The 121,896-nt window shown below is 45.7% G+C and overlaps 1 protein-coding gene across 4 annotated transcripts; it reads left to right on the forward strand.

Annotated features, from left to right (window-relative positions):
* Positions 1-29,739: 29,739 nt before the first annotated feature.
* gdpd4a (glycerophosphodiester phosphodiesterase domain containing 4a) lies at positions 29,740-121,647 on the forward strand. Of its 4 annotated transcripts, none has more exons than XM_060826890.1 (16): positions 29,740-30,104; positions 54,644-54,853; positions 59,936-60,039; positions 66,346-66,433; positions 70,276-70,335; positions 74,976-75,074; positions 76,257-76,350; positions 95,478-95,623; positions 100,361-100,443; positions 104,848-104,998; positions 105,419-105,640; positions 110,300-110,457; positions 112,766-112,913; positions 114,761-114,843; positions 118,225-118,304; positions 121,012-121,647. In XM_060826890.1, exons 2-16 carry the CDS (start codon positions 54,671-54,673, stop codon positions 121,107-121,109), a joined length of 1,797 nt encoding a protein of 598 aa, XP_060682873.1. In that variant the 5' UTR covers positions 29,740-30,104; positions 54,644-54,670; the 3' UTR covers positions 121,110-121,647. The 4 variants fall into 4 exon arrangements, with proteins under 4 accessions (XP_060682873.1, XP_060682874.1, XP_060682872.1 ...); XM_060826891.1 differs by lacking the exon at positions 29,740-30,104 and adding an exon at positions 42,940-43,197; XM_060826889.1 differs by lacking the exon at positions 29,740-30,104 and adding an exon at positions 43,299-43,408.
* The last annotated feature ends 249 nt before the right edge of the window (positions 121,648-121,896 follow it).

Here is a 121,896-nt window from a genome sequence, read left to right on the forward strand (position 1 = left end):
TCCCTGAACAACTCCAGGGTGTTGGTGGACACAGCGTGCTCCTTCTCCAGAGAAGCCCTGGCCTCTAACTCCTGTTTATATCTGTCGGTCAGGGCTCCCTGATTTGTCTAGGTTAACAGCCCCAATCAGGGGACTCATAGTCAATGAGATCGACCTGGTCCTGGTTAATCTCGACACCCAACTTTATAAGCAGTGAAGACGAGTCAGTTACTAGAACTATGGCATGGTTACTTTCGTTTATGCTCAGTAACTATACTTAGAGTAAAAGTATAATTAACCCTTTGCACTACACTACCCCTTGACAATTTATTTTTTAAAAATGATCAGGTGATGAGGCCCATATTAAATTCTACTTCAATGCAACACCATAAAAAAGCACAAAATAAGAAAACAGGAGTTTTACTCTAATGTAAAATATTTAAAGGATAAGCATAATGATATTTCCTTCTCATCCAAATATTTGTTTCTTTGAGGTAGAAGTGGTTTGTCTCATGTATTTAACCATTGCTCTTAATACAATGTTGATACAATGTCCATTAACTCTGTAACAGCTTGATGGATATCTGCTTGACTGTTTGAAGGAAGCTTAAAGAATTATTATAGATGTAGTTAAAAGGCTTTGAAGTTATGAGTCTAATGGTTATGTCACAGAACTAATATTCAGTCCCGATGTAGTTTAAATGTCATCAGGAGGTTATGGATTTCAACTCAGTTTCAAAATCTTGGAAATCGAAAAGCTAGTCTCCAGCAGAGGTGATGGCTTAGTGGTTTTGTTGTTAGACTTATTAATCCTGAGTGATAGTGACAATGGCAGATGCTGGTGAGTCAGAGTCAATAAAATGTGGCACTGGAAAAGGCACAGCAGATCAGGCAGCATCAGAGGAGCAGGAGAACCAATGTTTCAGGCAGAACCCTCCATCGGGACTCTGATGGGTCTTGATGAAGGGTTCTGCCCAAAATAAAATCAACATCGACTTCACCAGTTTCCTCATCGCTCTGCCCCCCACCTCATCCCAGATCCAATCCTTCAACTCAGCTCCTACCTGCCCATCTTCCTTCCCACCTATCTGCTCCACCCTCCACTCTGACCTATTGCTATCACTCCCCACCTGCATCTACCTATCACATTTCCAGCTACCTTCTCCCTAGCCCCACCACTCATCCTATTTATCTCTCAGCCCCCTTCACCATCAGCCCCCCCACCCTACATTCCTGATGAAGACTTATGCCCGAAATCTCGATTCTCCTGCTGCTTGGATGCTGACTGGCCTGCTGTGCTATTCTATATACTAATACATGGGATCTTATCTTACTAAGTAGTGTTAATTAAACCAAATACTCAGAAAAGCTCACTTAGTAATCTGTCAAAATATGAGTGACAGAGAACTCCCAAATTCCACTATTTAAAGAAAATAACATCAATTTATTTTTAACTCAAAAATTAAACATTAAACAACAACAATTCACAACTCTAAGCCCCTTTTCTTTTAACTACTTATTACCTGCTCCAACTCTATAATAATATGCTGTTGCAATAAGACACTTATTAAAATTACATCAATTTAATTTCAAAGCCATACAGCCGCTGTCGTCTTCTGGCTGAGGATCTCCCTGGGTTATCTCCTTTCTATTGACTATCGATATGAAAAGTACCTGAGATAGAAAGTGTTTCCTAATTTCTTGCAGAGCAAGCTGTTATTTCCTCATGCATTTCTGTCTTGACAGTAGTTGCTCTCTGACTAATTTTCAAAACATTTGCACTTTATACCCCTAACATTGGATCATCTCATTGGCTCGATGTTGGCAAAACAATAAATTCAAGCTCAGTTGGGTTTAGTACCCTGGGGCATAATTTAAATTGCTTGTTAAGATTAGATTAGACTTACAGTGTGGAAACAGGCCCTTCGGCCCAACAAGTCCACACCGACCCGCCGAAGCGCAACCCACCCATACCTTTACATTTATCCCTTACCTAACACTACGGGCAATTTAGCTTGGCCAATTCACCTGACCCGCACATCTTTGGACTGTGGGAGGAAACCGGAGCACCCGGAGGAAACCCACGCAGACACGGGGAGAACGTGCAAACTCCACACAGTCAGTCGCCTGAGTCGGGAATTGAACCCGGGTCTACAGGCGCTGTGAGGCAGCAGTGCTAACCACTGTGCCACCGTGCCGCCCACAAAAAATTCGAATTGTTGTCAAAACAGCAATTCGATGTTGACAAAATAATAAATTAAAACTCAATTGGTTTTAGTATCCTGGAGCATAACTTAAACTGTTAAATTTGAATTGTTGTCAAAATAGCAATTCGATATTGGCAAAACAATAAACTAAAACTCAATTGTGTTTGGTGTCCTAAGGCATGATTTAAACTGGTTGTTAAATTCGAATTGTTGTCAAGACAGCAACCAACTCAGGTATCCATTTTAAAGGCAAATGTTACATATTTTCCATTTTCAATGACTGCCATCTAGTCATATAAACAGGTGCTTGTAAACTCTCAGTTCAGAACAGCATTCACTCTCTCTTAAAAATACAGTACATGCCTTCAAGTTCATAACAGTAGCCCACATCATGGTACCCTATCAAACACTTCCTGAAAACCTGTAAAATGACATTTCCTGGTTCCCCTTTATGTATCTTATGTGTTACCTCTTCAAAGAATTTTGATGAATCTATCAGGCATGAAGTCATGTTGACTGTGCCTGATTATATTGTGTATTTCTATTAGCTCAACTATTATGTCCTTTATCAGAAACTCAACATTTCCTAACAGCAGATAGTAAGCTGGATGGCCTCCTTTCTTAGTAATAGTGTTACATTGGCAGCTCCGGCCTTCTGGGACTTTATCCAGAATTGAATGATTCTTGGAAGATTACTACCAACGCATCCACCATCTCCATACCTGCTTGTTTTAATGTCCATGGATGCATCCCACCTGTGTGCTTTCTCAAGTGATAGCTAATTGTATTTATTTCCTCTTCCCTTTATTTGCTTGATTATTTTGTGTCATTAGAATCCTATTATTTTTCTCTACTGTAAAGAGTTGTCCAATTCATCTGTCACCTTTGAATCATAGAGTCATAGAGATGTACAGCACAGAAACAAACCCTTCAGTCCAACTAGTCCATGCCGACCAGATATCCTAAACTAATCTAGTTCCATTTGCCAGCATTTGGCCCATATCCCTCCAAACCCTTCCTATTCATATACCCATCCAGATGCCTTTTAAATGCTGTAACTGTGCCAGCCTCCACCACTTCCTCTGGCAGCTCATTCCATACACGTACCACCCTCTGTGTGAAAATATTGCCCCTTAGGTCCCTTTTATATCTTTCCCCTCTCACCCTAAACCCATGCCCTCTAGTTCTGGACTCCCCCACTTCAGGGAAAAGACTTTGTGTATTTACCCTATCCATGCCCCTCATGATTTTATAAACCTCTATAAAGACACCCCTCAGCCTCTGACAATCCTGGGGAAACAGCCTCAGCCTATTTAACCTCTCCCTGTAGCTCAAATCCTCCAACCCTGGCGACATCCTTGTAAATCTTTTCTGAACCCTTTCAAGTTTCACAACATCCTTCCGATAGGAAGGAGACCAGAATTGCACGCAATATTCCAAAAATGGCCTAACCAATGTCCTGTACAGCCGCAATATGACCTCCCAACTCCTGTATTCAATGCTTTGACCAATAAAGGAAAGCATACCAAAAGTCTTCTTCACTATCCTATCTACCTGCAACTCTACTTTCAAGGAGCTATGAACCTGCACTCCAAGGTCTCTTTGTTCAGCAACACTCCCTAGGACCTTACCATTAAGTGTATAAGCCCTGCTCAGATTTGCTTTCCTGAAATTCAGTACCTCACATTTATCTGAATTAAATATCTGCTACATTATTAATTATCATTATTTTCCTAAATTTGTTCACTTTGGGGTCTCTCTCTCTCCATTTTTATAGATTTGAAGAAACTCTTAATGGCTGCTTTTTTTAACTAAAAACTACGAATGCTGGAAATTTGAAACAAAAATGGAAATTGTTGGAGAAACACAACAAGTCTGATGAAGGGTCCTGGATCTGAAACGTTGACTCTGCCTTGTCTCTCCAGCAATTTCTGTTTTTGTGCTATATCAATAATTCGAGGAGATGCAGAATCATCATCAATCTTACTCTCTGCTGAATTTGATTTCCTTGCCATTAGGGCTTTTCTTTAGAATGAGTTCAGAAGGGATTTATCAGGTTATTGCCAGGTATGGAAGGTTTGTCTTATAAAGGATAGGCTGGGACGCCTTTCACTGGAGTGTAGGAGGGTGAGAGGCGCGAAGTTTAAAAAATAATGAGGGATATAGATAGAGTTAATGGTAGTTGTCTTTTCCCTAGAATGGAGATTTCAAGACTAGGGGGCACATTTTTAAGGTGAGAGAAGAGAAATTTTAAAAAGACACGAGGGACAAATTGCTTACACAGAGGGTAGTTAGTGTGTAGAATGATCTTCCTGAGAAAGTTGGGGATATGGCTATAAATACCATGTTTAAAATACATTTGGATGAGTACATGAATAAGAAAGGTTTGGAAGGTTATGGGTCCGGAGCAGGCAGGTGGCACTAGGTTAGTTTGGGATTCTGTTCAGCATGGACTGGTTGGCCCGAAGGGTTTGTTTCTGTGCTGTATGACTCTGACTGTATGGACACACCTGTATAAAATCCAGCAACAGTGCTTCTATAAAAAATACATTTTATTTAATATACAGCCAACACTATATCAAATCAGACCCTGTATCTGAGAAAAAATGTTTGTAAATAAAAGATCAATGATTTCCTCCATGTTAGTGTTTTGTTTCTACAAGGAAGTGCCATATCAAAAGATAATTAGTGATAAGATCAACAATAAATTCTTTATTACCTTTTATCAATTTACCAGTCTTGTATCTATTACATTTAATGCCAGGAATGTATATTTGAGATTGTGATCTTAGCAACCAGTTTAATTGTGAAACCTGGCAACAGATTACTTTCCTGACAGCCAATGCTGCATTGAAACCTAAGCTTCATTTGGAATGAAGAGCTTAATGAGAAATGTTTGGCAGTTTTAAGAGCTGTCCAGTTCCCTTCCCCTCTCAGCTCTGAATCCATGTCACCCCACAGCCGTGTCTCGGTACAGGCTGCCACATCATCATTAATCATCTCCACTCGGCTGCTCAGTTCATCTGGTTTGTTTCAAACCTTGCATCCTTTCAGATGTAGAGCTTTTAGTTCTGTCCATTTACTCTCTTTGTAAATTCTCATCTTATCTATTGGGTTACTTTTAGATTGGTCCTCTCTACACCTTCCTGTCACGGTCTGTGTATCATTTCCTGCAGTGGTGCCTTTCTCTCTGGCTGAGTCCTCACTCTGATTTTCCACTTGCTCCCAAATTCGCTCCTTTGCCCCCAGTATTCAGTTTAAAATGCTCTGTACTTTGCTAATTGTGTAGGTGCCAAGAACACTTATTTCCTCCACCACCCCAACCCCAGCATTGTTCAGGTGGAGACCACCCCGTGGTACAGATCCCACTTTCTCCAGTGCTGACCAACCTGACTTCATCTCCCCCACACCAGACTTTGCGTCACGCATCCATCTCTCCAGCCTGATTTACCTGTGGCTCAGGTTATAATGCAGATATTGTAACGTTTGATGTTCTGCTTCTTCATTTGTCATCTCAGTCATTACACCGATGATGAAGAATTGTCTTCTTTATCCTCCTCATGTTTGTACCTCATGGACGCAATGATTGGATCCTCCCGTTCCCTTTGCAAGTTGCTCTCCAACCAGAGCTGATGTCTGTAAGAGCACAGAGTCATAGAGTCATACAGCATGGAAACAGACCCTTTGGTGCAGATAGTCCACACCAACATGTTCCCAAACTAAACTGGTCCCATTTCCCTGCATTTAACCCATATCCCTCCAAATCTTCCCTGTTCATGAATTTATCCAGATTGTCACTATGTCCGCATCCACCACTTTCACTGCAGTCATTCCATGAACAGCTCTCTGGGTAAAACATGTTGCCCCTCATGTCCTCTTTCAATCTTTCTCCTCTCATCTTAAAAATTTGACCTCCAGTTTTGAATCCCCTCCCCCTACCCCAGGGAAAAGACCCTTGTCATTCACCTTATCTTTGGCATTCATGGTTTTATAAACCTCAATAAGGTCACTGCTCAACCTCTACACTCCAGTGAAAAATGTCCCAATCTTTCCAGTCTATTTCTATATCTCAAAACCTCCGTTCCCAGCAACATCCTGATAAATCTCCTGTTTAATAATATCTTTCCTATAACAGGGAGACCAGAAGTGGATACAGTACTCAAGATTAGGCCTCACCAATGTCCTGTACAACCTCAACATGACGTCCCAATCCTGTAGTCAAAGCCTGTGCAATGAAGGCAAGTGTGCTAAACACTTTCTTAACCACCTCGTCCACCATGACACAAATTTCAAAGATTTATGCACCCGAACGCCAAGGTCTCTCTCTTCTACAACACCATCCAGGGCCCACCATTAATACCTCACATTTATCCACATTAAACACCATCTGCCATATAGCACGACTGGCTGATGTCATGCTCTTTGCTGCAGAGAATGATGTTGATCCTCCTCACTGTCCTATACACTGCATAATCCACCCACCATCCTTTGTGTCCTTCGTCTTTAATGTATCACAGTACCGTGGTCAGTATCTCATCCACATTGCTGCCCACACTCTAATCCAGACAATCTAAAAGAACCTCAGACCTGGTAGGCAATTACAAAGGCTAAGTCACTTGCCCTCTGTTACCTCTTACCTGCCTCAGCTGTCAGTTCACCTTTGCTTGCTCTGCTTTCATGCCCTCAGAATTGCCAATATTTACGTTTAAGACACTAATCATGGACTGACTCTCTCTCCCTCAAACTTAATGTTATGTGCAATCATACTATAATCGCTGCTATCAAGGTGCACTTTGAGGTTGAGAGTTAGTGAAATCAAAGTTTATGAATATTTTTAAGGCAGTGCGAGAGAGATTCTTGACAAGTGATGGGGTGAAAGGTTATCAGGGGTGTTGGGGGCGGGGGTGAGGTTCAGTGACAATGTGAATTGTTGAGTTCAGCCATGGACATGTTGAATGCAGGAGCAGGCATGAGAGGCCGAGAGGTTGGTCCTAATTTGCATATTCACACGTTCACTAGACACCAGTGTCAACGGCTCTCTGAAGGGAAGAGTTCTAGATTTTCAGTACCCCCTCCTTTTACAAACAAAGTGGGGTCTGAGAACACGCTGGATTGGCTGGCTATAAATTTGGGGGAGATACCCTTTTGTGCTGAACTCACCCACCAAAGAAAATGGTTCTTCACTATCAACTCTTTTAATCCTCTTCGACACCTCAGTTAACTTGCTGTGTTGTTTGATTCAACGTAGCTTTGTAGAATGAGAGGTGACCTTGTTGAAACATAAGGTTCTGAGAGGGATTTTTTTTATTTCAAAAATATACTTTATTCGTAAAATAATCATAAAATAATTTGATGGTCTGTACATTTGGTCATGCCATACATATGTCAACATTTACATACACAGATCAGAAATTTTCATTGGTATATACAGGTCTGTGCCTTTCTCACTCATATGCCCATATGAGTGGGATTGATGGGGGGAGATGCTGTGTGGATATTTCCCACCCAGTGGGGAAATCTACACCTCCACGTTATAGACTCAAAGTAAAGGGTCTCCTATTTCAGATGGAGCTGAGGAGGAATTTTTTTCTGTCAGAAGATTGTTAGATTTTGAAACTCTCTTTAAAAGAGAGAAGTGAAGACTAGGTCATTGCATATATTCAAGCCTGAGTTCAAAAGCTTTTTCGTTAATTTATAAATGACGAGGCAGAAGACAGGCAGGAGGCTGGAAGAACACAACAAGCCAGGCACATCAGGAGGTGGAGAAGTCGACGTTTCGAGTGTAACCCTTCTTTAAGATTGCCTAGAGGGCAGATTGGCCAAATTCTGTTCTGATTAGTATGTTCTTAAGTAAAACGAGAATAGCAAGCCAATAACAACTGGGCCCCGGCAAGTTTAACATCCATGTAAAACGTATGCTGTAAGTGTGCCCTAAGGCTACTAAAAGGATTTATCGTGATCGTTGTTATGCCTTTCAATGTTATTTGTTTTCTGCCGTTTAGTTATTACCCAACCTGCCTGAGTAACATTTCACAACCAGACTTTATAATTATTTCTCTCGTGTTTCCACATCCAGGCGTGATGTTGAAAGCGTTCAGACCTGTCTGCATGAACCTCCTTTACTAACCTGCTCTGTCTCTTCCTAAATAAAGGGCTAGAGAAACTCAGCAAGTGGAGAGAGAAACAGTTAATATCGCAAGTCCAATAACTTTCTGTGCTTTCATATTCCTACTTCACCTTCACAATCGTAACTTGGTGCTGTCTATTCAATGGATATCTTTGTTTGTCCCTTAAATGAAATGTTAAATTTAATTCTATGACCTTATTTTTGAAGTCCAGTAGGTATCTTCTTGCCAAATTGATCTCTGAATCTTGGCCATTTATTTTAATGATCATTCATTAATCTGTTGAAAGGAAGTTAATCTGAAATGTTAACTCCGTCCCTTTCTCCACTGATGCTGCCAAAACTGATGAGTATTCTTACTCATTTAGAGTCATAGAGTCATAGAGATGAGGGCCCATGGTGTTAAAGGCAAGCTACCAGCTTGGATAGAAGCTTGGCTGTCTGGCAGAAAGCAGAGAATGGGAATAAAGGGTCCTCCTCAGGATAGCAGCCAGTGACAAATAGCGTTCCGCAAGGCTCAGTGTTGGGACCGCAACATTTCACTTTATACATTAATGATCTCAATGAAGGAACTGAGGGCATTCTGGCTTAGTTTGCAGATGATATAAAGCTAGGTAGAGGGACAGGTATCTCTGAGGATGCAGGGAGGCCGCAGAAGGATTTGGACAAGTTAGGAGAATGGACAAAGAAGTGGCAGATGGAGTACAACGTGGGAAAGTGTGAGGTCTTGCACTTTGGTCGGAAGAATAGAGGCATGGACTATTTTCTAAATGGAGAGAAAATTCAGAAATCTGAAGTCCAAAGAGACTTGGGAGTTCTAGTCCAGGTTTCTCTCATGGTAAACTTGTAAGTTGAGTCAGTAGATAGGAAGGCAAATACAAGGACAGCATTTATTTTGTGAAGACTTGAATATAAAAGCAGCGATGTCCTTCTAGGACTCTATAAGGCCCTTGTCAGACCACATTTGGAGTATTGTGCACAGTCTTGGGCCTCATACCTCAGGAAGGATGTACTGGTCCTGGAACATGTTCAGAGGAGGTTCACGGGTCCCAGGAATGAAAAGGTTAACATACGAGGAACATGTGAGCACTCTGGGTTTATACTCGATAGAGTTTAGAAGGATGAGGAGGGGATCTAATTGAAACTTACTGAATACTGAATGGCCTGGACAGAGTGGATGATGGGAAGATGTTTCCATTGGTAGGAGAGACTAGGTCCTGAGGGCACAGCCTTAGAGTAAATGGAAGACCTTTTAGAACGGAGGTAAGGAGAACCTTCTTCAGCCAGAGGGTGGGGAATCTATGGAAATCACTGCCAGTGAAGGCTGTGGAGGCCAGGTCATTGAGTATATTTAAGACGGAGATAGAAAGGTTCATGATTGTCAAGGGGATCAAGGGTTATGGGAAAACACAGGAGGATGGGGTTGAGAAACTTAGCAGTCATGATTGAATGGCAGAGCAGACTCGATGGGCTGAATGGCCTCATTTGTCTTATGGTCTTATGTGCAGCATGGAAACAGGCCTTTCAGTCCAACTTGTCCATGTTGACCAGATATCCCAAACTAATCTCATTCCATTTGCCAGCATTTGGCCCATACCACTCTAAACCCTTCCTATTCATATACCCATCCAGATGCCTTTTAAATGTTGTAGTTGTACCAGCCTCTGCCACTTCCTCTGGCATTCCATACACACACCACCCTCCGCGTGAAAAAGTTGACCATGCGGTCCCTTTTGTATCTTTCCCCTCTCACGTTAAACCTATGCCCTCTAGTTCTGGACTCCCCTACCCTGGGGAAAAAGACCTTGCCTTTTTATCCTATCCATGATTTCATATACCTCTGTAAAGTCACCCCTCAGCCCCCGATGCTCCAGGGAAAATAACACCAGCCTATTCAGCCTCTCCCAGAGGTATAAGGTTGAGTAAAGTGCTATGTAAATGCAAATCCCTACTTCCCATATCAGTTCAAACCACTTCTTCCTCTCAACTACACCTCCCTTTTAGTTCGTGTTCAAACCTGTACTTCATTTCCAAGTTTCACTGTCTCCTTCTAATCCCATTGGAAGAATTTTGTTTCAGTTCCTACTCATTTCTCAATCATCTGCTGGGGGAGGAAGTGGTCGCCATGGTTACCATATTTGCATTCAAAGGAAGCTGTGCAGCATCGACTGACGTGGCCTGAATTTGCCATCTGCTATCTGTCAGTGACGGTCTCTCGGTTTAGAGTGATCGAAGAGTGTTGTTATCGATTAGTTATATTAAATAAAAGGTGCAACTGCTACCTATCAATCAACATGCCCGGAAACCAATAATCAACAACCAGTTAGATGTCACCTTCCATCATAGTTTTGAGGTTGAGAAGTTTGAATAGAGAAATGCACTTTATATGATCTAATGACATCTCAAAGAGTTTCTAAGCCAACAAAATACATCTGCAGAGTAGTTGTTGGTGTAATGGAAGGACCTCAACAGTCAGTTTGCACAGTGCAGGATCCCACATGTGATAATTCACAGTTATGTTGTTCTAACGATATGGATTGAGGGTTTTTTTTATTCATTCGCAAGATATGGGCATCACCAACTGAGCCAACATTTATTGCTTGTTCCTAATTGCTCTTGAGAATGTGGGGGTGAGTTGCATTCTTGAACCATGGCAGTCTTTGGGACACCCGCAATGACCTGAGGTAGGGAGTTCCAGGACATTGACCCAGCAACGTTGAAGGAAGGTGACATATTTCCAAGTCAGGGTGGTGAGGGGCTTGGAGGGGAATTTGGAGGTGGTGGTGTTTCCATGTATCTGCTGCCCCTGTCCATCTTAGATGGAAATGGTTGTGGGTTTGGAAGCACCTTGTTCGAGGGGCTTTGGTAAGATGTTGCATTCTGTCTTGGAAGATAGTACACAATGCACTAGTGATAAAAGGAGTGAATATTGCAGGTAGTAGATGTGGTGCCAATTTGGTGGGCTGCTTTGTCCTAGATTCTAGATCAGAGTGGTGCTGGAAAAGCACAGCAGGTCAGACAGCATCTGAGGAGCAGGAAAATCGACGTTTCGGGCAAGAGCCCTTCCAGCATCTGCTGTCCTTGTTTTTACCTTGTCGTAGATTGTGTCAAGCTTCTTAAATGCTGTGGGAGCTACACTTGTCCAGGCAAGTCAGTGGTATTCCATCCATCACAATTGTCCCTTGTAGATGGTGGGCAGGCTTTGGGAAATCAAGAAATGAGTTACTGACCACAGAATTCCTCAGTTTTGAACAGTTTTTGTAGCCATTATAATTACATGACTAGTTCTGTGCAGTATCTGGCCAATGGTAGACCCAGGATGTTGATAGTAGGGGATTCAGCAATGGTAATAATGGCAAGGGGTAATAGTGAGATTCTCTCTACTTGGAGATGGTCATTGTTTGTACCTTCTGTGGGACAAATATTACTTACCACTTATCAGGCCAGATCTTGCTGTACCTGGTCATTGACTGTTTCAGTACCTTAGGAGTGCCAAATGAATATCAGTGAACATCTCCACTTCTGACCTTGTGATGGAAGGAAGGTTATTGAAGAAGCTTCTGAAAATGGTTGAAAAACTCCTGCAGAGACGCCCAGGACCTGAAATGACTGACCTCCAACAGCCACAACCATGTTTCCATGTGCCAGGTATGTCTTCAGCCAGTGGAGAGGGTTCCCCCGATACCCATTGATTCCAGTTTCACTAGAACCCCTTGACATCACACTTAGTTAAATGCACCTTGATGTCAAGGGCTGTCACTATCCCCTCCCCTCGGGAATCCAGCTCCTTTTGTCCATGTTTGAACCAAGGCTGTTCCAAGGTCAGGAACTGAGTGACCCTGGTGGAACCTAAGCTGGGCATCACCGAGCAGGCTATTGTGAAGTACTATTAACAGAACTTTCCATCACTTTACTGGGGATTGAGAGTAGACTGATGGGGCAGTAATTGGTCAGGTTAGATTTGCCCTGCTTTTTATGTACAGGACAAGTCTGGGCAATTTTCTATGATCAGGCAGATGCCAGTGTTGTAACCGTACTGGATTGGCATGGCTAGGGGAGGAAACTTAGCAGTCAATTTGCACAAAGCAAGATCCCACATGTGATAATTCACAGTTATGCTGTTTATTTTCATTCATTCATGGGACATAGGCATCACTGGCTGGGCCAGCATTTATTGCACGTAACTAGTTACCCTGGGGAAGCTAATGGTGAGCTGCCTGAGAACATTGAACAATACAGCACAGTACAGGCCCTTCAGCTCTCGACATTGTGCATACTTTTTATCATACTCTAAGATCAATCTAACCTACATACCCTTCATTTTACTGTTATCCATGTGCCTATCCAACAGTCCCTTAAATGTCCCTAATGTATCTGACTCTACTCCCACCGCTGGCAGTGCATTCCACGCACCCACCACTCTCTGTGTAAAGAACCTACTTCTGACAACTCCCCTAAACCTTCCTCTAATTGCCTTAAAATTATGTCCCCTTGTGTCACGTAATATTCAGAGCTGAAAATGTGTTGCTGGAAAAGCGCAGCAGGTCAGGCAGCATCCAAGGAGCAGGAGATTCGACGTTTTGGGCATAAGCCCTTCATCAGGAATGAGGAGAGTGTGTCCAGCAGGCTAAGATAAAAGGTAGGGAGGAGGGACTTGGGGGAGGGACGATGGAGATGTGATAGGTGGAAGGAGGTCAAGGTGAGGGTGATAGGCCGGAGTGGGGTGGGGGCGGAGAGGTCAGGAAGAAGATTGCAGGTTAGGAAGGCGGTGCTGAGTTTGAGGGATTCGACTGAGACAAGGTGGGGGGAGGGGAAATGAGGAAACTGGAGAAATCTGAGTTCATCCCTTGTAGTTGGAGGGTTCCCAGGCGGAAGATGAGGTGCTCTTCCTCCAACTGTCGTGTTGTTATGGTCTGGCGATGGAGGAATCCAAGGACCTGCATGTCCTTGGTGGAGTGGGAGGGGGAGTTAAAGTGTTGAGCCACGGCGTGGTGGGGTTGGTTGGTCCTCACTTAATATTCACTCTATCTATGCCTCTTATCATCTTGTACACCTCTATCAAGTCACCTCTCATCCTTCTTTGCCCCAATGAGAAAAGCCTTAGCTCCCTCAAACTTTCTTCATAAGACCTGCCTTCCAGTGCAGCCAACACCCTGGTAAATCTCCTCTGCACCCTCTCTAAAGCTTCCACATCCTTCCTATAATGAGGTGACCACAACTGAACAGAAGGTCTAACCATGACCTTCTTGAACCAGGGCAGTCTTTGGGACACCCATAATGCCCTTGGCTAGAGGAGTGGCAAGTTCTGAAGCATAAGTCTTCAGTACTATTGCCGGAATATTGTCAGAGCCTATAGTCTTTGCAGCATCCAGTGCCTCAGTTGTTTCTTCAGATCACATGGAATGAATTGAATTTGCTGAAGACTGCCAGCTGTGATTCTGGGGGCCTCTGGAGGAGGCAGAGATCGATCATATTCTCGACACTTCTGACTGAAGATGGATGTAATTGCTTCAGCCTTATCTGACGTGCCGGGCTTCCTCATAGCTGAGGGCAGGTTTATTGGCCAGTGTATTATTCAGTTGATCCATCTTTGATGATGTGAGCCTGGCAACTGATCTCTGCTCGGTGCGTTAGATTGGTCAAGACTTGGTGTGGACTCAGAGCAAAGTAAACCCATACGATGGAACCTACTAGAAGCTCAACTATAAACATGGTTGTAGGTATCTTGTGATTACAGAGATATTTTACAACCTGGGCAAGTCAACCTGTTGCACACGTTGAAATCAATGTCATCTCTGCATGTCTTTGAGAAATGTATAATAGATAATTGCTAGGATACTGGTGACTACATTACCCAGTCTGCTCGACATGTGACTCCCAGTGGTATGACTGACTCATTACAGAAATGGTCTGATAGCCTTTTTGTTCAAGTCAGAATAGGCAACAAAGGCTGCCTTTCCCAGTGCCACCAATATAGAATGTTTCTTTTTTATTTTTTCACCCTCCCTTATGCTAATCTCCTTCCAATCAGTGTCTTAGGATTAAAAATTCATTAGAGAGGGGTGGATAGCTTAATGGCTTATCTGAAAGACACTTAATACTGTGGTGGGAGTTTTATTTAATAGTTTGAAAATGGAATCTTTGTTGTGACACTGAGCTCCATGATGTCTGTCACAGTAACAGAAGCTGCTGGTCAAGCTCAGCATCTGTAGGAAGAAAACAGAGTTAACATTTCAAATCTGATGACCCTTCTTTAGAACAAAAGTCTTCAGATGAAAAATCATCAGATCCCATAAGACCATAAGACATAGGAGCAGAAATGAGGCCATTCAGCCCATCAGGTCTGCTCCATTATTCAATCATGACAGGCAGGAGGCTGGAAGCACACTGCAGGCCAGGCAGCATCAGGAGGTGGGGAAGTCAACCTTTCGGATATACCCCTTCTTCAGGATTGGAGAAGTCTAGAAGAGTCCTGAAGAAGGGTTACACCCGAAAGGTTGACTTCCCCATCTCCTGATGCTGCCTGGCTTGCTGTGTTCTTCCAGCCTCCTGCTTGTCTACGTTGGGATTCCAGCGTCTGCAGTTTTTTGTCTCTTTCCTGCCAATCAATCATGGCTGATAAGTTTCTCAACCCCATTCTCCTGCCTTCTCCCGTAACCCTTGATCCCCTTGATGCTCAAGTGCCTATCTATCTCAGTCTTAAATATAATCAATGAGAAATCCAAAACGTTAACTCTGTTTCTCTCTCCCCAGATATTGTTTTGTTTCACATCTCCAGTAACAGATCCCTTTGTTATATTCTATCTGTGATGTCTGTCAGTTGACTGATTTCAAATGGGATCCAGTCATTTAGAGTTGCAACAGTTAATGATCTCTGCTGATTTTCCACATTTGTCTGCACAGCTTGGCAACTTTAGGAAATCCAGTGTAAATGATACACCAGAGTTAAATCATGAATATTTCAGTGCTCAGTTTTGAAAAACAAAGAATTATTTCATTTTATCTTGGTAAGTGTTCTTGTTCCTTATTCCAATTTCTCCTGAATCAAATAACTAACCAGATCACTTCAGAAGACCTTTATTAGTCAATCACATTGTTAGGAGTCACATGAAGGCCAGACTGGGTATTGATGGCAGATTTCCTTCCCTAAAAGGCATTAGTGAACCAACTGGATTTTTATGTTCAATGATAGTTTCAGGGTTACTACTCTTGAGACAAGCTTTACATTGTAGATTTAATCAACCGAATCTAAATTCTACCAACTCGTGGGCTGAGGATTTGAAGCCACACCTCCAGAACATTAGACCGGATTATCGCTGAGCCACTGCCTCCTATTATTAATTCAATTAGAGAACGTAAAACCACAGTCAGGCTCCTGCACCGCTGGAAGTGTCAAACTGGACCCTTTGCTCACACGCCAGAGTGTGAGATCCAACCTGACATAGCAATCAGGAGAAGGAAACATGGACTGAGGACTTCTGCACTGTCAAATCATAAAATGCAGAGGTAGTTGTGAGGCTGTATGAATGTGGACAGAAGTCACACAGCACCAGGTTATAGTCCAATAGGTTTATTTGAAAACAAAAACGAAACAGTGCAGAACGTTGTGCAGTCATCAGCAAACACATGATATTAGAGTCAGAGAGCTGTTGGTTCCATTCCGATTCAGAGATTTAATCCCAGTTTCCTTCCTAACATTATTTCCTGAACTACATATCTGCTCACAAACACATTGCAGTTTATGGGAGTTTACTGTGTTCAGATTGGCTGCCTCGTCTCAATCATAACAACAGTGAGTACACTTCTGAAATACTTCATTGGCTGTGTAGCATCGTGAACTGAGGTCGGAAAAGATGCTACAGAAATGCAAGCCTCTCATGTCGATAGTTCCACATCACTCTGTTTTTAAACTGTCTGCAGGATGTGGACATTGTTCGCCAGCCCCTCGTTTATTGTCTGTCTCTGAGTGCCCAGTTGCTGCTGTGATACATCTCAGGATATTTTGCCTCATTAAATGATATAGAGGTGCCGGTGTTGGACTGGGATGGGCAAGGTCAGAAGTCACATGGCACCAGGTTATAGTCCTGCAGATTTATTTGAAATCACAAGCTTTCGGACCGTATGCTCCTGGTGGACTATAATCTGATGTTTTGTGACTTCTGACTTTGTCCACCCCAGTCCAACACTGGCACCTTCACATCATGTATGAGTGTGGGGAGCTACCTCAGCATTGGTCAGGGACGTAGCCCCGGAGGTGAATGTTACACTGGGTGTCAGAATGATTGGTGATCTCGTCATTCTTTAATTGCTGTGACAAATCACCACTTCCACTGGAGAAGCATGTGATCAAACTTACCATCACCTTCCATCATCTGCAGAAAGTACTCTTGTCTTGTCGGGGACATGTGAGCAGCTGTGCACAGTCACATTGGGACAAACAGCAGATATGATCCAGAGTTTGCTATTTCAGGAAAACCAGTCATACCAGGCAACAAAAGAGACCTCAGTCTCAGGCAGAGCTCTCGAACAATCAGCACAAAGGAACACTGTGCATGTGTGTCTGTATGAGTGTGGGTATGTGTGTGGGTATGTGTGTGTATGTGCCTGTGTGAGTGTATCTGTGTCTGTGTGTATGTGGCTGCATGTGAGTGTGTGTGTGTCTGTGTCTGTGTGTGTGTGTGTGTGTGTGCGCGCGCGCGCGTGTGTGTGTGTTTTTGAATGTGTGTGTCTGTGCACGTGTAAGTGTATGTGCATGTGTGTATCTGAGTGTGTGTCTGTGTGAGTTTGTCTGCATGTGAGTGCATGTGTCTGTGTGTGAGTGTGTGTGTGAATGTGTGTGTCTGTGTCTGTGTGGGTGCATGTGTATGTGTTTGAGTGTGTGTCTGTGTGTGTGTGCGTGTGTGTGTGTGTGTGTATACATGCGTGTGTGTGTATCTGTATGTATGTGTGAGTCTGTGTGTCTGTCTGTTTGCCTTCTGTAGCTCATAAACAGCAGACAAGGAGAACTCAGTGAAGGAACTTTCTTCTGAATCTTCCTCTGTTCCCGAGGTCTGTATCCTTCCTAGTCTTTTCACGGGTTGAGGAGGGTTGGTCATCACTGGCCATTTGTCACCCATCCCTAACTGCCCTCAAACTGAGTGGCTTGCAAGGCCAGTTCGGAGGGCATTAAGAGTCAAGCTCGGTCTGGAGTTACATGTAGGGCCAGACCAGATTCCCTTCCCTAAAGCACTTAAGTGAACTGGGTGGGTTCTGACAACAATCAACAGCTGTTTGATGGGCTGAGTCGATGCCCTGATGGGATTTTAACCCAGGCCACCAGGTAGAAGGCTCTGGATTATTCGCCCAGCGACATACAAACAGATGTGTTAGGAGCAAAAGTAGGCCATTCGGCCCGTCAGGACTGCTTTGCTGTTCATTCAGATCACGGCTTAGCTGAGTGCAACCTCAACTCTAATGTCTACCTCCTGCTAAGTTTTCACCTCCTTGCTACCTCTGCCTTACCAATATTCAAATACCCCACTCCCACTGCCTTTTGAGGAAGAAAGACACATGCGTTTCTGAGTGAGGACTTTCTCCATGTAAATTGGATGATGGCTTATTTTTAGGCGGTCACCCTGAGTTCAGGGCACCCCCCAGAGGGAGAAACGTCCCTCAGGATCTTATTGGTTGAGATCAAGTTACCTTGTACACTTCTAAATCCATTACCACTATTCCACCAAGTCTCTTTAATGAGTGGCTTTATCAAAGATAGGAAAGTTTCATAGATCCTGACCAAGGAAACAACACTTCATCCCCCCCTCCCACTCCAAGGACATTCAAGTCCTGACCCTCCTCCATCACCAAAGCCTTACCACCCAATGCCTGGAGGAAGAATGCCTCATATTTTGCTTTGGGACACTGCAACCACACGGGATCAATGTGGACTTCACCAGTTTCCTCATTTCCCCTCCCCTCACATTATCCCAGTCCCTAGCCTTCAGCTCAGCACTGCCTTCCTGACCTGTTCATCACCTTTCCCATCTATCCCGCTCCACCCTCCTCTCTAACCTATCACCTTCTCCCTCACTTTCATCCATCTATCACATTCTCCGCCACCTTCTCCCGAATCCCAACCCCGTCCCATTTATCTCTCAGCTCCCCCCACCTCCTCCAGCCCACAAGCCTCATTCCTGATGAAGAGCTAATGCCCGAAACATTGATTCTCCTGCTCCTCAGAAGCTGCCTGACGTGCTGTGCTTTTCCAGCACCACACCCTCGACTCTGGTCTCCAGCATCTGCAGTCCTCACTTTCTCCTAAGGAAATACAGGCAAAATACTGCAGATGCTGGAACTCGGAAACTAACACAGGGAATGCAGGTCTGACAGCATCTGTGGAGGGGGGTGGAGGGGAGGGGGGAGAGAGAATTCTAGGACTGGAAATGTTAACTCTGCTTTGTCTCTCCACAGACGCTGTCAGACCTGTTGAGTTTACCCAGCATTGACTTAGTTTGGTCTGCCTGAGGGAAGCTAGTTTCTCACTGAAGAACAAACCCAAGTTGTTTAAGGGAAGATTCGAGGACATTTCCCACTGCAAGGGTGTGAGGACATTTGCAAAGGAAGGTCAAAATGTCAATCTTCAAACAGAGCCAGGGCTTTTAACAGGGGTGGCAACATTTTCAAATTAAATGATATTGGCAATTTACACTCAAAACAATTGGACTGGTATCTGCCACTGTTAGCAATGAGATATGCTGGCAAACGGATACACATTGGTATGTCATAAATTACGTAAAATCTTGCATGATTATAGTTAACTTAAATCCTCCAGTCCAGAACTCAATATTTGATCTGTTCGCAGTACCATCTTATTTCAGATCTAGCAAATGGTGGCTCCGCACAGATGTTCCCATTTGCCAGTCTATAATTCACTCATTCTCTTTCTGGGTCATCCTCATATCGAAAGGCATTTTTATACAGACAGGTTCTTAACCTGACTCCTGACACCTGACTTCCAACGATGATCATTATTAAAAATAAACATTATAAAACAATGGGCTAGCCTCAGGTGGAGTATTCTGTCAGACATGAGCCTCACCCCTCCAGGACCTTAGAGACATTAGAAAGTTCATAGTCACGGAGATCTACAGCTCAGAAATAGGCCCTTTGGCTCATCAAGTCTGTTCTGATTAGAAACAACCCCCTAACTATTCCAATCCCATTTGCTGGCACTTGGCCCATAGCCTTTTGTGCACATCTAAATACTCTTCAATGTGATGACAGTGTCTACCTCTCCCACCCTTTTGGACAGTGGGTTCCAGATACCCACCACCTCTGACTGAAAAACATTTTCCCTCACACTCCCTGTTAAACCTCCTGCTCCTGATGTCAATCTATGCCCTCTGGTCACTAAGGGGAACAGTTTCTTCGGTCCCTCAGAATTGTACACATCTCAATCATGTCTGAAACAATAACAGAAACTGCTGGAGAAACTCAGCAAATCTGTAGAGAGAAAGCCTCGAGCCCGGTGACCAGAGGATCGGATTTGAAAAGTTGACTCTGCTTTCTCTCTACAGATGCTGCCAGACCTGCTGAGTTTCTCCAGCAGTTTCTGTTTTGATTCGAGTCTCCAGCATCTGCACAGTCCTGCGATTTATTTCAATCATGTCCCCTCTCAATCTCCTCTGCTCTAAGAAAAACCATCACCAGCCTGTCCGATCCCTCTTCATAACTGGAACTCTCCAGCACAGGCAACATCTTGGTAAATCTCCTCCAATCCCTCTTCATAGCTGGAACTCTCCAGCACAGGCAACATCTTGGTAAATCTCCTCCAATCCCTCTTCATAGCTGGAACTCTCCAGCACAGGCAACATCTTGGTAAATCTCCTCCAATCCCTCTTCATAGCTGGAACTCTCCAGCACAGGCAACATCTTGGTAAATCTCCTCCAATCCCTCTTCATAGCTGGAACTCTCCAGCACAGGCAACATCTTGGTAAATCTCCTCCAATCTCTCTTCATAACTGGAACTCTCCAGCACAGGCAACATCTTGGTAAATCTCCTCCAATCCCTCTTCATAACTGGAACTCTCCAGCACAGGCAACATCTTGGTAAATCTCCTCCAATCTCTCTTCATAACTGGAACTCTCCAGCACAGGCAACATCTTGGTAAATCTCCTCCAATCCCTCTTCATAACTGGAACTCTCCAGCACAGGCAACATCTTGGTAAATCTCCTCCAATCTCTCTTCATAACTGGAACTCTCCAGCACAGGCAACATCTTGGTAAATCTCCTCTGCACTCTGTCCAGTGCTATTACATCCCTTCTGTAATGTGGATTCAGAACTGCATACAATATTCTAACCAATAGCTCATACAGTTCCAGCATAACCTCCCTGCTCTTATAGGCAACAGAAAAGACTTAGTAAATTAATTTCAGGGCTGAGGGATTACATCAATTGAGTAGACTGGAGAGGCTGAGGCTTTATCCCCTTCTTAAGGCAGGGGGGTTGAGAGGAGATTTGATAAAGATCTTCAGAATCCCCCGGGACCCTGCAGAGTAGATACAGAAGCTTTGCTTTTCCAGTAGAAGGTGAGATTGGCCGAGGGTGTATTTTGAAAATAGTGCCCCTGGTGGTTTAGATTAGATTAGATTACTTACAGTGTGGAAACAGGCCCTTCGGCCCAACAAGTCTACACCGACCCGCCGAAGCGCAACCCACCCAAACCCCTAACCTAACACTACGGGCAATTTAGCATAGCCAATTCACCTGACCCGCACATCTTTGGACTGTGGGAGGAAACCAGAGCACCCGGAGGAAACCCACGCAGACACGGGGAGAACGTGCAAACTCCACACAGTCAGTCGCCTGTGTCGGAAACTGAACCCGGGTCTCAGGCGCTGTGAGACAGCAGTGCTAACCACTGTGCCACCGTGCCGCCCACACGGTGTTCTGGTGTCCAAAAGCCTCTTGAAGATGCTGCAACTTTCAGTGCGACTTGCTCACCTCCAATGAACTGCCTGTTAAAGTCCTTGATGGAGCTTATTCATGGCCTGGGAGTAACAGAAGGAGGTTTTCAAAGTGGAGACCAGGGAAAGCAAGCAAACAATATTGGTGCTCGGCTTTCAGGAGCAATGCGGGTAACCGTCACATGGTCTGGCTGATGAATAAAAGCAAAGTGATTCAAACTGAGTGGGTCAGGAACCTTGGGATTGTCCACTTGGCTGCACTGTCAGCTCACTGCAAGGCTACTGCAACTTCATGTCTGTCGTTTTATTTCTTTATTTTTCCATGTGATGTGAGGGTCACTGACAAGCCCAGCATTGATCCCCCTAGTTGTCTTGTGAGCTGACTGGTTTTGCTGGGCCATTTCAGAGGGCAATCAACTCCGTTGCTGTGAGTCTGATCTGGAGTCCCATGTCAGTCAGACAGGTAAGGACGGCAGGTCACTTTCTTAAAGGGCATTAGTGAACCAGATTGTTTTTCCCCAAACAACAAACAATGGTTTCACAGTCATCATTAAACCCCCAACTCTAGACTTTTATTGAATTCACATTCCACCATCTGCCATGACAGGGTTTGAACCCAGGTCCCCAGAACATTATCTGGGTCTCTGGTTGAATAGAGAGTGTGATGCTGGAAAAGCACAGCAGGTCAGGTAGTATTCGAGGAGCAGGAGAATCGACGTTTCAGATAAAAGCCCTTCCTAATGAAGTGCTTTTGCCCGAGCATCTATTTATCTACTCCTCGGATGCTGCCTGACCTGCTGTGCTTTTCCAGCAGCACACTCTCGACTCTAATCTCCAGCATCTGCAGTCCATACTTTCGCTTCTCTAGTTGAATAGTCTTCTCTTGCGCCTATGTTCAGATTTCATTGTCTGATGGGAGAAGATTTCTAATGTTTTTACAAACTGGTAGTCTGGTGGAATTTGGGTTCAGTCCCACTGTGTGGTTTTGAGAATTGAAATTCAGTCAGAAAATCTGCAAAGGAGAGATTGGTGGAAATGACCAGGAAGTTGTACCGAACCCCAAATGGCTCATTAATGTCCTCAAAGGAGGGAAACCTGCTGTGAATGTTTAGAGTCACTGAGATGTATAGCATGGAAATAGACCCTTCAGTCCAGCTTGTCCATGCTGACCAGAAATCCTAAATTAATCCCATTTGCCAGCACTTGGTCCATATCCCTCTAAACCCTTCCTAATCATATACCCACTCAGGTGCCTTTTAAATGTTGTAATTGTACCAGCCTCCACCACTTCCTCTGGCAGCTCATTCCATACACGCACCACCCTCTGTGGTCCTATTTAAACTTTTCCTCTTCACCTTAAACCTGTAATTTTTGATTCCCCTACCCCATGGAAAAGACCTTGTCTGTTTCTATTATCCAAGCTCCTCAAGATTTTATAAACCTCTATAAGGTCACCCCCTCAGCCTCCGTCTCTCCAGGGAAAATAGCCCCAGTCCAGTCTCTCCCTATAGCTCAAATCCTCCAAACCCGGCAACATCCTGGTACATGTGATTATCTCCTGCACCAATGTACTCTTTGAAAGTAGCCACATGGTAGCTCCAGTTGGACGAATTTACTCACTTAGCAAATTGCAAACTCCTGGAGTCAGGCGATTGCCTCATTTGCTGAGTTTAAGGTGATCAGTCCACCCCTCAGTCTGAGGAATGTGGTACACCCTAGGAACGTGCAGCATTGTCTGGTCTTTTCACATGTGCTTAAGAGGCTTCTATTGAGGGCCTACTGATGGAGGGTGGCTGGGTGAAGACCCTTGCTAATCCTTACCCTGTAGAGTCAAGGACCTCTCTCACTACTGCGTGCAATTCTGGTTACATTAGAAAGGATATTATTCAACTAGAAAGAATGCAGAAAAGATTTACTAGGATGCTACCTGGACTCGACGGCTTGAGTTATAAGGAGAGGCTGGATAAACTATAAGACCATAAGACATAGGAGTGGAAGTAAGGCCATTCAGCCCATCGAGTCCACTCCTCCATTCAATCATGGCTGATGGACATTTCAACTCCATTTACCAGCATTCTCCTCGTAGCCCTTAATTCCTCGTGACATCAAGAATTTATCAATCTCTGCCTTGAAGACATTTAGCGTCCTGACCTCCACTGCACTCTGCGGCAATGAATTCCACAGGCCCACCACTCTCTGGCTGAAGAAATGTCTCCGCATTTCTGTTCTGAATTGACCCTCTCTAATTCTAAGGCTGTGTCCATGGGTCCTAGTCTCCTCACCTAACGGAAACCATTTCCTAGCGTCCACCCTTTCCAAGCCATGTATTATCTTGTAAGTTTCTATTAAATCTCCCCTTAACCTTCTAAACTCCAATGAATACAATCACAGGATCTTCAGCCGTTCCTCGTATGTTAGACCAACCATTCCAGGGATCATCCGTGTGAATCTCCGCTGGACAAATTCCAGTGCCAGTATGTCCTTCCTGAGGTGTGGGGCCCAAAACTGGACACATTACTCCAAATGGGGCCTAACCAGAGCTTTATAAAGTCTCAGGATAGGATAGGGCTTTTCTACTTGGAGTGCAGGAGACTGAGGGCTGATCTTATAGAGGTTTATAAAATCATGAGCGGCATTATTAAGGTAGATAGCCAACAATTTCTCCCTATTGTGGGGGAGTCTAAAACTGGAGGGCATAGGTTGAAGGTGAGAGGGGAGAGATATAAAAGTGTCCAGAGGGGCAATTCTTTCACACAGAGGGTGGTGAGGGTCTGGATCAGGCTGCCAGAGGTACTGGTGGAAGCGAGTACAATTTCATAATTTAAGGAACATTTGAACAGCTACATGGATGGGAGAGATATGGAGGGATATGGACTAACAGGACTAGTTTAATTGTGAAAACCAGGATATATAGGCAAGTTGGGCCAAAGAGTCTGTTTCCGTGCTCTATGACTCTATAACTCTGGAGATTCAAACTTTGATATTCAACCGATAAGGGTTTGTCACTTCGGGTGCTGCCCACTCCTTGATCCAAAGGATGATTTGCAGGTGGATCTTACTCAGGGAGTTTGCTCCATATGGGGCACTGAGGGGGAAGGCTGGCAGCAGGTGGGTTGAAGAGGTCACCCACATTGGAGTGGGCAAGTGAGGAGCACAGGGATAATAAATATTAGCTTTACTAGATAAAATATTGCCCTTCATTGCAAGAAGTATGGAGTTTAAAATGAGGAGAGGCTATGCTGTATAGGGTGTTGGTGAGGCCACACCTGGAGTACTGTGTGCAGTTTTGGTCTCCTTACTTGAGAAAGGCTGGACTGGCACTGGAGGGGGTGCAGGGGAGGGTCACAAGGTTGATTTTGGAGTCGAGAAGGTTGCTTTATGAGGAGTGATTGAGTAGACTGGAACTATACTCATCCGAATTTAGAAGAATGAGTGGAGGTCATCTTATGGAAACATTAGAAGGGAATAGGTTAGATAGAAGCAGGGGGGTTGATTAGATTAGATTCCCTCCAGTGTGAAAACAGGCCCTTCGGTGCAACACGTCCACACCGACCCTCCGAAGAGTAACCCATCCAGACCCATTTCCCTCTGACTAATGCACCTACAAGTTAGCATGGCCAATTCACCTGACCTGCACACCTTTGGACTGTGGGAGGAAACCAGAACACCCAGAGGAAATCCATGCAGACACGGGGAGAATGTGCAAACTCCACACAGACAGTTGCCCGAGGCTGGAGTTGAACCTTGGACCCTGGTGCTGTGAGGCAGCAGTGCTAACCACTGAGCCACCGTGCCACCCATTGTTTCCGCTGACAGGCGAAACTAGAACTAGAGGGCAGAACCTCAAAATAAGGGGAAGCAGATTCAGGACTGAGTTGAGGAGGAACGTCTTCACCCAAAGGGTTGCGAATCCATGGAATTCCTGCCCAGTGAAGCAGTTGAGGCTTCCCCGTTGGATATTTTTATGGTGTTGATATGTAGATTTTTGAGGAGTAAAGGAATGAAGGGGTATGGTGAGAGGGTGGGCAAGTGGAGCTGAGTTCATGGAAAGATCAGCCATGACCTTATTAAATGGAGGAGCAGGCTCCAAGGGCCAGACGGCTTACTCCTGCTCGTATGTAACCCACATTCCTGACGATCAATTGGTTACAGAGCACAGTGTTACATATTTTAAAAATCACAACACTGAGGCTTCTTGTGGCAGAGTCCTCACCTCTAGGCAAGGATAATCATAGCATCCCTATGGTGAGGAAACAGACCATTCAGCCCAACCTCTGGATCAGTGGTGCTGGAACAGCACAGCAGTTCAGGCAGCATCCAAAGTGCAGCGAAATTGCCTGAAATGTCGATTTCGCTGCACTTTGGATGCTGCCTGAACTGCTGTGCTCTTCCAGCACCACTGATCCAGAATCTGGTTTCCAGCATTGTTTTTACCTCATTCAGCCCAACATGTCCACACCAACCCTCTGAAGTGTAACCAATCAAGACCCCTTCCCTATATTTACCCCTGACTAATGCACCTAACCTATAGGATATATATAACCAATACATCACTGAGCACTATGGGCAATTTAGCATGGCCATATCACATAATCTGTGCATCTTTGGATAGTGGGAGGACACCAGAGCACCAGCAGTGACCCACACAGACAGACACCAAGGCAGGAATTGAACCCAGGTCTCTGGCACTGTGAGGCAGCAGTGCTAACCACTGAGCCACCGTGCTACCCACAGAGGCTCTGCTTAAAATCCCATCAGATGTAATAACATCTCTGAACAGGTTAATTACAAAGTGTTGACAACAGGTGGACCTGGGTTCAATTCCAGCCTCAAGCAACTGTCTGTGTGGAGTTTGCACATTCTCCCTTTGTCTGTGTGGGTTTCCTCCGGGTGCTCCACTTTCCTCCCACAGTCCAAAGGTGTGCAGGTTAAGTGAATTGGCCATGCTAAATTGTACATAGTGTTCAGGGATGTTTAGGTTATGTGTATAACCAGGAGTAGATGTAGAGTAATAGGGTAGGGGTATGGGTCTGGGTGAGTTACTCTTTAAAGGGTTGGTGTGGACTTGTTGGGCCAAATGGCCTGTTTCCACACTGTAGGGATTCTATTGAAAAGAGGCAACAGCTTTACCTACCTTGGTTTTAGATTTAGCTAAGCATAGCTGGTGGGAATTAACCCTTTTTCTGTTGATGAATTGACGCATCTCTTTGTCAAAGGGAAGGTTAACAGGGAGGTTTTGTTAATGGATGAGCAGTTAAACAGTGCATTCCAGCAAACCAGCCAGCATTATCCTTAACTTCACAGGCTGCTAGACGCGGATTAGAACCTCGGTGTTCTATTCCATTGTTTTTTTGCTGGTTGGCGTGGAGTTTTTTTTATGGAAACAGAGGACACAATTGGCAGCACAACAGAGGCCATGTCCTCATGAAGGCTGCATGCCCTAGAAAGTGCTGGATTGTGCTCAGCAGGTCAGGTGGCCTCAGTGGAGGGAGAGCAGGAAGAGGTTAATATTTCAGGTCCATGACCTTTCCTCAGCACTCGGGTGATACTGGAATGGGATTAGCGTCAGAGCTATTTACTGACGGTTCCTGTGACAAGTGAAATCTGGCAGATTGAGCATTCTGTTATATCAACCATTTGATTACGGCACCAGACTCAACTCATTGAGTGAGTACTCCCTCAATTGCTATCCTTCCTCACTTTTTTTCTTCTCTGTCTTTCACGGCTCTTCTCTCTTTCTTCCCCTCTCTTTGCCTCTCCTCTCTGTCCTTCCTTCCCTCCCTCTCTCCCCTCCCACTCGCTTTCTCTCCCCTTGCACTGTCTTCCTCAGATCCACTTCCTCCCAACCTCTTCCCCTTCTGTCCTTCACTCTCCCCTCCTCTTCCCCTCACTTTACCTCTTTTTACTCCTCTCTTCTCTTTCCTCTCCCTCCATCCCTCCCTCTCTCTTCTGGTTTGCTCGTCTCTCCTGTATTCCTCTTGCCTCACCCCTTTCCTCCCTTCTCGCACTTCCTCTTCCACTCTCCTCCTCTTCCTCAGCCTCTCTCTCCTCTCTCACTCTCTAACCCCACCTGCTCTCTCTCTTTCCCCTTCCTCTCACTGTCTCCCTTTCCTGCTCCCTGCTTTATTCCGCTCACACTCTCTCTAGAGTTGAGCATTAAGGAGAGGCTGAACAGGCTGGGGCTGTTCTCCCTGGAGTGGCAGAGGTTGAGGAGTGACTTTATAGAGGTTTATAAAATCATGACAGGCATGGAGAGGATAAATAGACAAAGTCTTTTCCCTGGGGTCGGGGAGTTCAGAACTAGAGGGCATAGGTTTAGGGTGAGAGGGGAAAGATTTAAAAGGGACCTAAGGCAATGTTTTCACGCAGAGGGTGGTGTATGTGTATGGAATGAGCTGCCAGAGGCAGTGGTGGAGGCTGGAACAATTACAACATTTAAGAGGCATTTGGATGGGTATATGAATAGAAAGGGTTTGGAGGGATATGGGCCAGGTGCTGGCAGGTGGGACTAGTTTGGGTTGGGATATCTGGTCGGCGTGGACGGGTTGGACCAAAGGATCTGTTTCCGTGCTATACATCTCGATGACTCTCTAACCCTCCCCGACACTCCTCTCTCTTCTACGCTTACCCCCGAAACTCCCCGCTCTCACTCCTACACTCCCTCCTCTCCTACACTGCCCTCTCTCTCACCTAAACTCCCACCTCTCTCTCCTACACTCCCTCCTCTCCTACACTGCCCCCTCTCTCTCCTGCACTCCCCCCACCTCCTAAACTCCCACCTCTCTCTCCTACATTCCCTCCTCTCCTACACTCCCCCCACTCTCTCTCCCCCACACTCCCCCCACTCTCTCTCCCACACTCCCCACTCTCTCCCCTACACTCCCCCCCTCTCTCCTACACTCCCTTCTCTCTCCCCTACACTCCCCCCTCTCTCTCCCCTACACTCCTCCCTCTCTCTCCTACACTCACCCTCCTCTCTCCTACACTCCCCCCTCTCTCTCCTACATTCCACCTCTCTCTCCTCTACACTCCCCATCTCTCTCCTACACTCCCCCTCCCTCTCCTACACTCGTCCCTCTCTCTCCCACACTCCTCTCTCTTACATTCCCCCTCTCTCTCCTACACTCCACCCCTCCCCTACACTCCCCCTCTCTCTCCTACATTCCCCCCTCTCCTACACTCCTCCCTCTCTCTCTTACATTCCCTCTCTCTCTTACATTCCCCCTCTCTCTCCTACACTCCCCCTCCCCTACACTCCACCCTCTCTCTCTCCTACACTCCCCCTCCCCTACACTCCACCATCTCTCTCCCAGACTGCCTCCTCTCTCCCCTACGCTCCCCTCTCTCTCCTACACCCCCCTCTCTCTCTCCTACATTCGCCCCTCTCTCTGCGCTACACTCCCCCCTCCCCTACACTCCCCCTCCCCTACACTCCACCCTCCTACACTCCACCCCTCCCCTACACTCCACCCTCTCTCTCCCCTACACTCCCCCTCATTCTGTCACTCCCTCTACACTCCCCCTCAGTCCACCCCTCTCTGTATCCTCCCCTCATTCTCTCACTCCCTCTACACTCCCCCTCAGTCCACCCCTCTCTGTATCCTCCCCTCATTCTCTCACTCCCTCTACACTCCCCCTCAGTCCACCCCTCTCTGTATCCTCCCCTCATTCTCTCACTCCCTCTACACTCCCCCTCAGTCCACCCCTCTCTGTATCCTCCCCTCATTCTCTCACTCCCTCTACACTCCCCCTCAGTCCACCCCTCTCTGTATCCTCCCCTCATTCTCTCACTCCCTCTACACTCCCCCTCAGTCCACCCCTCTCTGTATCCTCCCCTCATTCTCTCACTCCCTCTACACTCCCCCTCAGTCCACCCCTCTCTGTATCCTCCCCTCATTCTCTCACTCCCTCTACACTCCCCCTCGGTCCACCCCTCTCTGTATCCTCCCCCCATTCTCTCACTCCCTCTACACTCCCCCTCGGTCCACCCCTCTCTGTATCCTCCCCTCATTCTCTCACTCCCTCTACACTCCCCCTCAGTCCACCCCTCTCTGTATCCTCCCCCCATTCTCTCACTCCCTCTACACTCCCCCTCGGTCCACCCCTCTCTGTATCCTCCCCTCATTCTCTCACTCCCTCTACACTCCCCCTCGGTCCACCCCTCTCTGTATCCTCCCCTCATTCTCTCACTCCCTCTACACTCCCCCTCGGTCCACCCCTCTCTGTATCCTCCCCTCATTCTCTCATCTCTTCTCCCCATTCTCCAACTCCTCCCTCCCTTCCTTTCTGCTCTCCTTCCCTTTCCCATCCCCCTCAGTCTTTCTCTCCTCCCCTGTCTCTCCTCTTTCCTCCGTCTCAGTCTCTCCTCCCTCCTCTTCTCTCTCTCTTTATCCATCACTCCTTCCTTCCTTCTCTCTCCGCCTCTTTATCTCTTCCTCCTACTCCCTTTCTCCTCCCACTCTCTCTCTACTCTCCACCCCTTAACTCTTCTCTCCTCCCCCCCCTCTCCTCCTCACCTCTCTAACTCTACACTTCCTTCTAACTCACAATATATTGAGGGTAGATCGAGCCCAGTTCCCGTTCCCTGTCCCCTCTGACACTGTGCCCGGATTTGGGGCAATTGCGGACAGGGATGAAGAGGGAGTCAGAAGCGATCTCTCTCTCTCTCTCTCTATTTCCTCTCTGTGCAATGTAACAGCTCCAAGTGTTGCTGGCCGCTGTTAGTTCTTTCAGACTGGATTATATAACAGTTATTTATTTTTGAGGGAAAGTTGCAGACGAGTGCAGAGCAGCGCAAACTGAACTCGGATGTTACATTCGGAGTCTTGTGAGAGGATACTGGGCGGACAGTAAGTGAGATTTTACATTCTGAATTGTCAGACCATTTTATAGAACAGTCACAGCCTTTTGCAGGAGTCTGTGGGTGGTGTACCAACATATGGGAACAGCAACAATGAGAGTCAAATATGCAGTTAAACGCCTCGACATTGTTTACTGAACAAATGTATGTTTCACTCGCCTGTAATTAATATTTCCAACAAACATGCACTGCGTTTGTTTACCTAGTTTGTAAGAACTCTTGAACGTTTCATTAACCAGCTTGGGATGATGCTTAGAGACATTTTAGCTTCATCACTGGACCTGCCTTACCCAGGGCGAGTGGTACACAACATTTCTCCCTTACACCCACCTTCTTTCTCTCTCTATAACCCCTAACTTCTGTCTCTCTCCCTCTCTCCATCCCCACCTCTCTCTCTGTAGCCCACACCTCTTTCTCTTTATCCCCCTTCTTCATTCTATCAACATCTTTCTATCTCCACCATCACTATCTTTCTTTATCCCCACCTTCACTCTCTCTCTCTAATCCTCCACCTACCTCTCTGACCCCCGCCTCTTCCTCTATCCCCGTCTTCACTCTCTGTCTATCCCCCACTTTCACCTCTCTAATCTCCCACCTCTTTTTCTCTCTCTCGATCCCCCACCTTAACTCTCTCTCTATCCCCCACCTTCACACTATCCCCTGCCTTCAATCTCTCTCCCTCTGTCCCCCACCTTCATACTCTCTCCCTCTAATCCCACTCCCCTCTCTCGAATTGTCACCTCTCTCTCTTTGTCCCCACCTTCACTCGCTCTCTAATCCCTCACCTTTCTCTACACCCTCACCTTCACTCTCTCAACCCACCCACCTTCTCTTTCAACCCCCACCTTCTCCATCTCTATTCTACATCTCTCTCTCTCTCAGCAGAGAGCTACACCTCTCTATTGAGTGATTTTGTTGTGAGGTTTTGCAGGACTACCCCTCCCAGACCTTAACAGAAACAGGCCTGTACACAGTATAGGAACACCACAACAACAGCAGATTAACAAGGGGAGTTTGTGCCAACATTACCAGTCAGACCAGGCTTTACAGAGACGGTGGGTGTTTGCATGGCCATGCCAGAATCTGAAACAAAGGGTTCACATCACAGCTTAGTTAAAAAGGACTGAGGTGATTTTTTTTAAAGGAAAGCAAATAATGTTGGCTACAGAGAGAGAGAAGGCACTCACAGGTAACCTCAGGAATCACCCCAAATCCCTTAACAACTCTTTTTGAAGCCTCCTTTGTGGAGACACAGCAAGATCCCACAAAACAGCAATGTGATTGGGCTGGAGAAGCTGCAGAGGAGATTCACCAGGGTGCTGCCTGGAATAGAGCGGTTCAGCCATGAGGAGAGACTGGATAGGAGCAGATGGAGCTGAGGGGAACCTGATAGAGGTGTCTAAGATCTCGAGGGGCAAGGACAGAGTGAGTAGAAAGCTGCTGCCCTGAGTGGAAGGGTCAATACCAAAAGGTGCATAATTTAAGGTGTCCAAAGATGTTAGGTCAGATGGATTGGCCGTGCTGCCCATTGTGTCCAGGATGTGCAGGCTAGGTGGATTAGCCTTGAAAATGTGAGGTTACGGGAACAAGGTGGGTCTTGGTTGGATGGTCTTCAAAGGGTCAGTGTAGATTTGATGGGCTGAATGGCCTCTATCGATATTATAGAGATTCTATGATCCTGTGATTTTAAGGTGAAAGGCAGGAGGTTTATGGGGAGTTTCAGGAGAAGTCTTTTCACCCAGAAGGAGGTGGGAGTCTGGAATGTGCTCCCTGGGAGAGTAGTGAGGTGGGAAACCTCACAGCCTTTATGGGATGAGCATTTGAAATGTAATAACATTCAAGACTGTGGGTCTAGTGCAGGAAAGTAAGATCGGTGTAGGTTTACAGTAGCTTTTGGTTGATGGGCTGAAGGGCCTCGCCTGTGTAGTTCTATGAGGGCATTGTTTACTACAAGGGAGCAGACAGAGGGTGTTGGGAAAGGATTGCCTTTCAGACTGGAGGTCTGTGACCAGTGGAGTGCCACAGGATCAGTGCTGGGTCCACTGCTTTTCATCATTTATCTAAATGATTTGGGATGTTAATATAGGAGCTATTTTTAGATGACACCAAAATTGGAGGTGTAGTGGACAGTGAAAAAGGTTACCTCAGAGTACAGTAGGATCTTGATCAGATGGGCCAATGGGTGAAGGAATGGCAGATAGTGTTAAATTTAGATAAATACAAATTGGAAAGGCAAATCAGAGCAGGACGTATACACTTAATGGTAAGGTCCTGGGGAGAGACCTTGGACTTAAGGTTCATAGCTCCTTGAAAGTGGAGTCACAGGTAGATAGGATAGTGAAGAAGGTGTTTGGTATGCTTTTCTTTATTGGTCAGAGTATTGAGTACAGGATATTCGTTAAGCCACTGTTGGAATATTGCGTGCAATTCTGGTCTCCCTGCTGTAGGAAAGATGTTGTGAAACTTAAAAGCGTTCAGAAAAGATTTACAAGGATGTTGCCAGGGTTGGAGGGTGTGAGCTATGGGGAGAGGCTGAACAGGTTGGAGCTGTTTTCTCTGGAGTGTAAGAGGCTGAGGGGTGACCTTATAGACATTCATAAAATCATGAAGGGCATGGATAGGGTCTTTTTCCCCAGGGTAGGGGTGTTCAGAACTAGAGGGTATAGATTTAAGGTGAGAGGGGAAAGATATAAAAGAGACCTAAGGGGCAACTTTTTCATGCAGAGAGTGGTGCGTGTATGGAATGAGCTGCCAGAGAAAGTGGTGGAGGCTGGTACAATTGCAACATTTAAAAGTCATCTGGATGGGTATATGAATAGGAAGGGTTTGGAGGGATATGGGCCATATGGGACTAGATTAATTCAGGATACCTTATCGGCGTGGACAAGTTGGATTGAAGGGTCAGTTTCTGTGCTGTACATCTCTATGACTCCATGATTCTAAAAAGGCATTTACGCTTTCAGTAAGAGGTACAAGTTAGTGTCTCCCCTTCAGCAGTCTCTCGAGATTGAGAATGATTTTCTTCCATTCTGGTGCTGAGGATACTAAGGTGACAAAATGGATCCATATAGCTAGCTAGGGTGGGCCAGCTGATGTCAATTGAAAATCCTGAAGATGCTGGAAATCTGACGTCAGAACAGAAAGAGCTGGAGATACTCAGCAGGTCTGAGGAGTGAAGTCCAATGTGACTCTTCCCCAGAACTTCTCTAAGTTGATGCTTTGTTTAAAATACAGCTTTTATCACATCCCCACATCAAACTGGATTCAAATGGAGGACATACATGTATTTGGAAAGGCAAGGACTGATTAGGGATAGTCAACATGGCTTTGTGCGTGGGAAATCATGTCTCACAAACTTGATTGAGTTTTTTTGAAGAAGTAACAAAGAAGATTGATGAGGGCAGAGCGGTAGATGTGGTCTATATGGACTTCAGTAAGGCGTTCGACAAGGTTCCCCATGGGAGACTGATTAGCAAGGTTAGATCTCATGGAATATAGGGAGAACTAGCCATTTGGATACAGAACTGGCTCAAAGATAGAAGACAGAGAGTGGTGGTGGAGGGTTGTTTTTCAGACTGGCGGCCTGTGACCAGTGGAGTGCCACAAGGATCGGTGCTGGGCCCTCTACATTTTGTTATTTACATAAATGATTTGGATGCAAGCATAAGAGGTAGTAAGTTTGCAGATGACACCAAAATTGGAGGTGTAGTGGACAGCGAAGAGGGTTACCTCAGATTACAACAGGATCTGGATCAGATGGGCCAATGGGCTGAGAAGTGGCAGATGGAGTTTAATTCATATAAATGCGAGTTGCTGCATTTTGGGAAAGCAAATCTTAGCAGGACTTACACACTTAATGGTAAGGTCCTAGGGAGTGTTGCTGAACAAAGAGACCTTGGAGTGCAGGTTCATAGCTCCTTGAAAGTGGAGTCACAGGTCGATAGGATAGTGAAGAAGGCGTTTGGTATGGTTTCCTTTATTGGTCAGAGTATTGAGTACAGGAGTTGGGAGGTCATGTTGTGGCTGTACAGGACATTGATTAGGCCACTGTTGGAATATTGCGTGCAATTCTGGTCTCCTTCCTATCGGAAAGATGTTGTGAAACTTGAAAGGATTCAGAAATGATTTACAAGGATGTTGCCAGGGTTGGAAGATCTGAGCTACAGGGAGAGGCTGAACAGGCTGGGGCTGTTTTCCCTGGAGCATCGGAGGCTGAGGGGTGACCTTATGGAGGTTTACAAAATTATGAGGGGCATGGGTAGGATAAGTAGACAAAGTCTTTTCCCTGGGGTGGGGGAGTCCAGAACTAGAGGGCATAGGTTTAGGGTGAGAGGGGAAAGATATAAAAGAGACCTAAGGGGCAAAGTTTTCACACAGAGGGTGGTGCGTGTATGGAATGAGCTGCCAGAGGATGTGGTGGAGGCTGGTACAATTGCGATGTTTAAGAGGCATTTGGATGGGAATAGGAAGGGTTTGAAGGGATATGGGCTGGGTGCTGGCAGGTGGGACTAGATTGGGTTGGGATATTTAGTTGGCATGGACAGGTTGGACCGAAGGGTCTGTTTCCATGCTGTACATCTCTATGACTCTGTGACTCTATGACAACACCAGAACCTGGCAGTTCCTTTTTGCGAAAGGGAATGGAAAAATCTCAAAACCTTTCTCACTGTAACAATCATTTAAGGCAAAAACAGACATTGCTGGAGAAACTCGGCAGATCTGGCAGCATCCGTGAAAGCACAGATTGTGTCATTATCTGTCAAGAGTGAGTTTAAATGAATCTTGTAAACAAGGAAGTAGAACTTGGACCTGCCCTTGTTTCAGAAGGTTGTTTTAAAGTCTAGAGCATATAAAGCTTATCTCAGATACCAATTCTGTTCATTCCTTTGAGATATGGCAGGCTGGAATGCGATTGTCTGGTACATTACGAGGACTAGTGGTTGACTGATCAATCTTTGTATCTCCCTAATTCTTCACTTGCGATCTTGTTCTAACCAGAAGCTGTACACAGTAGAACATGCAAGAATTTACATAGAGAGAAGCAAAACAACTATAAGCTCCAATAGAAAAATCAGTAAAACCTGTAAATGGGTGATACTGATCTGAGCTGGAGTTGAATATTTTAAAAATGGAACTCCAGTTTGTCGACTGATGATTAGGAGCAGCATAGAAGGCAGGAGACACGAATGAAGGAATATTTTATGTTGTGGACTAAGATCTGGCTGCACTGGGTACAAATCTTATTCGTTCATTGGATTTGGGTATTTATTGGCACACCTCTAATTGCCCCTGAATTAAATTGCTTACTTGGCCATTTCAGAAGGCAGTTAAGAATCACCAACTTGCTGTGGGTCTGGAGTCACATAGCAGCCAGGCCAAGGAAGGACAGCAGATATATCCCCTCCCCAAAAACAATATTTAAAAAAAATGCAAATACAGCAATCAATGATAGATTTATGGTCATTAATTCCAGATGTTATTAGTAGAATTTTGCCAGCTTTACATTCTCAGCAGACAATAGACTAGCTCCTGAGGGCAAGGTTCAGAAATTTAAAATTAAAGTTGTTTCAAAGACCAGAAGGGTTTGTCATGTGACAGACCCATTAAGGAGTCCGTTTCAATTTATTAATTGATTTTCTGTCCCACCAACCACGTGTCCGATATTCACTTTAGGAGGCGGGCTGTTAGCACCTCCTCTGGTATAATGGGGTTAAGCTTCTGATCCCCTGGGTACACCACCAATTGCAACAAACACAGAGACTTCTGGAGACACTCAGCAGGTCTGGTAGCATCTGTGGAGAGAGAGAGAGAGAAGCAGAGTTAATGTTTTGAGTCCAGCATGACTTTTCTTTCGAACTGACATGTGCTTGTAAGTTCCCTCCAAGCAATGCACCATCCTGTCTTGGAACTATGTCATTTTTTTCCTTCATTGTCACAGGGTCAAAGTCCTCAAACCCCCTTCTTCACAGCACTGTACATAATCCTGCGTCTTGTAGACTATATCGGTTCAAGATGGTGGTGTAAGGAGCTGAGTGGCTAACTCCTGGTACTTACTCTGATGTCCATCTGTTCTTCCAACAATTCCTAGCTTCCACCACTTGCTCGATATAAAAGGACAGTCAGAGGAAATGTAAATCAGGTCCATTTTCTTCACTCCATCAGGGCCCATTCCATCTCCCTCTCACAATAGGACAGTGAGTCTGGTTAAAGACAAAACCGCAGTTGGAGCTTAGTTCCTCAGTTTCTAAATTTGCAGATGACATCAAGCTGAGCACAGTGTCGATACTGAGAAAGACTGCAACAAATTACAAAAAAGACCTGATAATCTTGCAGAACCAGCATAAAGCTAGCAAATGAGTTTCAATACAGATAAGTGAGCTGTTACATTTTGGTAAGAAAGATAGAGAGTTTGCACGTTATGCATGAAGTAAAATTCGAGAAGAGAAACCAAGGAACTGCAAAGGCCATCACGAGAACTGGCAATGCGAGGCAATATGGTCATGTGTAAACAAATTAAGCACTGGGCCTTTTTCTCCCCCACAGAGATGGATTGAAAACAGGAAGGCTATGTGAAAGTGAGGACTGCAGATGCTGGAGATCAGAGTCAAGATTAGAGTGGTGCTGGAAAAGCACAGCAGGTCAGGCAGCATCTGAAGAGCAGGAAAATCGACGTTTTGGGCAAAAGTCCTTCAACAGAAATGAGCCTGGGAGCCTCCGGGGTGGAGTGATAAATGGGATGGGGGGGTGGGGTGGGGCTGGGGAGAAGGTAGCTGAGAGTGCACCAGGTGGTTGGAGGTGGGGGTGAAGATGATAGTTCAGAGAGGAGGGTGGAGCAGATACGTGGGATGGGAGATTGGCAGGTTGGACAGGTCATGACAGTGCTGAGCTGGAAGGTTGGAACTGGGGTAAGGTAGGGGGAGGGGAGGGGAGGAAACTGGTGAAGTCCATATTGATGCCCTGGGGTTGAAGGGTCCCAAGGTGGAAAATGAGGCATTCTTCCTCTAGACATCGGGCGGTGAAGGAGGCCCAGGACCTGCATGTTCTCGGCAGAGTGGGAGGGGGAGTTGAAGTGTTCGGCCATGGGGTGGTGGGGTTGATTGGTGCAGGTGTCTTGGAGATGAGTAGGCGTCCAGTCTCCCCATTGTAAAGGAGACCACATCGGGAGCAACGGATACAATAAATGACGTTGGTGGATGTGCAGGTGAAACTTTGATGGATATGGAAGGCTTGGATGGAGGTGAGGGAGGAGGTGTGGGTGCAGGTTTTGCAATTCCTGCGGTGGCAGGGGAAGATGCCAGGATGGGAGGGTGGGTTGTAGGGGGGCGTGGGCCTGACCAGGTAGTCACGGAGCGAAAGACCGGAGGGGAAGGCTTTGCTGAATGTTTATCAGGTGTTGGTTAGTCTGCATTTGAAGGACTGTGTACTGTTCTGGAGTACAAATTCTGAAAGGATATGGAGATAATGTTATTCCTATCAGGTTTTGGGGCTCTTATGGCACAGTGGCAATGTCCTTACCTCTGGAGCAGGAGGCCCAGGTTCAAGTCCCACTTTCTCCAGTGGTGTGTCAGCATATCTCTGAGCAGGATAATTAACAGGATCTGAAAACAAATTACTGCAAATGTTTTGACAAAGGGTCAGTTAGGTTCGAAACATCAGCTCTTTTCTCTCCTTACAGAGGCTGCCAGACCTGCTGAGATTTTCCAGCATTTTCCCTTTGGTTTCAGATAACAGGTCCAACCCCAACCTTGTCATCAAACCTGCTGACAAAGGGGGTGCTGTTGTCGTCTGGCGCACTGACCTCTACCTCGCAGAGGCTGAGCACCAACTCTCAGATTCCTCCCCCTGCAGCATGACCACACCACTGAGCATCAGCTTTGACAAAGGGTCAGTTAGACTTGAAACGTCAGCTCTTTTCTCTCCTTACAGAGGCTGCCAGACCTGCTGAGATTTTCCAGCATTTTCGCATTGGTTTCAATCAACATGATCTACTGGGTCTTTTTGTCCTGGAAAGGCTGAGGTAAAATGATGAGAGGTTTACATGCAGGGGACACAGAGAGAAGGCTTCCCCTAATGTAGAAGAACAAAACAAGAGAAGGCAGTCATCAAGATATCCAGCAGAGGATTCCAAAGAAATGGCTGAGCCGGAATAGTGCTATTTGCTAATGTCGGATCCTGGGTTTAATGCTGCACTGTCAGTGGATTTGGATGTGGTTGAAGCTTGTTAAGTATTTGCCTTTTCACCAGAACCACTCCAATTAAACCAGTGGTGGGGGGGGGGGGCAGCGAGGGGGTTGGAGAGGGTGAAACTGGCTGACCCACCATTTTGTTGGCCAATTGAGACACTTGAGTGATCAAATGATATATCCCTGACACCCCGATCACCAACATTTAGACCCAACAGGCCTGGGTGCCCTGCGCAGACGGGTAACAGACTGGTTACTCACTCCACATTGTCTCTCAAACCCTCAGCCTATTCCCTTCATCAGTGACCCTACCTGGTCTACATCACCAGACCTGTCAGCTTGGCGCCCAGTCAGATGCCCAGGTATAGTGCAATGAGCTAGTACCATGAACCAAAAACACCAGAGAGAAAGATCCATAAAATTCACCAATGTTTGGTGTTGAGTTGACAAAATCTGATCATAACAGTTGTGCTTTTTTGTTTAGTTTTTGAAGTGGACTTTGCTGTCGATTACACAATGCAAGTTGACCATAACTCTGGGAAGTCCCTGATACCTGTTCCAACATCAATAAAATCATGGCTGGTCTGATGCGACCTCAACTCCCTACTCCCATTGTCTCAATAACATCTCAGTCTCCCTTTGCTTATCAAGAATGGAACCATCTTTGCCCTAGAAATATTCAAAGACCACTATTTAAAGGCATAGAGTCAGAGAGGTGTACAGCACGGAAACAAACCCTCGGTCCAACTCATCTATGCCGACCAGGTATCCTAACCTAACCTACTCCCATCTAAACTCTTCCTATTCATATACCCGGTTGAAAATGTGTTGCTGGTTAAAGCACAGCAGGTTAGGCAGCATCCAAGGAATAGGAAATTCGACGTTTCGGGCATAAGCCCTTCATCAGGATATACCCATCCAGATGTCTTTTAAATGTTGTAATTGTACCAGCCTCTACCATGTTCCCAGGTAGCTCATTCCATACACGTGCCACACTCTGTGTGAAAATATTGCCTCTTAGGTCCCTTTTATATCTTTCCCCCTTCACTCTATAACTTTGCCCTCTAGTTTTGGACTTCTCCACCCTGGGGAAAAGACTTTGTCTATTTATTCTATCCATGCCCCTCAAGATTTTACAAACCTCTATAAGGGTACCCCTCAGCATCCGACACTCCAGGGAAAACAGTCCCAGCCAATTCAGCCTCTCCCTGTAGCTTAAATCCTCCAACCCTGGCAATATCCTTGTAGATCTTTTCTGGACCTTTTCAAGTTTCACAACATCCTTCCTATAGCAGGGAGAAGAATTGCACACAATATTCCAAAAGTGCCCTAACCAATATCCTATACAGCTGCAGCATGACCTCCCAACTACCATACACAATGCTCTGACCAATAAAGGAAAGCATACCAAACACTTTCTTCACTATCCTGCCTACCTGTGACTCCACTTTGAGGATGAAAGTGATCCGCTGTGAGAGAAAGATATTTTTTTCTTTCTTCATTCATGGGATGAGGGTGCCACTGGCCAGGCAGCATTTATTGCAGATTCCTAATTGCCCAGAGGACAGTTAAGAGTCAACCACATTGCTGAGGGTCTGGAATTACATGTAGGCCAGACCAGGTAAGGATGATAGTTTCCTTCCCTAACGGATATTAGCGAACCAGATAGGTTTTTCTCACAATGGATTCATGGTCGTTGCTAGACTCCTAATTCCAGATTTTTAATGGATTCAAATTCCACCATCTGCCATAGTGGGACTTGAACCCAAGTCCCCAGAATATTACTAGGGTCTTTGGATTAATATTCCAGTCATGAGGTAGAGAATTGCACAGGTTCATTTCCCTTTGAATGAAGAAATGTTTACTCACTCAGTCCTAAATGGCCTATTCTGAGTCCTTGTGCCCTGCTTCTAGAAAGGTGAAAGTATCTTCCTTGTATCTAATCTGTCCAGCCCTAGTAGAAGTTTATGTTTCAATCACATCCTCGCTCACCCATTGAAACTCTAAAGAATACTGACCCAGTTGGGGATGCTGTGGAGTTGTTACTCAACCTATTACTCCAGAGAGACCAAGGGATATTCTGCGGCCCTAGGTTCAGATGCTGCCATGGTACATGGTGGAATTAGAATTTTTTTAAAAACCTGGAATAGAATCAGTCCACTGACTGTGAAACTTGAGTCAAAAAGTGTGGTACTGGAAAAGCACAGTTGGTCAGGTAGCAGCTGAGGAGCAGGAGAATCAACGTTTCGAGCATCAGCTCTTCTCCTGCTCTGCTGATGCTACCTGACCTGCTGTGCTTTTCCAGCACCACACCTTTTGACTCTGATCTCCAGCATCTACAGTCCTCACTTCCCCCCTTTGATTCTCACCTCACTGCAAAGCCTCTTCCAAAGCCTCTTGAGGAAGTTCTCCTCCTCCCTCTACAAGGATCTCAGTGAGTCTCTCTCTCTCTCTCTCTCTCTCTCTCTCTCTCTCTCTCTCTCACTGCACCCCCTCCCAGGTCATCTACCTCCTGCTCCTTGGATGCTGCCTGACCTGCTGTGCTTTTCCAACCCCACACTCTTCAACTCTGATCTCCAGCATCTGCAGTCCTCCCTTTCTCCCTGGCTGTGAAACTTGCTAATTGTTATGTTACAGAGTTAGACCCCAGTCCAGTTTTATTTAAATGCTGCCAGGGCAAGTTGTGAATTTGAATTCAGTTTCAAAATCTTGGAAATCAAAACGGAGAGGCGGTGGGTTACTATCATTATCGATCTGGGTTCAAGTCCATATTAGATGGTAGAATTTGAATTCAATAAAAATCTGGAATTAATGACATGAAAATGTCAGGGCTAAATCTGTTTGGTTCCCTAATATCCTTTAGGGAAGGAAACTGTCATCATTACCTGGTCTGGTCTACATGTGACTCCAGACCCCCAGTAATGTGGTTAGCTGTTAACTCTCCTCTGGGCCAATTAGGGATGGGCAATAAATACTGGCCAAACCAGTGGTCCCCTGAATGAATAGAAACAAAGATGGACGATCTCTCCTCATATTGGCCCAGTGAACCTCTGCTACGCCTCTTCCCTGCGGCATTGAGGACTGCAGATGCTGGAGATTAGAGTCGAGAGTGTACCGTGTTGGAAAAGCACAGCAGGTCGGGCAGCATCCAAGGAGCAGGAGATTCCCCGTTTCAGGCATAAATTCTTCATCAGGAATCACTCCTTCTATGGCATGTATATCCTGTCTTAAGAGCAAAATTGCATGCACTATTCTAGGCATGGTATTTAGACTAGATTAGATTCCCTACAGTGTGGAAACAGGCCCTTCGGCCCAACAAGTCCACACTGACCCTCCAAAGTGTCACCCACCCAGACCCATTTCCCTGCTGATTAATGCACCTAACACTATGGGCAATTTAGCATGGCCAATCCACCCTAACTTGCACACATTTGGACTGTGGGAGGAAACTAGAGCACCCAAAGGAAACCCATGCAGACGTGGGGAGAATGTGCAAATTCCACGCAGACAGTCACCTGAGGCTGGAATTGAACCTGGGACCCTGGTGCTGTGAGGCAGCGGTGCTAACTGCTGAGCCACTATGCCACCCTATTTGTGACCGTATAGTGCAGCAAGTCAACCAGTCTACTCTGATAGCACCGACCAAACCCACACTCTGTACCTCTCAGGAGGACAAGGGCAGCAGATACATGGGAACACCACCATCTGTAAGTTCCTGTCCAAGCCACTCACCATCCTGACTTGGACGTACATCCCCTTTCCTTCAGGGTCAAAATCCTGGAATTCCCTCCCTAATGGCATTGTGGGTGTCTTTGGACTGCAGTGTTTCAAGAAAGCAGCTCACCATCTTGTCAAAGGTATCTAGGGGCAGGTAATAAATGCTGGCTGAGCAAAGCCCACATCCCATGAATAAACTAAAAGGTCACACTTGAACATCTCAATGAGATTTCAGTTTGGGAAGTACAATGATAGCGAGCTGAAGAAATGGGATTTGGGAACCGAAGTGAATTTTTTTTTAAGGAGTACAGTTGGTGTGGAGTGTGAATGGACTGATTAGGCTCAGAGTCTAACACTTCCATAGCATTAAAAAAGGCCCTTTGGCCCATCTCATCTGTGCTGGTCAAAAATGTGTTACAGGTCATTCAGAATCATACTTACGTCGGGGTCAGGGGTATGGATAATGATGGTGATGCTCTATGCAATGTCAGGAAAAAAACATCAACATGAAGGAAACAAGGCAATGCAGATTTATCGTTAAAGGGCTGCATGTTACATTACTTGTGGCCTTTTTTATTCTTCCTTTGGAGCAGTTTTGCTGCTGCTTATGGGATGTAAGGCACGCAGAAAGTGAGGACTGCAGATGCTGGAGAGTCAGAGTTGAAAAGTGTGGTGCTGGAAAAGCACAGCAGGTCAGGCAGCAGCGAGGAGCAGGAGAGTCGACGTTTCGGGTATAAGCCCTTCATCAGGAATGTTGGGGGAAGGCAAAGGGGGCTGAGAGACAAATGGGAGGGGGGGGGGGGGTGCGGGGGGTGGAGGTAGCTTGAAAGTCCAGCCGTCCAACTCAGCACCACCCTCTTGAACTGTCCCACCTGTCCATCTTCCTTCCCATCTATCTGCAGCACCCTCTGCCCCAACTAATCACCATCACCCCCCACCTGCATCCACCTCTCGCTTTCCCAGCTTCCTTCCCCAAAGCCCCACCACCCACTCTTACTTATCTCTCAGACCCCTTCTTCCCCCCTCCCTCCACCCCTTCCCCCCACATTCCTGATGAAGGGCTTACGCCCGAAACATCGACTCTCCTGCTCCTCGGATGCTGACTGACCGGCTGTGCTTTTCCAGCACCACACTTGTCGACCCAGAAGTGGACGTAACTGCACACCATTCGGTTTAATTGAGGTTGGTCCCTTTAAGGTGTCTGCTGCTTTTGTTGACGGTAAAACAGATCCCAGGGGAGATAAATGCTGCCTTTCACCAAGAGACAAGGTGCAGGCAGAGAAATCCCATGGAAAACGAATGTATACGGGCAGCTAAGAGACGCATGGAGAAACAACAATAATTCCAGATCACAGGAATCCGGGATCATTTGCAAAGATGGATAGATTTCCAGGTATAAATCTTTTGAATGATAGAAGGTACTTCTTGAAGATTCCCATTTCATTTTCCAGGAAACTGGTTGTTGTTCCTCAGGTGAAATGTTGTGCTAGGATTCCAGTTGATACAATTCAACACAACACAGGAGTAGGCCCTTCGGCCTACCTGTGCTGATTCCTAATCCTTATTTAGATACTTACCTTTCACACTTCTTTCTAAACGTGATTATGGAAGTTGGAATTATTTGTGTATTTTTCGTTCTTAGGTCAAATTTATTTTCTTCCAGTTTCTGGAGCAGGGTATGAACATAATTTAGATGTTTGGGTTGAGCTTCTTTGAAATGATTTCAATTTTTTAAATGATACGTATTTTATGATTTTGTTTCTGTTTTGAATGAGGGTCTGCAGATTGGACTGTGGGCAGAGTTGACACAGGTTGTCAGAATTGCGGAGGCTCTCTGGGAAGAACATTGCCACCTGGAAGAAGGCCCGAGAGCCAGAGGACACAGGTTTAGAGGTGATTGATTGGCAAACGAGGAAAGATCAGGCGCACGATGAGGAGTGAATGGCCAATATCTGTAATGCGCCCAGTGCATCCTGGGAGCAGATTTAATCTCACATTTCAAAACAGAATTGGATTACTATTTGAAGGGAAATCCTTTGCGGATCACATGGAACACATGGGGTGAGCTCAATTGCCTTCACAGACAGCTGGCATGGTTTAGATGTGTCAAATGGCCTCTGTTTGTGCTGGAACCATTCTACCATTCCTGGACCCCTGCCCGGTATATTTTTTCCAGGCCCAGGTCCACAAAGAGGATTTCTGCCTCTGCTCCAGTCTTTGGGTTTGTTGTGATTGCACACTGGCCAACTCACCCGTTATGCACGCTGCTGGGATTTCTCTGCTTGAAGTTCCTTGTCTGTGGGATGATGAACAGCATATGATTGAAACTTTGACTCTCCTGCTCCTCAGATGCTGCCTGACCAGCTGTGCTTTTCCAGCACAACTGACTCTGATCTGCAGTCCTCACTTTCTCCCATTCCTTGTCTGCAGACTGTTTTAAGATTTCATTCCCCTCGCCACAATCTAAATGAACATGGGACAGTCCATCAGAGGAACAGGCCCTTAAGCCCACTATTCCTGTGATAACCATGATGCCATTCTAAATTAATGCCATCGGCCTGCACATGGTCCATATCCCTCTATTTCCTGCTTGTTCATGTGTCTGTCTAAATGCCTCTTGCTATAGTATCTGCTTTTGGCACCTCCCATCTGGAATACCCTGGTTGACTCTTCCTTCACTCCCAACAACCGCCCCCCCCCCCCTCTTCCACAGCCCCATGGTACCTTTCCCTGCAACCGCCAAAGGTGTAACACTTGTCCATTTACCTTCTCAGTCTCCAAGGGCCACTTCCAGGTGTCGCAGTACTTTACCTGCACTTCATACAATCTAGTGTTGAGAGTGTGGTGCTGGAAAAGCATAGCAGGACCAGGAGGATTGATGTTTTGGACAAAAGCCCTTCATCAGGATTGAGGCCTTATGCCCAATTCCCAATGAAGGGTTTATGCTTGAAACGTCGATTCTCCTGCTCCTCAGATGCTGCCTGACCTGCTGTGCTTTTCCAGCACCACACTCTCAACACTGATCTGCAGCATCTGCAGTCCTCACTTTCTCTTCCTTCATGCAACCTAGTCTACTGCATTTGCTGTTCACAATGTGGCCTCCTCTACGTTGGGGAACTGAAGGATAGACTGGGTGATAGCTTTGCAGAACATCTATGTCCTGCCTACGAAGGCGACCCTGAGTTTCCAGTTGCCCGCCATTTTAACACCCCAAAATTCATCGGCCAAAGGCTCTGTCTCAGGCTTGCTGCAGTGCCCCAGTGAAGCTCAACACCAAGCTGAAAGAACAACACCTCATTTTCCATTTGGGGACCCTGCAATCCTCCAGACTCAATATTGAGTTCAATAATTTTAAGGCCTGAACTCTCCCATATCCCCCACCCCCATACACCAGGCCTTGTTATCACATAGTGTACTGTTACAGTGTTAACCACTAACAGTCTTCATTAACATCTACTCACCCTCCTCAGCTAGGTCGTTATCCACTCCTTTGTCTGTCCATCTGTTCTCGCCTCTCCTTGGGCTCTATCCCCACCTAACGTTTACTCCTTACCCCCTTCCGCACCCTATCTTCTGCTTATAAACTGACATTTTCCTAGCTACCATCAATTCTGAGGAGGGGGTCACTGGACCCGAAACGTTAACTCCGATTCCTCTTCACAGATGCTGCCAGACCTGCTGAGCTTTTCCAACAATTTCTGTTTTTGTTACAAGCAGTTTTGCTTTTTTCAGATAGCAAAGGAACATATGAACCACAGCCCCTCCATGGATAGTAGAACAGGCTTGAGAAGCTCAATAGACCATTCTTGGTTCTGACGTTCCTGGTGAAGCCCATGGTAGTTGAATCCAGAGGCCCAGAGCTACCCCTCCCTGGCCACGGATTGAAACCCTACCATGAGGTCAGTAAATGAGATTCATGAAATCTGGAACTGAAAGCTTATCCCAGTGATGCTGGAGAAATTGGTGGTGTTATCAATTGTTGTAACAACCCATCTGTTTTTCTTATGTCCCTCAGGGAGGGAAATCTGCCATCCTTTCCCAGTCTGACTCCAGGCCCACTGTAAAGTGACTGGCTCTTCAATTCCATCTAAAATGGATCTCACAGGCTCCTCAGTTCAGGGGCAATTAGAGATGGGTTCACAAATTCTGGCACTTTGCCACTGTTCCTGTGAAATAATAAAAAAAAACAAATGGAAATGAGGTGTCCTGTCCAAATCTTTCCTCCAATGTTTCTGCTCATTACTGACACCTTGTTGCTCAGGGTTCAGTGGTTTGGGAAGCTCAGGCATTTTATAAGTCGGCAATATCATCAAACTAGGCAGTACCTGGTGTCCTTTCCAAGGTATGTCATCTCTCAGATAAAATGAAAATAAACTGCAGATGCTGGAGATCTGAAACAAAAAGATAATGCTGGAGAAACTCAGCAGGGTTGGCAGCATCTGGTAGAGAGAAAGCAGAGTTAATGCTTCCAGTTCTGAAAAAGTATCACTGGACGCGAAGCATTAACTCTGCTTTCTCTCCACAGTTGCTGCCAGACCTGCTGAGTTTTTCCAGTAATTTCTGTGTGTTTGTTACACCATCGCTAAGCTGGTTTTCCTGATTAACTTGGTGTCTTACAATTTCACTTTTGTATTGTAGATAACAGGTGCCTATTGCTCAGCTTTCCATCTTCCACCCATCAGGACAAAGGCACAGTGGCTCAGTGGTTAGCACTGCTGCCTCACAGCGTCAGGGACCTGGGTTTGATTCCAGCCTTCAGCGACTGTCTGTGTAGAGTTTGCATATTCTCCCCATGTCTGCGTGGGTTTCCTCTAGGGGCTCCGGTTTCATCCTACAGTCCAAAGATGTACAGGTTAGGGTGAATTGGCCATGCTAAATTGCCCATGGTGTCCAGGGGTGTGCAGGTTAGGTGCATTAGTCAGGAATACAATGTAGACTATCGGGGAATAGGTTTGGGTGGGATACTTTTCGGAGGATCGGTGTGGACTTGTTGGGCTTGTTTCCACGCTGTAGGGATTCTATAATACCAAATTTCAAGCAGTCACAATAATCTTTGCATCTGTCTTAATGAGTTTAGCATCTCGACAAGATGGGTTGTGTTAAATGACAGATTTGGAGAGATTACGTTAATACTGTATGTATACTAGTCAGACTTCGCTTGGGTAATTAGGTTGAAGAATTGATGTTTCTGTTTGTGACCCTGATTGTATCGACATCAGAAAAAAGCTCCCCATTCTTCAACTTATTTAATCAACTGTTTGCTGCAGCAATCATTTGGATGCATGCCCTGAGTCCTTAATTGGTACACATTATGCAAGATAAGCTGGACAACAGGACATTTGTTATTGGAACAGCGATTACATGGAATTTACAGGAGCAACAACTGACTGTGTGCTATGCAGTCGCCCCGTTTCCAGCATTACAGCAGTGATCACACTCCAGAACTACTTTGGCTGCTTTTGGGACATACTCAGTGTGTGAGAGGCGCTTTGTAAATGCAGGAGGAGGATCGACGAGTCTGCCAAGGGGTTATGTGTGTGGGCAAGTTTGGCGTTAGGTGCAATGTGGGTATGAAGAATAGAAAACATTATTTTTAAACGGTGAGAAACCATGAGATGTTGGCATTCAAGAAAAGTTGGACATCCATATCAGAGAAACTCAGATGCTAAACACATTCATCCAACAGTTGGGGAGGGTTTTTGACTTTAGTTTTATTTTTTTCATTCATTGGATGTCGGCATCATTGACTGAGCCAGCGTTATCACCCATTTATTGCCTATTAGTGTAAAGTAATTGAAAATAGAAATAGGGGCTGTTCTCATTGGAGAAAAGAAGGTTTAGGGGAGATTTGATCGAGGTGTACAAGATGATTAGGGGTTTAGATAGGGTTGACAGTGAGAACCTTTTTCCGCTAATGGAGTCAGCTGTTACTAGGGGACACAGCTTTAAATTAAGGGGTGGTAGGTACAGGACAGATGTTAGGGGTAGATTCTTTACTCAGCGGGTTGTGAGTTCATGGAATGCCCTGCCAGTAGCAGTGGTGGACTCTCCCTCTTTATGGTCATTTAAGCGGGCATTGGATAAGCATATGGAGGTTATTGGGCTAGTGTAGGTTAGGTAGGCTTTGGTCGGCGTAACATTGAGGGCCGAAGGGCCTGTACTGTGCTGTATTTTTCTATGTTTTCTATGTTCTATGAACAGAGAAGACATGCTACAGCTGTCTAGCATGCTAGTGAAGTCACGCTCAGCAGTCTGCAATTTTGGTCTTTGTGACTATGGGAGGATATTCATAGAATCCCTGCAGAGCAAAAACAGGTCAACAAGTCCACACCAACCCTCCAAAGAGCATTCCACCCAGACCATCCCCCTGCAACCCACATTTCCCATGGCTAATACACCTAATCTTCACATCCCTGAACAGTATGGGCAATTTAGCACAGCCAATCTACACATCTTTAGACTGTGGGAGGAAACCAGAGCACCCAAAGGGGACTCACGCACACGTAAGGAGAGCATGCAAACTTCACACAGACAGTCACCCAAGGGCGGAATTGAACCCAGGTCCCTGGAACTGTGAGGCAGCACTGCTGACCACTGAGCCACTGTGCTGCCCTGTATAGTTACCTTAAGGTGGTTTAATGTGAAGCTTTCTTAGACCAGTTTCCCAGAGAGAGAGGGCTATCCTTTTGAGGAGAGATTTAATCTTTGTTGATTGCAAAGTCCATGTTTTGCGAGGGTTTGATGATGCAGGAGGATAGTCCAAGTTCTATCCTGGTTGGAACTTAGAATCAATTTGCGTTATATGTATTTTAGTCGAGGAAAGACCATTTCAAAATTTAGACAAGATGGCATAGCTTTTGTGATCTCTCTCAAGTCTAGTGGAGCTGACACTAAGCAGCTAATCACATTGAATTTTCTCAGTAAGAGAGCCTCTCCTGTACACACTTTCAACCCTCCATTGTTGGCCACGCTTTAATCTGCCAATACAACAACCTCTGGGGAATTCAGTCTCAGATCCTCTCCATCTCTCTATCTTCTCCTTCATTTTCACTTCTTAAACGTCTCCCTCGGTCTGACCAAGACTTTAGAATAGACAGACAGCAGGCTGGAAGAACACAGCAAGCCAGGCAGCATCAGGAGGCGGAGAAGTCAACAATTCGGGTGTAACCCTTCTGCGGTCCTGAGGCAGGGTTACACCCAAAACATTGTCTTCTCTACCTCTTGATGCCACCTGAATGGCTGTGTTCTTCCAGCTTCCTGCTTATCTACCTTAGATTTCAGCATCTGCAGTTTTGTTGTCACCAGCGAAGTCTGCCTCTCAAGCCTGAATTCATTTCGTTAGATCATGGCTGATCTAATTACTCCATATTCCTGCCTACCAACAATAACCTTTTGACCCCCTTAGTTGCAAATGTGTTGCTGGTCAAAGCACAGCAGGTTAGGCAGCATCTCAGGAATAGAGAATTCGACATTTCGAGCATAAGCCCTTCATCATCGCTTATGCTCGAAACGTCGAATTCTCTATTCCTGAGATGCTGCCTAACCTGCTGTGCTTTGACCAGCAACACATTTGCAGCTGTGATCTCCAGCATCTGCAGACCTCATTTTTTACTCGAAGACCCCCTTAGTTATCAAGAATCGATTTACCTGTCCCTTAAAAATACTCAAAACCTCTATCTCCATTGCCTTTGGAGGAAGGGAATGTCAAAGACTCACAATCCCATGTGGAAGTTTCTATTCATCTCTGTCCTAAATGGTGTGTGCTTTTCTTGAAACATCTAGTTTGAGAAACTCTTGCAAGAGGAAACATTCTCCCCACTCAGGGAGATAAGCAGGAGGCTGGAAGAACACAGCCATTCAGGTGGCATCAAGAGGGGTATTATTCCTACTTCTACTCCTAACTCGTATAGTGGGTCACCTGCCTGACTGTTTTAGTGTCTTGGTTAGCAGTGTTGCCTCACAGCACCAGGGACCAGGATTTGATTCCAGCCTCAGGCGATTATCTGTGTGGGGTTTGCATGTTCTCCCCGTGTCTGCGAGGGTTTTCTCCGGGTGCTCCGGTTTCCTCCCACAGTCCAAACATGTGCAGATTAAGTGAATTGGCCATGCTAAATTGCCAGTAGCGTTCAGAGATGTGTAGGTTAGTTGTATTAGCCATGGGAAGGAGGGTGGATGCTGGGTCTGGTTGGGATGCTTTTAGAGGGTCGGTGCAGACCAAATGGCCTCTAGCTGCACTATCAGGATTCTGTGATCTCCTTGTGTAGTCTCTCAAAGTGATTTACAGTGTTAAAGGTGCTGAATCAAGGCACATTATTGATGTTACTGCCATAGATATTGAAGAAATGCTATGGGTAATTTTCAATTTGGATAGTGATGTGAAGATCTGGAGATCATCATCTGAATTGTCCCATCGTTGAAAAGGAAGCTGAGGTGGGGTCTGGCAATTTTAGTGGTTACAACATGTCAAGTCAAATCGCCATAGCCTTACTAGGCCGTAAGGCCGCACTCTCATTAGAGAGAGAAGTTTGCTTGTGATTTAACTTGAGGGTCACCATACCTCAAGAGAGGTTAGAGTTTGAGAAGAAGAGACTTCATGGTATCCTCAGCCGGTGTGGGGAGAAGGATGAGAGGTGACTTGAGAGAGGTGGATGAGGTGACTTGCGAGAGGTGGACAAGGTGATGAGGTGCATAAATAGAGTGGTTAGACAGGGACTTTTTCCCCAGGGTGAAAATGCCTACCACGAGGAGGCATAATTTTAAGGTGATTGGAGGAAGGTTTCGGGGAGATGTCAGAGGTAGGTTCTTCACACAGAGAGTGGTGGGTGTGTGGAATGTGCTGCCAGTGGTGGTGGTAGAGGCAGATACATTAGGGACATTTAAATGAATAGGCACATGGATGATAGTACAATGAATGGTATGTAGGTTAGTTTGATCTTAGAGTAGGATAAAAGACCAGCACAACTTCGAGCGCTAAAAGGCCTGTACTGTGCTGTATTGTTCTATGTTCTATACGAACCCACGCTGTTAGTATGACACTGCCTCACAAACCAACTGTCCACCCAATGAGCTAACTGATCTCCTGTTAGAATATTATGGCATCTGCAGCCAAACCCAGACTTAAACGGATCCACCCCCCCCAGATTTGAGATTCCTGCAGGAATACAGAGCTTGCTCTAATACTCTGGTCCCCAGACTATACAGAGGATGCTTTTGGTGGACAGTCTATGCTGGGTTAGATACTCAGTCCTAGGCCAATCCCGAGTGAGGCAGCAAGAGGAAAACAAGCCTCAAGGCAATGTTTGTGAGGAAAAAAAGGTCAGCATGGTCTCCACTTTTGCTCACAACTTTCTGGGAAGTGAAGTGTTGGCTGTGTACAGCAGGAGCTGAAAATGTGTTCCTGAAGAAGGGCTCATCCCGAAACGCAAATCTCCTGCTCCTTGGATGCTGCCTGACCTGCTGTGCTTTTCCAGCAACACATTTTCAGCTCTGATCTCCAGCATCAGCAGTCCTCACTTTCTCCTGAGTACAGCAGGAGGAGATTGATAAATTCTTGATCTCGCAAGGAGTTAAGGACCATAGAGAGAGTGTGGTCAAGTGATGTTGAAATGCCCACCGGCCATGATTAAATAGTGGAGTGGACTCGATAGGCCAAATGGCCTACTTCCATTCCTATGTCTTATGGCTTTATGGACTCACTCCTGAAACCTCCTCATGTTTCAGTGAGAGATTGAGGCTATGATTTGATGCAAGGGTTCAAATCCCACCTTAGACACCAGGTTGATAACTTAAAGAAAACAAATTCACAATTTATTATTTAGAATGTAACTTTAGCAGAACACAGATGACCGACAAGGTAATCTAATTATTATTTATGACCTAAGCTCAATCTTCTTTGATCGCAAGCTCCCTCAAATACCAATGGACAGAGAGAATAGTTACGGGATAAATTATGGAAAAGAATTCTAATTTGCCAGTTCAATAACTGTTATAATAATGAATACCAGTCCTTCATGAAATTCTTGATTGATGGGGTGTAATGCACGCACAAAGGACTGTATCACAGAATCCCTCAGTGTGGAAGTAGACCATTTGACTCATCGAGTCCACACTGACCCACCGAAGAGCATCCTTCCCAAACCAACCCCATCCCTGTAACCTTGCATAGGAAACCCACGTACACACGGGGAGAACGTGCAAACTCCGCACAGACAATTGCCGGAGGCTAGAATCGAACCCGGATCCCTGGGACGATGAGGCAGTAGTACTAACCACCGAGCCACAGTACCTCCCACAAAGTGACATGCCTTGCTTGAATTGCAAAGCCAATGCAAACAGCTTCTGCAGACCTCTGGAGACATTTACTGGTTTCTTACAGGCTAGGGTTCATTTCTCAGAATTTTAACAAATCAATAACTGGAAAATAACTTGAGAAAGCAAAAACCAAAAACAGCTAGCAATTTCTAAAGCAAAATAATGCCTCAAGCCCCAAAAACCCAGTCAAAACCAGTTCATTCTATTTTTCCTCTTTCTTTCTGAGTTTTCTCCATCACTGTCCAATCAGCATTTGTCCTCCCTGTCCTCCCTGATTGATCCATTCAATGTGTTACTGGTTGCCAATCCCTGGGCATAACGACATCTCATTGCCGGTTCATCGGCAGTGCTATTCAAACATTAATCAACTGCATTATCCCTCCAGGCCAGTTCCCAACAGCAAACATCAGTCTTCTGTTCTGAAGAAGGGTCACTGGACGGGAAACATTAACTCTGTTTTCTCTCCACTGACATGCTGAGGTTTTCCAGCAACTTTTGCTATTTGCATCGGTCTTTCTTTCTCTCTGTTAGCTGTACAAAGTGTAATTCTCAAATTGAAGTCACAGTCCCAAACTGAAAAGGAATAAAAGAGAACAAGCAGATGATACCAAAATTGGAGGTGTAGTGGACAGCGAAGAAGGTTACCTCAGATTACAACGGGATTTTGATCAGATGGGCCAATGGGTGGAGATTTGGCAAATGGAGTTTAATTTAGATAAATGTGAGGGTGCTGCACTTTGGGAAAGCAAATCTTAGCAGGACTTATACACTTAAAGGTAAGGTCCTAGGGAGTGTTGCTGAACAAAGAAACCTTGGAGTGCAGGTTCATAGCTCCTTGAAAGTGGAGTCGCAGGTAGATAGGATAGTGAAGTAGACATTTGGTTTGCGTTCCGTTATTGATCAGAGTATTGAGTACAGGAGTTGGGAGGTCATGTTCCGGCTGTACAGGACATTGGTTATTGCATGCAATTCTGGTCTCCTTCCTATCAGAAAGATGTTGTGAAACTTGAAAGGGTTCAGAAAAGATTTACAAGGATGTTGCCAGGATTGGAGGATTTGAGCTATAGGAAGAGGCTGAACAGGCTGGGGCTGTTTTCCCTGGAGCGTCAGAGGCTGAGGGGTGACCTTATAGAGGTTTATAAAATCATGAGGGGCATGGATAGGGTGAATAGACAAAATCTTTTCCCTGGGTTGGGGAAGTCCAGAACTAGATGACATAGGTTTAGGGTGAGAGGGGAAAGATATAAAAGAGATCCACGGGACAACTTTTTCACACAGAGGGTGATGCGTGTATGGAATGAGCTGCCAGAGGAAGTGGTGGAGGTTGCAACATTTAAAAGGCATCTGGATGGCTATATGAATAGGATGGGTTTGGAGGGATATGGGCCGGGTGCTGGCAGGTGGGACTAGATTGGGTTGGGATATCTGGTCGGCACAGAGAAGTTTGACCAAGGGTCTGTTTCCGTGATGGAGTTCTCTATGACTCTAGTGATATCACAGAAATGCCTCTATTGCACCTGGCTCAGGGCTATTTCAGTGACATTGTCACTCCGAAAAGTCCCTCTTCCCTGGAAGCATTTGAGTAAAACTTTCCTGAACTCCTTCTCATGCATTTACACCATTTCTTCAATAAAGAGATGATAATTGTACACAGTGCTCCAGACATGGCCTCACCAGCATCCTACAGCAACACAAGCAGTCATTTCACTTTGAAAGGCCTTCATTGAATGTGAACCATTTTGGGATGTCCTAAGATTGTTGAAGGCACTATAGAAATGCAGCTTTGTCCTAGTCTTTGGCTAGTGTAGTATTAGGAGAAAAGTGAGGACTGCACATGCTGGAGACCAGAATTGAAAAATGTGTTGCTGGAAAAGCGCAGCAGGCCAGGCAGCATCCGAGGAGCAGGAGAATCGACGTTTTGGGCATAAGCCCTTCTTCAGGAATTCCTGAAGAAGGGCTTATCCTCGAAACGTCAATTCTCCAGCTCCTCGGATGCTGCCCGGCCTGCTGCGCTTTTCCTAGTGTAGTATTCCTTCAGTATGTGCCCAGGGTGTATCAGCCTAAATCTTTGTGAAGCCAATGTTCAGGAGTGGGATTTGAACCCACAATTATCAATCTCCGAAGCAAGAGGCAACTATGAAAAGCCAAATCTGAGCTGCTGAGCAGGTCGGAGTGACAACATGACATTCCTGAGGCGATGAACAACTTCCATTGCAAGCGTCACTTCAGTTGAATGGAGTCTTCTAATGGCTGCAGAGTGCTTTGGGGGTGTAGCTGAGGGATCAGGTTAAATCCACGTCTCTGTTTCTCTTTGCAGGATTAGAGAGGGCCTGATCTGGGGCAGATGGGCAGCAGTCCGATCCAACTGACCAAGACCAAACTGGGGAAGCTGCAGATTGTCCACCGGCGCCTGCTCCAGCGCTATGAGTACCAGCCTTTCCTCTCCTGCCTGGCAGGACTCTACGGCTGCCAGTGGAGACGTTACCAACGCACGCGGATCCTGCCTGGAGAATTCTGCTGCAGCAAGGTGAGGGGGATGCCCGATGTGTATGGGTACTGGCCCACTCCTGCACTCGGGAGTCTCGGACTGTGATACAGGCTCGAGGGGCTGAATGGCCTCCTCCCATTGCTGTGTAAATCCAACCCTGCTGACCTCAGCCTTTCCATCAGGTCATCTCACCTTCTAGTTCTGACCACTCTGGATTCGGCAGACTTTCCATTTCAGAGAAAATTTCAGGATGGTTAAAATCCATTTTCATTGTCAGTTTAACGATTCGCATTTCAATAACGCCTTTAGTGTAACAAAACATCCCGAGGCACCTCACAGCAGGATTACCTAACAGTTAAAGGGGCATTTGATTGCTCAGAGGGTCATTAGTATTTGCATTTCTCTTCCCCGGAGAGCAGGGGAGGCTGAAGGGTTACTGGATCTACCCAAGGCTTGGGTTGGATGGATTTTGATTGACAAGTGAGCAAGAAGGTGACCTTAAGGCCACAATCAGGTCAGCCATGAACTTAGCAAACACCTGAGCAGGCTCAAAGGACCAAATAACCTCTCCTGCTCCCATTTTGTATGTTCATAAATCTCTCCAATTCCACCTCACATTCCCCTTCATGGCAAACGCAGAAAGGATGTTCCTGATATCCAGGGAGTTCGGAAGTAAGGGTCATATGAGGTAAAAAATGAGGTCTGCAGATGCTGGAGATCACAGCTGCAAATGTGTTGCTGGTCAAAGCACAGCAGGTTAGGCAGCATCTCAGGAATAGAGAATTCGACGTTTCGAGCACAAGCCCTTCATCAGGAATAAGAGAGAGAGAGCCAAGCAGGCTGAGATAAAAGGTAGGGAGGAGGGACTAGGGGGAGGGGCGATGGAGGTGGGATAGGTGGAAGGAGGTCAAGGTGAGGGTGATAGGCCGGAGTGGGGTGGGGGCGGAGAGGTCAGGAAGAGGATTGCAGGTTAGGAGGGCGGTGCTGAGTTGAGGGAACCGACTGAGACAAGGTGGGGGGAGGGGAAATGAGGAAGCTGGAGAAATCTGAATTCATACCTTGTGGTTGGAGGGTTCCCAGGCGGAAGATGAGGCGCTCCTCCTCCAGCCGTCGTGTAGTTGTGTTCTGCCGGTGGAGGAGTCCAAGGACCTGCATGTCCTCGGTGGAGTGGGAGGGGGAGTTAAAGTGTTGAGCCACGGGGTGATTGGGTTGGTTGGTTCGGGCGGCCCAGAGGTGTTCTCTGAAGCGTTCCGCAAGTAAGCGGCCTGTCTCACCAATATAGAGGAGGCCACATCGGGTGCAGCGGATGCAATAGATGATGTGTGTGGAGGTACAGGTGAACTTGTGGCGGATATGGAAGGATCCCTTGGGGCCTTGGAGGGAAGTGAGTGTGGAGGTGTGGGCGCAAGTTTTACATTTCCTGCGGTTGCAGGGGAAGGTGCCGGGGGTGGAGGTTGGGTTGGTGGGGGGTGTGGATCTGACAAGGGAGTCACGAAGGGAGTGGTCCTTGCGGAACGCTGATAGGGGAGGGGAGGGAAATATATCCTTGGTGGTGGGGTCCGTTTGGAGGTGGCGGAAATGGCGGCGGATAATACGTTGTATGCGCAGGTTGGTGGGGTGGTAGGTGAGAACCAGTGGGGTTCTGTCTTGGTGGCGGTTGGAGGAGCGGGGCTCAAGGGCGGAGGAGCGGGAAGTGGAGGAGATGCGGTGGAGGGCATCGTCGATCACGTCTGGGGGGAATCTGCGGTCCTTGAAGAAGGAGGCCATCTGGGTTGTGCGGTGTTGGAATATGAGGTAGGCCACTGAGGACTGAGATGAGGAGATATGTAGCACTGAGCCACACAGGGAGATATTAGATTAGTTGCCATAGTTACAGGTAGGTTCACCGAGCTGGGAAGGTGATTTGCAGCCGTTTTGTCCCCTGTCTGGGTGACGTCTTCAGTGCTTTAGAGCCTCCTGTGAAGAGCTGCTGTACTGCCTTCTGGAATTTATTTGGTTCTGTTTCTGTTGCTTCTGGTTCCTGGTTCAGGTTGCTCATTGCGGTGGCTGGTATATTGGGTCTAGGTCTATGTGTTTGTTGATGGAATCCGTGGCTGAGTGCCATGCTTCTAGAAATTCTCTGGCTGTCCTCTGTTTGGCTTGTCCTATGATCATTGTGTTGTCCCAGTCGAATTTGTGATCCCTGTCATCTGTGTATGTGGCTCCTAGGGATAGCTGGTCGTGGTGTTTCGTGGTTATTTGGTGTTCAGGGATGCGGATTGCTAGCTGACTGCATGTCCTACATCGTGTTCTATGCAGCTCTGTATGGAATCCCGTAAATTACATTTGTCTTGTACATGATAGTATTGGGTCTTCTGTTCTGGTGAGTCGTTGTCTGAATGAGGCTATCGGTTTATGGGCTGTCATACTCAGACAACAACTCACCAGAATAAAAGGCTCAATGCCCATCATGTACAAGACAAATGTAATTTACAGGATTCTAAGACTGCATAGAACACTATGTAGGACAAACAAACGGCGAGCAATCCGCATCCCTGAACACCAATGAGCCACTAAACACCACGACCAACCACACACACGCACACATGACAAGGACCACAGATTCGACTGGGACAACACAATGATCATAGGACAAGCCAAACATTGGACAGCCAGAGAATTTCTAGGAGAATGGCACTCATCCATGGACTCCATCAACAAGCACTTTGATCTCGACCCAGCATACCGGCCACTACAACAAACCAGCAACCGGAAGCAGCAGGAACAGAACCGAATAAATTCCAGAAGAGACAGTACAGCAGCGCTTCACAGGAGGCTCCAAAGCCCTGAAGGTGTCACCGAGACAGGAACAAAACATCTCCAACTCAACTTCCCAGCTCAGCAAACATATCCGCTACCATGGCAACTGGCAACTGAGCTACAAATCTTTATGCAAACCTTGAATATTAGATTAGAGCACAAAAGGCCCCGTCAAAAAATTGCTGTCTAAGAAACATCGAGAATTGGGGCCTTTCGAGTCCGCTCTGCCATTCAATATGATCATCCATCTCAATCCCCAATTCCCTCTTTCTCCCCATCCACCCCTTTTGCCCTAAGAACCATACCCAACTCCTTCTTGCAAACATCCAATGTTTGAGTCTCAACTGCTTTCTGTGCAAGAGAATTCCACAGAATCACCACTCTCTGGGTAAAGAGAATTCTCCCGCTCTTAGTCCTTAAAGCCTATTTCTTGGAGATGCCATGCTAATAGCCTGTCGCTGTACTTGTTTGATGGAGCTCCTTAGCTTGGGTTGGCTGACTTCTAGAAAGCCTAGTTTCTGTTCAGACTGTGGCTTTGGAGGTGGCTGCAGTCTAGACCCAGCCTGCTGAAGGTAAGAGATTTGCAGGCTCAGCTTTCCTGTTTCTGAGAAAGATCTTTGCTCTCTAACTGGTGTGCCTCTTGGAACTGGTCTCATGAGAAGCCTTTGAGGAAGTTTCATCGCAACATTTCCTGAATGTTGCGCCCATAAAGTTTCCAAATAAGACTGTACGTATCTAAAAACTGAAAGAACTGTGGATCAGGGACCAAAAGTAGAAGTTGCTGGAAAATCTCAGCAGGTCTGGCCGCATTCCGAGCTACCATCCATTCTGAGGAAAGGTAAGTCGACCCGAAACGTTAATTCTGACTTCTGTTCACAGATGCTGCCAGACCTGCTGAGCTGGTCACATCTGTGAACAGAAATCAGACTTGACATTTCGGGTCGAGTGACCTTTCCTCAGAGCTGATGGTAGCTAGGAATGCAGCTAGATCTGCTGAGATTTTCCAGCAATTTCTATTTTTCGTCACTGTAAATGTCCAGTTACTTGCCCACAAGGTCGAGAACAGCAGCCATCTGAGTATCTCACACCTTGTCCTATTTGCCTTCAAGAACAATTAATTTTTGGTCAAAATTGTTTTTTTTTTAACCAAAATGAATCTCTGCAGGATCTGTTTTCTTATTTTCTTTACCTGGTGTGTATGCGCTAAAGAAATCTTTTTTATTCTAAACCTGATATAGAAAATGTTTATAATAAGCCAGAGTGGCAACAGGGTAAAACATTTAATTTATGTTATGATTCATGGAGTGGAGCTAGAGACACACAGCACCCTTCCCATCATGACTGTAACAGTGTATGTCCTCATTATGGAGTTTGCACGTTCTCCCCGTGTCAGCGTGGGTTTCCTCCGGGTGCTCCGGTTTCCTCCCACAGTCACAAAGATGTGCGGGTCAGGTGAATTGGCCATGCTAAATTGCCCGTAGTGTTAGGTAAGGGGTAAATGTAGGGGAATGGGTGGGTTTCGCTTCGGCGGGTCGGTGTGGACTTGTTGGGCCGAAGGGCCTGTTTCCACACTGTAAATCTAATCTAATTATGTCACAGGGGAGACTCCCCCAAGACTGTCAGAAAGCAGAGAAGGGGAAGCGTAAATTTAATATGTATGTTCAGAACTAGGATGCGTTTTGCTGGACTAGAGAGGGTGAAAGTGTTTGCATGAGTTAGAGAATTATTCACCAAGTTAATTGGTAAAGGAACTAGAGTGGAAAATGAGGAATGTGTTACCATAGCGGATTGAAATGCATTGTGTGAAAGGGGGAGGAAGCTGTTTCTACCACAGATGGATACGTACTTGAATGGGAAAGGTTTGCTGAGCTGTGGAGAGACAATCATACAATCCCTCCAGTATGGAAGCAGGCCATTTATCCCATCTGGTCCACACCAACCTGGCGAAGAACGTCCCACTCACACTCAACTGCCTAACCCTATCCTCACAACCCTGTGTTTCCCATGGCCAATCCACCTAACCTGCACATCTTTGGACTGTGGGAAGAAACCGGATCACCTGGAGGGAACCCACACGTGCACACTCCACACAGACAGTCACCTGAGGCTGGAACCAAACCTGGGTCCCTGGAACTGTGAGGCAGCAGTGCCACCAATAGTAGAATGGCTGGTCTAATGAGAGTGCTCTTTCAAAGTGTCAGCCTACACACACTGGGCCAAATGGTCTAATGCACAATTCATTGAAAGCCATCTTTGAGATCTTTGTTTGATTCTATCGTTTCTTAATTTCCTTCCATTGCTATTCTCCCTCTCTTTCTCCAGTTTGAATTATTCTGCTTTGGAATTCTCGTGTCAACGTTTGGCCTGGCGTTTGTTCTCCTTTACTTTTGGGGTGAAGCCAAGAATGACTACAATGATTTCGATTGGTGAGTTCACCACCTTGTCGAGCTTATGATAATTTTCTTTTCAGGAAACCTTTTCTTTCTTCATTCCCAGAGCATGGGTGTCACTGGCTGTGTTGGTACTTATTGCCTGTCCCTACTTACCCCTTGAGAAGGTGGTGGTGAGCTGCCTTCTTAAATCGCTGCGGTCTATGTGCTGTAGGTGGGCCCCTTATGGAGAGAATTCCAGGATTTTGACCCAGTGACGGTGAAGGAACGGCGATATATTTCCAAGTCAGGATGGTGTGTGGCTCAGAGGGCACCTTGCAGGGGGTGGTGTGCCCATGTACCTGCTGCCCTTATCCTTCTGGATGGAAATGATCGTGGGTTTGGAAGATGCTGTCTGAGAATCCCTAGTGAATTTCTGCAGAGCATCTTGTACTACAAGTAAAAAATGAGGTCTGCAGATGCTGGAGGTCACAGCTGAAAATGTGTTGCTGGTCAAAGCACAGCAGGCCAGGCAGCATCTCAGGAATAGAGAATTCGACGTTTCGAGCATAAGCCCTTCATCAGGAATAAGAGAGAGAGAGCCAAGCAGGCTAAGATAAAAGGTAGGGAGGAGGGACTAGGGGGAGGGGCGATGGAGGTGGGATAGGTGGAAGGAGGTCAAGGTGAGGGTGATAGGCCGGAGTGGGGTGGGGGCGGAGAGGTCAGGAAGAGGATTGCAGGTTAGGAGGGCGGTGCTGAGTTGAGGGAACCGACTGAGACAAGGTGGGGGGAGGGGAAATGAGGAAGCTGGAGAAATCTGAATTCATACCTTGTGGTTGGAGGGTTCCCAGGCGGAAGATGAGGCGCTCCTCCTCCAGCCGTCGTGTGGTTGTGTTCTGCCGGTGGAGGAGTCCAAGGACCTGCATGTCCTCGGTGGAGTGGGAGGGAGAGTTAAAGTGTTGAGCCACGGGGTGATTGGGTTGGTTGGTTCGGGCGGCCCGGAGGTGTTCTCTGAAGCGTTCCGCAAGTAAGCGGCCTGTCTCACCAATATAGAGGAGGCCACATCGGGTGCAGCGGATGCAATAGATGATGTGTGTGGAGGTACAGGTGAACTACACACTACATTAGGCATTGTATTTCAGTGAGTAGACACTTTGTTTAACAAATAATGAAACCCGATTAGAATGGGTGAGATTATATTACTGCAGAGTGCAAAAGTTCAAAACTGTAGGACTGAATCAAAAAATATGCAGTCCAATTGTTGGACTCTAACCTGGTGTTGTGTGATTTTTAATTTTGTATTGGAAAGAATTGACAGAAGGTATGATGTAAGATTTGTTTAGAGTAAATGACAGTAACGATATCATAGAGTTCCTACAGTGTGGATACAGGCCCTTCAGCCCAACAAGTCCACACCGACCCTCTGAAGAGTAACCCACCCAGACCCATTCCCCCACCCTATTACTCTATATTTCCCCCTAACTAATGCACCTAACCTACCCACCCCTGAACACTATGGGCAATTTCCCATGGCCAAATCACCTAACCTGCACATCTTTGGACTGTGGGAGGAAAGCGGAGCATACCCACGCAGACATGGGGAGAAACTCCACACAGGCACCGGGTCTCTGGTGCTGCGAGGCAGCAGTGCTAACCACTGAGCCACCATGCTGCCCATATATGACTGTTCTACTGAGTAAAGGCACTCTGTGGTGTGTTATGAGTCAATGCAAACCTGAAGGGCTCTGGTTCAAGCCCACAGCACCAGAGCTCCTCGAGAATGGGCTCCTTCAGTGAACTGAGACAACATGAGAACATTTCAGATGAAGACACAAACTAGGAACAGGAGAGGCCACTCAGCCCTTTGAGCCTGCACTGTCATTCACTAAGACCACGGCTTAACGTTCTTTAACCTTAGCTGTACGTTCCTGCACATCCCCCTATAATCTTCCATCCCCTTGTTCATCAAAAATCTATCTACCTCTGCCTTAAAATATTTAAAGATTCTGCATCCACTTTGGAGGAAGGGAATTCGAAAACTCGCAATCCTCAGAGAAAATGTTTCCTCATCTCTGTCTTAAAGGGGCAACCCCTTATGTTTGAACTCTGACCCCGCATTCTAGCTTCTCCTACAAGCGGAAACATCCTTTCAACATCCACCCGGTCAAGATCCCTCAGGATCGTTAATGTTTTAATTGAGTCACATCTGACTCTTCCAAACTCCAGAGAATACTGGCCCTGCCTGTCTACCGTTTCCTCATTAAACGTATTAAAATCTAAATGCAAAATAAGTTAATGTTTGGAAAGGACAGTTGACGCACTTGCATGGCTCAGTCAAATGGCTAGCATGACTGTGGATCAAATCAATAGCATTAAGTGGTTGTGGTTTGGATTATGTACTATCTGGGGTATTTTTGTGCCTGCTTCCTTCCTGTACCCAGAAATTAAAAATCTTGGCTTGACAAATAAGTATCAAGGGCCCATCCTGAGGTAGAGAACTCAGAAAGAAGGTAGTTCCAAAAGCAAATTACAAATCAAATCTACAGTTAGCACTGCTGCCTCACAGCGCCAGAGACCTGGGTTCAATTCCCGCCTCAGGCGACTGACTGTATGGACTTTGCACGTTCTCCCCGTGTCTGCGTGGGTTTCCTCCGGGTGCTCCGGTTTCCTCCCACAGTCCAAAGATGTGTGGGTCAGGTGAATTGGCCATGCTAAATTGCCCGTAGTGTTAGGTAAGGGGTATATGTAGGGGTATGGGTGGGTTGCGCTTCGGCGGGTCGGTGTGGACTTGTTGGGCCGAAGGGCCTGTTTCCACACTGTAGGGAATCTAATCTAATCTAATCTAATCTTTATTGTACATTCATTTATTTAGTTCTTAATGATGATTTGCAAGCTCATTGCTGAAGCCCCAGACCAGACTGGAATTTCCTGTGGGCTGTAGTTCATCCAGGTCTAACCTAGTCTGGCACTGAGGGAGTGCTGCACTGCTGAGTGTACTGATTAGGGAGGTTAAACTCAACCCTCCGTCTACTCAATGCAAACCAAAAAATGTTAACTCTGATTTCTCTCCGCAGATGCTGACAGACCTGCTAAGCTTTGCGAGTAATTTCTGTATTTGTTGCCTCCATCTCCTCCTTAGCAAATAGAGCCTGAAGGATTTTCCTAATGGATAAAACTGAATGACATTAGATAGGAGAAAATCAAATGTCAAAATTAAGCAATCCAGGTTTTAGAAGTGCCTTGGTTGTTATTCCTGTAACCCTGATGGATAAAAGGAGGCAAAAGGAGCTCTCAGATTTCACTGAAAGATCTCTGTTTGCTCCAACCATCTTAGATCACATCTTCAGGGCCTGACCTCTCCCACGTTATCTATTTTTAACAGCTGAAAGTCATTTTGCATTTGAGTGCAGAAACATGAATCAGCGACAGGTATTTTTCATGTTGAATAGTTTCATGGAAGTGAAGCTTTGAGAGGGATAGGACCAATCAATAATGCTGTTTAAACCAAAGCACATGCCATTCTTGACTTTATAAACATTGGCACAGACTACAAAGATAAGGAACTTATGGCAAAATCTGATGAATCACAGTTACGCCATAGCTGGGGGCACTACATTTTGAGACAGATGTTAAGACCTTGAAGAGGGTACAGTGTACATTTACTGGAAATGGTAGTAATTAAGCAGAGGAGAAAGTGAGGTCTGCAGATGCTGGAGATCAGAGCTGAAAATGTGTTGCTGGAAAAGCGCAGCAGGTCAGGCAGCATCCAAGGAACAGGAGATTCGATGTTTCGGACATAAGCCCTTCCTGAAGAAAGGCTGATGCCCGAAACATCGAATTTCCTGTTACTTGGATGCTGCCTGACCTGCTGCGCTTTTCCAGCAACACATTTTCAGTAATTAAGCAAAGTCTGCATGACTTCATGAAAAGGGAATTGTGTCGAATTTATTAGAATTATTTTGAGGAAGTCATAACCAGAATGGATAGAGGGGAACCAGTGGGTGTGTTGAATTTGGACTTTCAGAAGGCGTTTGACAAGATACCTCACAAAGGTTGAACAGAAGATAAGAGCCCATGGTGTTAGGGATAGTGTATTGGCGTGGATTGAGAAATGATCAATGGACAGGAAACAGTGAGTGGGAATACAGGGGTTCTTTTATCGGTTGGTGACCTGTGACCAGTGGGATTCCACATGGATCATGTACTGGCACTGCACCTGTTTCCAATACACATTCATTACTCGGAGGATAGATATGAATGTACTGTAGCCAAATTTGTAGATGACCTCAGTGGTGGGAAAGATGCTGGAGTCAATTATAAAGGATGAAATTACGACACATCTGCATAGCAGTAACAGGATAGGTCAGAGTCAGCATGGATTTATGAAGGGGAAATCATGCTTGACTAATCTTCTGGAATTTTTTGAGGATGTAACTCTGAAGATGGATAAGGGAGATCCAGTGGATGTAGTGTGCCTGGACTTTCAGAAAGCCTTCGATAAAGTCCCACATAGGAGGTTAGTGAGCAAAATTAGGGCGCATGGTATTGGGGGCAAAATACTGACTTGGATTGAAAATTGGTTGGCTGACAGGAAACAAAGAGTAGTGATAAACAGCTCCCTTTCGGAATGGCAGGCGGTGACCAGTGGGGTACCACAGGGATCAGTGCTGGGACTGCAGATTTTTACAATATACATTATTGATATAGATGGTAGTATTAAAAGTAATATTAGCAAATTTGCTGATGATACAAAGCTGGGTGGCAGGGTGAAATTTGAGGAGAATGTTAGGAGATTACAGGGTGATCTGAACAGGCTAGGTGAGTGGACAGATGCGTGGCGGATGCAGTTTAATGTGGATAAATGTGTGGTTATCCACTTTGGTGGCAAGAACAGGAAGGCAGATTACTACCTAAATAGAATCAATTTAGGTAAAGGGGCAGTACAGAGAGATCTGGGTGTTCTTGGACACCAGTCAATGAAAGCAAGCATGCAGGTACAGCAGGCAGTGAAGAAAGCTAATAGCATGCTGGCCTTCATAACAAGAGGAATTCAGTATAGAAGTAAAGAGGTCCTTCTGCAGCTGTACAGGGCCCTGGTGAGACCCCACCTGGAATATTGTGTGCAGTTTTGGTCTCCAGATTTGGGGAAAGACATTCTGGCTATTGAGGGAGTGCAGCGTAGGTTCACGAGGTCAATTCCCAGAATGGCGGGACTATCTTACGCTGAAAGATTGGAGCGACTGGGCTTGTATACACTTGAGTTTAGAAGGCTGAGAGGGGATCTGATCGAGACGTATAAGATTATTAAAGGATTGGACACTCTGGAGCCAGGAAGCATGACAGGAAACATGTTTCCGCTGATGGGTGAGTCCTGAACCAGAGGACAGAGCTTAAAAATAAGGAGTAGACCACTTAGGACAGAGTTGAGGAGAAACTTCTTCACCCAGAGAGTGGTGGGTGTGTGGAATGCTCTGCCCCAGAAGGCTGTGGAGGCCAAGTCTCTGGATACTTTCAAGAAAGAGTTGAATAAAGCTCTTAAAGATAGTGGAATCAAGGGTTATGGAGATAAGGCAGGAACAGGATACTGATTGAGGATGATCAATCATGATCATAATGAATGGTGGTGCTGGCTCGAAGGGCAGAATGGCCTACTCCTGCACCTATTGTCTATTGTCTATTGACAGAAAAGTAGGTGGAAAGGCAAGTTGTGAGAAGGTTACAAACAGTTTATGGAGAGATATCATTAGGTTAAATAAGTGGGCAAAAAGTTGGCAAGTAGAGTATAATGTGGGAAAACACAAAGTTGGAATTTGAAAGAGAGAACAAAAAAACAGTGTTGTGTAACTGGAGAAAAACTGCAGAAAACTGCAACATAAAGGAACTTAGAATCATGGAGACGTACAGCCTGAAAACAGACCCTTCAGTCCAGATATCCTAAATTGATCTAGTCCCAGTTGCCAGAGGAAGTGGTGGACGCTGGCACAATTACAGCATTTAAAAAGCATTTGGACAGGTATGTGAGCAGGAAGAATTTAGAGGGATATGGGCCAAGTGCTGACAAATGGGACTAGATTAATTTAGGATATCTTTCTGTTTCCATGCTGTTATGAATCTATGCTGACTAAGACTCACTGGACCAAACGGCCCCATTCTGTGTTGTATGATTGACAGTAAGTGTTTTGCTGCAGTAAACAAGTGTAAAACTCTGGGTCATGGGCACAGGCAATAAAGTGTATTGAGACTTCAGTCAGCTCAGCCAGTATCATGCTCATAGTGAAGCAGAGTCACTGGGCTGAGGGTCTCTTTATCTACTCCTGTTCCTTGTGTTTTGACTAACTTATTCATTTTTTTTCCCTTTCCTAGGAATTTTTATAGCGGCAAGTGGATTCCCTGGTCTGTAGTCGTCCTTGGAGTGACAGCAACATTTTTTACATACATCGCTATTTTACTGGTAAGTGAACTATGCAGCATAGCCTGATGAGTACTCCTCCCTTAACAAATGTAAACTACACAGCAAGATTAGATTACTTACAGTGTGGAAACTAGCCCTTCGGCCCAACAAGTCCACACCAACCCGCCGAAGTGCAACCCACCTAGACCCATTCCCCTAAATTTACCCCTTCGCCTAACACTACGGGCAATTTAGCATGGCCAATTCACCTAACCTGATGTTTTTGGACTGTGGGAGGAAACCCACGCAGACACGGGGAGAACGTGCAAACTCCACACAGTCAGCTGCCTGAGGCGGGAATTGAACCCAGGTCTCTGATGCTGTGAGGCAGCAGTGCTAACCACTGAGCCACTGTGCTGCCCACGAGTTCAGTACTATTGGAGAAAAGGTTTAGCTGAGCTAATTCACGAAGTGAGAGAGTCAAATGGGAGAAACAGAGATGGAGGAAACAAGCAAATTTCTGCTAAACCTTCATAGATCACCAGCTGGGTCCCATTGAAGTCCAATTCTGGCTCCATCTATTAGGAAGAATTTCAAAGCCTTGGAATAGCTTCAGAGGGAATTTAACAGAATGGAACATGGGGTAACTCATGTCCAGAAGGTATGCAAGCTCCTCAGAACAGGAACGTTAAAATGGGGGACTTAATTCAAAATCATGAAGGGTCCTGGTAGAGTAAATCGAGAAAACCTGTTTCCACTGTCAGAGGGTAAAAAGTGAGGTCTGCAGATGCTGGAGATCACAGTTGAAAATGTGTTGCTGGTTAAAGCACAGCAGGTCAGGCAGCATCCAAGGAATAGGAAATTCGACGTTTCGGGCATAAGCCCTTCATCAGGAATGAGAGTTCATTCCTGATGAAGGGCTTATGCCCGAAACGTCGAATTTCCTATTCCTTGGATGCTGCCTGACCTGCTGTACTTTAACCAGCAACACATTTTCCACTGTCAGAGGGCCAGGAATCCAAGGACAGATTTAATTTATGAAATAACTAGGGGGAGATGAGATTTATACTTTTTTATTCATACATGGGATGTGGGTGTCACCGCCTGGACCAGCATTTATTGCCTGTCCCTTGTTACCTTTGAGAAGGTGGGATTGAACTGCTTTCTTGAATCATCGCAGTCTGTGTGCTGTAGCTAGATCCACAATGCTATTAGGGGCGGAATTTCAGAATTTTGACCCAGTGATAGTGAAGGAACGGCAATATATTTCCCAGTCAGGATGGTGAGTGGTTTGGAGGGGAACTTGCAGCTGGATGGTGTTCCCATGTATCTGCTGGCCTTGCCCTTCGAGATGGAAGTGGTCATGGGTTTGGAAGATGCTGTCTGAGGATCCCTGGGGAATTTCTGCAGTACAGCTTGTAGATAATACACACTGTGTGAGGCATCGTGTTTCAACAAATAATGAAATGTGGATGGAATGGGTGAGGTTATATTGCAGGAGAGTGCAAAGGTGCAAAACTATAGGACAGAAGGTGAAACAAAAGATATGTAGTGATTAATGCATTTATATTGTATGTCACAACATCTCATCGGTGTTTACAGCCAAGTAAGTATTTGTTATAAATGTATGTGTTTGCAGCGTGTGGGTATTATTGACTGGGCCAGTGTTTACTCCATGACCAGTTCTGAAGAGGGTCTCCAGAGCCGAAATGTTAACTCTGTTTTCTCTCCACAGATGCTGCCTGACCTGCTGAGTTTTTCCAGCAATTTCTGATTTTGTTTTTGTTTGCCAGCACCCTGGGTAAGGTGCTTTTTTCTGAACTGCTGCAGTCCGTGTTGTGAAAGTGCTCTCCAGGATTATTTCCAGCAAGAGCAGAGAAATTATCCTTGGTGTCACGGCAACAATATCCACCTGACCCCATTGATCCGGTTATTACTGGGAAAAAAAACAATGGCAAACAAGAGGGCCAGGCTCTGGGAACTTGGGGTCAAGTCGCACCATGATAGAATTTAAATAAGACGAATGAGTCTGATGTGTGAAGCTAGTCTCAGTAATAGTGAGATTGACCAGTGTTATGGACCAGGCCAAACCCTATCAAAATATTAAATAAAAACTGAAAGAACAGATTTTTATTTGTCAGGAGATAGCGGGAGGCAGTTCCCAGAAAGGGTCACCAGAGCCGAAACGTTTACTCTGATTTCTCTTCACAGATGCTGCCAGATCTGCTGAGCTTTTCCAGCAACTTCTGTTTTTGCCCCTTGAAAATATGTTCAGAAGATAGTCTAGACCCTAATGTTTTCTTATCTTAAAGGTAAGTGTAAGGCATTGCATTCCAAATGCATTTTGATTGGTCAAATTACCAGATTTGAAGCAAAACACACTTTAATCATGCTCTGATTTAATCATGTTAAAGCACAACAGAAAAAGAAAGAATTTGGAATAACAACGCAATTGGAAAACTGAACAGGATCAAAGGTTATGTAACTACTGAACAGTAACTGTTCCAATATAATAGCATCCCATAACCACACCCTTGGCAAAGGCAATAAAGTAGATTGTCTTACATGTAAATTCTACCAGCCCAGGACAAAAAACATCAAGAGAAAACTCTGAGGGAGTGTAGCAGGGAGAGATGTACTGCAGCTTCTCAACCCCGCTGAACCCAGCAACAACTGCTGGAAAGCTAAAACTGAATTCTGTGGGAGCTTGACCCCACCCAGCCAGGCTGCTTCTATTGTTTCAGCTTTAAAAAGAAAACCCCCAAATCCCAAGAGTTATGAATCTTCAATAGCCAGCTTGGTACCTCTCCTTAAAACTTCTTTTCAAAAGGAAAACCAGGACAAAATACACCTCTTAAAGACACAGTACAATCACTGCAGTTATCATAAAATCCTTCCTTGTTCAATTATGGTCCTTTAGGGATGGAATCTGCCATCCTTACCTGGTCTGTCTGACATGTGTCTCCTAATTGAACTGCTCTTGCAGGTCATTCAGTGTCAAGGGCAATTCAGGGTGGGCATCAAATGTTGGCTTCACCAGCGACCACCATGTCCCATGAAAGTAATTCGGAAAAATCACATTGTTGCATCTTGCTGTGCTATGCAGAAGGATGTTGCCAGGCTTGGAGGATCTGAGCTACAGGGAGAGGCTGAATAGGCTGGGACTGTTTTCCCTGGAGCGTCAGAGGCTGAGGGGTGACCTTATAGGGGTTTATAAAATCATGACGGTTATAGATAGGATAAATGGACCAGGTCTTTTCTCTGGGGTGGGGGAGTCCAGAATTAGAGGGCATAGGCTTAAGGTGAGAGGGAATAGATTTAACAGGGATCTGAGGGGCAACGTTTTCACGCAGAGGGTGGTGCGTGTATGGAATAAGCTGCCAGAGGAGGTGATGGAGGCTGGTACAATTACAACATTTAAAAGGCACCTGGATAGGTACATGAAAAGAAAGGATTTAGAGGGATATGGGCCAAATGGGACAAGATTAATGTAGGATATCTGGTTGGCATGGACGAGTTGAACTGAAGAGTCTGTTTCCACGCTGTGTGATTCTGTGATGACAAAATTTGGATAGGTACATGAATAGGAAGGATTTAGACGTACTTGGGCCAAACACAGCCAAATGGAACTAGATTAGTTATGGAAACCTGGTCTGCATAGATGGGTTGGACTGAAAGGTTTGTTCCTGTGTTGTACTGTACATCTTTGCGGTTGTATGGTGAATTTCTGGGTTTCCTGCCTCATTACATGGGACTACAAATACTTCCTGGACAGTGAGATGCTGTAGGAGGTTGTGAAAGGGGCTAGCTCAGTTCTTTCTTATGTCTGCTTTCAGTGTAAACTGTTTCAGTGGCATTGACATTGGTTGGAAAGCGTGATGTTCTCACTCTGTGCTTTGCAGGTTCTGGCGATCTGTCTACTCAGCGAGGGCCAGCGGCTGCATCTATTCTGGGGCCACAAGGTACACAGCATGTCCGCCTGTGGGATCTCCAAGGGAGAAGGGGACGGAGCGACATGGTGAGGGTGGGTGGGCGTTGCGTCCAAATGGGAGTGAGCTGAATTCACTTTCTCTCCAACAACGGCTGCAACTTGCATTGGTATAGCCCCTCTAACCACATAAGCTCCCCACCCAAGTGAAAATCGGGAAAATCGGTGGAATGTAGAGTCCCACCCAACCTTGAAGGACCGACGGCGATTCCAGACAATCAGGAACTGAAACCACTTTAACTCAAGAAGGCAAATTTTAAAATGGAGGCTTTATTTAACTTTAGATTTTCAAAGCATAATTACTTCAGTAGTCATTGAAATTCTTTGCCTCTTTCGCAGGGATAGTAAATGCCAACAGATTTGTCCGGCCAAATGAATGAATTTAATGAGCAAATAGACTTTTAATGAGTAAAAAGTTGAAGGGTTATGGAGAGCAGGCAGGAAGATGGAGTTGAGGCCGAGATGAGATCAGCCATGATGGTATCAAATGGCGGAGCAGGCTCGAGGGGCTGAATGGCCTCCTCTGCTCCTAGTTCTTGTATTCCTCTTTAAACGGCCTGTGCTGTAAATTCTCTGCAGTGATAGGGTGGCCTTCCGCTGGTCTCAAATCAGTGCCAGTTGAAAATGTGTTGCTGGTCCTGATGAAGGGCTTATGCCCGAAACGTCGAATTTCCTATTCCTTGGATGCTGCCTGACCTGCTGTGCTTTAACCAGCAACACATTTTCAACTGTGATCTCCAGCATCTGCAGACCTCACTTTTTACTCAAATCAGTGCCAGTCAATACCTTTGCCAAACACAAACAATTTCTTTCTTGAGTTCTATCCTTGCTGTCTGGCCGCTCACTTTAGGAATTGTGAGTATGCAGTGCAGAGAGGATGCAGAGATGGAGACCGAGTTGAGAGGTTTCAGGTATGTGGAGCAAGAGGAGAAGGTTGGGCCACCTTCAGGGGAAAGCGATGACTCAGTGGTATTATTGCTAGGCTATGCATCCAGTGTCTTCCCCGCCCCCCGGTAATGATCCAGGGGCCCAAGTTCGAATCCCCCCAGAGCCGATGGTGGAATTTGAATTCAATTTTTAAAAGTCTGGAATGAAGAGAAAGTAAAAGAATGGCCCAATTCAATACAACATGGTTTCTTCTGATAGGGAAAGTGGTCTGACTGGAAAGTGGGTCATTAACCAGATGGGAAATGATTGGCAACAGGATGAGAGGAAGATGAAGTGATTTTCATATAGAATGCACAATCTGAAGGGATGTTTCAATGGGTACCTCTATAAACCAGTTGGTCATGTATTTGATAGGCCTATGGTATTAACACTAAGCTATGCATCCAGAGACTCAGGGAATGGACTGGGGACCTGGGCTTGAATTCCGTCATGACTCATGGTGGAATTCAGTGAAACTCTGGAGTTAAGAGTCTAAGGGTGACCATGAAAACATTGTCGATTGTTATAACAACCCACCTGATTCACTAATGTCCTTTAGGGAAGGAAACTGCCATCCTTACCTGGTCTGGCCTACATGTGACTCCAGACCCACAGCAATATGGTTGATTTTGTTTTTATATAGATATTTTTATGGAAAATTTAACATGTTTTTACAAGTTTACAAAAGAAAACTAAAAAAAAACAAGTATAAACATTGATATACAGTTAAATCTTAAATAAATGATAACCAAAACTCAACTAACTACTCATCTAACTTACAACTAACCAGAGTGTATCATTAAAATTCTTACATTATTTAAGAGGAAGAACAAAAACCCAACAGATAACACATGAATTGGGCAGTGATATACATGCTCTGAATGTATTAACATCAGATCACAACAAAACCTATATTTATTTAAAACATCCTGAGCATAGAGCATATAAAATCCACAAAAATAAAAGCTCTTTAGTACATTCAGATCAATATAATAAAGAAAGCTATTTCTAAAAGTAAAAAAAAGTATAAAATGTATTTAAATGGAGATCTTCCCCCTTATTCCAGGGGGCATCACTTCCTTTCCAAAAAACCCATCATAACCTCTCCCAACCAGTGCCCCTCCCTTGACCCAGGCACCCCAGGATAGGATAAAGAAAATTCAAGTATACTGAACTAGAACTAACAGTGAGTACCCTATCCCCCACCTCCGCCCACCCACACCAACACCTGGATATATTTGGTAATGTTAATACCATATATGAACATATATGACTATAAAATTACAGTCTCAGCAAATAATAATTAAATATATTAATACAAAATAACAGGGGTAAACAACCCCGCTCCCAAGGACAAAGATAAAATAAGGTAGCCACCTTCCCCCCATCTACATTAACTAGACCCAAAAAAAGGGGGAAAGAAAATTGCTAAGTAAAGGATGAATAAATAAACCCTTCTTCCCACCCCCCGGAGATAATATTAAACAGTAAGGTAATGAAAGGAAAAAAAAAGGGGATAAACTGGGATGGGGTAAACCGGGGCGGGGGTAGGGCAAAACGATATCAATTCGCTCTTATAATTTGTCTAAGAGAGTCCAAAAGTTCCTTGGCTTTCTCCGGTGATCCGAAGTTATACATGGACCCTTCGTGGCTGAAGCGTAGTATAGCTGGGTAGCGCAAGGAGTATTGAATGTTTATATCCCTTAAACGCTTCTTCACTTCATCAAACGCCTTCCTCTTTCGGACCAAAGCTGGGGAAAAGTCCTGAAATAACATAATCTTGGATCCTTTATAAGTCATGGCTTGGGGATCTTTCCCAAGATTTCTAGAGGCTTCCAAGAGCATCTGCCTCCCCTTATAGCTCTGCAGCCAGAACAGGACCGGGTGGGTGCGCTGGTTTGAGCCGGACCTGCGTATGGGGACCCAGTAAGCCCATTCTACCCTTACCTGGCCTGATCCAGCCTCCAAATTCAATAACTGCGGAAGCCACTGTTCAAGGAACCTTGTAAGCTCGTCTTCTTCTTCCTGTTCGGGAAGGCCCAGCAAACAAATGTTTTTTCAATGACCTCGATTCTCGAGATCGTCAATGTGGTTCTCTAAGGTCCGGACTTGCTGCTCGAGAGTCCGCACCCGATCCACGGCCGATTCTGCAATGGCCTTGGAGATCGCGGCCTTTAGCTCCGCGTCTCCGACTCGGCATTCAATTTCTTTGATGTCTCGGCCGTGCTTTTGTAGCGCGGCCGAAAATGAATTCCACCGACTTCGGGACTATTCTATGAAAGCATCGATCTTCGCGTCGAGTTTGGAGATTATTTCCTCGAGGCTCGCCACCGTAGGTAAGTCCCCGGGGCGGCTGTGGACGCCTCTGCTGCAGCTGGGGAGGGTGGGGGAGTGGCTCCTGCCTGCTGAGATGCGGGCTCCTTTCCCCGTAGTCATTTTTACAGGAGACTGAACTGTTTAAATTTAGTACTAAACCACTAATTACATTAAGTAAAAACTATTTTTAATTGATTTGGTGAGTGTGGTGGAGGAGGGTGGCCCACTTTGCCTAGGTCTTGGGAGGAGCACTATAGACTCAGACTTGCTGAGTTGCCGCCATCTTGGATCTCCGTGGTTGATTCTTAACTGCCCTCTGGGCAATTAAGGATTGGCAATAAATGCTGGCCCAGCCAGCAACACCCTCATCCAGTGAATGATTTAAAAAAAATCATTTGCAGGGTTAAAAGGCTGAAGTGTGGAACGAAAATGGACAACTTTCTTTAAGTGTCAGTACAGGCCTGATGGGCTGAAGGGCCTTTTTAAAAGTTCTTTCATGGGATGTGGATGGGTATGACCGTTCTGAAGAGGACAGCATGGTGGTTCAGCAGTTAGCACTGCTGCCTCACAGCATCAGGGACTCGGGTTTGATCCCAGCCTTGGGCGACTGTTTGTGTGGAGTTTGTACATTTTCCCTGTGTTTGCTTGGATTTTTTCCAGATCCTCCAGTTGCCTTCCACAATCTAAAGATGTGCAGGTTAGGTGGATTGGCCATGCTAAATTATCCATAGTGTTCAGGGATGTATAGGTTAGGTGCATTAGTCGGGGGAGATGTAGAGTAATAGGGTTGGGGAATAGGTCTGGGTGGGCTACTCTTTGGAGGGACAGTGTGGACTTGTTGGGCCAAATGGCCTGTTTCCGCACTGTAGGGACTCTATGATAACTCTATGAAGGAGTCAAATTGGACTGGAAACATTAACTCTGTTTCTTTGTCCACAGATGCTGCCTGACCTGCTGAGCTTCTCCAGCATTCTCTGTGTCTGTTTCAGATTCCCAGCATCCGCATTGTTTTGCTTTCATTTGATATGTTACAGCACATATTCGGAGCATCTGGGGACTTGAACTCAGACCTTCTGGCCCAGAGGTAGGGATACTACCACTGTGCCGCAAGATCCTTTGAACTTAAATTCCAACCCCACAATATGGTGGGATTTGAACTCATGTCCTCTGAAAATTAGACAGGGCATCAGGAGTACAAGTCCCATGTCATTAGTAGCACTTTGTGCGCTTACCCCCCCCCCCTTCCTGTTCAGTGAGGGTTTCTGATGCTGTGAAAAGGTTATTTCTGCTGAAGTGCAATGTCATGAGTTTTAAGCCTCGCTCATTAGCTTTCCCACTCTTGTTCTTTCTCTCATTTCCTCTCCTTCTCAGATTGGGATTGTTCTAGTATTAGCTGTGTGTGCTGTCGCCATTGGTTTCTTGTACCATCAGTGGCGTGAGGAATGGAATACCTTCACCCTCTCCTTTCAGGTATGTGACTGAAGCCAAGCGTCTGCTTTTGGCTCTGTGTTAACCATTCCCACATCAATTCCTTCCTGCTGCTCATATTCCAGCAAATTCCAATTCGTGGGTCTGTAAATTAATGTTGAGTTCATGATGCAGTCTACATTTAATGTTCTAAATCCTCAATCTTCAAAATCATGGGGGTCACTATTGGGCAGAAACTGAACTGGACTAACTCGATAAAATGGTGTCTACAAGAGCAGGTCAGAGGCTAGGTATACTGCAAAAATAACTCCTGGCATTCTCTCAGTACTGACCCTCTGACAGTGCAGCACTCCCTCAGTACTGACCCTCTGACAGTGCAGCACTCCCTCAGTACTGACCCTCTGACAGTGCAGCACTCCCTCAGTACTCACCCTTCGACAATGTGGCACTCCCTCAGTACTGACCCTCCAACAGTGCAGCACTCCCTCAGTACTGACCCTCTGACAGTGTGGCATCCTTCTGTACTGACCCTCAGATAGTGCGGCATTCCTCCTGCACTAACCCTCTGATAGTGCGGTGCTCCCTCAGTGCTGACCCTCCGATAGTGAGCACTCCCTCAGTATTGACCCTCCGATAGTGTGGCACTCCCTCAGTACTGACCCTCCGACAGTGCAGCACTCCCTCAGCACTAACCCTCTGATAGTGCGGCACTCCCTCAGTACTGACCCTCCGACAGTGCAGCACTCCCTCAGCACTGACCCTCTGACACTGTGACACTCCCTCAGTATTGCAGTGGAGATTTTTCCTTGATTTTGTGCTAATATCTCTGAAATGTGTTTTGTGGAGCCATAAACTTCTGGGCTATAGTTGACGGTGCTAATCACTGAGGCCCAAGTGAAGAATAAAAACTCCTTTTGGGAACAGCATCACAGATCTCACTTTGCCGTGACGTTGGGAAAGTAATGTTTTGAGTGTTGCCAATTTGTACTGCCTGGATGGGATGTTCTTCAGAGGGTTGGTGTAGACCCGATGGGCCGAATGGCCTTCTTCCATTCCATAGGGATTCTATGATTCGATGGTGCAGCTCCCGGTGAAGGCAGGTGTGATTTGATGGATAAAGGGAGATGAGGGGAAATCGCTAATTTAAGAGACGCTGTTTGAAACGTTGATGGATATTGTGTCCCATTGCCTTCAATGTATGTGTTTGCTTGAACAATCCTCCAGGTCACCGCTCCCTATCTGCATGTTGGAGCTGTAGCAGTGATGACGGTGCTTTCCTGGCCAGTGGCTCAACACTTTGCCAGGATGAACAGAAAAGGTGAGAACCCTAATAAGGCTGTTTTATCTCAGTTGAATTTTCGTTTTGTAAACTTAGTCTTGGAATGGGGTAGTGTATTGAAAATCGCATCACGGGTTCTGTCCACACGTGGCTACTGTACGCATACACACATGTATCAGCAGAGGGAGTCTGCTGGGATATGGTATCCAGGTTTGACAACTTGTTCAGTTTCATTCTAAATGTCTATGGCTGAATACGTAGCTGTTTCTGTCCCTCACGGATGTGGCTTAGTCCTTGTCTCTGTGAAGGTGGTGGGGATTCTTGTTAAACCATTGTGGGCTCCTGTCACTGAGTGGCAACTTTAGCCAGTGGTCAATCATGCTGTAAGGACATAACTTATCAGACATTCGATAGACTTCAATAGTTGGTGCTTGTGTTGAGCCCAGTGATGATGTTTGAGAACATTGGAAACTTTGGAAATCTCTATCCTAGAGATGAGAAGGTATGGGGTTTATTAACTTTTGGACAGTAATTGGCCTTTGAAGGTTATGGGATTGTGGAGGAAAGCAGAATTGATAAAGAAATCTATCCTTCATTCCTCAGACCTTTGAGGAGTTGGGATGTCATGTTGAGGTTATACAGGATTTTGGTGAGGTCTCTTCTGGGGTGCTGTGTCCTGTTCTGGTCATCCTATTATAGGAAGGATATTATTAAACTGGAGAGGGTTCAGAAAAGATTTACCAGGATGTTGCCAGGAATGGAAAGTTTGAGATATAAAGAGAGGCTGGATAGGCTGTGACTTTTTTTTCTGGAGTGTAGGAGGTTGAGGAGTGTCCTTGTAAAGGTTTATAAAATCATGAGGGGCCTGGATACAGTGAGTAGCCAAAGTCTTTTCCTGGGGGCGGGGGAGTTCAAAACTAATGAGCATATTTTTTTAAGGTGAGAGGAAAAAGATTTAAAAATGACAGGAGGGGCAACGTTTTGACACAGAGAGTAGTCCATGTGTGGAATGAACTGCCGGAGGAAGTGGTGGATGCAGATACAGTTACAGTGAGATTTAAAGACATTTGGATAAGTACATAAATAGGAAAGTTTTGGAGGGATATGGATCAAGCACAGGCAAGTGAGAACAATTTAATTTGGGAACGGGGTCGGCATGGTCTAATTGGACCGAAGGGTCTGTTTCCATGCTGTGTGACTCTATGACTCTATAAGTCCAGCCATAATCTTATTGAATGGTGGAGCAATTTGAGGGGCCGAATGGCCTACGGTTGCTATGGCTTCTTGTGATATTATTAAATATCATAGTAATAAGGTTGCCAGGCTCATCCTGCCAAAAGGAGGTCAGGCGTGTGGAACACTGGCCATTTAGTTACAGACAGACTCAGAGATGGGAAGTCTCATGTCGGAGAGTTGTTGACCAATCAGAGGCCAGCGCTGTATCATTGAGGTGTGTTTGAGGATCTTGCCTGGCAGATCCAGGTGAGGGGAACTGGTTTCCAGATGGGGCATGGGGGTGTTGTCTAGGGTATGGGATGGAGGGATATGTCATGCCTTATTCTTCTTACAAACCATTTGGACAAAGTGCTGGGAGTCCGAGATAGATCTTGCAGCTAAGCCGCCTCCACCTTTGGTACCCTCCTCGTTCATATTCCAGGGTTACCAAAGGAATCCGGTCCTGTACCAGAATGAAAGTTCCAACTTCTGGAGGGTGTGGGAGAGGGGAGGGTGGTGGGGGTGGTGTGGGGGGTCTTTCTGTCGGGCCAGATTCCAGGAGTCAGGAAGTGTTCCAGCTTTGTCATGCTGAACTGGGATGGTGGACAATTGAAACTAAATCTGCCATGGTAGGGTTTGAACCCATATCTCGAGAACATTAAACTGGGCCTCTGGGAATTGTCAATCCATTGGCTTTACCATGATCACCCCCTATATTCTAGTAACTTTCCTCAGCACTCTGTCCATAACCAAACCCATCGACTGATGCTAACTCACCAAGTACTGGATTTCTGACATTGAGTTTGTTGAACTAAATTAATTCCTGGGATGACAGTTCTGACATATGAAGAGAGTTGAGAGTGTGGTGCTGGAAAAGCACAGCAGGTCAGCCAGCATTGGAGGAGCAGAAGAATTGACGTTTCGGGCAAAGGCCCTTCATCAGGAATGAGTCTGACATATGCAAAGAGAATGTATCAGTTAGGACAATATTCACTGAAGTTGAAAAGCATGGTGTTGGGGGAGTGTCATAGAAACCTAATAAATTCCATCAGGGCTACACACAGTAAATGCAAAAAGGATGTTCCCAATGACCAAAGAGCCCAGATCCAGGGGGTCATAGTCTAAGGATATAGGATAGGCCATATAGTTGTGGAACAAATACAATAGAAATCACTGGAGAAACTCAGCAGGTCTGGCAGTATGTGTGGAGAGAGAAACAGTTGACGTTTTGAGGCCAGTGTGCCTTTTATTTGGAACTGAAGTCTTGTGCAGCCCAGTGCTCATGTCACCTGATTACGAATCCAAATGTTGGGACTGGACAGGACTCGATAGTTTATTTTCCGTGAATGGTAATCGAGAGATGAATCAGGAGATGAGTGGAAATGTCTTCACCCAGAGAGTGGGGAGGCTGTGGAATTCTCTACCACAGAAAGCAGCTGAGGACAAAACAAGAAAGAGTTGGATGTTGGCACAAATTACTGCAAATGTTGGAATCTGCACTGAAAACAAAAAGTGCTGGAGATCACAGCGGGTCGGGCAGCATCCCTAGAGAGAGAGCAAGCTAACGTTTCGAATATAGATGACTCTTCATCAGAGCTGAAGTCTGAGTTAGATATAATTCTTAGGGCTAAAAGGATCAAAGGGCATGTGGAGAAAACAGGAACAGGGGACTGAGTTGGATGATCAGCCATGATCATATTGAATGGGGGAGCAGGCTCGAAGGGCCGAATGGCCTCCTCATGCTCCTATTCTCTCTGTTTCGATGAATATATGCTTTACATCAGTACAGATGCTCTCTGGGTTGTTAGTTCAGTGTAGGGATTAATGATTACATCAGTGAACCTTGCTTTAACATTTCCTTTATCTCTTTTACCATTCAGCTGTGTGACTAATACACTCTATATTGTGATAATTTAAAATTACAGAGTGAAAGCCTAACTAGGCCCGTTTATAGATCAATGCCAAGAGCAGATGGATTGAATTTAAAGGTCAGGTTGATGACAGGCTTTTAAAAGTCGATTTATTTATTAATTTTTAAAGCTCTTCTTGCTTTAATTTCTCCCTGAGGTAATGCGCACTGACACACACTGAGCTTCCAGATTTTGACTGTTCCATTCTTGGTAGCAGGGTGTTCTGTATGTTCTTAAGCCTTCCTGTCGAGTGCAGGTTGATTACAAAGTCACATTTTCTAGCACAGAAACAGAAATTGCTGGAGAAACCCAGCAGGTCTGACAGGGTCTGTGGAGAGAGAAATGGAGTTACATAATTCTTCTTTGGAGCTGAAGACTTTTGGAAGCCCTACCCTTGTCATGGTCATAGAGTCATAGAGGTCACAGCATGGGAACAGGCCCTTTGGCCCTACGTGTCCATACTGCCCAGTTTTTATGATTTAAACTAGTTCCATTTGGTCCATAACCACCATCCCAATCCCATCCATGTACCTGTTGAAATGTTTCTTAATTGACAAAATTGTACTCACTTCCATCACTACCTCTGGCAGCCTGTTCTACACACACCACCTTCTGTGTGAAAGAATTGCCCCTCTGGACCCTTTAGTATCCCTCCCCTCTCACCTAAATCGATGTCATCTGGTTTTAGACTCCCCTACCCTGGGGAAAAACTGTTGGCCACCTACCTTATCTATACATCTCATGGTTTTATATACCTCAATAAGATCACCCCTCAGTCTCCAACACGACAGGGAAAGAAGTCCCAGCCTATCCAACCTCTCCTTATCACTCAGCCTTTCCAGTCCAGGTAGCATCCTCGTAAATCTTGATGAGGAGTAACTTCTTCACCCAGAGAATGGTGGGTGTGTGGAATGCTCTGCCCCAGAGGGCAGTGGAGGCCCAGCCTCTGGATTCATTTAAGAAAGAGTTGGATAGAGCTCTCAAGGATAGTGGAATCAAGGGTTATGGAGATAAGACAGGAACAGGATACTGATTAAGGATGATCAGCCATGATCATATTGAATGGTGGTGCAGACTCGAAGGACAGAATGGCCTACTCCTGCACCTATTGTCTATTGTCTGTACTCTTTCTAGTTTAATAATATCCTTTCTATGGTAGGGCAACCAGAACTGTATGCAATACTCCAAGTGTGGCTTCACCAATGTCTTGAACAGCTGCAACAAGATATCCCAACTCCAATACTCAATGCCCTGACCCATGAAAGCTAGCATGCTGAAAACCTTCTTCACTGTCCAGTCTACTGTGACTCCACTTTCCAGGAGTTATGAACCTCTATCCCTAGATCTCTTTGTTCTATAACACTCCCAGGGCTCTACCATTGACTGTGTAAGTCCTGCCTGGTTTGACCCATCAAAATGCAACACCCTGCATTTATCTAAATTAAACTCTTGTGTCAACTTATTACAAATCAAAATGCTGGACGATAAACAGGACTAGATATTTGATTTGTCATTAATGGTAATCAGGGGACAAATGACAATCAGGGCCCTGGGAGAACACCCTTGCTCTGCAATCGGAATAGTTCCATGGGGCTTTTTATGTGTGCTGTCTTGTGTATGTTGGTTTTTGTGGATGATACCACGGATCAATTTATGGTCACTATTGCTTCTTGCTGGAATCAGTCGACATTACTGATGCCAAGTGAGGAGCAATGTCCAGAAGGTAGTCTTGTTTTTTTTTAAATAATGGAATATGTTTATTACAGGCTATTTAATTGTTCGGGGCTTGGTTAACAATTGTTAGGGGCTTGGTTAGCACAGTTGGCTGGGGGAGCAAGGGTTCAATTCTTGCACATGGTAAAAGCAATGACTGCAGATGCTGGAAACCAGATTCTGGATCAGTGGTGCTGGAAGAGCACAGCAGTTCAGGCAGCATCTTCCAGCACCACTGATCCAGAATCTGGTTTCCAGCATCTGCAGTCATTGCTTTTACCTTGTTGATTTTAACCCTACTGCGAATCCTCTTGCAAGGATGCCTGCCTTGAAGAAGTTTTCCTCCTCTCTCTACAAGAATCTCAGGGAGTCCCTCTCCCACTGCAACTCCCAGGTCATTTCCTCTGCCCTGAAGCTCTTCGACCATGTTGTGAAACAAACTCGGTACCACAGCCACATTTGCTCACCTTCATCCCCTCCCCCACTCACCCATTGTACTCCAAGCTACTTTCTCCCCACCCTCCTCTAGCTTATCTCTCCACGCTTCAGGCTCACTGCCTTTATACCTGATGAAGGGCTTTTGCCCGAAACGTTGATTTTGCTGCTCCTTGGATGCTGCCTGAACTGCTGTGCTCTTCCAGCACCACTGATCCAGAATCAATTCTTGCACTAGCTGAGATTACCATGAAGGTTTTTCCTTCCCAATCCCGCCCCTTGTCTGAGGCGTGCTGGCCTTAAGGTTAAACCACCATTAATCATCTCTCTGTAATCAGACAGCAGCCCTATGGTCTGGTAAGACAATGATGACTGAATCATTCGTTATGTCACATTGCATCTTTTGTGAGGCATCAGGCTGAACCCAAGAGGAAATACTTTGACGCAATGGTCTGGTGGTATTAGGTTCAAATCCTGCCATGACAGACGGTGGAATTTGAATTCAGTTCTGGAATTAAAAGTCTAATGATGATTATGAAGATATTATCAATTGTCAGGTAAACCCATGTGGTCCTTGACCTGGTCTGGCCTTCATGTGACTCCAGACCTACAACAATATATAGCACAGTGTCTCAGTGGTTCATACTGCTGCCTCACAGCCTCAGGGACATGTGTTCAATTCCAGCCTTCAAATCCAACCCAATTCTGTTCGCCCACTGTCTGCATGAGTTTCCTCCCACAATCCAAATATGTGCAGGTTAGGTGGGTTGGCCATGAGAAATGTGGAGATGGGATGGGAGTGTGCGATACTGTTCAGAGGGTCTGTGAAGACTTGATGGGCTGAATGGCCCATTTCTGCTCTGTAGGGTAACAATGAATGTGGCTGATGAATATCTGTCCTCTGGGCAAGCAGGGATGGGCAATAAATACTGGTCTAGTTGTGATACCTACATCCTGTGAATGTCGAATAACTACAAAGAAGGAGGAGAGTGGAGGATCTAAGTGAAATTATGATCCTGGTTGAGTTTACTGTGCTCTGATGGTGATTAAAAGTGGTGGTGTCTCTTGTGTTATTACATCTTAGTCCTTTATCAACAGCATCATTGAGCAAACTGCACTTTGTGGATTTAGAGTGTGTGATTAAAACAGCAATATACTGCTTCCCCGTGCCAGTTAGCTGCTCACCTCAAACAAGTGTAACCTCTGGTGATTTTTTTACCTTCTGTTCGTTGTCAGGAATCAGTTCCCCAGGAACCCGACAGCTGTACTGTATCTGAGAGAGACTTTACGCTGTTCTCCCTTTCTCCCTTTCTCCCCCAACATCCCCCATTCTCTTTGTCTTTCTTTCTCTCTCTCTTTCTTTCCACCCCACCCCTCGCTCTCTCTATCTCTGTTTCTCTCTTGCTCTCAAGTGCCCCTCTCTCCCTTTCTGTGTTTCTTTGTCTCTCTGTCTGTCTGTCTGTCTATCGCTCTCTCTCTCTATCTTCCCCTCCCCAACTCTCTCTCCACTCTCTCTCTACCTCTCTACCCCCTTCTCCCTATCTATCGTTCTCTCTCTGTCTGCCCCCCATCATTTTTCTCTCTCTCCCCTTTCTCCCTATTTATCTCTGTCTCTCCTCCCTCCCCTCCCACTCTCCCTTTGTCCTTCTCTCTCGACCTGTGCCGTGACTGTCAGTATTCATGTTATCACGCAATATCTGTTCTACAGGAATTCCTGTGCATTTGTATAGCACCTCCCACAAACTCAGGATAGCTCCAAAGCTCTTTAGTGAGTTTCTAATGAAATGCAGTCCCTGTTTCATCACTGAAAACATGGCAGATAATTTGATTAGATTAGATTAGGTTAGGTTACTTACAGTGTGGAAACAGGCCCTTCGGCCCAACAAGTCCACACTGACCCGCTGAAGCGCAACCCACCCAAACCCCTACATTTACCACTTACCTAACACTACGGGCAATTTAGCATGGCCAATTCACCTGACCCGCACATCTTTGGACTGTGGGAGGAAACCGGAGCACCCGGAGGAAACCCACGCAGACACGGGGAGAATGTGCAAACTCCACACAGTCTGTCGCCTGAGGTGGGAAATGAACCCAGGTCTCTGGCGCTGTGAGGCAGCAGTGCTAACCACTGTGCCACCGTGCCGCCCAAGAGTTCAGGACTATTGGAGAAAAGGTGCACAGCAAGACTCAACGATGAGGTCATGATGAGATTCTGGGTGAATATTGTGGAGGGGGAGGGGGAGATGCCCTCTGCTCCATCACACCCGCCCCACCCCCTCCGAGAAGGATGATGGGACTACAGGCTAATGGCTCACCCAAACACTGGTGCTTCCAACTGTGCAGCACTCCTTCAGGATTACACTGGGAGTGTCAGTCTGGAGCTTGGGATCAGGTCTCTTGAATTCATGACCCTCATTGATTCAGAGGGTCCTGTCCAAACTCCCGACAATTTTATATTTGCAAAGAAAAGCTTGGTGTTGGGAAGAGAAAGATGCAGACTGCAAATCTATTTGGATCAACCTGCTTTTTGGGAGATGAAACGGAAATGATGTTTCTTTCTGTCTCACACACACAGACATACACACATACAGAACACAAACAGATGCACATATACACACATACATGCACACGTACATACACACATACACACACATGCACAGACATACAGACACACAAACATACAGAACACAAACAGACACACATATATACACACACACATACGTGAACACACAGATACAGACACACATACATGCACACAGTTACACACAGACACATGCACAGACACACACATGCACAGACACACAGACACACACACATACAGAAAGCAGACATACATATACACACACACATGCATGCACACACAGATACACGCAGACACACATGCACAGATATACAGACACACACACAGACACATGCACACACAGAGACAGACACATACAGATAGACATACAAACACACACACATGCATGCATGCACATACACACACACACACACACACACACACACACACGGTTATGCAGTAGTTGGGTTTTATGGAGGGAAATTGACGTCAATCATGATAGCTACAAATAAATATTCTCCATGATCAAAGTCCAATGAACTGGATTTACCAAATGATATTGTCCTGTGCTAAGGCAAATGGAGCTCCCTTTCAAACCAGGCAGCTTTAGAAAATTTCTGTTTGTAACTTTTATACTTCTGATTCGTACCTCAAATTTTGTTAGATTATTTTTGCTGTTCTGTGATCTGACTGAATGGCGGAACAGACTTGAGGGGCTGAACAGCCTCTTGCTGTTCCTATGTTGTGAATCTTTGGAACTCTCCTCCAAAGGTTGAGGAAGCAGTCCTTGAATATTTTTCAGGCGGCAGTAAATAAATTCTTGTGAAACAAGACAGGTTACCAGGATGGATTGGAATGTCAATTTCAGACTGCAATCAAATTAACTGTGGTCTCTTTGAATGGAGGAGCAGGTCAGATGGGCTGAATAGCCTACTACACCTTGTTCGTGTATTTGCATATTCGTAACTCCCTTCTGAACAGCACGCCAGATGTCCCTAAGCTCCACATAATGCAGTGGTTCAACAAGGCCGCTCAGCACCACCTTCCCAGGGCAATTGGCAATGGTTAATAAATACTGGCCCAGCCAAAGATGCTCACATCTTATAACTGAGTGGGAAAACATATCTAGCCTCTGATGTGTAGCTGTAGGTACAATATTTATATGGCCAGTCGAATTTAGTTTCTGGTCAATGGTAACACCCACGTGTGGGCGGCACGGTGGCACTGCTGCCTCACAGCGCAAGAGAGCCGGGTTCAATTCCCGACTCAGGCGACAGACTGTGTGTAGTTTGCACATTCTCCCCGTGTCTGCGTGGGTTTGCTCCGGTTTCCTCCCACAGTCCAAAGATGTGCCGGTCAGGTGAATTGGCCATGCTAAATTGCCCGTAGTGTTAGATAAGGGGTAAATGTAGGGGTATGGGTGGGTTGCGCTTCGGCGGGTTGGTGTGGACTTGTTGGGCTGAAGGGCCTGTTTCCACACTGTAAGTAATCTAATCTAATCTTCTGAGTGTCAATAATTGGATTTTCACCAATGGCAATACCATTGAACGTCAGGGGAGACAGTTAGATGCTCTCATGTTGGAGATAGTCATTGCGCGGCACTTGTGTGACGTATATGTTACTTGTGATTTATCAGTCCAGGACTGGAATGTTAGATACTGTGAGGAGAACTATATAATTGTTGTCAGCAGTACAGAACACATCATTGCATGACTCACAAGAGAGTGAGTTTTTATGAGACAATTCTGGTGCAGATTTGATTTGCCTTTGTCACTATCTACTAACATGCAAATGAAACTGCAAGCTCTCCTTACGATTGCAGAATATGATTGACAGGGTCATATTTATTACATGCCTCTTGATATTCAGAGGAGATTGTGACAAACCTTTCTGAATAATGGTGTTTACAATTACCTGACAGTCTGGATGATCTCATTGGAACACACAAAATTCTTACAGTGCTTTTTCAGAGCAAATGCGGGAAGGTTGTGGGGTGGGGGTGGAGAACCAGGGGAATAGTCTCAGAATAAGATAGAATCCATTTAAGACTGAGAGAAAGAGGGATTTCTTCATTCAGACTTTGAAAAATCTTTGGAATTCTCCAGAGTGCATCGGACGGTCAGCCTTGAATAAGTTCAAAACAGAGATCAATAGATTTCTAGATTTTAGAAACATTAAGGGGTTAGAGTAGGAGAATTGTATTGAGGTAGAAGATCAATCAAGATCTAGCAGAATTCTTGGGGAGGCACAATGGACTGAATGGCCTACTCTTTATCTAAGAGGCTTCACCTATCACCCCTGTGTTTTACTACTTCTGATTGGCTACCTGAGTTCTTGGATTTTAAAACTTCTTCAGTTCAAAGCTTTTTAACATTCTTTCTTGGGAAGTGAATATCGCTGGCAAGGCCAGTGTTTAAGGCCAATCCACAAATGCCCTGGGACATAATTGCTGACTAGCTTATTTCAGACGTAGCCAGTTAGGAGTTTTGAGCAGACTGGCAACAACACAGTGTATGAGAGACACGGATGTTTCATAGAATTCGTACAGTGTAGAAATAGGCCATTTGGCCCAATAAGTCCACACCAACACTCCGAGGAGTTTCCCACCCACACCCATTCCCCTAACTTATACACGTAACCTACACATCAAAACAGTAGCTACTGGCGACCGTGTAACTGTTGTCAATGAATATAAAAACTCAACTGGTTCTGAATGTCCGTTAGGGAATGAAATCTGCCATCCTTACCAGGTCTGGCCAATGTGTGGCTCCAGACATACAGCAATGTGATTGACTTTTAACTGCCCTCTGGGTAATTAGGGATGGGCAATAAATGGTGACTTGACCAGTGATGCTCACATCCCATGAATGAATATTTTAAAAAGTGTAATTTATTGCATGTTAGCGATTAAACATGTGTTAACTAGTTAAACCTTGTTACTGGGGAGGAGACCCAGAATATAGATCTTCACTCCACAGGTCCACACCGACCCTCTGAAGAGAATCCCACCCACACCCAGTGGTTAGCACTGCTGCCTCACAGCGCCAGAGACCCGGGTTCAATTCCCGCCTCAGGGAACTGTCTGTGTGGAGTTTGCACATTCTCCCCGTATCTGTGTGGGTTTCCTCTGGGTGCTCTGGTTTCCTCCCACAGTCCAAAGATGTGCAGGTTAGGTGAATTGGCCATGCTAAATTTCCCATAGTGTTAGGTGAAGGGGTAAATGTAAGGAAATGGGTGTGTTGCTCTTCGGAGAGTCAGTGTGGACTTGTTGGGCCGAAGGGCCTGTTTCTACACTGTAAGTAATCTATTCGAATCTAATCTAAGGCTCTAAGATCTTTTGCCTTATCCTCACCCAATCCAGCATGGCATCATCAGGTTGGGTGGAGCTAATACAACCTCCAAAGATAATGCTTTCAGAACAATGAACTTCCTCTAGTGCACAGAATGACAAAAATGTCATGCCTGATATGAGACCATTCAGCCCATTGGTTTCAGTACTGTCTGTCCAAATGAGCATCATCACTTAAAGCCATGCTCCTGCCTTTTCCCCAAATTCCCTAAATGTCCCTCCTGAATGTCTCAATTGAACCTGCCTCCACCTCAATTCCAGGAAGCGCGCTCCCGAATCGTGAGAAAATGTGCTCTTTTGCATATCAACTTTGCTCCTTTTGCAAGCCACTTGAACTCTGTGCCCTCTGGTCCTTGAGCCTTTTGGGAAAACTCCCTCCTTGTTGCCTGCCCAGCCCTCTCATGGTGTTTGAAAATCCCTGTCAGATCTCATCTCAACCTTCTTGTATCTGAGGTGAGCGTGGCCAACCATTCCAGTATATCCTCATGACTGAAGTGCCTTATGCGTAGAACCATTTCTATAAACTGCTTCTACGGTCTCTCCTTTGCACTCACATCCTTCCCTTGATGTGGATCCCTGACCTGTACAGAATGTTCCAGCCGAGGTATCCATGTAAATCCAATATCACCTCCTTATCTGTGTACTCCATACTCCTGTTAATAAAGCATACAGTGCCCTGCACTGTAAATATGTTTTATTAACATCTCTCTCCAATTTCTCTTCCACTTTCAATGGTCAACAGAGTGGCACGCTGTGTCAGTGGTTAGCACTGTTGCTTGGGACCCAGCCTCGGGTGACTATCTGTGCACAGTCTGCACATTCTCTCTGTGTCTGCGTGGGTTTCCTCCTGGTGCTCTGGTTTCCTCCCATGGTCCAAACCTATGTAGGATAGGGTAAAAACAATGACTGCAGATGCTGGAAACCAGATTTTGGATCAGTGGTGCTGGAAGAGCACAGCAGTTCAGGCAGCATCCAACGAGCAGGCAGCTGCCCGTTGGATGCTGCCTGAACTGCTGTGCTCTTCCAGCACCACTGATCCAGAATCTGTGTAATTAGGGTGGATTGACCATGCTAAATTGCCCATAGTGTGCAGACTGGGTGGATTGGCCATGGTAAATACAGGAATGTGATGGGTCTGGATGGGATGCCCTTTCGAGGGGCAATGCGGGGTGGATGGGCAGAATGCTTCGACACTGTATGGATTCTATTCTATCACAGCATACATATGTTCGGGTCCAAAACAGAAACTGCTGGAAAAGCTCTTGTAGCATTTGTGGACAGAAATCAGAGTTAATGTTTTGGGTTGAGTGTCTCTGCTTTCTCTCCAAAGATGCTGCCAGACCTGCTGAGCTTTTCCAGCAATTTATGTTTTTGTTCCTGACTTACAGCATCCACGGTTCTTTTGGTTTTTACACTCAGGTCCAGCTGTTCCTTTCCTCTTATGACTGGTAACCCCTTATGTTATATTCTCGGTCTGTGTTCTTGCTATCCTTAGCAAAGTTAAGAAAATGGAGTTAAGATGAAGATCAGTCCTGATCTATTTTAAAATCTGAGCAAGCTCAAAGAACAATAAGAGCTTCTGCTGTTCCTATGTTCCTAACTTGCTGGTGCACTGATTCTTGTATCTGTTTTATCAGCTCAATATTCCCACACCCGTCCATAGGTGCGACACATTGATAATGATCTGACACAGGGAATTGGACTTTTAACTTCTTAGAAACACTCCCTTTACATATCTGAAAGAAAAATATTTATGTGTTGCTTTGTGGCAGATTGTAGGTATGGAGGTCAAAAGATAAACTGGAAAGAAGAGAGGCCATAAAGATACAAATTCCATTTATATAACACCTTTAACCTAATAATGAGTGGTGCTTCACAGGAGCATTGGCAAACACAGTTTGACATCGACCAAGATAAGGAGACTTGAGGATGGGGTTTGATCGACCAGGGAGCATTTTAAACGAGAAGAAAGAGACAGAGAGTTATAGGAGAGAGTCCTCAGGCTTTGGGCCAGTGGAAATCAGAGAATTCTCAAGAGGCCAGAATTAGAGCAACACAGAGAGCTTGGACCTTGAAGCCTTTTTACTTTGGAGCAGTTACAGAGATAGGGAGGGAGAAAGGCGAAGGAGGGATTTGATTACGAGAATGAGAACTTTAACATCAAGTGTTTCAAGATCAGGAACTAGTATAGCTCTGTAAACACACGGTCAGGCATGACTGGGCCTTGGTGCAAGTGAATTAATTGGTGAGCTCCCTCAGTACTTCAGGTCTTTCTTTCTGCTGTATTTTGTCTTTGGTGTTGTGACATTTCCATCAATTTTGATAACTCTGGGGGTCATATAAACATATGAATTAATCATCCCTCGAAGCTGCTTTGTTCGGTGAGGTCCTGGCTGATCTCACTGTGGCCTCAACGTCACACTCTCCTCATCCCTTTAGCTACTCTCCTTCACATTCCCTCTATCTCTTTAGTTAGTTTCCTTCACATTCCCTCTATCCCTTCAGTTAATTTCCTTCACATTCCCTCTATCCCTTTAGTTACTCTCCTTCACATTCCCTCTATCTCTTTAGTTAGTTTCCTTCACATTCCCTCTATCCCTTTAGTTACTCTCCTTCACATTCCCTCTATCTCTTTAGTTAGTCTCCTTCACATTCCCTCTATCCCTTTAGTTACTCTCCTTCACATTCCCTCTATCTCTTTAGTTAGTCTCCTTCACATTCCCTCTATCTCTTTAGTTAGTTCCCTCCACATTCTCCCCCCATCCCTTTAGTTAGCCCCTTCCACATTCTCTCTATCCCTTTAGTTAGTCTCCTTCACGTTCCCTCTATCCCTTTAGTTAGTCCCTTCCACGTTCACGCTATCCCTTTAGTGAGTCCCCTCCATATTCCCTCTATCCCTTTAGTTAGTCCCCTCCATATTCCCTCTATCCCTTTAGTTAGTCTCCTTCACGTTCCCTCTATCCCTTTAGTTAGTCCCTTCCACGTTCACGCTATCCCTTTAGTGAGTCCCCTTCACATTCCCTCTATCTATTTAGTTAGTCTCCTTCACATTGCCACCTATTCCTTGAGTAGGTCCCGTCCACAATCTCTCTATCCCTTTAGCTCATTCCCTCCACATTCCCCTCTTCCTTCAATTAGTTCTCTCCACATTCCCCCCATCCCTTTAGTTAGTCCCCTGCGCATTCCCCCAAGAATTCCAAAGACCCATGACCCTCTGTGAGAAAAAAAGCCCCCATTTTCTCTATTTAAAATGGGCAATCCCTACAGTTTGGAATAGTGACTCCTTGTTCTAGATTCTCTCAGGATCTACCCTCGGGACCTTACCTGTTAAAATTGTCTCCTAACCTTCTGTCAGTGGATTTTTAAAAAATCACTCACAGGGTGTGGGCCTCACTGGCTGGGTTATATGTATAGCCCATCCCTAATTGAAATTACGTGTCAGGTACATTGCTTTGAGTGTGGATTCACATGTAGGCAAGACTGGGTAAGGACAGCAGTTTCCTTTCCTAAAGGGTCACGAGTGAACCAGTTGGGTACTACCCCCAAGTCCTCTGCATATTTTACCCGACAATTAGCAACAGTTTCACGGTCATCTTTTAACTTTTAATTTCAGATTTTTTTTATTGAACCCAATGTTCATCATCTGCTGTGGTGGGATTCAAACGCAGGTCCCAGGACATTAGCTGGACCTCTTGGGTTAATAATCTTACAATAATATCGCTAGGCTATCACCTTCCCATGTTAGCTTAGCCTAGCCTGTCCAACCTTTCCTCATCGTCAACATGTCCACTCCAGATATCAGTCCAATAAACCTTCCCTGAATTGCTTCCAACATATTTACATCTTTCCTTAAACAAGGAATAATGATATTGTCTAATATTAGAGGGCACGCATTTGAGGTAAAGGGGGGAAGTTAAGAGGAGATGTGGACGGACAAGTATTTTACACAGAGAGTGGTAGATGCCTGGAATACTCTACTGGGTGTAGTGGTAGAGGCACGTACGATAGGCGTGTTTAAAGGGCTTTTAGATAAGCACATGTTATTCACGTGGAAGGATATGGACCAAGGGCAGGCAGAAGGGATTAGTTTAATTAGGCATCATGTTCAGCACAACATCATGGGCTGAAGGACCTGTCCCTGAGCTGTATAGTTCTATGTTCTGTACTTGAAGGAGATCAATACTGTACATGGTACTCCAGATGTGATTGCAACATGTCGTTGACATTCCCATTTAAATGGATTAGCACGGCTGTAACTTTACCATTACCACAAATATTTTAATGTAGTAGCAGGAGACAGTGCATAATCCAGAGGCCCAGGCTAATCTCTGGAGAACTGGGTTCAATTCCCACAACAGCAGTTAATGGAATTCAAATTCAGTTAATAATATATTATAGAACTAGGTTCAGCAATAATGACTTTGAAATTGTTACTAATTGTCGTAAAAATCCATCCTTAGTTCACTGACATTCTGTAGGGAAGGAAATCTATCATCCTCACTTGGTCAGGCTTGCATGTGACTCCAGACCCCTAGCACTCTTAACTACCCTTGGAAATGGCCAGAACAAGACACTGAGTTCATGGGGCAGTTAGAGATGGGAAACAAGTGACTGGTTAGCTCATATCCCATTGCTGCCAGACCACTGAGCTTTCCCAACAATTTCTGTTGTTATTTCTGATTTACAATATTTGCAGTTCTTTCAGTTTTTAATTTAGAATCATAGAATCCCTACAGTGCAGAAACAGGCCATTTGACCCAACAAGTCCACACTGACCCTCCGAAGAGTATCCCATTTCCAGACCCATTTCCCCTACCCTATGACTCTACATTTACCCTTGACTACTGCAGCACCTAACCCAGATATCCCCGAACACTATGGGCAATTTAGCATGGCCAAACCAACTAAGCTGCACATCTTTGGACTATGGGAGGAAATCAAAGGCCCTGGAGGAAACCCATGCAGACACAAACTCCACACAGACAGCCACCCGAGGCTGGAATCGAACCCGGGTCCCTGGCGCTGTGAGGCAGCAGTGTGCAGCCCCGGTAGTATTGCAATCCAGTTCAGTAATTAAGCAAAGACCCTGTTCGAGTCAGTCTGATTGAGTGGATGTTTATGTTACTTTAGCACTTTCTGAAGGCGAGTTGTTCTGGCTGGGACTCTTTCATAATCGTCACTCTGCCCACTTGAAAGCAAATTGCTATCTGTGAAGTGTTATGAGACATTTCTGTGAGATATGATGACGCACTTGATAAATGTGAATGTATTCTTCTTAATGCATCTCTCTATATATAACAGTGCTGCTGATGTGTGAACTGAACGTTTTATGTGGGTGTATGTGAGACACATGAAACAGTACAAGGACAACTGTACCATCATTAAGTAAGGTCTGTAGGCAGGAAGTACTCGAAAGGTTTCAATATTGCCTCACTTCATGAGAAATTGACAGCAGCTTTTTGTTGGAGGACCAACTCCGGGTTTTACAGAGCATCGGACCAAAACCTGTCCTTAAAGGTGACAGAGGTAGTTGTGAAGGTTGTTGGGAAGAGCAATAGGAACTGCAGCTTTATGGAGACAGTGTCCAGTACAAGACGATGAATTCTTGGTCAAACTTTATCAATCAATTGTCAGGCTTTTGTAGCAACAATACTGCCAATTCTGCACTGCATACTTTACAAAGGATTTCAAAGTCTCAGAGAAGCTAGGGAGGGGAGTTGCTGGAAATGGGACCAGGAGGGTGGGACTTCAGTGATGTTGAAAGATCTGTAAGGACATGTCTATTTATTTTTGTGCTTTCTTTAAACTGTGGACTGAAATGCAAAGGAATTCTGGCCTCCCTGCTATAGGGAAGATATTGTGAAACTTGAAAGGATTCAGGAGAGGATGTTTTTGTTTCAGCTATAGGGAGAGGCTGGATAGGGCTAGGGCTGTTTTCCCTGGAGTGTCAGAGGCTGAGGGGTGACCTTATAGAAGTTTATAAAATCATGACGGGCAGGGATAGGGTGAATAGACAAGGTCTTTTTTCCCAGGGTAGGGGAGTCCAAAACTAGAGGGCATGGGTTTAAGGTGAGAGGGGAAAGATTTAAAAGGGATCTGAGGGGCAACATTTTCACAGAGAGGGTGCTGCGTGTCTGGAATGAACTGACAGAGGAAGTACCAGGAGATGATACAATTACAACAGTTATGAAACATTTGGATGGGAATGTGAATAGGAAGGGCTTAGAGAGATATGGGCCAACTGCTGGCAAATGGGACTAGATCAATTTAGGGTATCTGGTCAGCATGGACAAGTTGGTCTGAAGGGTCTGTTTCCGTGCTGTATGACTCTATAACTCTTGTCAAAATCTAGGAATTTCCAAGGCTGGCTGCATTGTTGAAAGTAAAGAATTTATTACTTTTTGTGAACCTGTTGGTGTAGCTGTTGGTTCCAGCAATGTGGAGATGAACTGGAGCTGAGGGGTTGTTTGTGAGTGAAGCTGATTGATGTGGACTGGGGACCAATTATCAATGACAAAGGTGCTCGACTTGACAACAACAAAGTCATTGGTTGTCAGGTGGCTGAACAGTTTGGACTATGAATGGACAGAGAGAAGCATAGTCAGAGCAGAAGAGAAACCGAAAAGCTGCAGCAGCCAAAAATCCTCTTCTTGTCAGTCCTCTGCAGTAAGCCACTTTAAACAGAAGAAAATCAGCAGATCTTTCTTTTGGCAGAGGCTGCAAGTTGTGACTTTGAACTGGATAAGTAAATCAGCCACCCGCGACTTCTTGCAAACCAGTAGAAGCATTTAGTAAAAAGGTTGGGGAAAAATCTTTGGATTAGCAAGGGGGACAATGTGGACAAAGACTACAAAACTGTTTTCACTATTCCCATGTTTTCTTTTCTTCTTGTGTTGTCTGTGTAAGTCTGTGTGTGTGTATCTGTGTGTGCACGTGTGTGTCTATATGTGTGTGTATGTCTCTGTGTGTGTCTGTGTGTCTATGTGTCTATATATGTGTGAATATCTGTGTGTGTATGTGTATGTCTGCGTGTCTATGTGTATCTATGTGTGTATGTCTATATGTGTATGTCTGTCAATGAGTGTGTGTGTCTGTGTGTATGTCTGTCTATGAGTGTGTGTGTGTGTATGTCTATGAATGTAAGTGTGTTTCTATGTGTGTCTGTGTGTGTATGTCTATCTATGTGTGTATGTCTGTCTATGAGTGTGTATATGTGTGTGTGTGTGTATGTCTATCTATGTGTGTGTCTGTCTATGAATGTGTGTGTGTCTATGTGTGTCTGTATGTGTATGTCTATCTGTGTGTGTATGTCTGTCTCTGAGTGTGTGTGTATGTGTGCATCTTTGTGTGTGGCTGTGTGCACCTACGCTGTGTGAGTATTTATGGAGGGGTTTGCTTATATAGAGATTAGACTTTTAATTTGTACAATTCCATTTATTTAGTTCATTTACTTGTAGCTAATGGCCCGTAATAGATAATGATTTTTTTGCATGTTTTAAATTAACCTGGATCTGACAATCAAGTGATTTGGGGATTTTTGCATATTTCTTTTAAAAACTTTAACCTTTTTGACAACTCCAGAAAGAGTGGAGGATGATTTCCAACCCACTGTTGCTGACAGGTGTGACAGAGTGGAAAAACTGGGATTGTTCTCCTCTGAGCAGCGAGGCTTGAGGGGAGGTGTTCCAATTCATCAAAATTCTTGATAGAATAGGGAGAAACTTGCTTAACCAGCAGGAGGGGTTGGTAACTGAAGGATATGTTGAAAGGAATTGGGGAAAGAATCAGATGGGAATATGAGGAGGAATGGTTTTAGGTAGCGAGATGTGGAATACATCGCCTGAAAAGCTGGTGGAAGCAGATCAATAGCTTTCAGAAAGGAATCAGATGGGCAGATAACCCTCCCCTTTGCTGTGCATGTCGGAGAGTTCAAGCTGAGAGTTGCTTGGTTGCTAACTCAATATTTAATTTTGTATTTCAGCTCCCAGAGCCATCATTTTGGGTCTATATTTTGCTGTTCTGCTTTTCCTCTACCTGGTGCCTCTCGGTATGTATTCTCCCTGCATCAAAGAGAAGGGGACCCTGGGGCCAAAGCCAGCCATTATTGGACACAGAGGAGCACCAATGGTACGTCATTCTTTGAGTGGGTCTCTCCATACCTTACCAGCCTCTTATAGCTGCCCATCAAGGTGTCAGTGGGGAACACAGGATTGAGCTCAAATTCCACACTTGACATTTGAACTCACAAGCCAAGCTGCAAGGAGAGATGGTGGCATAATGATCAAGTCCCTTGGCTAGTAACTCAGCTGAATGCCGTGGGGATCATGAGTTCAACTCTCATCGTGGTTGAGTTTTTTTCTAAGAAATTACTAAAGTCTGCAGTTGAAAGCTAATCTCAATGATGATGCCTATTACCAATTGTCATCAAAGTCCACCAGGTTCACTGGCGTCCCTTGAGGGAAGGAAATCTGCTTCTCTTATGTCATCTGGTCTACATGTTACCCCAAACCCTTTCTCAAATGGCTCTCACAAACCAGTCAGTCCAGGAGTAATTAAGGATGAAGAAGAAATGCTGGCTTTGCCAATGATACCCAACACCATGCTGAGGGGCTGCTGTAGTAAGGAAATGCTGCCTGCAGGCAGAACTTTAAACTGAGGCTCTTTACTACCCTCTAAGGTGGACATGAGAGACCCTGAAGTGATGGTGGCACTGTGGTTCAGTAGTTAGCACTGCTGCTTCACAGTGCCAGGGACCTGAGTTCAATTCCACTCTTGAGTGACTGTCTGTGTGCAGGCTGCACATTCTCCCTGTGTTTGCGTGGGTTTCCTCCCCAGTCCAAAGATGTGCAGGTTGGGCAGATCAGCCATGCTAAGTTGCCCATAGTGTCCCAGCTAAGTGGATTAGCCATGGAAAACATAGGGGTAGGGTAAGGGGTGGGATGCTCTTTGGAGGGTATGGTCTGCTGCACATGTGTCAAAGATAATGTCACAATTTAAAGATGAGCAGATGCGTTCTAGCTGACAGTCGCATCGGCCAACATCCCAAAAACTATGCACTGTTGTGAGAACTTGTTGTGCTCGCACTATTTGCCAGGCTTCTCTCACAACAGCTGAAAATGTGTTGCTGGAAAAGCGCAGCAGGTCAGGCAGCATCCAAGGAGCAGGAGAATCGACGTTTCGGGCATGAGCCCTTCTTCAGGAATGAGGAAAGTGTGTCCAGCAGGCTAAGATAAAAGGTAGGGAGGAGAGACTTGGGGGAGGGGCGTTGGAGATGCGATAGGTGGAAGGAGGTCAAGGTGAGGGTGATAGGCCGGAGTGGGGTGGGGGCGGAGAGGTCAGGAAGAAGATTGCAGGTTAGGAAGGTGGTGCTGAGTTCGAGGGATTTGACTGAGACAAGGTGGGGGGAGGGGAAATGAGGAAACTGGAGAAATCTAAGTTCATCCCTTGTGGTTGGAGGGTTCCTAGGTGGAAGATGAGGCGATCTTCCTCCAGCCGTCGTGTTGTTATGGTCTGGTGATGGAGGAGTCCAAGGACCTGCATGTCCTCGGTGGAGTGGGAGGGGGAGTTGAAGCGTTGAGCCACGGGGCAGTTGGGATGGTTGGTGCGGGTATCCCAGAGGTGTTCCCTCAAACGTTCTGCAAGTAGGCAGCCTGTCTCCCCAATATAGAGAAGGCCATATCGGGTGCAGCGGATGCAGTAAATGATGTGTGTGGAGGTTCAGGTGAATTTATGGCGGACATGGAAGGATCCCTTGGGGCCTTGGAGGGAAGTAAGGGGGGAGGTATGGGCGCGGGTTTTGCATTTCCTGCAGTTGCAGGGGAAGGTGCCAGGAGTGGAGGTTGGGTTGGTGGGGGGTGTGGACCTGACGAGGGAGTCACGGAGGGAGTGGTCTTTGCGGAACGCTGATAGGGGAGGGGAGGGAAATATATCTCTAGTGGTGGGGTCCGTTTGGAAGTGGTGGAAATGAAGGCAGATGATACAATGTATGTGGAGGTTGGTGGGGTGGTAGGTGAAGACCAGTGGGGTTCTGTCCTGGTGGCGATTGGAGGGGCAGGGCTCAAGGGTGGATGAGTGGGAAGTGGAGGAGATGCAGTGGAGGGCATCGTCGATCATGTCTGGGGGGAAATTGTGGTCTTTGAAGAAGCAGTCCATCTGAGCTGTACGGTATTGAAACTGGTCCTCCTGGGAGCAGATGCGGCGGAGACGAAGGAATTGGGAGTGTGGGATGGTGTTTTTGCAGGGGGCAGGATGGGAGGAGATGTAGTCTAGGTAGCTGTGGGAGTCAGTCGGTTTGTAGTAAATGTCTGTGTTGATTCGGTCGCCCAAGATAGAAATGGAAAGGTCTAGGAAGGGGAGGGAGGAGTCTGAGATGGTCCAGGTGAATTTGAGATTGGGGTGGAAGGTGTTGGTAAAGTGGATGAACTGTTCAACCTCCTCGTGGGAGCACGTTTTCAGGGTGAGGACCAGTTCAGTCGTCAAAGGAGGGTGTCAGTGGAAGGGTACTGGCTGGTACGATGGGAAAGGAAGAAGCGGAGGGCTTTGAGTCCTTTGTGATGGGGGATGGAGGTGTACGTGGACTGGATGTCCATGGTGAAGATAAGGCATTGGGGACCAGGGAAGCGAAAATCATGGAGGAGGTGGAGGGCGTGTTGGCCTCCTTCTTCAAGGACTGCAATTTCCCCCCAGACGTGATCGCGATGCCCTCCACCGCATCTCCTCCACTTCCCACTCCTCCGCCCTTGAACCCCGCCCCTCCAATCGCCACCAGGACAGAACCCCACTGGTCCTCACCTACCACCCCACCAACCTCCACATACATCGTATCATCCATCATCATTTCCACCACCTCCAAACGGACCCCATCACCAAGGATATATTTCCCTCCCCTCCCCTATCAGCATTCCAAAAAGACCACTCCCTTCGTGACTCCCTGATCAGGTCCACACCCCCCACCAACCCAACCTCCACTCCTGGCACCTTCCCCTGCAACCGTAAGAAATGCAAAACTTGCGCCCACACCTCCCCCCTTACTTCCCTCCAAGGCCCCAAGGGATCCTTCCATATCCACCATAAATTCACCTGCACCTCCACACACATCACTTACTGCATCTGCTGCACCCGATGTGGCCTCCTCTATATTGGGGAGACAGGCCGCCTACTTGCGGAACGTTTCAGAGAACACCTCTCGGACATCCGGACCAACCAACCCAACCACCCTGTGGCTCAACACTTCAACTCTCCCTCCCACTCCACCAAGGACATGCAGGTCCTTGGACTCCTCCATCACCAGACCATAACAACACGACGGCTGGAGGAAGAGCGCCTCATCTTCCGCCTAGGAACCCTCCAGCCACAACACAAGGGATGAACCTAGATTTCTCCAGTTTCCTCATTTCCCTTCCCCCCACCTTGTCTCAGTCAAATTCCTCGAACTCAGCACCACTCTCCTAACCTGCAATCTGCTTCCTGACCTCTCCGCCCCCACCCCACTCCGGCCTATCACCCTCACCTTGACCTCCTTCCACCTATCGCATTTCCAACGCCCCTCCCCCAAGTCCCTCCTCCCTACCTTTTATCTTAGCCTGCTGGACACACTTTCCTCATTCCTGAAGAAGGGCTCATGCCCGAAACATCGACTCTCCTGCTCCTTGGATGCTGCCTGACCTGCTGCGCTTTTCCAGCAACACATTTTCAGCTCTGATCTCCAACATCTGCAGTCCTCACTTGCTCTCACAACAGCCTACCCTTGAAAATCCATATGCTCTGGGACAACCCAAGCTTGGAAATTTCAGTGTTATTTACCCTGTTACCGTATCTCCATGCAGCTGTGAGTTCAAACATCAAGAGTGGACTTTGAGCTCAGACCACTTGGATTCGATAAAAGTTGAAAATTTGCCAACATGAAGAAGTTTTACCATCGCAGTGAATTGGTCAGCTTGGAGTTTTCAAGAGTCAGACAGGAAGATCTAACAATCAGATCTAACAATTAAGAGGCACAGTGTTACTGTATTAATATAGTTAAAATCACACAACACCAGGTTATAGTCCAACAGGTTTATTTGGAAGCACTAGCTTTCGGGACGCTGCTCCTTCATCCATTACCTGAGGTGGGAACAGCGTTCTGAAAGCTAGTACTTCCAAGTAAACCTATTGGACTATAACCTAGTGTTGTTTGATTTTTAACTCTGTCCACCCCAGTCCAACACTGGCTCCTCCACATCATGTATTAACACAACACTAGGATGGTTTGTCAAAGGGTCCAGGCTCCATCAAGAGCCCCCCATTGACCTGGTGTCTGCTCCTTTCCTAGCTTCTGATGCTGGTGCCTTTGGCTGTCGGAGCTGGTGTTAAATAGACCAACTCTACAGCCAATGATCAGTCTCCCCCTGCCCCACCCAGACCCCAAACTCCCCACTCCTACACAATGCCCCCTGAGGATTGGAAATAATGACGGGAGGGTTGAAACCCATAGGAAGATTAGCTGGTCATTAAGTGCAATAAAGTGATGATGGCATCCAGAGAAGGCTGGAGACATAGTAAATCATAGTTTATTAAGGTTGTGAAGGGTGAAAAGTGCCGGAATAACATCCCATACATGAGGGGATCTGTGTATGACTAAAGTTGACTAGAATTCCCACACAACCCGGACTTGAGCTGTTCTGGTACCCTCTGATGAAGAGACTTCCTCGTTTCCAATAGGAGTCAGGGTGGATTGAAGATTTTAGTCTCTAACCTTGTGGAACCCCTGATTTCATGGTGCTCTAAGCTCAGAAATGAAACCTCAGTGTGACAGATAACTCAGCACCATTGTGTGTCTGTGAAAGTACAACACTCTCTCAATTCCTCCTGTTTATTATTAAACAGTTAGCACCAGAAAACACATTGATGTCATTTGAGAAGACGATAGAACATGGAGCAGACGGTCTGGAGACTGATGTCACCATTAGGTAAGGTGTTGCTTCTGCAATTCCCACCTTCTAAAAGTCACCCACTATGCTGCCAACTGAGAAAATGATGTTCTGTGCCAGATGGAGTACAGAAACCATTGGTAGCTTTGCCATCTTTGAAAATGTATTGACCTTGTAGGACAGTTTTTTATTTTATTCATTCTTGGGACATAAGTGCCACTGGCCAGGCCCAGCATTTATTGCCTGTCCCTAGTTGCCCCTTGAGAAGGTGGGGGGGGGAAGCTGCCTTCTTGAACCACAGCAGTCCATGTGCTGTAGGTAGACCCACAATGGCCTCAGGGAGGGAATTGCAGAATTTTGACCCAGGGACACTGAATCACAGAATTATCACCGCACAGAATTCAGTCCATCGTCGTTGTTCTATTACCTAGTGCCAACCTCCTGCCTTATCCCTGTACACCATTACTGTCCAAATAACCAGCCACTGCCCCTCTTGAATGCCTCGGTTGAACCTGCTGCACCACATTTTACAGGAGAGGTGGAGAGACTGGGTAACTAAGGGGGTGAAAGGTTATTGGGAAGGTGGAGTAATTAAATCAGCGAGATCTTTATTGATTAGCAGGTGATTAGGCTAGAGGGGCCTTCTCTACTATACACAGTAGATCACAGTAGATCTCCAACTATGCTCCATCCACTTACTTTAGTTCACACCCTGTCAGGTTAAAGGCAGTCAATGTCAGTTTTGAAGATAGCAGTCAATTTGGCTGCGGAGAGGGAGTTCTAGATGTCCCCTTTCATGTGACAAAGGGCTTCCTGATACCACTGCTGAACGGCCTACTGTTAATCTTAATGATCTGGGCGACCTATTCCCCACTTCCCCAACTAACAGGTCAGCTGGGAGCCCACCCATGAGCAAGCCACTGTCCCCCTGTCATATTGCACCTGATGGGGGCATTAGTTCGCCCAGGGCAAGACATCATCATGTGCAGATATCCCACCTCAGAGAACTGTCAGGTGATCTGATTGGACAGCAGCTCTGTTCCAGTGGCGCCAGGTTTGAGCGGTGGCTTTCACTGGAACTGCAGCCATTCCCTCAAGAAGAGGCAAAGTTAAATCTGAGGCATGGGCCAGACCCCCCAGCAAGGGGCAGGGGGAGCTGTGTTTGAAAGGTGGACAGATCGAAAGCTCAATGGGAGGATGGACATTGGGACTATTTGTGGGAGGGGGGTGGTGGTAAGTTGGGGGTGGGAGTGGGGAATGCCTCTTGTACTTCAAAGGAAATGGAAATGGTTTGGGAAAGTGTCATTGAGATGGATGATCAACCCTGATCGAAATGAATGGTGGAGCAGATTTGAGGGCTGAATGGCCTGCTACTGCACCTCCCATCCTCTACATGCATGTCTGCTTTGACTGCTGTATTGGTTCTTAGATTGATGAGACTGTACAGTTTCGACCCAGTTCCTTGTAAACATTGATGCTGTAGGGATTCCAGGTTATAGTTTAGGAAGAAGTGAGATTGCCTATTTGGCTGTACAGGACATTGGTTAGCCACTGTTGCAATACTGTGTTCAATTCTGGTCTCCCTGCAATAAGAAGGATGTTGTGAAACTTGAAAGGGTTCAGAAAGGATTTACAAGGATGTTCATGGGTTAGAGGGTTTGTGCTATAGGGAGAAGCTGAATAGGCTGGGGCTGTTTTCCCTGGAGCGTCGGAGGCTTTGAACCTTATAGAAGTTTATAAAATCATAGGGTGAATAGAAAAGATCTTTTTTCCAGGGTCAGGAGTCCAGAACTAGTGGGCATAGGTTAGGGATGAGGGGGGAAAGGGGGCCTAAAGGGCAACTTTTTCCCACAGACGGTGGTGCGTGTATGGAATGAGCTGCCAGAGGTTGTGGTGGAGGCTGGTACAATTACAACATTTTAAAAACATCTGGATGGGTATATGAATAGGAAGGGTTTAGAGGGATAAGGGCAAAGTGCTGGCAAATGGGATAGATTCATTTAAGGTGGTCAGCATGGATGAGTTGGACTGAAGGGTCTATTTCCATGCTGTACAGTTTGAGAACTCTATGACAGGAAAAGCAGAATATTATTTCAATGGAGAGAGATCATGGAATGAGGCAATACAGATGGATCTGGGTGTCCTGGTGCATGGATCTTAAAATGTCAGCCCACAGATAAAGAGTTGAGAGTGTGGTGCTGGAAAGGCTCAGCAGGTCAGGCAGTATCTGAGGGGCAGGACAATCGACGTTTCAGGCATAAGCCCTATATCGAGTAATGAAGAGGGTAAATGGAATGTTGGCTGTTACTTTAATGGGGACATGTATAGAGAGAGGGAAGTGGATGTAGGTTTGCTCGCTGAGCTGCAAGTTTCATTTTCAGACGTTTCGTCACCTTACTAGGTAACATCTTCAGTGAACCTCCAGACGAAGCACTGCTGATGATTCTTACTTTCTATTTATATGTTTGGGAAATCCAAGCATATAAATAGAAAGTAGGAATCGTCAGCAGTGCTTCGTCTGAAGGCTCACTGCAGATGTTACCTTGGCAAAAGTGAGGACTGCAGATGCTGGAAATCAGAGTCTAGATTACAGTATTGTGGAAAAGCACAGCAGGTCAGGCAGCATCTAAGGAGCAGGACGAAACGTCTGGAAATGAACCTTAGAGCTCAGTGAGTAAACCTACATCTAGAACCTCAACCTGAGCTACACATCTTCTCAAAGCTCACTAAAGGAGGGAAGTCTGTAGAGGACATTGGTGAGACCATACCTGTGTTAGGTCTCAATCCTTATTTTTTGGAATTCACTCATTAGAAAGCAGCGAGGGCTGGATCATTGAATATATTGAAGGTCAAGTTAGACAAAGTTTTGGTGCACAAGGAAGCCAAGGGTCATACAGTTGGAGCAGGCAGGGAAGAAGGCTGAGGGGGGAGCTAATTACTGCAGATACTGGAATCTGTACTGAAAACAACAAATGCTGGAGATGACAGAGGGTCAGACAGCATCCAGGGAGAGACAGCAAGCTCATGTTTTGAGTCTAGATGGCTCTTCATCAGAGCTGACGTGACGGCAATTCTGATGAAGAATCACACAGATTTGAAATGTTAGCTTGCTGTCTCTCCATGGATGCTGCCTGATCTGCTGATCTCTAGCATTTGTTGTTTTCAAGACTGAGAGGGGGACCTGATTGAAGTTGTACAAACCCCTAAGTGGCATAGACACAGTTGACAGGGAGAAGCAATAGATAGGTGAGGCAATGGCATAGTGGTATTATCACTAGGCTATTAATCACAGCGGAGCCCCCAGTAATGACCCAGTGACACAGGTTCAAATCCCACCATGGCAGATAGTGGAATTTAGATTCAATTAAAAATCGGGAATGAAGAGTCTAATGATAACGACAAAACTAGTTTCAATTGCCCAATGGGACAGGAAACCATCTGGCTCAATAATGTCCTTCAGGGAAGGAAACTGTCATCCTCACTTGATTTGGCCTACATGTAACTCCATACCCACAGCAATGTGGTTGACTCTTAACTGTCATCTGGGCAATAAGTGATACCATGTCCTGTGAATGAATAAAAAAAAACATTTCTGCTTTGGAGAAGGGTCAATGACCAGCAGGGGGTGGGGTGGGGTGGGGTGGGGTAGGGTAGGGTAGGGGAGGGGGGCAGTTTTGAGGGAAGGATTTGAAGAAAAACATTTTCATCCGGGGATTTTGGATATTTGAAAATCACTGCCAAAAAGAGTGGTAACGGTAGCAACACTCAAGCTATTTACAAACTATTGAGATGAGCATTTGAAATGCCAAGCAGAGAGGTTTGTAGACCAAATATTGGAAAATGGGATTAAAATGGATATTTGGTGACAGATGGGGACATGATGGGCTGAAGGCTCTCTTTCATGCTGCAATGACTCTCTGATATGGTGGGTCAGTGGTTAGCACTGCTGCCTCACAGTGCCAGGGACCTTCGTTTGATTCTAGCCTTAGGTCACTGTCTGTGTGGAGTTTGCAAATTCTCCCCGTGTCTGCGTGGGTTTCCTCTGAGCACTCCCGTTCCCTCCCACTGTCCAAAGATGTGCAGGTTAGGGTGGATTGGCCATTGGAAATGCAAGGTTACAGGGATAGTTGGGGGGAGGGGTGGGGTGGATCTGGATGGGATGCTCTCCAGAGGGTCGGTGTGGACACAATGGGCCGAACGGCCTTCTTCCACACTGTAGGGATTCTTTGGGCCACAATCCAATCAGTTGCAAGTGGTGCTTATCGGCTGTGATGTTTGACTGCTTATTTCAATGGACATAAACGATTTCGCTGGACTGTTTGAATGGCAAGGCGTTTTCAATGGGCTGAATGGCCTGCGCTTGTTTCGTATGATGCCATGACAATTCCATGTCTCCAGTTCGAAGGCAATTCTCGATGTGCAATCTTTCTCATTGTTTAACAGTTGGGATGGAGTGCCGTTTCTCATGCACGATCAAACCCTGAGAAGGACCACCAACATTGAAGAGGTGTTCCCGAGCAACAAGACCAAGAATGCAGCCTCCTTTATTTGGAATGAACTGGCAGAACTGAATGCTGGGAAATGGTTCCTTCAGGTGGGCCACACTGCAGGGGTGAGAGGTCAACACATTCAGATATGACCAAGTTGGTAGCCAAGGGAGCGGATTTCCCTCTCGACTCGTAGATGTCAGGCCTGTGGCATGTTGCTATAAAATGTAAGAGAAATATTGAAACTCAGTGGAAGCAGATCCACAGAACTCAAGGCGATTGCATTTACCACAGAGTAAATGATTGCTATCTGTTAACAGGAGCACAGACAAAGCCAAGAGTTTATGCAGTTTTTTGGGGTAATTTTTCTGTGCTGTAAGCTTGGTGGGGTAAACAGCGATCACCACATGATCGCAGGTTTTAAAGGTCAACACTGTGGGCAAATAAAAAAAATCTTGCTTTGTTTGTGTTTCGCCCTATCCCACAATGCTCCATTTCTAACTTGGCCTCATCGTTTCCCTGAACAGGACAACCCCTTCGGAACGAAACATTTGTTGTCACGTGAGGATAGGGCGAAGGCCAACAGGCAGTCGGTCTGTCAGCTCAGTGAGCTCCTCAAGCTGGCTGCTGCCCATGGGAAGTCCGTCATCTTTGACCTGTTCAGGCCTCCCCACAAGCACCCGTACCGAAACAGCTTCATACACCAGACTGTCACCACCATCCAGAGGTCTGGCATCAACGAGAGCTTGGTAATGACACTTCACTCACTTGGCTTTCTCCAACTTTAATTGGATAGATGTGAGGTATTACATTTAGTAAAACAAAGAAGGACTGGACATGTACAATTAATGTTTGGGCCCTGGGTAGTTTTGATGAACAGAGAGACCTAGGCGTTCACATTTATATCTTTATGAAATTTGCGTCACAGGTAGACTGGATGGTTGAGAAGGCATATAGCACCCTTGCCTTCATTGCTCAGACCATTGAGTATAGGAGTTGGAATGGCATGTTGGGGTTGTACAGGACATTGGTGAGGCCGCTTCTGGTATACGGTGTCCAGTTCTGGTCCCCCTGTTATAGAAAGGAAATTATTAAGCTGGAGAGGGTTCAGAAAGGATTTACCAGGCTGTTGCTGGGAACGGAGGGTTTGGGTTACAAGGAGAAATTGGATAGACTGGAACTTTTTCACTGGCGTGTAGGAGATTTCAGGGTGACCTTATTGAGGTTTATAAATTCATGTGGGGTATAGATAAGGTGAATGACTATTGATTTCCAGACAAGGGCATTTGTTTAAGGTGAGAGTTAAAAGATTTTAAAAAGACATGAAGGCAATTTTGTTTATGCAGAGGGTGTTCTTGTGTGGAGTGAACTTCCAGAAGAAGTGGTGGATATGGCTACGGTTACAACGTTTAAAAGATATTTGAATAAGTACATGAATAGGAAAGGCTTGGAGGGATATGGGCCAAGCGCAGGCAGGTGGGACTAGTTTAGTTTGGGGTTATGGTTGGCATGGACTAGTTGGACCAAAGGGTCTGTTTCCATGCTGTATGACCCTATGATTCTATAACTGGAGGATTTCTGCTCATTCATCATTGACAGAAATGGTTGAAACCTTGAAGAAATGCATCCCATTATTTGTATAGATTTTGACTTCCCCCTTTTAAAGAATTGTCTCAGTCCTCATTCTTACTCTCGCATCCCTCTCTCAATCTCTTCCCTTTCTCCTGCCTGGTTCAGCTGATGGCTCTGGGCAGTGCTCCATGAACACTCCACCCTTTGAGGTGATGGTTAATCGTTGAGGTGCTCCCTGCATAAGTGATTCCCTGGGACTCCCTCAGTAAAATTACAGGAGACTCCTGCTGGGAAGCATCTATTTTCAACCAACATACAAATATAAGACTTTATTATTGCTCTTTCTTGGGGTGAGGAGTCAGGGTCAGTAATTGTTGTCTGCCTCTGATTGTCCTTGAATTGGGATGTTGCTGAACAATTTTAGAGGGTAGTTATAAGTTAATCATGTTACTGTGGGTCTGGAGTCACGTGTAGATCAGACCAGACAAGGACAGAAGATTTCTTTTCCTAAAGGACATTAGTGAACTGGATGGGTTTTTAAAAATGACAATTATAGAGTCGCAGAATCAAACAGCTCAGGATTGATGCTAGTTTTCCATTCCTGAGACTAGCTTTCAGTTCTAAACAAAATACAGAATTTAATTTCAAGAAGTCACTGTTGTGGGATTTGAATTCATGCGCAGAACTTTAACCTGTGGTTTAACATTACTAATAACATTATCACTTTGTCAGCATCATCCCCATGCTAGTTCAGTCTGTACGGTCCCTTAAGACATTTCTGCCAAGCAATACCTCATAGCTGATTCACCACTAACATAGAAGATCGGAGCAGGAGTAGGCCATTCAGCCCTTCTAGCCTGTTCCACCATTCAATATGATCAGGGCTGATCATCCAACTCAGTCCCTGTTCCTGTCGTCTTTCGATATGGTTTTAATCTCTTAAGCCCTAAGGGCTACATCCTTCTTGAATACATTCAATGTTTTGGCCTCTGTCACTTTTGTGGCAATTCCAATCTCTGGGTGAAGAAGTTTCTACTCATCTGACTCCTCAGTGGGCAAAAGTGAGGACTGCAGATGCTGGAAATCAGAGTCAAGGTTAGAGTGGTGCTGGAAAAACACAGCAGGTCAGGCAGCATTCAAGGAGCAGAAAATCGATGTTTCGGGCGGGAGCCCTTCATCATTCCTGATGAAGGACATTTGTCCGAAACGTTGATTTTCCTGCTCCTCAGATGCTACCTGACCTGCTGGGCTTTTCTAGCACCACTCTAATCTTGAGTCCTCAGTGGTCTACTCCATGTCCTTAACCTGGGATCCCTGGTTCTGGACTCTCTAATCTTCAGGAACATCCTTCCTGTGTTTACCCTGTTTGGTCCTGTTAGAATTTTAAAGATTTATGTGAGATCCCCTTCATTGTTCTAAACTCCAGTGAATTTAGTCTGAACCAATCTAGTCCCTCTTCATCAAAAACACCCCAAAACCATCAATTCTATTCCACTTGATGGAGTTTAATTTAGATAAACACGAGGTGCTGCATTTTGGGAAAGCAAATTTTAGCAGGACTTATGCACTTTATGGTCAGGTCTGAGGGAGATTTGCTGAACAAAGAGACTTTGAAGTGCAGGTTTGTAGCTCCTTGAAAGTAGAGTGGCAGGTGGATAGGATAATGAAGGCAGCGTTTGGTATGCTTTCCTTTATTGGTCAGAGTTTTGAGTATAGGCATTGAGAGGTCATGTTGCGGCTGGACTAGACATTGGTTAGGCCACTGTTGGAATACAGCTTGCAATTCTGGTCTCCTTCCTATCAGAAGGATGTTGTGAAACTTGAAAGGGTTCAGAAAAAATTTACAAGGAGGTTGCCAGGGTTAGAGGATTTGAGCTACAGGGAGAGACTGAACAGGCTGGGGCTGTTTTCCCTGGAGCATCAGAGGCTGAGGGGTGACCTTATTGAGGTTTATAAAATCATGAGGGGCATGGATAGGGTAAATAGGCAAAGTCTTTTCCTTGGGATGGGGGAGCCCAGAACTAGAGGGCACAAGTTTAGTGTGAGAGGGGAAAGATATGAAAGAGACCTAAGGGGCAACTTGTTCACTCAGAGGGTGGTACGTGAATGGAATGAGCTGCCAGAGGAAGTGGTGGAGGCTGGTACAATTGCAGTATTTAATATGCAGTTCGATGAGTATGTGAATGGGAAGGTTTGGAAGGATATGAATAAACTGGCCAAAGAGACTAGAGTAGCTTAGGATATCTGGTCAGCATGGACGGGTTGTACCAAAGGGTCCGTTTCCATGCTGTACATCTGTATGTATGTATGACTGTATTGTTCAATTCCAACTTCCCACATTATCCCCATATCCTTTAATTCCCTTTGTTCCTATAGCTTTGTGATGTAGAAAATTAAGAAGTTCACAATGCTTTGTTAAAGATAGAATCCATACAGTGTGGAAGCAGGCCATTTGGCCCATCAAGTCCACACCAATGCTCTGAAGAGCATCCCACCCAGACCTATTCCCTTACCTTATCCCTGTAACCCTGTATTTCCCATGGCCAACCCACCTTGCCTGCACATTTCTGGACACTATGGACAATTTAGCACAGCCAATCCACCTAAGCTGCACACCGTTGGATTTGGGAGGAAACTCCCGCAGACACAGGGGAATGTACAAACTCCACACAGCCAGTCACCTGAGGCTGGAATCAAACCCAGGTCCCTGGCACAGTGAGGCAACAGTGCTAACCACTGAGCCTCCATGCCACCCCATCTCAATCCAAAATGGAGAGCACTAGACTCTGTGGATTGTTGCTTTTTAACATCTCAGTATGTATCCTCCAGGTCCCTTTGAACCTGATAGCTTTCAATAGTCACCTCTCATTCCTTTAATCCTAGAGAACATAATCTTGATCTTCTCAATACCCCATCAAAAAGCTCCAATTCTTGCATTCCCACAATGCATTAATCTGTCTGTAGTCGCTCATCAGTGCCAGATTACCTAGCCCACTAACATGCAGTAGAGAGGTTTCCTTTGCTGCAGTGGTGATGTCCTGACCACTGGGTCAACATGTTTTGGTTCAAGTTCACTTGCTCTAGAGGGTGTGTTGTAACAGGTTGATTAAAAACAATTTTGGAAACAGAAATTGCTAGAGAAACTCAGCTGGACCAGTGACACCTGTGGACAGAGAAAACAGAGTTAATGTTTTGAGTCAGGTGACCCTTCTTCGGGACTGGAGAGAGGTGGAAAAGAGATGGTGTTCTCATCCAGGCAAGTGCAGAGTATTCCATCACACACTCCTGAGCTTGTAGATGGTGGACAGGCTTTGGGGAGTCAGGAGGTGAGTTACTTGCCGCAGCATTCCTAGCCTCTGACCGGCTCTTGTAGTCACTGTGTTTATCATAGAATCATATAATCCCTACAGTTTGGATACAGGCCCTTTAGCCAAACAAGTCTGTATTGACCCTACTTATGTATACTGCTCCACCATTCAAGTGACCATCCAACCCAGTCCCTGTTCCTGCGTTCTCCCCACCCCTTTAGCTCTAAGAATGATATCTAACGTCTTCTTAAAACCATTCAACGTTTTAGCCTCAATTGCTTTCTGAGGCAGAGAATTCCACTCTCTGGCTGAAGAAATGTCTCCTCATCCCTGTCCTAAATGGTCTACCCCCGTATCCCTGGTTATTGGGAACATGTTTCCTGCATTTAATCTTGTCTAGATCTGTTGGAGTTTGATCCATTTCTCTGAGATCCACCCTAATATTTCTAACTGTGGTGGCAGTAGAGAAATTGCCACATGGTTAGATGGGGTTAAAGTTCACAGGATATTTCCTATGATTTGTTGCAGGTTCTCTGGTTGCCCAATGCTATGAGATCATTTGTGCAGCAGATGATGCCTGGATTTGTGCACATTCATGGAGGAAAGAAGCCCATCAAAGAGTTACAGGAGGACAAAATTGACAAACTCAACATACGCTACAGTGAGATTTCCAGCAAAGAGATCAGGTTAGCAACAACTTACACTCTTATCACATCTTTTAACAAGCTCACAAGTCAGATGACACCAGGTTATAATCCAACAGGCCTATTCGAAATCTCAAGCTTTCTAAGTGCTGCCCCTTCATCAGGTTCACCATTTCCAACTCCTCAGATACTGAAGCAGACCTTGTCCAAGTACAATAAAATCTGGACAATATCCAGGCTTGGGCAAGTAACATTTGTGCCACACAGACTTCAAGTATTAACCATTTCCAATAAGAGACGATCTAACCATCACCCCTTGTTATTCAATGGCATTACCATTACTGAAACACCCATTATCAACATCCTGGGGTTTCCATTGACTAGAAACGGAAGTGGCCTAGCCATATAAATATTATTCCTGATGAAGAGCTTATGTTTGAAACGGCGACTCTCCTGCTCCTCGGATGCTGCCTGACCAGCTGTGCTTTTCCAGCACCACACCTTTTGACTCTGATCTCCAACATCTGCAGTCCTCACTTTCTCCCATATAAATGTTAAGGGTGTAAGAGCAGGTCGGAAACTAGAAATACTGCAGTGAGTAACTGACTCCCAAAATCCATCAAGGCACAAGTCGGGAGTGTGATGGAATACTCCCCACTTGCCTGGATGGGTACAGCCCCAAAAACACTCAAGAAGCTTGACACCTTCCAGGACAAAGCAGCCCACTTGATTGACATCACACCCACAAACATCCATTCCCTCCACTACCGACACTCAGTAGCAGCAGTGTGTACTATCTACAAGATGCACTGCAGATATTCACCAAAGATCCTTAGACAGCACCTTCCAAAACCCACGGTCACACTCAGATCGAAGGGCAAGGGCAGCAGATACATGGGAACCTCACCCCGTGTAACATCTCCTCCAAGTCACTCACCAACCTGACTTGGAAATGTGTTGCTGTTGACCCAGTGTCACTGGGTCCAAATCCTGGAATTCCCTCCTTAAGGGGCCCACCTACAGCACATAGACTGAAGCAGTTCAAGAAGGCAGCTCACCACCACCTTCTCAAGAGGCAATAAATGCAGGTCCAGCCTGTGACACCCACATCACCCGAGAATAAAAAGAGAAGAAATTTTGTACCATTTTATGTTACGCAGACTGAGAACTAACAGCAGGAGAGATGGGCAGACCGATGTTACCTCTTGCTGAGTCTGGTCAGCAAGATTTTATATGGAAGCAGATAAAGGCCACTTTCAATCCTTCATATTTCGTTGCGTTTGAACCCATCGCGTCGTAATGAAACCACCCCTTTGTTATTGCTTAACCAATCGAATACAAAAGAAGCCAATGTGATATGGCAGAACCATTTTCATTCAGTGAATGGTTACGGTGTAGAACGTTTTTTTTTAGATTACTTACAGTGTGGAAACAGGCCCTTCGGCCCAACAAGTCCACACCGACCCGCCGAAGCGCAACCCACCCATACCCCTACATATACCCCTTACCTAACACTACGGGCAATTTAGCATAGTCAAAGGGCGGCACGGTGGCACAGTGGTTAGCACTGCTGCCTCACAGCAACAGAGACCTGGGTTCAATTCCTGACTCAGGCGACTGACTGTGTGGAGTTTGCACATTCTCCCCGTGTCTGCGTGGGTTTCCTCCGGGTGCTCCGGTTTCCTCCCACACTCCAAAGATGTGCGGGTCAGGTGAATTGGCCATGCTAAATTGCCCGTAGTGTTAGGTAAGGGGTAAATGTAGGGGTATGGGTGGGTTGCGCTTCGGCGGGTCGGTGTGGACTTGTTGGGCCGAAGGGCCTGTTTCCACACTGTAAGTAATCTAATCTAATTCACCTGACCCGCACATCTTTGGACTGTGGGAGGAAACCGGAGGAAACCCACGCAGACACAGGGAGAATATGCAAACTCCATACAGTCAGTCGCCTGAGTCGGGAATTGACCCGGGTCTCAGGCGCTGTGAGGCAGCAGTGCTAACTGCTGTGCCACCGTGCCACCTACTTTTAACAAGGATATACTGTTTCCATTAGATTAGATTACTTACGGTGTGGAAACGTTCTGCCTGGAAATGTGGCTGAGGCAGCTTCAATTGAGGCATTCGAGAGGGGCATTGGATGGTTACTTAAATAGAAACAACGTGTTGGATTCCAATGACATTGCAGGGTGGGTCTAAGTCAAAATGCTCAGGGAGCCAGTGCAAATGTGATGGACTGAATGGCCTCCTTCTTCCCCATGACGATTCTGGGATTCAGCGAGATGTTTGTTGCTGTAAGTTGAGGGGTTGTTTTAAGCAAAGGGATCAATGATCAATGTCTTTCTTTCGAACACAGGATGTATGCAGCTGCCAACATCAGCACCAACCTCTATGTTGTGAGTGAGTTGTGGCTCTTTTCTTTGGTATGGTGCTCAGGTGCCCATTCTGTCATCACCAATGCCCCACAGCAGCTGAAGGAACTCCACTGGCCCTGGTTTCTAATGGTAGGTCATCCCTCCATCACAACAACTTCTTTGGAATACTGTGTTCAGTTCTGCTCTCCCTGCTATTGAAAATATGTTGTTAAACTTGTCAGGGTGCAGAAAAGATTTACAAGGATGTTGCTGGGTTTGAGCTACAGGGAGAGGCTGAACAGGCTGGGGCTGTTTAACTGGACTGTCAGAAACTGAGGGGGTGACCTTATAGAGATTTATAAAATCATGAGTGACACGGATAAGAGAAATAGACAAGGCATTTTCCCTGGAGTGGGGGGGGGGGGGGGGGGTCCAGAACTGGAGGGAATAGGTTTAAGGTGGGAGGGGAAAGATATAAAAGGGACCTAAGGGGCAACTTTTTCACGCAGAGGGTGGTGCGTGTATGGAATGAGTGGTGGAGGCTGCTACAATTGCAACATTTCAAAGGCATGGGTATATGATTAAGAAGAGTTTGGAGGGATATGGGCCGGATGCTGGCAAATGGGAATAGATCAAATTATATTATCTGGTCAGCATGGATGAGTTGGACTGAAGAGGCTGTTTCGTGCTGTATTACTTAATGACTTTATAATACCTGGCTTTCCTGCTTGGAATAGTTTCCTCATCTTCCTGTCAAATTACTGTGAACAAACGCCTGTGTTGATCACCAATCCCATGGCTACAGTGGGAGAACGCTAACTGTGAACATTTATTGTTGTATTACAGAATTTATTAAGGGAAGACGACTACTGTCAGTTCTGCTATAATACAGTAGTTCTATTCACGTGCAATCCCATGTTATAAGAAAATCATGTAATAGCAGCACCGTTTATACTAATGGGGCTGGAATCGTGTTCAAACCAATACACGCTTTAAAAGTTTGCGCTATAGGAACAGTTTCCCCAATCTGTCAATCACATTACAGTGAATTCACATTAATGAAACACACATTACGACTTGTAAATGGATTCTGAACAGAAACCAACCATGACCTCACTGAAGGGCAAACTGGGTTAGAGGGGTTGAATGGCCTCTTCCCATTCCTTTGTCCTGAAAATGACACTAGAATCCGGGTAGCAATCTCTGCGGAGAGGGGCTGAATTACAGGTTCCCCAAATACCAGGGGAGCTAGAAATGACCTGTGCAGCGACCCTTACCTCCAAACAAATGGAATATCTTTGAGCTTTGCTCCTTCCTGTGACTTACCTGGAAAACTACGGAGCCTGTAGCTCCCCAATGCCTCAGCCAATAAGAGGGACTTAGTCAACCAATGAATACCCGTCCATTTTGCAGTCTAGATTGTTGTGACCTTTCGAAATTTGGCATTCTTGCATTTGCCCTGATGAGTACGAGACACAGCAAGTTTGGAATAGCTGCTCTTTTTGGCAATGTATGAGTCTTTTGTAACTCTGTAATGCAATCAGGGTCACTCTGTTAACAACTTCGATGTTCTAAACACCACACATTAAATCCTTCAATGTCGATGGCTTACAATCGTGGAACTCCCTCCCTAAGGGCATTGTGGGTTCATCTACAGAAGGTGGACTGCAGCGATTCAAGATGGCAGCTCACCCCCCACCTTCTTACAGAGAAACTAGGGATGGGCAATAAATATTGGAACAGACAGTGACACCCCCATCCCATGAGCTAACATTAAACATAACCTTCTACATTCAGCTGAATACAAGCCTATTCTGATGTTAGTCATCAAGACATTTGAACTCTACTTGAGCTGGTATTACCCTGATGAATTGTTGATGCACCTCCACCATTTCCTACATACTTGCTGAGATGTGGTTCCTGGTACTGAACGCACTCAGGAAGGCACAAATGGGAGCATCTTAAAGCATTGACTTTATTTTTATTGTTCCATCCAGACCCCTTCTCAGTACAGAACGATGTGGATTTCAGCAGATGTTGTATCAGCCGCATTGATCCTAATAATATTCACCTTCAATTGGTAAGTGCTTGCTGATATCAGGTTAGCTCAGTTGGCTGGATAGCTGGCTCACAACGCAGAGTGACACCGACAGTATAGGTTTAATTCCCAGCAATAGCTGAGGTTAGTATAACAGATTCTGCCCTCACCTCTAATCTGGTTTAACCTCTCAGGTTAAACCAGCAGTCATCTCTCCCCACTGAGTGAGCAGGACAATGGCAATATTATCTTTATACGCTGAATTTATTTAATGTGTCGCAATAGCACAGGAACAGGCCCTTTGGCCCATCTGTGCTGAACATAATGCCATTCTAAACTAAACCCTGCACACGGTCTGTATCCCTCTATTTGATTTGATTTATTACTGTCACGTGTACCAATGTCACAGTGAAAAGTGTTGTTTTCTGTGCTTTACAGGTAGATTATACTATTCATGTGCACCAGGGTAGCAGGGCAGAGTGCAGAGTGCAGTGTTAGAGCTGCTGAGAAAATGCAAAGAGAGATCAATTCCTACATTAAAAAGAATCTATTCAAAAGTCTGATAACAGCGGGGAAGAAGCTGTTCTTGAATCTATGCATATACAAACTTTTATATCTTCTGCCTGATGGAAGAGGGTGGGAGAGAATATAACCAGGCTGGGAGGAGTCTGTCCACGTGTCTGTCAAAATGCCTCTTAAATGTTGCTCTTGTATCTGCCTCTACCACCTTCCCTAGCAGCTATGTTCCAGGAACAGCGTGAAAGATTCGCCTCGCACATCTCCTCTAAACTTTCCCCCTCTCATTTTAAACCTACGTCCTCTCGACATTTCCACTCTTGAAAAAAAAGCCTGCCTAATCAGCCTATCCATCCCTCTCATAATTTTATATACTTCTATCATCGAATACAAGGGCTGTACCGCACAGAAACAAACCCTTCGGTTAAACTCCTCCATGCCAACCAGCTATCCTAAATTAATCTAGTCCCATTTGCCAGCACTTGGGCCATATGCTACTTTCTCCCCACCCCCACCCTCCTCTCATTTATCTCTCCACCCTTCAGGGTCTCTGCCTGTATTCCTGATGAAGGGCTTTTGCCTGAAACGTTTTCCTGCTCCTCGGATGCTGCCTGAACTGCTGTGCTCTTCCAGCACCACTAATTCAGAATCTGGTTTCCAGCATCTGCAGTCATTGTTTTTACCATATCCCTCTAAACTTTTCCTATTCATATACCCACCCAGATGCTTCTTAAATGTTATAATTGTACCAGCCTCCACCACTTCCTCTGGCAGCTCATTGCATACGTGCATCATCCACTGCGTGAAAATGTTGCCCCTTATGACTCTTTTAAATCTTTTCCCTCTCACCTTAAACCAATGCCCTCTAGTTTTGTATTCCCCTACCCTGCAGAAAAGACCTTGACTATTCGTGCCCCTCATGACTTTATAAACAACACTCTCCCCCCCCCCTCCCCCAGCATCTGACGCTTTAGTAAAAACAATCCCAGTTTGTCCAATCTCTCTTTATAGCTACTACACCCTAATCCAGGCAGCATTCTGAGAAACATCCTCTTATTGCTGTCAGGGTGTGGATTGGGCTGTTAATGTCGTCTTTCGTGACCATCTCGCATTTAAGAATAAAGAAACATTTCCAGTAGCCCCAATCAGAACCTGACCAAAACATAGCAAGATCCCACAAGCACAGCGTGACAATGACCAAGATTGAGGGGTTAAAGGTTTCCTGTACAGGCACCTGAGAGGGCAGTTACAGCCTTTATCCGACAGGTTTGTGCCCTCAAATCCCTAGAATGGTTTTGGAAATCACAGCATTCCGACTCTGAGGCCATGCTGCAATAAGCGGGTGTGCACACGTGAACATACAAACGAGGAGCTGTCAAGGCAGTATTTGAGGAGCAGGAGGATTCCTGATGAAGGGCTTTTGCCCGAAACGTCGATTCTCCTACTCCTCGGATGCTGCCTGACCTGCTGTGCTTTTCCAGCACCACACTCTCGACTCTCACATCCAGCATCTGCAGACCTCACTTTCTCCTAGTTGATTTCAACCTGACTGTAACCTCTTCCAAGGATGCCGACCTTGAATAAGTTCTCCTCCTCTCTCTACAAAGACCTCAGTGAGGCCCTCTCTCACTGTACCCCCCCACCCCCTCTTCCTCTGCCTTGAAGCTTTTCAGCCAGATTCCTGATGAAGGACTTATGCCTGAAACATCGGTTCTCCTGCTCCTCGGATGCTGCCTGACCTGCTGCGCTTTACCAGCATATGTGAACCGGATGGGTTTTTCTGATAATCGACAATGGATCATCGTCATCATTAAACTCTTAAAATCGATAAAAACCGAATTCCGGGGCAGGGGGCAGGGGTGGGGCAAAATGGTGTGCTGTTGCCTCATCTTTTGAATAGGAAGCAGATTTTTTTTCTTCTGTGTACCATTTTCATTCTGTAGACTAGAGGTTAAGCAGGACAATATTGCAATGATTGTCCTGCGGGCTAAGCATGCTAGTTGAGTCTTTCATGGTCCTCAGGAAAGATGTTTAAGGTAGGAATGACATATTGCAACATGGAGCTGGCTGTAGAAATACCAAAACATAAAAACTCAATGAGCTCCAAACATTGGGGCAAGATGAAGGCACAGCAGAGGATTCTTGGCTGAATCTTATTGAAGTAACTTCATAGAGGCCAGTATCCCATCACCAACTCACCCTTTATTTAGATGTGGAAAGTCTTTGACACTGATCCAGCTTCCTCAGCGCCAGTCCTCAGAGTGTGGGGTGCAGACTTAGCTGTGTCAATCCCATTGAACTGATTGGTGGGGGTGGGGAGGGCAAGGCTTGAGCAATTCTGCCGATCCCTTACACACAAATGGATGTCTGCTCAGAAACAAACCCTGAGACAGAGGGAGGGAACAAGACCATAAGACATAGGAGTGGAAGTAAGGCCATTTGGCCCATCAAGTCCATTCAATCATAGCTGATGGGCATTTCAACTCCACTTACCCGCATTCTCCCCGTGGCCCTTAATTCCTCAAGACAAGGCAGGCAGAGCGAGGAAAAAGGAAACTTCAGAAAACTCCAAGCCCCAGGAGAGAGACATCGAATCACTTAACCAAATAATCAATTATCCAAACAAAATACTGCCAGTCCATCTTGTTCAGATAATCGAGGTTTCACTGTAGTGAAATCCCTCGCTCCTCTGGTGGGACTTGAACCCAGCCTCCTGGCTCAGAGGTGGCACACCTTGGGTAGATCCTCACCGAGGGCAGAGGCCACAGTCAACGGATTTCGGAATACTTTGGGGTTGTAAATTTCGTCTAACTGTAAATAGAAAAGTTACCAACACAACTGTTGGGAAAGTGCAAGCGGCTTTGCATTGAGTATAAGTCCAGTTTCCTTGCTTTTGTTTTATTTCAGGTGGAGAGAGAATGGATTGCCATGCTTTCCATATGAGAGAAGTGGCAGCGATAACCTGGTTTATAGCAAGTTCCAAACAGGTCGGTATCAAAAACAGCAATGTACCTTTATATTATGCCTTTCACGATACTAAAATGGAAGCAGAGTCTGACAAAATGGAACCAGATAACACAAGTGACCAAAAGTCACTTAAAAGAGGTAGAGATTTTAAGGAGGATTTGACCTCATGAAATGTGTGGTGCCTGGGCCAGCATTTATTGCCCATCCCTAACTGCCCCAGAGATGGTGATGGTGAGCTGCCATGTTGAACTGCTGTGTTGCAATCTGACCCACAGTATCATCAGGACAGGAAATCCAGGAGATGGGTTGGAAAAGCTCACCGAGAAAATTCTAGAGAGATTGAGGAGGAGGAGGGAACTGATGGGAAGAGGAGTAGGAGTCACAAGAGACTGAACTTGGATTACAGCAGCAATTGCTGAGGGTTTTCAGGACCAGAGCTGGCTGTGGAGAGACAATGGAGAATTTAGGCAAATATGATAAATGGGCATAACAATTTTCAAGTTGCTCCATCACTAAGGAGCAGGAGTAGAACCTGCTGGAAGAGGAGGGAAATGTAGAAGAAATGTCTTGAAAACAACAATAACTTACATTTAGATGACACTTTTAAGGTAGTCATAGAATCCCTGCTGTGTGGAATCAGGCCATTCGGCCCAACAAGTCCACACTGACCCTACAAAGTGTATCCCACCCAGACTCATTCCCCTACCCTGACACTCTACATTTCCCCTGACTAACACACCTAACCTACACATCCCTGGACACTATGGGCAATTTAGCACAGCCAATTTACCCAGCCTGCACATATTTGTACTGTGGGAGGAAACCGGAGCACTCCCATGCAGACATGGGGAGAACATGCAAACTCCACATGGACAGTCACCCGAGGCTAGAATCGAACCCGGTCCCTGGCACTGTGAGGCAGCAGTGCTAACCACTGAGCCACTGCGCCAGTGTAAATTAGACTGTTTCATAGGCATACAGGGATGGCAAGTGGTTTTTATAGTGCCAGGGATCTATGTTTGATTCCCCCCTCAGGCGATGGTCTGTATGGAGTTTTACCTGTGCCTGTGTGGATTTCCTCTGGGTGCTCGTTTCCTCCTGCAGCCCAAAGATGTGCAGGATAGCTGGATTGGCTATGCCACATTACTCATGTTGTGCAGGCTAGCCATGGGAAATGCAGGGTGAGGGGGTAGGGGTGGGTGGGTGGATCTGGGTGGGATGTGCTTTGGAGGGTGGATGTGGACTCGATGGGCTGAATAGCCTGCTTCCACACTGTTGGAATTCTACGTAACAAAATAGTGTGTTGCTACGTCACGTCACATGAGAAAAATGAGACTAGTTGACCAAAACCTGCTCAGGCAGCTTGCTTTTAAGGAACGTGTTAAAGAGGAGGTGCAGGCAGGGAATGGCAGAGGTCCAGGCCCAGGCAGCCTAAGGCACAGCCACCAACAACTGGGCTCTTAAATCCGAGACTGCACAAGAGATCAGGATTAGATTGTACGGTGTGGGGTTGGAGGACACGTAAGAGCTAAGGAGGGAGTGAGGTCACGGATGGATTGGAACAAAAGGTCAAGTTGTTTCTTGATAGATAACCAGCACTGATCAGTGAGCAGAGGGATGATGGGAGAACAGGGACTTGGTGCGAGTTAAGAGTCAGGGAGACTATGTTGGCTGACATTACATTCGTGGAGCAGTTGGTTAGGTTTATGTGTTTCGAGCTGAGGAACCAGTCAGGAGCGCATTGAAATAGTTGGGATTTCAGAGGTAACAGAATCACAAGTAACAATATCAGCAGCCAATGAGCTGAGATGGAGCAAACATGGGTGTGTGTGATGGAGCTGAACGTAGGAGGACCAAGCTATATGATCTAAAGCTCAGGATCTCTGAATCAGAGAGTGTAATGAGAACTTGGAACTTATGTCAGGTAGCAGTTGAGGGAAATGGTGCAAGTGTATCTAAAGGGAGGCTCAATAAGGGAGAAGGGACTGGAGAGTTAATGCCAATAGCCCAGCTACAGGCGGATGAGAATAGGTTAGACTGAAGTATAAATGCTAGAATGGTCTGGTTGGGTTGAATGGTCTATTTCCAAGCTGTATTTTCCATGCTATATCTCTACCAAAGCAGGATTGATGAGGTATTGAGCCAAACAATTCTGTTCTTAGGGTAAACTTTGGAAACAATATAGTTTGGAGAAATATTGACTCCTGGCCTCAGGCACAGAGTCCACAGCTAATCAGTATACACAGGGAGACCCCAGGCAGAGAGAAAATAATTGGCAGAGGGATGTGAAGAGGAAATTGTTCATGTGCTTTTCCAAAGCACTTATGCAGCTGCTTGGAACAACAAAGATGAGGGTGATCACAGAGTTGCTTGGGTCAGGAGGGTGAGAGCGCTTGGTCAAGCATGGGTCAAAGGTTAGCAAGCTGATAATCAATCAGTGTACCTGGAGATGGTACCACCTATGGCCACCCAACTTGAACGTGGGTCTTGAACCTGGAGCTCTCTGGCCCAGAAATAGGCACAGTACCCACTGTCCAACAAGATCGGAAACCCCTTGGGAAGCTTTAGAAATACCAGTATAGGTCAGATGGAACAAATGGCCTTTCACTGGGTTTTAGTTTCCACATACTAAAACAAGCATTTTCTATCTGCTTAAATGAAAATCTAGATCAAACTCCCCACATGATGCTGAGTCTGATTCAATTTTCACAATTGTGTGCGTTTCAGAAATGAACAACGTCTGGTCCATTTCCAAAGAAGCTGACTACTGTGGTGACAGAGTGTCGAATACAACACCCACATCAGATGCCATTGGCCTCGCCTGACCAACGGTTGGAAAATAAATGGAAGATGTTGTCAGGGTGTAGTTGCGGGGGTGGATTCGGTGGTGGAAGGGAGGAGGAATGGTACAATCCCACGTACATAAGGAAAGGCAGCAGGCTGTGCAGACAAGTAGCTACAGAGTGGTGTCCACCTGCATCCTTTCCCCAGTGTCGCTGGCTTTGGGAGTCCACTTGCAGGAAGAGTTCCCTCATTGTGCTCAGACTGATCAAGGACCCAATGAATCGAACTCGTGATTCAATTCGCTCTCGAGACGCGAGAGTCGCTGACAAGGCTGACCTCATTCCCCCATCTCTTAGGTGGCTCACGAAGAGATAGTGCAATAGGTGAGGAACTGGCTAACCATGCCACTTGGAGGAGGCAGTGACGAGTCGGCCATGTCAGTGGGTGAATCCTCCCATCTTCACCGGATCTTCAGCACCCGCAGTTAAACCCTGCAACTTTCTCCACTACCTTTGTGACTTGTGTTCATCAATCTTAATAGCTACATGCAAATGTGGAGTTCAGCTGTGGGAGGGGGCAGAGGGTGGTGAGGGAGAAATGGGAGCAGTTAGTGTTTTATTTAAAAATAAAATGAAAATTCAAGATTACCTGTCATCTTGGCTATGCCTGTGTTTTGGTGTTCATGGTTTGTACACATTGATGTATTGCCCATCCCTACAGGGAACTTGACGTTTCAGGCATAAGCCCATTCCTGATGAAGGGCTTATGCCCGAAACGTCAAATTTCCTGTTCCTTGGATGCTGCCTGACCTGCTGTTCTTTTCCAGCA

This window comes from Hemiscyllium ocellatum, chromosome 6 (genome assembly GCF_020745735.1).
Source record: "Hemiscyllium ocellatum isolate sHemOce1 chromosome 6, sHemOce1.pat.X.cur, whole genome shotgun sequence".
In the NCBI taxonomy this organism is placed as follows: Eukaryota; Metazoa; Chordata; class Chondrichthyes; order Orectolobiformes; family Hemiscylliidae; genus Hemiscyllium; species Hemiscyllium ocellatum.

Bases quoted from the DNA above. Each gene is read 5' to 3' on its own strand.
- gdpd4a (XM_060826890.1), top strand. From the start codon at position 54,671: ATGGGCAGCAGTCCGATCCAACTGACCAAGACCAAACTGGGGAAGCTG. The intron at 75,075-76,256 runs GTATGTGACTGA...ACAATCCTCCAG, and splicing joins CCTTCACCCTCTCCTTTCAG to GTCACCGCTCCCTATCTGCA. The intron at 100,444-104,847 runs GTAAGGTGTTGC...ATTGTTTAACAG, and splicing joins GAGACTGATGTCACCATTAG to TTGGGATGGAGTGCCGTTTC.